We start from the raw sequence: 144179 nt of genomic DNA, 5'->3' as shown, positions 1-144179 counted from the left end.
CCTGCTCTGTGATAGTCTCAGGGTTCTGTTTGAAGCACAGAGAGCATCATGAAGACCAAGGAACACAACAGGCAGGTCCGTGATACTGTTGTGGAGAAGTTTAAATCCGGATTTGGATACAAAATGATTTCCAAAACTTTAAACATTCCAAGAAGCACTGTGCAAGCGATCATATTGAAATGGAAGGAGTATCATACCACTGCAAATCTACCAAGACCCCGCCGTCCCTCTAAACTTTCATCTCAAACAAGGAGAAGACTGATCAGAGATGCAGCCAACAGGCCCATGATCACTCTGGATGAACTGCAGAGATCTACAGCTGAGGTAGGACAGTCTGTCCATAGGACAACAATCAGTCGTACACTGCACAAATCTGGCCTTTATAGAAGAGTGGCAAGAAGAAAGCCATTTCTCAAAGATATCAATAAAAAGTGTTGTTTAAAGTTTGCAACAAGCCACCTGGAAGACCCACCAAACGTGGAAGAAGGTGCTCTGGTCAGAGGAAACCAAAATCGAACTTTTTGGCAACAATGCTAAACGATATGTTTGGCGTAAAGGCAACACAGCTCATCACCCTGAACACACCATCCCCACTGTCAAACATGGTGGTGGCAGCATCATGGTTTGGGCCTGCTGTTCTTCAGCAGGGACAGGGAAGATGGTTAAAATTGATGGGAAGATGGATGGAGCCAAATACAGGACCATTCTTGAAGAAAACCTGTTGGAGTCTGCAAAAGACCTGAGACAGGGACGGAGATTTGTCTTCCAACAAGACAATGAACCCAAACATAAAGCAAAACTTACAATGGAATGGTTCACAAATAAACGTATCCGGGTGTTAGAATGGCCAAGTCAAAGTCCAGATCTCAATCCAATCGAGAATCTGTGGAAAGCGCTGAAAACTGCTGTTCACAAACAATCTCCATCAAACCTCACTGAGCTCGAGCTGTTTGCCAAGGAAGAATGGGCAAGAATTTCAGTGTCTCGATGTACAAAACTGATAGAGACATACCCCAAGCGACTTGCATCTGTAATCACAGCAAAAGGTGGCGCAACAAAGTATTAAGTGAAAGGGGCCGAATTATATTGCACGCCCCACTTTTCAGTTTTTGATTTTCCACAAAAATGTAAAATAACCAATAAATGTCGTTCAACTTCACAATTGTGTTCCACTAGTTGTTGATTCTTCACCAAAAATGTACATTTGGTATCTTTATGTTTGAAGCATGATATGTGGGAAAAGGTTGAAAAGTTCCAGGGAGCCGAATACTTTCGCAAGGCACTGTACCACTTCAAATTCTAGTTGTATGTGCTTATTATTGTTTGCAACAGTTGTCCATAAAGAAAAAAAAGCAACATGTGAATTCTAGAGGTTTTTATGGATGAATACAATGCTCCACATTTGACTATTGAGTGAACCGAGACATAAAATAGCCTGAAATCACAAAAAAAGTGTCAAAGCAACACACCAAGAAGAAGCAAAAAAAGTTGTATGCAAACATACCCTAATTTTACACCACCCCTTTCCATCATCACAACACAAGAATCTGTGAAATAGGGCAGGAAACGCTATCCTGCACTAAACAGCCATTAGGCACTTAGGCCCCGATATATTAGTGTTTACACCAGGAAATTGTTCTAAAACACTTTGAAAAGTTGCCATTAATTATTTTTTTTAAAGAAGTAAATGGTAATAATACATGTGAATAACACTATTAAAACTATTTTGATCATTAAAGCATAAAAGCCATCCCACCGAGACAAGGTGTACCCAGTAAGGACGGTCCTAGTATTAAAACCTTACCATGTGTCATATGACGTCAATGTGAATAAGGCAGAGCAGGACAGACGCGCATCCATGGGAAGTTATACAGATGAAATAATTAGCTCAGGAAGAGTTTCCTATAACCCCACACCTCTCCGTTCCTGAGATGTGGCCCCCTCTTCCTTGTATATAAAGCTGTTCTTTTCAGTGAGGTGTATGTGGTTCTCAGATGTTCTTTATCGGACTCTTCTTCAAGAAGTTGCTGAAAAAGACAACTTTTATATTCAGGGATGAGGAGGTAATATCTCAGAAAAGGAGAGGCACAGGAACAAAGGAAAAACAATGCCAAATGTTTTGGGCAGGCGCAGATAAAATTATTTTCAGAACGAGTACTATTTGAAAAACATGGGAAAGCGCTTGAACCAAAATCTATGGGGCCGTACAAATGTCCAATTTTTTTCCTTGGACAGAGGACTGCTGTGGAAGAAATCGCTGCACGCTCGATTTTGATCCGATATTCTGATCTGGCTGTATGAGTAAATAATCCTTAACAGAGTATACTTTGTACACCCCTTTAAGCCTCCGACTGATTTTGATAGCACTCTAGAATTTAGGAAATGTATTCACCGGCTGTGTAAATTTGACAGCAAAGTACGCAAGACCATATACCGTATGTTTGTGGAATTAATGAACCAATATTATTTTATCTGCAACTTATTTCACCCAAACATCATAAAGCATTTACATATACTTTTCCTCTAATTATTCCACTCCTAGTTTTGGCTACAAATACTGATGTAAAATACTGACCTAATACTGCTAGTGTGACGGCAGCCTTAGGCTATGTTCACACGGTGCGTTTTTTGGTGCGGATCCGGAGCGGAATTTCAGCTGCGGATCCGCATCCGTTTTCCATGTAGGTTACAGTACAATGTAACCCAATGGAAAACAAAATCCGCTGTGCCGACGATCCTTTTTTCCCCAGGAAAATCCGCGCGGATTTGCCTGCGGAAAAAAGAAGTACCATGTCAATTCTTTCTCCGGATTCCGCTGCGGGTTTCCAGCAGCACCAATAGGAAACTGCATTTGGAAACCCGCAGTGGAATCCGCAGAAGAAAAAGGATCAAAATCCGCAGCTAAAATCAGCGCTGAATTTTAGCTGCGGATTTTCAAAACAGGACAGGAAAAAAAACTGATGAAAAAACTGAACGTGTGAACGTAGCCTTAGGGAAAGAAAGCAATCCAGTTTTTCCATCAATAAAGGCACAAAATCTGCAGTAATTATTTTCTACCATTAGATGGCAGTGCAATGTCAGGATAAGTCATCAAAGTGCTATTCGCAAAAGGAACATCAATGGTGGTTCAATGAGGCCCTCTAGTGGTTAGTAAATGAACTGGACTCTTGTAAATTGAAATTCCCAGTTATAAGAAATCTGAGGGTCTTGTGATGTGTAAATGTTCTGTGAATTTTTGTGTGTTGTCTGTGTAACAAATACCCAATAAAGTCTTTTTGTGGTTGTATTTTTTTGAGTTTACTGAAGATGGGTAAAGCAAAACTAGTGTATAATACACTCTACCCATGAGTAAACCAAGGAAATGTTAGAAAAGATGCCTGTGATTGATATGATAAGTGTCTGTAACATATTACTACACACTCTCTGGGAGATTTAGGCTGTGTGCCCACGTTGCATTTTGTATGCGCTTCCACCGCGTTTCTGCTGCAGCGGAAATGCTTAAAAAACGATTAAAAACCGCACTCCCATGCAATCCTATGGGATTCCGTAATTGCTGTGCCCATGCTGCAGATTTTCCCGCTGTGGAATCGCAAAGCGGTAAAATCCGCATCATGTTCATTATTTCCGCCGCCATAGGATTGCATTGAGACGCTCACTTTATGCATGTGGCTATGCCCACCATGCATAAAGTGAGCGCTTCATGTGTGGATGGTACCCAGGTCTGGAAAAGAGGAGAGTCTCCTCCAGGCCCTTGGGAACCATATTTCTGTAAAAAATAAAATAAAATAAAAAATAGGGATATACTTACCTTCTGATGGCCCCCGGAGTCCTCCCGCCTCTCAGCGGTGCACGTGGCGGCTTCCGTTCCCAGGGATGTATTGCCCAAATCACCTGGGATGACGTCGCGGTCACGCGACCGTGACGTCCCAAAGGTCCTTCACGCAAAGCATCCCTGGGAATGAAACTTACCGGGAGAACCACTGAGGAGATTGGGGGCTGTCGGAAGGTGAGAATAACCAGATTTTTTATTATTTTTAACATTCTATCTCTTACTATTGATGCTGAATTGGCAGCATCAATAGCAAAAAGCTGGTCACACTTGTCATGCACTAGGCTTGACAAGTGTGACCAACCTGTCAATCACTTTTCCAAGCGATGCTACAAATCGCTTGGAAAAGTGCAAGCATTCTGCAAGCTAAAAACGCTTGTGTTTTGCAGGAAAACGCATGCGAATTCCGCATGCGTTTTACCCGTGGCAGGGAGTTGCGGAAGGGCTGCGGACATTTCCGCATCATTTCTGCAACGCTGGCACATAGCCTTAGGATTCATTAAAATGTCTGTATTAGCCCTCATTCACACGTCTGTGTTTAAACACGTACATGAAAAAAGGTACTGGTGTCATCAGAGTTTACCATCAGTGTCATCCGTCTGTCTGTTCTTACCATCAGTGTGTCCTCCAGTGTTATCCATGTGTCTGTGATTACCAACAGGGTGTCTTCTGTGTGTCTGTGCTTGTTTCATCAATGTGTCATCCTTGTGTCTGGTGTTACCATAGTGTGTCCTCCATGTCTGCGCTTACCATCAGTGTCCTCTGTGTGTCTATGATTACCATCAGTGTGTCATCTGTGATTACCATCAGTATCATCCATGTGTCTATGATTACCATCAGTGTCATCCATGTGTCTGTGACTACAATCACTGTGTCCTCCGTGTGTCTGTGCTTACCAACAGTGTCATGTGTATCTGTGATTACCATCAGTGTCTTCCATGTGTCTCTGCTTACCATCAGTGTCATCTGTGTATCTGTGATTACCATAAGTGTGTCATCCGTGTGTCTGTGATTACCATCAGTGAGAGTCTCCTCCAGGCCCTTGGGAACCATATTTCTGTAAAAAAATAAATAAAAATAAAAATAGGGATATACTTACCTTCTGATGGCCCCCGGAGTCCTCCCGCCTCTCAGCGGTGCACGTGGCGGCTTCCGTTCCCAGGGATGTATTGCCCAAATCACCTGGGATGACGTCGCGGTCACGCGACCGTGACGTCCCAAAGGTCCTTCACGCAAAGCATCCCTGGGAATGAAACTTACCGGGAGAACCACTGAGGAGATTGGGGGCTGTCGGAAGGTGAGAATAACCAGATTTTTTATTATTTTTAACATTCTATCTCTTACTATTGATGCTGAATTGGCAGCATCAATAGCAAAAAGCTGGTCACACTTGTCATGCACTAGGCTTGACAAGTGTGACCAACCTGTCAATCACTTTTCCAAGCGATGCTACAAATCGCTTGGAAAAGTGCAAGCATTCTGCAAGCTAAAAACGCTTGTGTTTTGCAGGAAAACGCATGCGAATTCCGCATGCGTTTTACCCGTGGCAGGGAGTTGCGGAAGTGCTGCGGACATTTCCGCATCATTTCTGCAACGCTGGCACATAGCCTTAGGATTCATTAAAATATCTGTATTAGCCCTCATTCACACGTCTGTGTTTAAACACGTACATGAAAAAAGGTACTGGTGTCATCAGAGTTTACCATCAGTGTCATCCGTCTGTCTGTTCTTACCATCAGTGTGTCCTCCAGTGTTATCCATGTGTCTGTGATTACCAACAGGGTGTCTTCTGTGTGTCTGTGCTTGTTTCATCAATGTGTCATCCTTGTGTCTGGTGTTACCATAGTGTGTCCTCCATGTCTGCGCTTACCATCAGTGTCCTCTGTGTGTCTATGATTACCATCAGTGTGTCATCTGTGATTACCATCAGTATCATCCATGTGTCTATGATTACCATCAGTGTCATCCATGTGTCTGTGACTACAATCACTGTGTCCTCCGTGTGTCTGTGCTTACCAACAGTGTCATGTGTATCTGTGATTACCATCAGTGTCTTCCATGTGTCTCTGCTTACCATCAGTGTCATCTGTGTATCTGTGATTACCATAAGTGTGTCATCCGTGTGTCTGTGATTACCATCAGTGTCTTCCATGTGTCTGTGCTTACCATCAGTGTGTCCTCCGTGTGTCTGTGCTTACCATCAGTGTGTCACCCGTGTGTCTGTGCTTACCATCAGGGTAATCCTTGTGTCCTCCCTGTGTCTGTGCTTACCATCGGTGTGTCATCTGTGTGTCTGTGCTTACCATCAGTGTGTCACCTGTTATGATCCTTAGTGGCTGAGGATCACGAATAGACCAGCAGGTGAATAAACTAAGGACAAGCTCTAGGGAGATGGTAACTGGACTGATGGCAAATCTGAACCTATCCAAAACAACTAAAGGTAGCCGGTGAACGTGCCTAAAAAATTCCTAGACGTCTCGAGCCAGCCTGAGGAACTAGCTACCCCTAAAGAGAAAGAAAGACCTCGCTTGCCTCCAGAGAAATAATCCCCAAAGATATAGAAGCCCCCAACAAATATTAACGGTGAAGTAAGAAGAAGGCACATACGTAGGGATGAAATCAGATTCAGCAAAAGAGGCCCACTAGTACTAGAAAGCAGAAAATAGAGCAGGGGTCTATGCGATCAATAAAAAACCCTTACAAAATATCCATCCTGAGATTTCAAGAACCCACGCACCAACTAATGGTGTGTGGGGAGAAACTCAGTCCACTAGAGCATCCAGCAAGCGAGGGAATCACATTTTAGCAAGCTGGACAAGAAAACATGATAAACACTGCTGATCAAAAAAAGAGCAAACAAAACTTAGCTTGTCCTGGATGGACTGGGAGCAAGGTAGTCAGAAGGAATCTGAGTAGCACTGATTACATCGACAGCCGGCAACAAGTGAAAGCAAAACAGAGCTATATAGGAACCTCCCAGAGGATAACGAACCAGCTGATAGCCAGAGACCAGCAGGATAACAAACAAAGCCACCAGGGGGAGCCCAAAGCAAAAGTCACACCATACCACCAGTGACCACAAGAGGGAGCCTGAAAACAGAGTTCACAACAGTACCCCCCCCCTTAAGGAGGGGTCACCGAACCCTCATGAAAACCCCCAGGGCGATCAGGATGAGCCACATGGAAGGCACGAACCAAATTGGCCGCATGAACATCAGAGGCGACAACCCAAGAATTATCCTCCTGACCATAGCCCTTCCACTTGACCAAATACTGGAGCCTTTGTCTAGAAACACGAGAATCCAAGATCTTCTCCACCACGTATTCCAATTCTCCCTTAACCAGCACCGGGGCAGGAGGCTCAACTGGAGGAACCACAGGTACCACATACCTCCGCAACAACGAGCGATGGAACACATTATGAATAGCAAATGATGCCGGGAGGTCCAGACGGAATGACACAGGGCCAAGGACTTCCAGAATCTTATAAGGACCGATAAACCGAGGCTTGAACTTAGGAGAGGAGACCTTCATAGGAACGAAGCGAAAAGACATCCACACCAAGTCCCCAACGCAAAGTCGGGGACCCACACAGCGACGGCGGTTGGCAAAGAGCTGAGCCTTCTCTTGTGACAACTTCAAATTGTCCACCACATGATTCCAAATCTGATGCAACCTATCCACCACAACATCCACTCCAGGACAGTCAGAAGGCTCCACCTGACCCGAGGAAAAACGAGGATGAAACCCCGAATTGCAAAAAAAAGGAGAAACCAAAGTAGCAGAACTAGCCCGATTATTAAGGGCAAACTCGGCCAACGGCAAAAAAGTAACCCAGTCGTCCTGGTCAGCAGAAACAAAACATCTTAAATAACTCTCCAAGGACTGATTAGTTCGCTCGGTTTGGCCATTCGTCTGAGGATGGAAGGCCGACGAAAAAGACAATTCAATGCCCAACTTAGCACAAAAGGTCCGCCAAAATCTAGACACAAACTGGGATCCTCTGTCAGAAACAATGTTCTCAGGAATCCCGTGCAAACGAACCACATTTTGAAAAAACAGTGGAACCAACTCGGAGGAGGAAGGCAACTTAGGCAAGGGCACCAAATGGACCATCTTAGAAAAACGATCACACACCACCCAGATGACTGACATTCTCTGAGAGACAGGGAGATCTGAAATAAAATCCATGGAAATGTGCATCCAAGGCCTCTTCGGGACAGGCAAAGGTAACAGCAAACCACTGGCACGAGAACAGCAAGGCTTCGCCCGAGCACAAATTCCACAAGACTGCACAAAGGAACGCACATCCCGCGACAAGGAAGGCCACCAAAAAGACCTGGCCACCAAGTCTCTGGTACCAAATATTCCAGGATGGCCCGCCAACACCGAAGAATGAACCTCGGAGATGACTCTGTTGGTCCATCTATCCGGGACAAACAGTCTCTCCGGTGGACAGCGGTCAGGTCTATCCGCCTGAAACTCTTGCAGCACACGTCGCAAATCTGGGGAGATGGCAGACAAAATCACCCCTTCTCTAAGGATACCAGCCGGCTCTGAATCTCCAGGAGAGTCAGGCACAAAACTCCTAGAAAGAGCATCAGCCTTCACATTCTTCGAACCCGGCAGGTACGAGACCATGAAATCAAAACGAGAGAAAAACAACGACCAACGAGCCTGTCTGGGATTCAGCCGCTTGGCCGACTCGAGATAAATCAAATTCTTGTGATCAGTCAAGACCACCACACGATGTTTAGCTTCCTCGAGCCAATGTCGCCACTCCTCAAATGCCCACTTCATAGCCAACAGCTCCCGATTACCGACATCATAATTCCGCTCGGCAGGCGAAAACTTTCTTGAAAAGAAAGCACATGGCTTCATCACAGAGCCATCGGGGCTTCTCTGCGACAAAACAGCCCCCGCTCCAATCTCGGAAGCATCAACCTCCACCTGGAAGGGAAGTGAGACATCTGGCTGACACAAGACCGGAGCCGAAGAAAACCGACGCTTCAGCTCCCGAAAGGCCTCCACAGCCGCAGAAGATCAATTAGTCACATCAGAACCCTTCTTGGTCAAATCCGTCAAAGGCTTAACAACGCCAGAAAAATTAGCTATGAAGCGACGGTAAAAATTAGCAAAACCCAAGAACTTCTGAAGACTCTTAACAGATGTAGGCTGCATCCAGTCATGAATAGCCTGAACCTTGACCGGGTCCATCTCAATAGTAGAAGGAGAAAAAATGAAACCCAAAAAAGAAATCTTCTGGACTCCAAAAAGACATTTTGAGCCCTTCACAAATAAAGCATTGTCACGCAGGACCTGAAAGACCATCCTGACCTGCTTAACATGAGACTCCCAATCATCCGAAAACAAGAGAATATCATCCAGATACACAATCATAAACTTATCCAGATATTCACGGAAGATGTCCTGCATAAAGGACTGAAAGACTGAAGGAGCATTAGAAAGTGCAGAAGGCATCACCAAGTACTCAAAATGGCCTTCAGGCGTATTAAATGCAGTTTTCCATTCATCACCCTGTTTTATACGCACAAGGTTATACGCACCACGAAGATCTATCTTGGTGAACCAACTAGACCCCCTAATGCGAGCAAACAAATCAGTTAACAATGGCAAAGGATACTGAAATTTGACCGTGATTTTATTCAAAAGGCGATAATCAATACAGGGTCTCAGGGAACCATCCTTTTTAGCCACAAAAAAGAATCCTGCACCAAGAGGGGATGAGGACGGGCGAATATGTCCCTTCTCTAAAGACTCCTTTATATAACTCCGCATGGCAGCATGCTCCGGCACAGATAAATTGAAAAGTCGTCCCTTAGGAAACTTACTACCAGGAATCAAATTTATAGCACAATCACAGTCCCTATGAGGAGGTAGAGAATTGAGTTTGGGCTCCTCAAATACATCCTGGTAGTCTGACAAAAACGTAGGGACTTCAGAAGGAGTGGACGAAGCAATTGACACCACAGGAGCGTCACCATGAATTCCCTGACAACCCCAACTTGACACCGACATAGCTTTCTAATCCAGGACTGGATTATGAGTCTGCAACCATGGTAGACCCAACACGACGACATCATGCAAATTATGCAGTACAAGAAAGCGAATCACCTCCTGATGAACAGGAGTCATGCACATGGTCACTTGTGTCCAGTACTGAGGTCTATTCGTAGCCAATGGTGTAGAATCAATTCCCCTTAGTGGAATAGGGAATTTTAAAGGCTCCAAATCAAAACCACAGCGCCTGGCAAATGACCAATCCATCAGACTCAGGGCGGCACCTGAATCTGCAAAAGCATTAACCGGGTAAGATGACAGGGAACAAATCAGGGTAACAGACAAAATGAACTTAGGCTGTAAAGTACCAATGGTGACAGATTTATCAACCTTTTTTTTGCGCTTAGAGCATGCTGAGATAACATGAGCTGAGTCACCACAGTAAAAGCACAACCCATTTTGCCGTCTATAATTTTGCCATTCACTTCTGGTCAGAATTCTGTCACATTGCATAGATTCAGGTGTCTGTTCAGAAGACACCGCCAAATGGTGCACAGGTTTGCGCTCCCGCAAACGCCGATCAATCTGAATGGCCAGAGTCATTGACTCATTCAGACCTGCAGGCGTAGGGAACCCCACCATGACATTCTTAATGGCTTCAGAAAGACCTTCTCTGAAATTTGCAGCCAGGGCACACTCATTCCACTGAGTAAGCACCGACCATTTCCGAAATTTCTGGCAGTACACCTCTGCTTCATCTTGCCCCTGCGAGAGGGCCAATAACGTTTTTTCAGCCTGGTTCTCAAGATTAGGTTCCTCATAGAGCAATCCAAGGGCTAGAAAAAATGCATCTACACTAAGCAATGCAGGATCCCCTGGCGCCAATGTGAAGGCCCAATCTTGAGGGTCACCGCGCAAAAAGGAAATGATAATCTTAACTTGCTGAATGACATCACCAGAGGAACGAGGTTTCAAAGAAAGAAACAACTTACAATTGTTCCTAAAATTCAGGAACCTAGATCTATCTCCAGAAAACAACTCCGGAATAGGTATTCTAGGCTCAGACATAGGACTGTGAACAACAAAATCCTGAATACTTTGAACCCTAGCAGCAAGATGATCCAGACTGGAAGCCAAGCTCTGGACATCCATGTCAGCAGCTGAACTCAGAGTCACACCAAGATTAAGAGGAGGAGAGAAGCTAGCCACAGCAGCTAGACACACGGCAACAACAACAAAAAAAAAAAATTCTCAAGGCTTCTTTTCTCCTGCTTCTGCCATGCAATTAACACTTTATGGGCCGGCTGTACTGTTATGATCCTTAGTGGCTGAGGATCACGAATAGACCAGCAGGTGAATAAACTAAGGACAAGCTCTAGGGAGATGGTAACTGGACTGATGGCAAATCTGAACCTATCCAAAACAACTAGAGGTAGCCGGTGAACGTGCCTAAAAAATTCCTAGACGTCTCGAGCCAGCCTGAGGAACTAGCTACCCCTAAAGAGAAAGAAAGACCTCGCTTGCCTCCAGAGAAATAATCCCCAAAGATATAGAAGCCCCCAACAAATATTAACGGTGAAGTAAGAAGAAGGCACATACGTAGGGATGAAATCAGATTCAGCAAAAGAGGCCCACTAGTACTAGAAAGCAGAAAATAGAGCAGGGGTCTATGCGATCAATAAAAAACCCTTACAAAATATCCATCCTGAGATTTCAAGAACCCACGCACCAACTAATGGTGTGTGGGGAGAAACTCAGTCCACTAGAGCATCCAGCAAGCGAGGGAATCACATTTTAGCAAGCTGGACAAGAAAACATGATAAACACTGCTGATCAAAAAAAGAGCAAACAAAACTTAGCTTGTCCTGGATGGACTGGGAGCAAGGTAGTCAGAAGGAATCTGAGTAGCACTAATTACATCGACAGCCGGCAACAAGTGAAAGCAAAACAGAGCTATATAGGAACCTCCCAGAGGATAACGAACCAGCTGATAGCCAGAGACCAGCAGGATAACAAACAAAGCCACCAGGGGGAGCCCAAAGCAAAAGTCACACCATACCACCAGTGACCACAAGAGGGAGCCTGAAAACAGAGTTCACAACAGTCACCCGTGTGTCTGTGCTTACCATCAGTGTAATCCTTGTGTCCTCCGTGTCTGTGCTTACCATCAGTGTAGCTGTGTTTACCATCAAGGTCATCTGTGATTACCATCAGTATCTGTGATTACCATCAGTGTCATCTGTGTCTCTGTGCTTACCATCAGTGTCATCCGTGTCTGTGATTACCATCAGTGTGTCCTCTGTGTGTCTGTGATTACCAACAGTGCGTCCTCTATGTGTCTGTGATTGCCATAGTTGTGTCCTCTGTGTGTCTGTGCTTACCATCAGTGTGTCCTCCGTGTGTCTGTGCTTACCATCAGTGTGTCCTCCGTGTGTCTGATTACCATAGTTGTGTCCTCTGTGTCTGTGCTTACATCACTGTTGTGAATTCTGTTTGTGGGCTCCCCCGGTGGTGTTTTATGGTATTGCCACTTATTTGCCTTCTTCTATCCTTGATCACCTGTTGACACCCATTAGGGGAGTTTCCTATTTAAGGCTGCTTGGCTGCTGGTCCGATGCCGGCCAACAATGTATCAGTAGCATTCTGTTGCATTCTCCTGCCTCAAGTTCCAGTTCAGCTAAGTTGAATTTTGTTCCTAGTTAATGTTATTTTTTGTCCAGCTATCTGCAATGTGACTCTCTGCAGCTGGAAGCTCTCGTGGACTGAAATTGCCACTCCAGTGGCATGAGTTGTCACTGGAGTTTTAAAGTAATTTCAGGATGGTGTTTTTGAGTAGTGTTTTGAAGTTGACCGTGAAGTAACTCTTTCCTGTACTTCTGCTATCTAGTAAGCGGACCTCACTGTGCTAAATCTGCTGTTCATCCTACGTATGTCTTTTCCTCTTGACTCACCGTCAATATTTGTGGGGGCCTGCTATCTCCTTTTGGGGTTCATCTCTGGAGGTAAGGCAGGCCTGTATATTCCTTTGATAGGGGTAGTTAGATCTCCGGCTGGCGCGTGGTGTCTAGGGCATCGTAGGAAACACTCCCCGGCTACTTCCAGTGTTGTGTCAGGTTCAGGTCACGGTCACTTTAGTTTCCATCACCCGAGAGCTAGTCCGTTTGTTATTTTTGATTTCCCTGCCATTGGGAAAATCATAACAGTTTGGCCGGCCCGTGTGTTAAAACTATGCACTAAAGCAGGAAAGGATATGAAAAGGTTTTTTTTTTTCCTTCTGTGTTTGGAAAGTGCACCTTAGTGCTTATTTGTACTCCTTGCTTAAACTGCAGTCTTCAGCCTTTTTTTTTTTTCCTCTCCTCTTAATCTTTGAATGGCTTTGGTTACACCTGTTTGAATCATGGATCCACAGAGTTTGGTTGCAGGTCTGAATAACCTGGCTTCAAAGGTCCAGAACTTACAAGATTTTGTTATACGTGCTCCAATGTCTGAACCTGAGATCCCTATGCCTGAATTTTTTACCGGAGACAGATCCCGTTTTTTGAATTTCAGAGAGAATTGTAAATTGTTTTTGTCTCTGAAATCTCACTCTGCTGGTGATCCTGCGCAACAGGTTAAAATTGTTATTTCTCTGTTGCGGGGTGACCCACAAAGTTGGGCATTTGCATTGTCGCCAGGGGATCCTGCGTTATTAAATGTAGATGCGTTTTTTCTGGCTTTGGGGTTGCTTTATGAAGAACCTAATTTAGAGATTTTGGCTGAGAAAGCCTTGATAGCTCTTTCCCAAGGGCAAGATGAAGCTGAGATATACTGCCAGAAATTTCGTAAATGGTCGGTACTTACTAAATGGAATGAGTGCGCTCTAGCAGCTAATTTCAGAGAAGGTCTCTCTGATGCCGTGAAGGATGTCATGGTGGGGTTCCCTGTGCCTACAGGTCTGAATGATGCCATGAAATTGGCTATCCAGATTGATCGGCGTTTACGGGAGCGCAAATCTGTGCACCATATGGCGGTATCTTCTGAGCAAAAATCTGTGCACCATATGGCGGTATCTTTTGAGCAAAAACCTGTGCACCATATGGCGGTATCTTCTGAGCAAAAACCTGTGCACCATATGGCGGTATCTTCTGAGCAAAAACCTGTGCATCATTTGGCGGTGACCTCTGAAAAGGCACCAGAGCATATGCAATGCGATAGTGTATTGTCTAGAGGCGAACGACAGAATTACAGGCGCAAAAATGGGTTGTGCTTCTATTGTGGAGATCCAGCTCATGTTATATCAGCATGCTCTAAACGCATAAAGAAGGTTGATAAAAAGGTTGATAAATCTTTTTCTATGGGTACCTTGCAGTCTAAATTTCTTTTGTCCGTGACATTGATTTGTACTTTATCATCTGTTACTGTGGATGCTTATGTGGATTCTGGCGCCGCTCTGAGTCTCATGGATTGGTCCTTTGCCAAGCGTTGTGGGTTTGATTTAGAGCCTCTGGAGGTTTCTATTCCCTTAAAGGTTATTGATTCTACACCTTTGGCTAGCAATAAACCACAATATTGGACACAAGTGACTATGCATCTTTCCCCAGACCATCAGGAGATTATTCGTTTCCTTGTGTTATATAATCTACATGACGTATTAGTACTTGGATTACCATGGTTACAAATTCATAATCCAGTCTTGGACTGGAGATCAATGTCTGTGCTGAGCTGGGGATGTCGGGGGATTCATGGGGATGCACCTTTGGTTCCCATTTCTTCATCTACTCCCTCTGAGATCCCAGCATTTCTGTCAGATTTTTATGATGTCTTTCAGGAGCCTAAAACTGATTCTCTCCCCCCTCACAGAGAGTGTGACTGCGCTATTGAGTTGATTCCCGGTAGTAAATTTCCTAAGGGTCGCTTGTTTAATTTGTCTGTACCTGAACATACTGCTATGCGGGAGTATATCAGAGAATCTTTAGAAAAGGGTCATATTCGCCCCTCTTTGTCTCCATTGGGGGCAGGGTTTTTCTTTGTGGGTAAAAAGGATGGTTCATTGAGACCTTGTATCGACTATCGACTTCTGAATAAGATTACTGTTAAATACCAGTACCCGTTACCTTTACTGACTGATCTTTTTGCTCGCATAAAGGGGGCGAAGTGGTTCACTAAGATCGATCTACGTGGTGCGTATAATTTGGTGCGGATTAAGCAGGGGGATGAGTGGAAGACCGCATTTAATACGCCTGAAGGCCATTTTGAGTATTTGGTAATGCCTTTCGGTCTCGCGAATGCCCCTTCCGTTTTTCAGTCCTTTATGCACGATATTTTCCGTGAATATCTGGATAAATTTATGATTGTGTATTTGGATGATATTTTGATTTTTTCGGAGGACTGGGAATCTCATGTTCAACAGGTCAGGAGAGTTTTTCAGGTTTTACGAGCTAATTCTCTATTTGTGAAGGGCTCAAAGTGTATTTTTGGGGTTCAGAGAATTTCCTTTCTGGGATATATTTTTTCCCCTTCATCTATGGAGATGGACCCTGTTAAGGTTCAGGCTATTTGTGATTGGATACAACCTACTTCTCTAAAGAGTCTTCAGAAATTCTTGGGATTTGCTAATTTCTATCGCCGATTCATAGCGGGTTTTTCTGCCATTGCTAAACCTTTGACTGATTTGACCAAGAAGGGTGCTGATGTTGCTAATTGGTCCTCTGCGGCTGTGGAGGCCTTTCGGGAGCTTAAGCGCCGCTTTTCTTCTGCTCCTGTGTTGCGCCAGCCTGATGTTTCGCTCCCGTTCCAGGTTGAAGTAGATGCTTCCGAGATCGGAGCAGGTGCAGTTTTGTCGCAGAAAGGTCCTGACTGCTCAGTGATGAGACCATGTGCGTTTTTCTCTCGAAAGTTTTCGCCCGCTGAGCGAAATTATGATGTTGGAAATCGGGAGCTCTTGGCCATGAAGTGGGCATTTGAGGAGTGGCGTCATTGGCTTGAGGGTGCTAGACACCAGGTGGTGGTCTTGACTGACCACAAAAATCTAATTTATCTTGAGTCAGCCAGGCGTCTGAATCCTAGACAGGCGCGCTGGTCGTTGTTTTTCTCTCGATTTAACTTTGTGGTCTCATATCTGCCTGGGTCTAAGAATGTGAGGGCGGATGCCCTCTCTAGGAGTTTTGAGCCTGACTCGCCTGGTGATTCCGAACCTACTGGCATCCTGAAGGATGGGGTGATATTGTCAGCTGTCTCCCCAGACCTGCGGCGCTCTTTGCAGGAGTTTCAGGTGGATAGGCCTGATCGCTGTCCGCCTGGTAGACTGTTTGTCCCTGATGACTGGACCAGTAGAGTTATTTCGGAGGTTCACTCTTCCGCGTTGGCAGGTCATCCTGGAATTTTTGGCACCAGGGATCTGGTGTCTAGGTCCTTCTGGTGGCCTTCCTTGTCTCGAGATGTACGTATTTTTGTGCAGTCTTGTGATGTTTGTGCTCGGGCTAAGCCCTGCTGTTCCCGGGCCAGCGGGTTGTTGTTGCCCTTGCCTATTTCTAAGAGGCCTTGGACGCACATCTCTATGGACTTTATTTCTGACCTTCCTGTTTCTCGTAGGATGTCCGTCATCTGGGTGGTGTGTGACCGTTTTTCCAAGATGGTTCACTTGGTACCTTTGCCCAAATTGCCCTCCTCCTCTGAGCTGGTCCCTCTATTTTTTCAGAATGTTGTGCGTTTGCATGGTATTCCTGAGAATATAGTTTCTGACAGGGGTACTCAGTTTGTGTCTAGATTTTGGCGGGCGTTCTGTGCCAGGATGGGCATCGACTTGTCGTTTTCGTCTGCATTCCATCCTCAGACTAATGGCCAGACTGAGCGTACTAATCAGACCTTGGAGACTTACTTGAGGTGTTTTGTGTCCGCTGATCAGGACGATTGGCTTGATTTTTTGCCATTGGCAGAGTTTGCCCTTAACAATCGGGCCAGTTCTGCCACTTTGGTTTCTCCATTTTTTTGTAATTCAGGGTTTCACCCTCGCTTTTCGTCCGGTCAATTGGAATCTTCGGATTGTCCTGGAGTAGATGCTGTGGTTGATAGAATGCATCAGATTTGGGGACAGGTTGTGGACAATCTGAAGTTGTCCCAGGAGAAGACTCAACAGTTCACTAATCGTCATCGGCGTGTCGGTCCTCGTCTTTGTGTTGGGGACCTGGTTTGGTTGTCTTCTCGATTTGTTCCTATGAAGGTCTCGTCTCCTAAGTTTAAGCCTCGGTTTATCGGCCCTTATAGGATTCTGGAGGTTCTCAATCCTGTGTCCTTTCGTTTGGACCTCCCAGCATCTTTTACTATTCATAATGTTTTTCATCGGTCATTATTGCGGAGGTATGAGGTGCCGGTTGTTCCGTCTGCTGATCCTCCTGCTCCTGTGCTGGTTGAGGGTGAGTTGGAGTATGTGGTAGAAAAGATCTTGGACTCCCGTGTTTCCAGACGGAAACTTCAGTATCTGGTTAAGTGGAAAGGCTATGGTCAGGAGGATAATTCTTGGGTGACAGCATCTGATGTTCATGCTCCTGATTTGGTTCGTGCATTCCATAGTGCTCATCCAGATCGCCCTGGTGGTTCTGGTGAGGGTTCGGTGCCCCCTCCTTAAGGGGGGGGTACTGTTGTGAATTCTGTTTGTGGGCTCCCCCGGTGGTGTTTTATGGTATTGCCACTTATTTGCCTTCTTCTATCCTTGATCACCTGTTGACACCCATTAGGGGAGTTTCCTATTTAAGGCTGCTTGGCTGCTGGTCCGATGCCGGCCAACAATGTATCAGTAGCATTCTGTTGCATTCTCCTGCCTCAAGTTCCAGTTCAGCTAAGTTGAATTTTGTTCCTAGTTAATGTTATTTTTTGTCCAGCTATCTGCAATGTGACTCTCTGCAGCTGGAAGCTCTCGTGGACTGAAATTGCCACTCCAGTGGCATGAGTTGTCACTGGAGTTTTAAAGTAATTTCAGGATGGTGTTTTTGAGTAGTGTTTTGAAGTTGACCGTGAAGTAACTCTTTCCTGTACTTCTGCTATCTAGTAAGCGGACCTCACTGTGCTAAATCTGCTGTTCATCCTACGTATGTCTTTTCCTCTTGACTCACCGTCAATATTTGTGGGGGCCTGCTATCTCCTTTTGGGGTTCATCTCTGGAGGTAAGGCAGGCCTGTATATTCCTTTGATAGGGGTAGTTAGATCTCCGGCTGGCGCGTGGTGTCTAGGGCATCGTAGGAAACACTCCCCGGCTACTTCCAGTGTTGTGTCAGGTTCAGGTCACGGTCACTTTAGTTTCCATCACCCGAGAGCTAGTCCGTTTGTTATTTTTGATTTCCCTGCCATTGGGAAAATCATAACACATCACTGTGTCATCCATGTGGATCGCCCCCCAAGGGCAGTGGGATTCTTGGTACCGGGTCCTGCGGTTCACAGGGGGATGTCACGGTGGCTGACCCGGTCCGTGGCCCTGGGACGTCCGTATAAAAGGGGAAAGTTTTTAAAGGGATAGTTTATGTTCGTGACGCCACCTGTGGTATTCAGTCAGCGTGACCAACGCTGCTTTAAGGGGTCCGCTGGTCTGGTGAGAGGTGCAGAGAAGAACGGGGACACAAGGTTGCAGTCTCTTTACCTTTACTGAAGACTTCATCATCCACAGTCCAGGGCACCAGATCACAGGGCAGGCAGAATCCGGCCGGTTTGGAGGCAAGTCCAGAGTCCCCTTTTCCAGGTGGAAATCAGTAGCCTTCCCTTGCGCTGCAGTGGTGTAGTCCCTTACTGCCTATGGCTTCACATAAGGGTCTCACAGATGCGATGTTTCGCTCTCTCTGTCCCCCATATAGGATAGGACAAAACCAGTATGACTGGTGACTTGAGCCTGTTTATAGGGTCTCTTAGATAACCCGGCTCTGTAGGTGTCACCGTGCCTCCTGGGTGTAGGTGCGGACAGGTAACCTGCAATTAGCTGTCCTGCCGGTCTCTGAAATAAGGCGTAGAGGTCATTCCTCCCTCGGTGTTCCATCTACCAGGATGTTGTGCCTCAGGAGACAGCTTGAGCGGGGCTGGTCCCCTTCTGGTATCCTCTCCTTTGCTTCGACTTCCTTCACGCTTGCTGCACTACAATTCTGTCTTTCAATGTCTCTTTCTGGGAGCTGCAGCTCTGAGGGCATGCACAGCTCCTTTAACTTTCTGTCCTCCTCAGACTACTGCCTGGAACTCCCTCCAGAACTCCTGACTGGAGCTCTGTCAGGAACTGACTAACTTTCCCTACAGACTACTAGTTATATATATATGGGAAGTGACCTAATAGCAGAAGCTCCCCCTGGTGGTCTGGAGTGTGCAATGTGTTGCATGTTTGTGATACCTGGATGCAGTTATCCTTCTTTGCCTCCAAATGTAGCATCACTCTCCCCAAGAGGAAAGCAATACCACTGCGACGATCAGGACCCATCCAGTACTCCAAGATGGGAAAAGAAAACAGCAGTTACAGGTTAGCAAAAGACATACACATTTTTAAAATGCAATAAACTTATAAAACAAATTAATACTGTAGCTAAGCTTCCCTTTATGGGAGGTGAGGACACTTGAACGTTGCATTAACTATGTACATTGTGGATCCACTTCTAGGAACAATATAATGGAACACTGCAACAGTTGACTAACTATGAAATACGGTGACCCTTACGGGTATACTATCTCTTAAGTGCTAAGGTAAACATTCTATCTTTATTCAAGTGCAAAGTTTTCGTCCAACCCCCGCGGGTTTACGATATCTTCTTCAGCTCATCAAAAGTACATAATCTTTAATTCGGTCTTGCTCATTACATTAAATCACTATCTGCTATGCAAACATACAATTCTTCTAACTTCTAGAACATTATCAGACACCATGCTAACTAAATTTAAATTTCGGCTTCCTTTACGATTTATTATATTAATTCTTTAATATACTCTTTCAAAGTGCAACGATTAACCATTCCCTTTAAGGGTTTAAACAATATTCGAGTCTCTTTTACCGAGGTAGTGCAAAGCATCAATCGCTTCAATATTCAAGTCAATTAAAGCTTTAGAAACAGCAGGAACAATGCGAGGGACCCGTCCTTAACCCTCAATGTTGGCCTTGGGTGGGCTACAAGGCGTGTATCCAGACCTGGAATCCTGCCGCGCCAATCAGGTTTTTCTTTTGGTCTCTGGAAAACACTTTCAAGCAACATTCGACGCAGTATTTTTAGAAGCAGTCACTTTAAAATCTTCTTTTGTAAAACCAGTAGAAAGCACCTTTAAGAAGGTGCAAACTATTTACAGTGGAAAGTTTGTGAGCCATTCACTGTCCATGACTCCAGTGTCTTTAATTATGGCAACTTGTGCAAAACTTAGGATCCTCTTAAAAACTGAGGACCCCTTTAAGAAGAAACCCTGGTAGGGTTTGTGAACTTTTAAACGGTAGCAGTCATTTGTAGAACTTGCAACTTTTAACTATATACAGTCATATCACTTTTCTCATTTACTTTCGCTTATGCTGAGAGCGGGCCTACCAGTCACTTGTCGCCTGGCTGCGTGGCACAGTCAGGGGCCGCAGTAAGATCAGTCACTAGAGCGGGGTCAGTAGCAGTCGCTGGAGTGGGTTTGGTCACCGGGTAGGGTCATTCCTCATACCTGCTTCAGATGCGGTCCCTCCGATGCCGGTCTGCTCCACCTTTGCTGGGGTCTGGAACACCGGTTGCAGGGCCTTGTGCTGCGGCATTGTCATCTCTGTTTGCAGCATCTCCCTTTCCAGCAGGGCCTTGTTTTCTGGTTTCGGAGCGCCGGAACTTCTTTCTTGCTCCGGACCAGACGAGGCTGCCGACGGACGTCTGGTGAGGTTCCCGATGAAGGTCTTCTTCCACCCGGCCACAGCTTCCAGCTCCTGGCGCACGAGCTGACAGGTGCGTTCTTCCTCTTCCTTCCGCAGGAGGTCCGGATTCATTGTCGGTGAAGGGTGCAGTTCTTGCAGCCCTGACTGGGAGAGTCCTCATGCTTCATCCCACGCTCCGGGGTCCGCTCACCTCCCTCCACCATGTTGCTTTTCAGCACCTCCTCCTTCCTCACATCACAGTCTTGGCAGGGGTCGGGCATATTTTTCACGCCACTCTGCTGGGCCCACCCACAATGGCATGCCCTTCTTCTCCAGCACTCCTCGTGGTGCTGTAATGGCGGCGATTTTGGCGGCAATTTTAGCGGTCTTTTGCGATACAGTCTTTTAGCACAAATCACGGTTAGGCACAGTTCTGGCACAGTCTTTAGGCGCACATGACCCGATTTACGGGGTTTAGTAGATCCTGTTCGTGACGCCAAGTTGAGTCGCCCCCAAGGGCTGTGGGATACTCGGAACCGGGTCCTGTGGTTCACAGGGGAATGTCACAGTGGCTGACCCGGTCCGTGACCCGGGGACGTCCGCATAAAAGGGGAAAGTTTTTAAAGGGATAGGGGTTTATGTTCGTGACGCCACATGTGGTATTCGGTCAGGGTGACCGACGCTGCTTTAAGGGGTCCGCTGGGGTGATGTTATGGCATCTAGATGGTATATCTTCCCACAGGTGAAGTATGTCCCCAGGGCTTCCCGATGTGTAGATGGTGGTATGGTGAGAGGTGCAGAGAAGAACGAGGACACAAGGTTGCAGTCTCTTTACCTTTACTGAAGACTTCAGCATCCACAGTCCAGGGCACCAGATCACAGGGCAGGCAGAATCTGGCCAGTTTGGAGGCAAGTCCAGAGTCCCTTTATCCAGGTAGAAATCAGTAGCCTTCCCTTGCGCTGCAGTGGTGTAGTCCCTTACTGCCTATGGCTTCACATAAGGGTCTCACAGATGCGATGTTTCGCTCTCTCTGTCCCCCATATAGGATAGGACAAAACCCATATGACTGGTGACTTGAGCCTGTTTATAGGGTCTCTTAGATAACCCGGCTCTGTAGGTGTCACCGTGCCTCCTGGGTGTAGGTGCGGACAGGTAACCTGCAATTAGCTGTCCTGCTGGTCTCTGAAATAAGGCGTAGAGGTCCTTACTCCCTCGGTGTTCCGGCTACCAGGATTGTTATGATCTGGTGGCCTAGGAGCAGCATTAGACGTACTCTGGAGAAGGTGGTACCTGTACTGACCGCAGACCCTGAACTTAACACCGCAACTAGAAGTAGCCGTGGAATGTACCTATCACTCCCTAGACATCTCGACACAGCCGGAGGACTAATTACCCCTAGAGATAGAAAAGGGAAAACTATCTTGCCTCAGAGAAAATCCCCAAAGGATAGACAGCCCCCCACAAATATTGACTGTGAGAGGAGAGGGAAAAAACATACACAGACTGAAATCAGAATTTTGCAAAGGAGGCCACTTCTAGCTAAATAGAAAGGATAGGACAGAGTACTATGCGGTCAGTATTAAAACACTAGAAAATATCCACCACAGAAAATACAAAATCTCCACATCTAACTAAAGATATGGAGGGTATATCTGCATCTCCAGAGATACCAGCTTGGCTAAAAAAATCCTTATACAGACCAAGCTGGACAAGACAAAAACATGGAAAAGAACTGAACAATAAGGCCCACAGCATGTGGACTGCAAAAATCAAGGCCAGAACTTATCTTTGTTGAAATGAACAGCAAAGCAGGAGAGACCAGGCAGGGATGTGAATCCTCCAGGAACAATGGACAACTGGCACTGACTAAAGGGTCAAGCAAGACTAAATAGCCCAGTCCGAATTGCAAAAAGTGGACACACCTGATGAATGCTGCGATCCAGAGACAGCAGCGCTACCACTTATAACCACCGGAGGGAGCCCAAGAGCAGAATTCACAACAGTACCCCCCCTTGAGGAGGGGTCACCGAACCTTCACCAGAGCCCCCAGGCCGATCCGGACGAGCCAAATGAAAGGTACGAACCAAATCCTCAGCATGAACATCGGAGGCAACAACCCAAGAATTATCCTCCTGGCCATAACCCTTCCATTTGACAAGATACTGAAGCTTCCGCCTCGAAAAACGAGAATCCAAAATCTTCTCAACCACATACTCCAACTTCCCATCAATCAACACCGGGACAGGAGGATCAACAGAGGGAACAACGGGCACCACATATTTCCGCAACAAAGATCTATGAAAAACATTATGGATGGAAAAAGAGGCTGGAAGGGCCAAACGAAAAGACACTGGATTGATAATCTCAGAAATCCTATAAGGGCCAATAAACCGAGGCTTGAACTTAGGAGAAGAAATCTTCATAGGAACATGACGGGAAGGCAACCAGACCAAATCCCCAACCTGAAGCCGGGAACCAACACACCGACGACGGTTAGCAAAACGCTGAGCCCCCTCCTGAGACAACACCAAATTGTCAACAACATGAGCCCAAATTTGCTGAAACCTGTCAACCACAGAGTCCACCCCAGGACAATCAGAAGGCTCAACCTGCCCTGAAGAAAAACGAGGATGAAAACCAGAGTTACAAAAGAAGGGTGAAAGCAAGGTAGCAGAACTAGCCCGATTATTAAGGGCAAACTCGGCCAATGGCAAGAAAGCCACCCAATCATCCTGTTAAGCAGATACAAAGCATCTCAAATAAGTTTCCAAAGTCTGATTAGTTCGCTCGGTTTGACCATTTGTCTGAGGATGAAATGCGGAAGAAAAAAACAAATCAATGCCCAGCCTAGCACAAAAGGCCCGCCAAAACCTAGAAACAAACTGGGAACCTCTATCGGACACAATATTCTCCGGAATGCCATGCAAACGAACCACATGCTGAAAAAACAACGGAACCAAATCAGAAGAGTAAGGCAATTTAGGCAAAGGTACCAAATGAACCATCTTAGAAAACCGGTCACAAACCACCCAGATAACCGACATCCTCTGGGAAACCGGAAGATCCGAAATAAAATCCATAGAAATATGCGTCAGTATTAAAACACTAGAAAATATCCACCACAGAAAATACAAAATCTCCACATCTAACTAAAGATATGGAGGGTATATCTGCATCTCCAGAGATACCAGCTTGGCTAAACAAATCCTTATACAGACCAAGCTGGACAAGACAAAAACATGGAAAAGAACTGAACAATAAGGCCCACAGCATGTGGACTGCAAAAATCAAGGCCAGAACTTATCTTTGTTGAAATGAACAGCAAAGCAGGAGAGACCAGGCAGGGATGTGAATCCTCCAGGAACAATGGACAACTGGCACTGACTAAAGGGTCAAGCAAGACTAAATAGCCCAGTCCGAATTGCAAAAAGTGGACACACCTGATGAATGCTGTAATCCAGAGACAGCAGCGCTACCACTTATAACCACCGGAGGGAGCCCAAGAGCAGAATTCACAACACAGGATGTTGCGCCTCAGAAGGAGACAGCTTGAGCGGGGCTGGTCCCCTTCTGGTATACTCTCCTTTGCTTCGACTTCCTTCACGCTCACTGCACTACAATTCTGTCTTTCAATGTCTCTTTCTGGGAGCTGCAGCTCTGAGGGCATGCACAGCTCCTTTAACCTTCTGTCCTCCTCAGACTACTGTCTGGAACTCCCTCCAGAACTCCTGACTGGAGCTCTGTCAGGAACTGACTAACTTTCCCTACAGACTACCAGTTATGTATATATATATGGGGAGTGACATAATAAATAGGAGCAGAAGCTCCCCCTGGTGGTCTGGAGTATGAAATGTGTTGCATGTTTGTGATACCTGGATGCAGTTATCCTTCTTTGCCTCCAAACGTAGCATCACTCTCCCTGAGAGGAAAGCAATACCACTGCGACGACCAGGACCCTGGGGCGCCGCACATGTGTCTCCCATGTATCTGTGCTTACCATCAGTACATCATCGTGAGTCAGTGCTTATCAGTGTGGTGAAATATGTGTGTATATATATATATATATATATATATATATATATATATATATATACACAGTATATGTGTGTGCAGTGGACTATGTATAGATTTATTGTGTCACTGGCAATGATGTAACATCTGTCTTGTAAAGCTGCATGTTGCACCCAGGTGTTAATATGTATTTTCCTGGGACAAGTAGACTTCTGTCTCAAATCTCACCAAGGGGTCCTGCTGGAAGCCAAGAAGAAAGGTAACATTTGACACCTCCTAGCTCTTGGAAGAGAGATGTTAATTACAGCCTGATAGTATCTCTGTGAGAGCTTTTACACAAAGGATCTCAAGAGAAAATAATATATTCATTAGGGGGCGCGGCCGTGGTCCAATCAAAAACCAAGCTATTATGATAGTAACCTGACGGGCTGGTCTAGAAACCTGACCTCCAGACCAAAGCTATAAATTAGACCTGTATACAGAGAAACGTGTTCACATGTGAGGGCAGCCAACGCTGATGTGTTCCACCAACTCCATTTACCCCCCCACCTCAGGGAGCAGAAAGCAGACTACCAGTTAGATGATTTCTGTAAGTTTTCTCCTGTTATTTTATACTGTTTTGCATAAGTTGTATGTCTTTTTATTATCATATTTTTATAACTTTTTCTTACTGTAAGCACTGAACCTTTTTTGTATTAAAGTATAAAACTTTAACAAGTTGAACCTTGAATGTTCTAAAAGAATCCATAGCCTAAGGTGTGTGAGCCTTATGAGTGGTAGACATTATTAGTATTAATATTTCCGGGACTCATAGCTCGTGTAAGCGGTGAGTGGTGGCAGCGTGTATGAGCGGGTGTGTGGCCTGGGTCAATGTGTGATTTATGCTCCCATTAAAGCATAGGACAAGAGGTTGGATGCTGGAGAGTGGGGAGATAGATTAACCCTTGCAGGCACAACCCAAGTCACGTGCTGAAAGCGGGCACGTGACAAATTAGTTACACCACGAAGTAGGGATCCGTGACAATTGGTGGCAGTGGTGGGATAGAATTATTTCTATTAGAGCATTAGAGCATGGTTTAAGCAATTATTCCCTGTACTAATGAATTGGTATCCTTGCAAGGAGTGCACCAGTTCTACAAGGTTCAACTCTGTGCTTACTTAGACATACTTGCAAACAGTTTCCCCTCCCCGTTTTTCTTTTCTATCTTTTATTTGGCAAAGGCTGTTCATCGATATGGCAGCCCAGTACAAGAAGCAGAGCAAATAGGCTCTGACCGACCTCTGTGTGCAGAGAGGAATAGAGACGGCCGACAGATCCAGGGAGCTGCTGATACGCGCCTTGGTCGAGCAGGACATAGAGCAAAGTGCTGGAACAAGGAGAGAGCCAACCTCAGAGAGACCCAGCAATGCCAGCTCTTGCACCGGAGATACCTGATGGAAATGCCAGTGGTGAGGAGCCTATGGACTGTACTTTGCAAATGGACTTACAATGGCTGGGAACAAGTGATCCCAATCTGCGCATGCAGCTTATTCTACAGCACCAACAGGCTGCTGCTGCAGAACGCCGGGACCTGGCCGAGAGAGAGGCTGTGGAACGCCAGACTGAGAGAAAGGCTGCGGAATGCCAGGCTGAGAGAGAGGCTGCAGAATGCCGGGAGGAGAGAGCTTTCCAGCTTCAGATGGCTCAAACAGAGGGGGGTATCAGTCCTTAGCTAACCCCCTCCCGGACATAAATCCGAGAAGACAACGTTTGGAAAACTTCCCTGTGATGGAGGATACGGACTTAGATACTTTCCTTCGGGGGTTTGAAAAAACCTGCAGGCAATACCATCTACCCCATGAACAGTGGGCACAGTATCTAACCCCAGGGTCGAGAGGCAAAGCCCTGGAAGTTTTTGCTGGCCTCCCACCAGAGCTAGATGGGAACTATGAGGCCATAAAAGAGGCTCTGATCAAGAAATACAACCTAACACCAGAAGTGTATCAGAGAAAGTTCCAGAACCTCCAACGTGGATCAACTGACACTTATGAGGATGTTGTGAGCATCTTGAGGACCATGTTCCACCAATAGATCAGGAGACTTTCTGTTAACAGTTTTGAGGACTTAACGGATCTTATGGTTATGGTCAAGGATCAATATTTTCACATGTGCCCCATGAATGTACGACAATTTGTGTGTGATCGGGAGCCAAAAACTGAGGATCAGGCTGCAAGGATTGCGGACTGCTATGTGGCTAACAGGATGCCTGAGGTGCGGAAGCCATCAGGATTCAGCTCCAGGGGAAGTAAGCCAAACGGGGACTCTTCTCCCTCTGCCAGCCGATCACCAGTGCTGTCCAAGCCCACCTTCTATGGGGCCCCGGGGAATAGACATTCTTTAGGCGATACACGCCGCTGCTTCTCCTGCAACACAGTGGGACATGTTAGCGCTGTCTGCCCTGATAAAGAGAAATGCCAAACTACACCCACAAAGCCATCTGTGCCCCCACCATCTGTCCTCTTTGTGGTTGGCTCTGATGCGAGGGCTAATGAGAACTGTCAATCTGTCACTGTTGGCAATAAAGTCACCATTGGTCTCAGGGACACTGGAGCAGAGGTGACCCTGGTGCGTCCAGCCATGATAACCCCTGCCGATATCACTCCAGGAAAGACTGTGTCTATAACCGGGATTGGAAGGGTCAGCCCTGCCGTGCCCATGGCCCGTGTGTACCTGGACTGGGGAGCAGGGAAAGGATTGAGGGAAATGGGAGTATCAGAGGCTATTTGTCACGCGGGTGCTGGGTAGACTACAGCTGATTACCCGGGCCCCTGCAATATCCCTCAGACTAGGGAAAACCTTGTCTGTCCCTCTCCCAGAATTTACACTGATGGTGTGCTTGTCTGGGCCGCCAGGCCTGACCCTGACTCCTGTTTCAGTCCTATGCTGAAACCTCCACCCGCCTCCCAGTGATAAAACCACACACCAACCCCTACAGAAAGCACAGACAGGGAAAACTAAAAACGCACCACGCCGCAGACACACAGGAAAACACCATAATGTGCACAGGGCAAAACAAATACAAATATAGGAAGGAGAAATATGACAAAGGATAATACACCACCAGATACGATATTTCTTCTTTTAGACCACCACTCCAGACCGAGATCACCAGGCACAAGTCACAAGCTATAATCAGCGACGCCCAAAGTCCAGAATGACTATTTAACCCCTTCACCCCGAAGCCTGTTTTCACCTAAGTGACAGGGCCAATTTTTACAATTCTGACCACTGTCACTTTATGAGGTCATAACTCTGAAACGCTTCAACGGATCCTGGTGATTCTGCCACTGTTTTCTCGTGACATATTGTACTTTATGATAGTGGTAAAACTTCTTCGATATGACTTGCATTCATTTGTGAAAAAAACAGAAATTTGTCAAAAATTATGAAAATTTAGCAATTTTCAATTTTTTCGTTTTTATGCCCTTAAATTAGAGAGTTATATCACATAATATAGTTAATAAACAACATTTCCCACATGTCTGCTTTACATCAGCACAATTTTGGAAACATAATTTTTTTTGTTAGGGAGTTATAAGGGTTAAAAGTTCACCAGCGATTTCTCATTTTTGCAACAAAATTTGCAAAACCATTTTTTTTTACGGACCACCTCACACTTGAAGTGACTTTGAGGGGTCTATATGACAGAAAATACCCAAAATTGACACCATTCTAAAAACTGCACCCCTCAAGGTACTCAAAACCACATTCAAAAATTTTATTAACCCTTCAGGTGCTTCACAGGAATTTTTGGAATGTTTAAAAAAAATTGAACATTTAACTTTTTTTTCACAAAATCTTTACTTCAGATCCAATTTGTTTTATCTTACCAAGGGTAACAGGAGAAATTGGACCACAAAAGTCGTTGTACAATTTGTCCTGAGTACGCCGATACCCCACATGTTGGGGTACACCAATGTTTGGGCACATGGCAGAGGTCGGAAGGGAAGGAGTGCCATTTGACTTTTCAATGCAAGATTTGCTGGAATTGAGATCGGAACCCATGTCGCGATTGGAGAGCCCCTGACGTGCCTAAACAGTGGAAATCCCCACAAGTGACACCATTTTGGAAAGTAGACCCCCTAAGGAACTTATCTAGATGTGTGGTGAGCACTTTGAACCTCCAAGTGCTTCACAGAAGTTTATAAAAAAATTTCATAATAATTTTCACAAAAAATGATCTTTTCGCCCCAAATTTTTTATTTTCCCAAGGGTAACAGGATAAATTGGACCCCAAAAGTTGTTTTGCAATTTGTGCTGAGTACGCTGATACTTCATATATGGGGATAAACCCACTTTTAACCCCCAATTGTTTCACTAGAGTTTAGAATGTAGCGCCGTGAAAATAAAAAATATTTTTTTTCCACGAAAATGATATTTTAGCCCCCACATTTTTTTTCCCAAGGGTAACAGGAAAAATTGGACCACAAAAGTTGTTGTTCAATTTGTGCTGAGTACGCTGATACCCCATATATGGGGGGGGAACCAATGTTTGGGTGCACGGCAGAGCTCGGAAGGGAAGGAGCGCCATTTGAAATGCAGACTTAGATGGATTGGTCTGCAGGCATCATGTTCCATTTGCAGAGTCCCTGATGTACCTAAACAGTAGAAACCCCCCACAAGTGACCCCATATTGGAAACTAGACCCCCCAAGGAACTTATCTAGATGTGTTGTGAGAACTTTGAACCAACAAGTGTTTCACTACAGTTTATAACGCAGAGCCGTGAAAATAAAAAATATTTTTTTTTCCACGAAAATGATATTTTAGCCCCCACATTTTTTTCCCAAGGGTAACAAGAGAAATTGGACCACAAAAGTTGTTGTCCAATTTGTGCTGAGTACGCTGATACCCCGTATATGGGGGGAACCACTGTTTGGGCGCACGGCAGAGCTTGGAAGGGAAGGAGCACTGTTTTACTTGTTCAAAGCAGAATTTGCTGGAATTGAGATCGGACGCCATGTCGCGTTTGGAGAGCGCCTGATGTGCCTAAACAGTGGAAACCCCCCAATTCTAACTGAAACCCTAACCCCAGCCCTAATCCTAGCCCTAACCCTAGCCCTAAGCCCAACCCTAACCCTAGCCCTAACCCCAACCCTAACCCTAGCCCTAACCCTAACCCTAGCCCTAATGGGAAAATGGAAATAAATACATTTTTTTAAATTTTATTATTTTTCCCTAACTAAGGGGGTGATGAAGGGAGGTTTGATTTACATTTATAGCGTTTTTTTGGCGGATTTTTATGATTGGCAGCCATCACACACTAAAAGATGCTTTTTATTGGATTGGAAAAAATAGTTTTTGCATCACCACATTTTGAGAGCTATCATTTATCCATATTTTTGCCCACAGAGTCATGTGAGATCTTGTTTTTTGCGGGACGAGTTGACGTTTTTATTGGTACCATTTTCTGGCACATGACATTTTTTTATCGCTTTTTATTCCGATTTTTGGGAGGGGGAATGAACAAAAACCAGCAATTCCTAAAATTCTTTTAGGGGGGGCGTTTATAGCGTTCCACATGTGGTAAAATTGATAAAGCAGCTTTATTCTTCAGGTCAGTATGATTACAGCGATACCTCACTTATATAATTTTTTTATGTTTTGGCGCTTTTACACAATAAAAACTATTTTATATAAAAAAATAATTGTTTTTGCATCGCTTTATTCTGAGAGCTATAACTTTTTTATTTTTCTGCTGATGATGCTGTATGGCGGCTTTATTTTGCAGGACAAGATGTCATTTTCAGCGGTACCATGGTTATTTATATCCATCTTTTTGATTGCGTGTTATTCCACTTTTTGTTCGCCTGTATGATAATAAAGCGTTGTTTTTTGTCTTGTTTTTTTTTTTGCAGTGTTCACTGAAGGGGTTAACTAGCAGGATAGTTTTATAGAGCGGGTCGTTACGGACGCGGCGATACCAAATATGTGTACTTTTAATTTACATAAATAAATGGATTTACTGGGAAATGTTTTTTTTTTCCTTTATTTGGGGATTTTTTTAAATTTTTTTATACATTCTATATTTATTTTTTTTACTTTTTACTATTGTCCCAGGGTGGGACATCACTGTATTAGATCAGATCGTTGATCTGACAGTGTGCATAGCACTCTGTCAGATCAACGATCTGACAGAGAAGTTTAGGTGGCTTTCCGGCGCCTGCTCTCAGCAGCTCTCAGCAGGCGCCGGCTAGCCAGGTCATTTCATGACCCGGAAGGAGTTCCGCGGCCATCTTGGATCTGGGGACTCCTTCCGGATCACCGGAGCAACGCAATCTCATCGCGTTGCTCTGGTGGGAGAGCACAGGGAGCCCCCGTCCCTGCGCGTTCCCCCTCTATGCCGCTGTCACTACTGACAGCGGCATCAGAGGGGTTAAATACCCGCGATCGGCGCTAGCACCAATCGTGGGCTTTGCTGCGGGGTGTCAGCTGTCATATACAGCTGACACCCGCACCCGATCACCGCGGCGCTCAGCGCGAGACCACGGTGATCGGTGCGCCGTACTAGTACTGCTGCTGGCACAAATGCAGTGCCGGCAGCGCAGTACTAGTACGGCGCATGTCACGAAGGGGTTAAAGGCCACGGGCATGACCCAGCCTCCAACCCGATTACCAGCTACATTAACCCCGGAATATCTGGATAAAGTCTAGCTGGCGCCACTGAGCGTATAGTGGACAAATGTGGAATTACCGCTGTCTGTCAGACGCCCTAGTGTGAATAGCATCCGACATGACAGTACCCCGCCTTCTACGAGGGACCCCAGGGCCCTCACGACTTATAGGACCCGGCTTGTCCGGATGGCGGCGGTGAAACATACTGACCAGCCGGTCCGCATGTATGTCCGAGGCTGGTACCCAAGACCTCTCCTCCGGCCCATAACCACGCCAGTGTACCAGGTACTGTAATGCGCGGCGCACAATACGAGAGTCAACCACCTTGGAGACTTCAAACTCCAAATTGCCATCCACCAAGACTGGAGGTGACATCGGCGCCACGTCCACGGAACCCACCACCTTCTTTAAAAGAGATCTGTGAAACACGTTGTGTATTTTATATACAGTAGGAAGCTCCAATCGGTAGGCTACCGGGTTAATGATGGCGACGACCCTAAATGGACCAATAAACCTTGGACCCAATTTCAGGGATGGTACTTTGAGTTTTGTTTTTTGTGGCAACCACACCCAGTCACCCACACTCAGGTCCGGACCTGGCACACGTCTACTGTCAGCCACACGTTTCTACCTTGCACCCACGCTCAGCAAGCGCTGTTTCACTCTCCTCCAAATGGCTGAGAGTTGTGCTCCTAGGTGGTCCTCCTCCGGAACGCCAGCAGGGCCACCCTGACGCAGAGTACAAAATTGAGGATGGTACCCGTAAACACAAAAGAACGGGGACTCCCCAGACGATTCCTGGCGGTGATTATTGATGGCAAACTCAGCCAAAGGAAGGAACGTCGAACACTCCTCCTGGTTATCAGAGACAAAGCAGCGTAAGTACTGCTCCAAATTCTGGTTCATACGCTCGGTCTGACCATTTGACTGAGGATGAAATGCCGAAGAATGCGACAACTTGAACCCCAGCCGTGAGCAAAATGCTTTCCAAAACTTTGCCACAAACTGAGTACCCCTATACGACACTATGTCAGACGGGACCCCGTGAAGTCTGACCACCTCCTGCACAAAAACCTGAGCCAGAGTCTTCGTGTTAGGCAACGAAGGCAAGGACACAAAGTGCGACATCTTTGAGAACCGATCAACAACCACCAAGATGACCGTGTTCCCAGCTGAGGAGGGCAGGTCTCTAATAAAATCGATGGAGATCTCCGTCCATGGCCTACTGGGAACCCCTAGAGGATGTAATGAGCCAGCAGGACGGGAGCGGGGCGTCTTAGCCCTAGCACACGTGGTACATGCTGATACGTACGAGACCACGTCCTGTCGGATTTTGGGCCACCAAAATGACGTGACACCAACTCCAAGGTACCCTTAACCCCTGGATGGCCAGCCAGAACAGTATTATGATGCTCACCCAACACCTTTAGGCGAAGATGGAGCGGTACAAATGATTTGTTAATGGGAAGCTCTGGTGGTACTTCCTCCTGAGCCTCGGCAATCTCAGCCTCAACCTCTGTCGTGAGAGCCGAGACCACTACACCCTTTTGGAGGATGGGTACCGGATCTTCCCGAGGTTCTCCCCCCGGAAAACACCTAGATAAAGCATCTGCCTTAGTGTTCTTAGACCCCGGTCGGTACGTAACAAAAAAGTTGAAACGCGTGAAAAACAATGCCCAGCGAGCCTGCCTGGGGGACAGACGCTTGGCTGACTCTAAATAAAGCAGATTTTTATAGTCGGTGATAACTGTAACCTGGTGGACCGACCCCTCCAAGAAGTGTCGCCATTCCTCAAAAGCCAATTTGATAGCCAACAACTCCCTGTTGCCGATATCGTAGTTACGTTCGGCAGGCGACAGCTTCTTGGGAAAGTAGGCACATGGACGCAACTCGCCCAAGGATGAGCCTTGTGACAGCACCGCCCCCACTCCAACCTCAGACTCATTAACTTCCACGGTAAACAATTTTGATACGTCTGGTTGCACCAGAATGGGGGCCGAAGCAAAACTGTTCTTCAGAAATTCGAATGCGCGCACAGCAGCCTCAGGCCAGGCGGAGAAATTGGTACCCTTTTTCGTCATGTCAGTAAGCGGTTTAGCAATGGTAGAAAAAGCTTTGATAAATGTTCTATAATAATTAGAAAATCCAAGGAACCGCTGGAGTGCTTTTAGGTTATCAGGCCGTTCCCAATGCAGCACCGCTTGTACCTTAGCGGCGTCCATTTTAAACCCTGAAGCAGACACAATATAACCCAAGAAAGGCAACTCCTGAACCGGAATAACACATTTCTCCAGTTTTGCATAGAGCTTATTTTCTCTGAGTAGCTGTAATACCTGCCTCACATGCTCTAAATGAGTATCACGGTTACATGAATAAATAAGAATGTCATCTAGGTACACAATAACGAATTTCCCCAGTACATGCGAGAACACATCATTTATGAAATGTTGAAATACAGCAGGCGCGTTTGTCAACCCAAATGGCATCACCAAATTTTCAAAATGACCCTCAGGAGTATTAAAAGCCGTCTTCCACTCATCACCTTGACGGACTCTTATGAGGTTGTACGCCCCCCTGAGGTCAAGCTTGGAAAACCACTTAGCACCAGCCACCTGGTTGAACAAATCAGGTATCAGTGGCATAGGGTATGGATCACGAACCGTAATCTGGTTTAACTCCCTGAAATCCAGACACGGGCGTAGTCCGCCATCTTTCTTCTTAACGAAGAAGAACCCCACTGCCACCGATGAGGACGAAGGCCTGATGTGCCCTTTGCTCAAACTCTCAGCAATGTAATCTTTTAAAGCTTGCCTCTCAGGACCAGAGATGTTAAACATCCTAGCTTTCGGCAATTTGGCCCCTGGTTTAAACCTAATAGTACAGTCATAGGGTCGATGTGGTGGCAATTCTGAGCAACCCTTCTCAGAGAACATATCTGCGAAATCCAGCAGTGACTCAGGAATGCTAGGAGTCACAGCGGACACACATGTGGCCAGGCAATTCTCCTGGCAGAATCCGCTCCACTGAATTATGTCCTGAGTCTTCCAGTCAATCACCGGGTTGTGCACAGACAACCATGGAAAACCCAGAACCATTTATGCAGGAAGATTACTGAGCACCCTACATGTAACTTGCTCAGAATGTAGGACCCCAATGTGGAGTTTAACCTCAGCCACAAACTCAGTAATCTCCCCCTGTGGGAGTGGAGTAGCATTGATGGTGACCACCTGGATAGGATGAGGCAGTTTTTCGACCGTGAACCCGGCCGTGCGCGCAAACTCCTCATCAATGAGATTAGTGGCCGACCCACTATCCACAAAAACAGTGATTAGCAGCTCTCTGCCAGCGACCATAACTCTGGCAGGAAGCATACATTGAGAGACCACCATGGAGGATATGCATAAGCTCAGATTGGCCTCCTCCACACCCTCTGAGCTTAGTAGTTTTCCGCCGTTGCGCTTTTCTTAGAAAACAGAGGACAAGCATTAACATAATGCCCTTTTTTACCACAGCAAAAACAAGCTCCCTGCTTCCTGAATGAGGGGGCTCGATGATGTGACACCCCTGCGTAGGTGCACCTCACGTGCACCTACGCCCTCCTCTGTAAGCGGCGTCTCTTGCACCCCCTGACGCAAACGGCGATCAATGCTGACAACAAGACTCATGGCAGACTCTAGAGAAGCAGGAGTCTCATACATCAGGAGGGCTTGTTTAACCCTTCCCGAAACCCCATGTACAAACTGACTCCGCAGCGCCGGGTCATTCCATTGTGTGTCCACCGCCCAGCGGCGAAATTCAGAACAGTAATCCTCCGCCATTCGCTCCCCCTGGCGGAGAGCGTGTATTTTAGATTCTGCTAGAGCCAATCTGTCAGGATCATCATATATGAGCCCAAGAGCAGAAAAAAAAATCTCCACTGAGTTAAATGCAGCTGAATCAGATGGTAATGAAAATGCCCATGCTTGGGGGTCTCCGTTCAGTAATGACAATACCAGGCCCACACGCTGAGCCTCATTACCTGAGGAAACCGGGCGCATACGAATATATAATTTGCAAGCTTCACGAAAAACAACAAATTTACTGCGTTCCCCAGCAAACCTCTCAGGTAAAGGAATCTTTGGCTCAGCAACTCTACCTGCATTTTCAGCTTGCACATTAGATACTACCAGACCCTGTTGCTGAACTGCCCCCTTCAACTCAGTGACCTGTAAGGACAGCGCCTCCAACTGGTGGGTTATGGAAGTCATGGGATCCATGGCATCCAAAATTTATTTTGGCCGATTATAATGTCACGCGGGTGCTGGGTAGACTACAGCTGATTACCCGGGCCCCTGCAATATCCCTCAGACTAGGGAAAACCCTGTCTGTCCCTCTCCCAGAATTTACACTGATGGTGTGCTTGTCTGGGCCGCCAGGCCTGACCCTGACTCCTGTTTCAGTCCTATGCTGAAACCTCCACCCGCCTCCCAGTGATAAGACCACACACCAACCCCTACAGAAAGCACAGACAGGGAAAACTAAAAACGCACCACGCCGCAGACACACAGGAAGACACTATAATGTGCACAGGGCAAAACAAATACAAATATAGGAAGGAGAAATATGACAAAGGATAATACACCACCAGATACGATATTTCTTCTCCTAGACCACCACTCCAGACCGAGATCACCAGGCACAAGACACAAGCTATAATCGGCGACGCCGAAAGTCCAGAATAACTATTTAAAGGCCACGGGCATGACCCAGCCTCCAACCCGATTACCAGCTAGATTAACCCCGGAATATCTGAATAAAGTCTAGCCGGCGCCACTGAGCGTATAGTGGACAAATGTGGAATTACCGCTGTCTGTCGGACGACCTAGTGTGAATAGCGTCCGACATGACACTATTCCCACCAATGTGTTGCTAGGCACAGACCTGGGGAGGATGGTGTCCCACTATGTTCCTCCCTTGCAAGTAAATGATACAGAGAAGGTGGAAGAAAGTGACCCACCTGAGATCCCGTGCGAGGAGGGAAAATGTCCCAATGCACAGGACTGTAAATATGTGGCAGCTGTGACCCGGAGTCAGGCTGCGGCTCAGACTCAGGCCCAGAGATGAGTCTCAGACAGAACTGTCAGGACAGGAGGCCCATACTGTGGTCCCGGAGCCTCCTTACATGGCAGGCCCACCAAGGTCCCTTATAAAAGACACTGAAGACTCAGCTTCAGACCAACGCCAGGCAGTCACACTAGGCCAGGGCCTGCAGGCTGACAGTCAGAGCTTCCAGGAGGCCCTGGAGACAGATGTCAGTCTGCAAGAGCTCAGATGTCTTGCAGAGGAACCCCCTGCTTTTTCTAGCAAAGAGAATATACTGGGGCCAGGGCAGACTGTATAAAGAGACACTTCCCACGGATACTACAGAATCCTGGGACTATGAAAGGCGGCTGATCATTTCTTATCCATTTAGGCAACAATTATTGAGAATTGCCCATGAAATTCCTTTAGCCAGACACCTTGGAATACAAAAGACTAAAGCTCGCCTGACACATAACTTCTATTTGCACAAGATGGGGACAGATATTACCAATTACTGTCGATCATGTGTAGTTTGTCAGAGAGTTGGAAAGTCCGGAAATATACAGAAAGCTCCATTGGTACCACTGCCTGTGATCGATGAGCCTTTCCAGCGAGTGGCTGTGGATACCATAGGGCCACTTGCAAACCCTAGCAGCTCTGGCAAAAAGTACATCCTCACAGTGGTGGACTATGCTACATGGTACCCGGAAGCTGTGGCACTGTCCTCCATCCGAGCAGACAAAGTGGCGAATGCTTTACTGACTGTGTTCTCTCGTGTGGGTTTCCCCAGGGGAATGTTAACCGATCAGGGAACCCAGTTCATGTCCGATCTGATGAATAGCCTCTGTGAAAGAATACAAGCACAGCATTTTGTGGCCAGCGCCTATCATCCCCAAACCAACGGACTCTGCAAGCATTTTAACGGAGCATTAAAGCAAATGCTCAAAATGCTGGTGGAGACTGAAGGGAGAGACTGGGAGCGGTACCTCCCCCATCTGTTGTTTGCCTACAGAGAGGTATCCCAGGCGTCTACTGGATTCTCCCTCTTTGAACTGGTTTATGGGAGGAGGGTCAGGGGGCCACTTGATTTGATTAAGGACTGTTGGGAGGACGACCCCAGAACTACTGGGGTCTCAGTGGTCGAATATGTACTGCGGCTCAGAGAGAATGCAAAAACTGAGCAACCTGGCCCATGAGAACGTGACGCAGGCCCAAATCAACCAGGTCTGTTACGACCATAATGCCAGACTGAGGGCGTACGAGGAGGGACAGGTTTGGGTGTTAGTCCCTATGTTACAGAATATTTGCAGGCCGCATGGGAGGGACCATACACTGAACACAAGCGGCTAAATGATGTTAATTATGTGGTGACACTAGATGAACATGCAAAGCATCAGAAAGTGTTTAATGTAAATATGTTGAAGGCTCATCATGACAGGGAGACCTGTGTCTTACCTGTCTGTAGTCTGCCTGAAGAGGGGGAGGCTGATCCGTTACTATATGTCGGGGCTGGGACTCAGTACATGGAGTCCCTGGAGTCCGCAGAGTTTAACCCTGAGCTATCCCACAGTCAGCGGTCTGTGCTGATGGGGGGCGCTCACCGAGTTCACCCAAGTCTTCAGAGGCGAGCCTGGGAGGACACACTTAGCAGCTCACCATGTGGACACTGGTACTAACCCCCCAGTACAGCAGTCTGTATACTGTGTGTCAGCAAAGGTGAAGGCACACATGAGGGAACAGGTAGAGATGCTGAACCTCAAGGTGATACAAAAATCCCAGAGTGCCTGGGCCTTGCCTGTGGTTCTTGTCCCAAAAAAGGACCGTACTACCCGGTTCTGTGTAGACTACAGGAAATTAACTGTACTGAATATATGTGAGGTCTACCCCATGCCAAGGATAGATTAGGCTACGTTCACATTAGCGTTAAGCTAATGTGCGTCGGGTTTGCGTCGGCGACGCAGCGGCGACGCATGCGTCATGCGCCCCTATACTTAACATGGGGGACGCATGCGTTTTTTTTGTTGCGTTGTGCGACACATGCGTCTTTTTTGCCGCAAGCGTCGGACCAAGAAAACGCAACAAGTTGCATTTTTCTTGCGTCCGATTTTCGGCAAAAACCGACGCATGCGTCGCAAAACGCAGCGTTTTTGCGTGCGTTTTTGCGTGCGTTGTGCGTTGCGTCGCCGACGCAGCGGCGCACAACGCTAGTGTGAACGTAGCCTTAGCTGTTAGAGCAGCTAGCTAAAGCATAGTACCTCACCATCATGGACCTAAGTAGGGGATACTGGCAGATACCCCTGACCAGAGAAGCTCAGGAGAGGTCTGCCTTTATAACGCCATTCGGGCTGTTTGAGTTTCTGGTGATGCCATTTGGTATGAAGAATGTCCCTGCGACCTTCCAGAGGTTGTCAAATCACTTATTGGAAGGGTGTGATGGTTTTGCCATCGCTTATCTCGATGACATAGCCATTTTTAGTAATTCTGCGTACATCTTTCGCAGTTGTTGCAAAGGCTTAAAACTGCAGGTCTTACTGTTAAGCCAGGGAAATGTCAGGTAGCCATGCGGGTAGTACAATACCTAGGACACCGGGTCGGGGAGGACTGCTAAAACCTGAGCCAGGGAAGGTAGAAGCCATTACAGTCTGGGCCACCCCACGAACCAAGAGCAGGTACTGTCCTTCCTGGGTACGGCAGGCTACTATAGGAGGTTTGTACCAAACTACAGTGCTCTGGCCAAACCGTTAACTGATCTGACCAGGAATAAACTTCCCAAAATTGTCTCCTGGAGTCCTCATTTTCTGCCCTAAAGTCGGCATTGTTTAGTTCACCCGTCCTGCAGGCCCCAGATTTCATTCACCGGTTTGTAGTGCAGACAGATGCCAGTACCTATGGGCTAGGTGCGGTTCTCAGCCAGGTGAAACAACAAGGAGAGGAGCACCCAATTCTTTACCTGAGCAGGAAACTCCTGCCTAGAGAAGTGGCTTATGCCACCATTGAAAAGTAATGCTTGGCAATTGTGTGGCCTCTGCAGAAGCTGCAACCACACCTCTATGGGGGCAACTTCACTGTGATCACAGATCATAACCCATTGAGTTGGCTCAACAGAGTAGTTGAGGACAACGGGAAATTGCTTAGATGGAGTCTGATATTACAGCAATACGATTTCACAATTCAGCATAAGAAGGGAGTCGATCATGGCAATGCTGATGGCCTATCTCGCCAAGGTGGGGCGGAACCAGATACGTGCTCGGGAGCTGACCTGTAAGTCAAACCCACGCACGTTCATAAGGAGGGAGGTGTGGTGAAATATGTGTACAGTTAGGTCCATATATATTTGGACAGAGACAACATTTTTCTTATTTTGGTTATAGACATTACCACAATGAGTTTTAAACAAAACAATTCAGATGCAGTTGAAGTTCAGACTTTCAGCTTTCATTTGAGGGTATCCACATTAAAATTGGATGAAGGGTTTAGAATTTTCAGCTCCTTAACATGTGCCACCCTGTTTTTAAAGGGACCAAAAGTAATCAGACAATTGACTCCAAGGCTATTTCATGGACAGGTGTGGGTAATCCCTTCGTTATGTCATTCTCAATTAAGCAGATAAAAGGTCTGGAGTTGATTTGAAGTGTGGTGCTTGCATTTGGAAGGTTTTGCTGTGAAGTAAACATGCGGTCAAAGGAGCTCTCCATGCAGGTGAAACAAGCCATTCTTAAGCTGCGAAAACAGAAAAAACCCATCCGAGAAATTGCTACAATATTAGGAGTGGCAAAATCTACAGTTTGGTACATCCTGAGAAAGAAAGAAAGCACTGGTGAACTCATCAATGCAAAAAGAGCTGGGTCCCCACGGAAGACAACAGTGGTGGATGATCGCAGAATAATCTCCATGGTGAAGAGAAACCCCTTCACAACAGCCAACCAAGTGAACAACACTCTCCAGGAGGTAGGCGTATCAATATCCAAATCTACCATAAGGAGAAGACTGCATGAAAGTAAATACAGAGGGTTCACTGCACGGTGCAAGCCACTCATAAGCATCAAGAATAAAAAGGCTAGACTGGAATTTGCTAAAAAACATCTAAAAAAGCCAGCACAGTTCTGGAAGAACATTCTTTGGACAGATGAAACCAAGATCAACCTCTACCAGAATGATGGAAAGAGAAAAGTATGGCGAAGGCGTGGTACAGCTCATGATCCAAAGCATACCACATCATCTGTAAAACACGGCGGAGGCAGTGTGATGGCTTGGGCATGCATGGCTGCCAGTGGTACTGGGTCACTAGTGTTTATTGATGATGTGACACAGGACAAAAGCAGCCGAATGAATTCTGAGGTATTCAGAGCCATACTGTGTGCTCAGATCCAGCCAAATGCAGCCAAACTGATTGGTCGTCGTTTCATACTACAGATGGACAATGACCCAAAACATAAAGCCAAAGCAACCTAGGAGTTTATTAAAGCAAAGAAGTGGAATATTCCTGAATGGCCAAGTCAGTCACCTGATCTCAACCCAATTGAGCATGCATTTCACTTGTTAAAGACTAAACTTCAGACAGAAAGGCCCACAAACAAACAGCAACTGAAAACCACCGCAGTGAAGGCCTGGCAGAGCATCAAAAAGGAGGAAACACAGAGTCTGGTGATGTCCATGAGTTCAAGACTTCAGGCAGTCATTGCCAACAAAGGGTTTTCAAACAAGCACTAAAAATAAACATTTTATTTAAAATTATTGAATCTGTCCAATTACTTTTGGTCCCTTTAAAAACAGGGTGGCACATGTTAAGAAGCTGAAACTTCTAAACCCTTCATCCAATTTTAATGTGGATACCCTTAAATGAAAGCTGAAAGTCTGAACTTCAACTGCATCTGAATTGTTTTGTTTAAAATTCATTGTGGTAATGTCTATAACCAAAATAAGAAAAATGTTGTCTCTGTCCAAATATATATGGACCTAACTGTATACATATATATATTTTATATATATATATATATATATATATATATATATATATATATATATATATATATATATATATATATATATACAGTACAGACCAAATGTTTGGACACATCTTCTCAATTAAAGGTTTTTCTGTATTTTCATGACTATGAAAATTGTAAATTCACACTGAAGGCATCAAAACTATGAATTAACACATGTGGAATTAAATACTTAACAAAAAAGTGTGAAACAACTGAAAATATGTCTTATATTCTAGGTTCTTCAAACTAGCCACCTTTTGCTTTGATGACTCCTTTGCACACTCTTGGCATTCTCTTGATGAGCTTCAAGAGGTAGTCACCGGAAGTGGTCTTCCAACAATCTTTAATGAGTTCCCAGAGATGCTTAGCACTTGTTGGCCCTTTTGCCTTCACTCTGCAGTCCAGCTCACCCCAAACCATCTCAATTGGGTTCAGGTCTGGTGACTGTGGAGGCCAGGTCATCTGGCGTAGCACCCCATCAGAATTTTCTGCACAAAATCCGCATCTCCTGGCACAATCCACAGCCACGGTTTTTATGCGGATTTTCTGCGGTTTTTGCCACTGCGGATTTTTAACATGGAGAGGTGCAGAAACGCTGCAGATCCGCACAAAAGTGACATGCAATTCTTTGAAATCCGCAGCAATTCCGCACTGATTTTTCCGCACCATCTGCGCAGCTATTTTTTTACCCCATTGATTTACATTGTACTGTACATCACAGTGCGGAACTGCAGCGTTTCTGCGCGGAAAAATCCACTGCGGATCCACAGCAAATTTGCATCGTGTGCACATAGCCTTACAGAAATCATCTAACTGGTAGTTTGCTTTCTGCTCCCTGAGGGGGGAGGTGGAGTTGGTGGAACACATCAGCGTCGGCAGCCCTCAAATGTGAACACGTTTCTCTGTATACAGGTCTAATTTATAGCTTTGGTCTGGAGGTCAAGTTTCTAGACCAGCCCCTCAGGTTAATATCATAATTGCTTGGTTTTTGATTGGACCACGGCCATGCCCCCCAATGAATATATTATTTTCTCTTGAGATCCTTTGTGTAAAAGCTCTCACAGAGATACTATTAGGCCATAATTAACATCTCTCTTCCAAGAGCTAGGAGGTGTCAAATGTTACAATTCTACTTAAGGTACCTTCACACGAAACGACTTTGTAACGATATTGCTAGCGATCCGTGACGTTGCAGCGTCCTGGCTAGCGATATCGTTTAGTTTGACACGCAGCAGCGATCAGGATCCTGCTGTGATGTCGCTGGTCGCTGAATAAAGTTCAGAACTTTATTTGGTCGTCCGATCGCCGTGTATCGTTGTGTTTGACAGCAAAAGCAACGATACCAGTGATATTTTACACTGGTAACCAGGGTAAACATAGGGTTACTAAGCGCAGAGCCGCGCTTAGTAACCCGATGTTTACCCTGGTTACCAGTGTAAAATGTAAAAAAAACAAACAGTACATACTTACATTCGCATCCCCCGCCGTCCGCTTCCCACACTGACTGAGCGCCGCAAAGTGAAAGTGAAAGCACAGCACAGCGGTGACGTCACCGCTGTGCCCTGCTACTGCCGGCGCTCAGTCAGTCAGCCAGTGCAGGAAGCAGACGCCGGGGGACGTGAATGTAAGTATGTACTGTTTGTTTTTTTTACATTTTACGCTGGTAACCAGGGTAAACATCGGGCTACTAAGCGCGGCCCTGCGCTTAGCAACCTGATGTTTACCCTGGTTACCCGGGGACCTCGGCATCGTTGGTCGCTGGAGAGCGGTCTGTGTGACAGCTCTCCAGCGACCAAACAGTGACGCTGCAGCGATCAGCATCGTTGTCGCTATCGCTGCAGCGTCGTTTCGTGTGAAGGTACCTTTAGCTTCCAGCAGGAACCCTTGGTGAGATTGGAGACAGAAGTCTACTTGTCCCAGAAAAATACATATTAACACCTGGGTGCGACATGCAGCTTTTCAAGACAGATGTTACATTATTGCCAGTGACACAATAAATCTATACATAGTCCACTGCATATATATATACCCATATTTCACCACAATCAGTGTAATCCGTGTCTGTGACTACCATGTTTGTCCTTCATGTGTCTGTAATTACCATCAGTGTGTCCTCCATGTCTGTACTTACCATCATTGTCCTCCGTGTGTCTGTGCTTATCATCAGTGTTTATCCTAAGTCATATTGCACATCTCGTTAAAGGGTTGATTGTGACTTGTAGGATCGCTACTTCCAACAGGTGGCATTAGAGTTTAAGTCCTCTTTCTCTCTGAAGAGGCAATTTGCATATCATCACTGTGTCATCCATGTGTCTGTGACTAACATCAGTGTCTTCCGTGTGTCTGTGATTACCATCAGTGTGTCTTCTGTGTGTCTGTGCTTACCATCAGTATTTGTGATTACCATCAGTGTCCCGTGTGTCTGTGATTACCATCAGTGTGTCTGTGATTACCATCAGTGCGTCATCTGTGTATGGCAGGCATCACACTAGAGAGAAATACGGAAGAGGGAGAGGCGCAAAAACAACGCATTGCACTCGGACCAATGTTTATCTATGGGGCAGCTTCCATCAGCCGTATTTTTCTCGCCAGTATTTTACGGGCTGATAAATTCACAGCATACTGCGATTGTCAGCGTATTCCTCCAAAAATACACCAACGAAAGTCTATGGGGGCGAGAAAAATACGGATTACACACGGACCATGCGTGTGACTTGCGAGAAATACACACCGATGTTCTATAGAAAAGCCAGTAATTCAGTGCGGTGTACAGTAAAATCACACTGACAGAATGGAATAGATAAAATTAATATCTACAGATAGTATAGGTATATATATATATAGTACAGACCAAAAGTTTGGACACACCTTCTCATTTAAAGATTTTTCTGTCTTTTCATGACTATGACAATTGTACATTCACACTGAAGGCATCAAAACTATGAATTAACACATGTGGAATTATATACTTAACAAAAAAGTGTGAAACAACTGAAAATGTCTTATATTCTAGGTTCTTTAAAGTAGCCACCTTTTGCTTTGATGACTACTTTGCACACTCTTGGCATTCTCTTGATGAGCTTCAAGAGGTAGTCACCGGAAGTGGTCTTCCAACAATCTTTAATGAGTTCCCAGAGATGCTTAGCACTTGTTGGCCCTTTTGCCTTCACTCTGCGGTCCAGCTCACCCCAAACCATCTCGATTGGATTCAGGTCTGGTGACTGTGGAGGCCAGGTCATCTGGCATAGCACCCCATCACTCCACTTCTTGGTCAAATAGCCCTTACCTAGCCTGGAGGTGTGTTTGGGGTCATTGTCCTGTTGAAAAATAAATGATGGGCCAATTAAACGCAAACCGTATGGAATTGCATTAGCATGCCTCTGCAAGATGCTGTGGTAGCCATGCTTGTTCAGTATGCCTTCAGTTTTGAATAAATCCCCAACAGTGTCACCAGCAAAGCACCCCCACACCATCACCTCTTCCTCCATGCTTCACGGTGGGAACCAAGCTTGTAGAGTCCATCCGTTCACCTTTTCTGCATCGCACAAAAACACGGTGGTTGGAACCAAAGATCTCAATTTTGGACTCATCAGACCAAAGTACAGATTTTCACTGGTCCAATGTCCATTCCTTGTGTTCTTTAGCCCAAACAAGTCTCTTCTGCTCGTTGCCTGTCCTTAGCAGTGGTTTCCTAGCAGCTATTTCACCATGAAGGCCTGTTGCACAAAGTCTCCTCTTAACAGTTGTTGTAGAGATGTGCCTGCTGCTAGAACTCGGTGTGGCATTGACCTGGTCTCTAATCTGACTTGCTGTTAACCTGCGATTTCTGAGGCTGGTGACTCGGATAAACTTATCCTCAGAAGCAGAGGTGATTCTCGGTCTTCCTTTCCTGGGGCCGTCCTCATGTGAGCCAGTTTCTTTGTAGCGCTTGATGGTTTTTGCCACTGCACTTGGGGACACTTTCAAAGTTTTCCCAATTTTTCGGACTGACTGACCTTCATTTCTTAAAGTAATGGCCACTCGTTTTTCTTTACTTAGCTGCTTTTTTTCTTGCCATAATACAAATTCTAACAGTCTATTCAGTAGGACTATCAGCTGTGTATCCACCAGACTTCTGCTCAACACAACTGATGGTCCCAACCCCATTTATAAGGCAAGAAATCCCACTTATTAAACCTGACAGGGCACACCTGTGAAGTGAAAACCATTTCTGGTGACTACCTCTTGAAGCTCATCAAGAGAATGCCAAGAGTGTGCAAAGCAGTCATTAAAGCAAAAGGTGGCTACGATGAAGAACCTAGAATATAAGACATATTTTCAATTGTTTCACACTTTTTTGTTAAGTATATACACTCACCGGCCACTTTATTAGGTACACCTGTCCAACTTCTTGTTAACACTTAATTTCTAATCAGCCAATCACATGGCGGCAACTCAGTGCATTTAGGCATGTAGACATGGTCAAGACAATCTCCTGCAGTTCAAACCGAGCATCAGTATGGGGAAGAAAGGTGATTTGAGTGCCTTTGAACGTGGCATGGTTGTTGGTGCCAGAAGGGCTGGTCTGAGTATTTCAGAAACTGCTGATCTACTGGGATTTTCACGCACAACCATCTCTCTAGGGTTTACAGAGAATGGTCCGAAAAAGAAAAAAAATCCAGTGAGCGGCAGTTCTGTGGGCGGAAATGCCTTGTTGATGCCAGAGGTCAGAGGAGAATGGGCAGACTGGTTCGAGCTGATAGAAAGGCAACAGTGACTCAAATCGCCACCCGTTACAACCAAGGTAGGCCTAAGAGCATCTCTGAACGCACAGTGCGTCGAACTTTGAGGCAGATGGGCTACAGCAGCAGAAGACCACACCGGGTACCACTCCTTTCAGCTAAGAACAGGAAACTGAGGCTACAATTTGTACAAGCTCATCGAAATTGGACAGTAGAAGATTGGAAAAACGTTGCTTGGTCTGATGAGTCTCGATTTCTGCTGCGACATTCGGATGGTAGGGTCAGAATTTGGCGTAAACAACATGAAAGCATGGATCCATCCTGCCTTGTATGGAGCATCTTTGGGATGTGCAGCCGACAAATCTGCGGCAACTGTGTGATGCCATCATGTCAATATGGACCAAAATCTCTGAGGAATGCTTCCAGCACCTTGTTGAATCTATGCCACGAAGAATTGAGGCAGTTCTGAAGGCAAAAGGGGGTCCAACCCGTTACTAGCATGGTGTACCTAATAAAGTGGCCGGTGAGTGTAATTCCACATATGTTAATTCATAGTTTTGATGCCTTCAGTGTGAATTTACAATTTTCATTGTTATAAAACAATAGAACAATAGAAAAATCTTTAAATGAGGTGTGTCCAAACTTTTGGTCTGTACTGTATGTCTCTATCCAGCTTTACTGTTCTATGCTTTTTGAATATTTGCTTGTATCTAAGTTGAGAATAACATGATATGGGGCAGAGATCCGGATTCCTGCAGTGTGTCACTTATTGGGCTGCTTGCTGTAGTTTTGATAAAATCACTGTTTTATCAGCAAGTGATTATCTTTAGAGGACTAGTAAACTTGAAGCCAAGCAGTCCTCCGTATTCATGATCTTTGCATAACTCCACCACTACCACTGATTGACAGTTTTCTGCCTACGCACAGGGTACACAGAAAGCCGCCGATCAGTGGTGGGGCGCAGCAATATAGAGCTCAGCATTAGGAAAACTGGTACATCTGCAAAAGATAAAATAGCTACTGTATCAAAACTGCAGCAACCAGCACAGTAAGTGATACATCGCTGGAATCAGGACCTTTGCCCCTACATCATGATGGTCTCAGGGTAGCAAAAACCAACAACAGATTATCTTTAAAGCAGCAATCACTTGATCATGAATAGAATGCTTTGGAACTCTTAGTTTAGCCAGTTAGGGTATCACGACCACTGCCTAGCAAGTTCAAGTATGTACCTTTATGTCCCACGATATGGGACTACAAGTAGAGCATATTAGCACACTGCTCAAAAAAATAAAGGGAACACTCAAATTACACATCCTAGATCTGAATGAATGAAATATTCTCATTGAATACTTTGCTCTGTACAAAGTTGAATGTGCTGACAACAAAATCACACAAAAATCATCAATGGAAATCAAATTTATTAACCAATGGAGGCCTGGATTTGGAGTCACACACAAAACTAAAGTGGAATGTAATGTCCTTAAAACAAGTCAAAATGATGCTCAGTATTGTGTGTGGCCTCCACGTGCCTGTATGACCTCCCTACAACGCCTGGGCATGCTCCTGATGAGGCGGCGGATGGTCTCCTGAGGGATCTCCTCCCAGACCTGGACTAAAGCATCCGCCAACTCCTGGACAGTCTGTGGTGCAACGTGACGTTGGATGGTGAAAGACATGATGTCCCAGATGTGTTCAATTGGATTCAGGTCTGGGGAACGGGCGGGCCAGTCCATAGTTTCAATGCCTTCATCTTGCAGGAACTGCTGACACTCTCCATCCACATGAGGTCTGGCATTTTCCTGCATTAGGAGGAACCCAGGGCCAACCGCACCAGCATATGGTCTCACAAGGGGTCTGAGGATCTCATCTCGGTACCTAATGGCAGTCAGGCTACCTCTGGCGAGCACATGGAGGGCTGTGCGGCCCTCCAAAGAAATGCCACCCCACACCCTTACTGACCCACTGCCAAACTGGTCATGCTGAAGGATGTTGCAGGCAGCAGATCGCTCTCCACGGCATCTCCAGACTCTGTCATGTCTGTCACATGTGCTCAGTGTGAACCTGCTTTCATCTGTGAAGAGCACAGGGCGCCAGTGGTGAATTTGCCAATCCTGGTGCTCTGTGGCAAATGCCAAGCGTCCTGCACGGTGTTGGGTTGAGAGCACAATCTCCATCTGTGGATGTCGGGCACTCAGACCATCCTCATGGAGTCGGTTTCTAACCGTTTGTGCAGACACATGCACATTTGTGGCCTGCTGAAGGTCATTTTGCAGGGCTCTGGCATTGCTCCTCCTGTTAATCCTTGCACAAAGACTGAGGTAGCGGTCCTGCTGCTGGGTTGTTGCCCTCTTACGGCCCCCTCCACGTCTCCTGGTGAACTGGCCTGTCTCCTGGTAGCGCCTCCAGCCTCTGGACACTACGCTGACAGACACAGCAAACCTTCTTGCCACAGCTCGCATTGATGTGCCATCCTGGATGAGCTGCACTACCTGAGCCACTTGTGTGGGTTGAAGAGTCTGTCTCATGCTACCACGAGTGTGAAAGCACAACCAACATTCAAAAGTGACCAAAATATCAGCCAGAAAGCATTGGTACTGAGATGTGGTCTGTGGTCCCCACCTGCAGAATCACTCCTTTATCTCAGTCTTGATAATTTCCAATAATTTCCATCTGTTGTCTATTCCATTTGAACAACAGCATGTGAAATTGATTGTCAAACAGTGTTGCTTCCTAAGTGGACAGTTTGATTTCAGAGAAGTTTGATTTACTTGGAGTTATATTCTGTTGTTTAAGTGTTCCCTTTGTTTTTCTGAGCACTGTATATGCAGTCATTCAAGCTGATGCATACTCAATTCATCAATTTTCTACACAACTTTGGGTCACAGACCCTACAGCAGCAAAGCACCAACTCTGTACTGTGACGATATATACACACTAAGACATCTGACACTTAGAGCACTCTTCTTATCTTCACGTCACATTTCTTCAATCACTTTCAGCCTACAAAAAAGGTAAAACAGCACAGGTGATTATGACTTTCAAAGGACAAAACAAATCGCATAAAGAGCAGAGACGTTTGGCATTCTGATATCCCAACCTCTGGGACATGCGCCCACAACGACAACTTTAGTGCAGAAAACCATCTCGCCATTCTCTTTACATCACACTAGATGTCCCAGTCACACAAAACAATTTCCCCACATAGAGGCTGACCCTCCCCTTCCTCAGTTTTTTCTCCATGACCCCATAGTGCTCCCTACAGTTTAGCCCTCCTTTCTTAAGGTACCTTCACACTCAGCAACTTTACAACGAGAACGACAACAATCCGTGATGTTGCAGCATCCAGGATAGCGATCTCGTTGTGTTTGACACGCAGCAGCGATCTGGATCCCGCTGTGATATCGCTGGTCGGAGCTAGAAGTCCAAAACTTTATTTTGTCGATGACCCGCTGTCATCGCTGGATCGGCGTGTGTGACGCCAATCCAGCGACGTATTCACTTGTAACCAGGGTAAATATCGGATTACTAAGCGCAGGGCCACGTTTAGTAACCCGATAGTTACCCTGGTTACCATTGTAAAAGTAAAAAAAAAAAACAGTACATACTCACATTCTGATGTCTGTCACGTCCCCCGGCGTCCACAGGGTTAAAACTGCTTTCGGCAGGAGCGCTGCTAATGCCGCGTGTTGTGAATTCTGCTTTTGGGCTCCCTCCGGTGGTTGTAGGTGGTAATGCAGTTGCCCCTGAGTTGCAGCCCTGGTCAGGTGTATCTGCTGATTGCAGTTCTGACTGGGGTATTTAGGCGTGCAGGATTCATTTGTCCTTGCCAGTTGTCAATTGTTCTTGGGAGGTTATGGACCTCTGCCTGGTTCCTCCTGCCTTTCCGCCAAATCAGCAAAGATAAGTGTCTGGGTTTTTTTTCCTGTGGCACACATGCAGTGTGCTTCACAATTCAGTGCTATTCTTTGTGTTTTCTTGTCCAGCTTCGATTGTGTCAGTATTTTCTCAGTCTTGTTGGATTCTCTGGAGTGGCAGATATACATTCCATGTCTTTAGTTAGATTGTGGAACTTTTTGTATTATCTGCTGTGGATATTTTTGGAAGGGTTTTAATACTGACCGCCTAGTAATCTGTCCTATCCTTTCCTATTTAGCTAGAGTGGCCTCTTTTGCTAAATCCTGTTTCTACCTGCGTGTGTCTATTCTTCTCCTACTCACAGTCATTATTCGTGGGGGGCTGCCTATCCTTTGGGGGTCTGCTCTGAGGCAAGGTAGCATTCCTATTTCCCTCTATAGGGGTATTTAGTCCTCCGGCTGTGTCGAGGTGTCTAGGTTCGTGTTAGGCACACCCCACGGCTACTTCTAGTTGCGGTGTTAGTTCAGGATTGCGGTCAGTACAGGTTCCACCGACTCCAGAGAAAGTTTAATGCGGCTCCAAGGTCACCGGATCATAACAGTACAACTGGCCAATAATGAGTTAAATGCATCTCAGAAGAAGGGAAGAAAGGTGTTGAGCCATTTTTTTTTCTGCAGTCTGTTTTGTCTTTTTTCCCTCTTTATCTATGGGTGGCTGAGGAGTCTTGTGCCAGCATGGATGTTCAGGAACTAGCTTCTCGTGTAGATCAGCTTAGGGTACAGGGTATTTCTGATTATATTGTTCAGACTCTTGCTTTAGAGCCGAAGGTTCCTACCCCTGATTTGTTTTTTGGTGATAGGTCCAAATTTTTGGGTTTTAAAAACAATTGTAAACTGTTTTTTGCTCTGAGACCGCGATCCTCCGGTGATTCTATTCAGCAGGTTAAAATTGTCATCTCCCTGCTGCGTGGCGATCCTCATGACTGGGCATTTTCCCTGGAATCTGGGAATCCTGCCTTGCTTAATGTAGATTCCTTTTTTCAGGCTTTAGGATTATTATATGATGAACCGAATTCTGTGGATCAAGCGGAGAAAACCTTGTTGGCCCTGTCTCAGGGTCAAGAGGCGGCAGAATTGTATTGTCAGAAATTTAGAAAATGGTCTGTGTTGACTAAATGGAATGATGATGCTTTGGCTGCAATTTTCAGAAAGGGTCTTTCTGAATCCGTTAAAGATGTTATGGTGGGGTTTCCCACGCCTTCCGATCTGAGTGATTCTATGTCTCTGGCCATTCAGATTGATCGGCGCTTGCGGGAGCGTCAAACTGTGAACGCGCTGTGGCGTCGTCCTTAGAGCAAGGTCCTGAGCCAATGCAGTGTGATAGGATTTTGTCTAGAACGGAAAGACAAGGATTCAGACGTCAGAATAGGTTGTGTTATTATTGTGGCGACGCTTCTCATGTCATTTCAGTCTGCCCTAAGCGGACAAAAAGGATCGCTAGTTCATTTACTATCAGTACTGTACAACCTAAATTTCTGTTATCGGTGTCCTTGATCTGCTCATTGTCATCATTTTCTGTCATGGCGTTTGTGGATTCAGGCGCCGCCTTGAACTTAATGGATTTTGAGTTTGCCAAGCGTTGTGGTTTTCCCTTGCAGCCTTTGCAGAACCCTATCCCTTTAAGGGGGATTGATGCTACACCTTTGGCTAAAAATAAGCCCCAGTTTTGGACACAGGTGACCATGCACATGGCACCAGCCCATCAGGAAGATTGTCGATTTCTGGTGTTGCATAATTTGCATGATGTTATCGTGCTGGGTTTTCCGTGGTTGCAGGTACATAATCCTGTGTTGGATTGGAAATCTATGTCTGTGACTAGTTGGGGTTGTCAGGGGGTTCATAATGATGTTCCTTTGATGTCAATCTCCTGTTCTTCCTCTTCTGAAATTCCAGAGTTTTTGTCTGATTTTCAGGATGTATTTGAGGAGCCCAAGTCCAGTTCCCTTCCACCGCACAGGGACTGTGATTGTGCGATAGACTTGATTCCAGGCAGTAAGTTTCCTAAGGGCCGACTTTTCAACCTGTCTGTGCCTGAACATACCGCCATGCGGAGTTATGTTAAGGAGTCTTTGGAGAAAGGGCATATTCGGCCATCTTCTTCACTGTTGGGAGCGGGTTTTTTCTTTGTTGCTAAGAAGGATGGCTCCTTGAGACCTTGTATTGATTATCGCCTCTTGAATAAGATCACGGTCAAGTTTCAATACCCTTTACCTTTGCTTTCCGATTTGTTTGCTAGGATTAAGGGGGCTAGTTGGTTTACGAAGATTGACCTTCGGGGGGCATATAATCTTGTTCGTATTAAGCAGGGTGATGAATGGAAAACTGCGTTTAATACGCCCGAAGGCCATTTTGAATACCTTGTGATGCCATTCGGGCTCACTAACGCTCCATCTGTTTTTCAATCCTTCATGCATGATATCTTCCGGACTTATATTGATAAATTCTTGATTGTATATTTGGACGATATTTAGATTTTTTCCGATGATTGGAAGTCTCATGTGGAACAGGTCAGGATGGTATTTCAGATCCTTCGTGACAATGCTTTGTTTGTGAAGGGGTCTAAGTGTCTCTTTGGGGTGCAGAAGGTTTCTTTTTTGGGTTTTATTTTTTTCTCTCTCATCTATGGAGATGGATCCTGTTATGGTTCAGGCCATTCATGATTGGATTCAACCTACATCCGTGAAGAGCCTTCAGAAATTTTTGGGTTTTGCAAATTTTTATCGCCGGTTCATTGCTAACTTCTCCAGCGTGGTTAAACCCTTGACTGATTTCACGAAAAAAGGCGCTGATGTGGCGAATTGGTCCTCTGCGGCTGTCTCTGCCTTTCAGGAGCTTAAACGCCGATTTACTTCTGCTCCGGTGTTGCGCCAACCAGATGTTTCTCTTCCGTTTCAGGTTGAGGTTGACGCTTCTGAGATTGGGGCAGGGGCCGTTTTGTCTCAGAGGGATTCTGTTGGTTCTTTGATGAAACCGTGTGCCTTCTTCTCCCGCAAGTTTTCGCCTGCTGAACGCAATTATGATGTCGGCAATCGGGAGTTGTTGGCTATGAAGTGGGTGTTTGAGGAGTGGCGACATTGGCTTGAGGGAGCTAAGCACCGTATTGTGGTCCTTACCGATCATAAGAACTTGATTTACCTCGAGTCTGCCAAACGGCTGAGTCCTAGACAGGCTCGATGGTCCTTGTTTTTTTCCCGTTTTGATTTAGTGGTTTCGTATCTTCCGGGTTCTAAGAATATTAAGGCTGATGCCCTTTCTAGGAGTTTTTTGCCTGATTCTCCTGAGGTCCTTGAACCGGTCGGCATTCTGAAAGAAGGGGTGGTCCTTTCTGCCATTTCTCCTGATTTATGGCGGGTTCTTCAGGAGTTTCAGGCTGATAGACCTGACCGCTGTCCTGTGGGGAAATTGTTTGTTCCTGACAGATGGACTAGTAGAGTGATTTCTGAGGTTCACTGTTCTGTGTTGGCTGGTCATCCTGGTATTTTTGGTACCAGAGATTTGGTTGGCTAGGTCCTTTTGGTGGCCTCCGTTGTCACATGATGTGCTTTCTTTTGTGCAGTCCTGTGGGACTTGTGCGCGGGCCAAGCCTTGTTGTTCCCGTGCTAGTGGGTTACTTTTGCCATTGCCGGTCCCTGAGAGGCCCTGGACGCATATTTCTATGGATTTTATTTCTGATCTTCCGGTTTCCCAGAGGATGTCGGTTATCTGGGTTGTTTGTGACCGATTTTCTAAGATGGTTCATTTGGTGCCTTTGCCTAAATTGCCTTCCTCTTCAGAGTTGGTTCCTTGTTTTTTTTCAGCATGTGGTTCGTTTGCATGGTATTCCGGAGAATATTGTGTCCGACAGAGGTTCCCAGTTTGTTTCTAGGTTTTGGCGGGCCTTTTGTGCTAGGCTGGGCATTGATTTGTCTTTTTCTTCTGCATTTCATCCTCAGACAAATGGCCAGACCGAGCGAACTAATCAGACTTTGGAGACTTATTTGAGATGCTTTGTGTCTGCCGATCAGGATGATTGGGTGGCCTTTTTGCCATTGGCCGAGTTTGCCCTTAATAATCGGGCTAGTTCGGCTACTTTGGTTTCGCCTTTTTTTTGTAATTTTGGTTTTCATCCTCGTTTTTCTTCTGGGCAGGTTGAGCCTTCCGACTGTCCTGGTGTGGATTCTGTGGTTGACAGGTTGCAGCAGATTTGGGCTCATGTGGTGGACGATTTGGTGTTGTCTCAGGAGGAGGCGCAACGTTTTGCTAACCGTCGTCGGTGTGTTGGTTCCCGGCTTCGGGTTGGGGATTTGGTTTGGTTGTCTTCCCGTCATGTTCCTATGAAGGTCTCTTCCCCTAAGTTTAAGCCTCGGTTTATTGGTCCTTATAGGATTTCTGAGATTATTAATCCGGTGTCTTTTCGATCGGCGCTTCCGGCCTCTTTTGCTATCCATAATGTCTTCCATAGATCTTTATTGCGGAAATATGTGGTGCCCGTTGTTCCCTCTGTTGAACCTCCGGCCCCTGTTTTGGTTGATGGGGAGTTGGAGTATGTGGTTGAGAAGATTTTGGATTCTCGTTTTTCGAGGCGGAGGCTTCAGTACCTTGTCAAATGGAAGGGTTATGGCCAGGAGGATAATTCTTGGGTTTTTGCTTCTGATGTCCATGCTGCTGATTTGGTCCGTGACTTTCATCTGGCTCGTCCTGATCGTCCGGGGGGCGCTGGTGAGGGTTCGGTTACCCCTCCTCAAGGGAGGGGGTACTGTTGTGAATTCTGCTTTTGGGCTCCCTCCGGTGGTTGTAGGTGGTAATGCAGTTGCCCCTGAGTTGCAGCCCTGGTCAGGTGTATCTACTGATTGCAGTTCTGACTGGGGTATTTAGGCGTGCAGGATTCATTTGTCCTTGCCAGTTGTCAATTGTTCTTGGGAGGTTATGGACCTCTGCCTGGTTCCTCCTGCCTTTCTGCCAAATCAGCAAAGATAAGTGGTTTTTCCTGTGGCACACATGCAGTGTGCTTCACAATTCAGTGCTATTCTTTGTGTTTTCTTGTCCAGCTTCGATTGTGTATTTTCTCAGTCTTGTTGGATTCTCTGGAGTGGCAGATATACATTCCATGTCTTTAGTTAGATTGTGGAACTCTTTGTATTATCTGCTGTGGATATTTTTGGAAGGGTTTTAATACTGACCGCCTAGTAATCTGTCCTATCCTTTCCTATTTAGCTAGAGTGGCCTCTTTTGCTAAATCCTGTTTCTACCTGCGTGTCTATTCTTCTCCTACTCACAGTCATTATTCGTGGGGGGCTGCCTATCCTTTGGGGGTCTGCTCTGAGGCAAGGTAGCATTCCTATTTCCCTCTATAGGGGTATTTAGTCCTCCGGCTGTGTCGAGGTGTCTAGGTTCGTGTTAGGCACACCCCACGGCTACTTCTAGTTGCGGTGTTAGTTCAGGATTGCGGTCAGTACAGGTTCCACCGACTCCAGAGAAAGTTTCATGCGGCTCCAAGGTCACCGGATCATAACAGCCGCGCTGCCAAGAGCTTCCCTGCACTGACTGTGTCAGCGCCGGCCGTAAAGCAGAGCACAGCGGTGACGTCACCGCTGTTACTGCTGGCGCTGACAGTCAGTGCAGGGAAGCTCTCGGCAGCGGCGCGTGCATTGGTAAACAGGGTAAATATCAGGTTACTAAGCGCGGCTCTGCACTTAGTAACCCGATGTTTACCCTGGTTACCCGGGTGCTGCAGGGGGACTTCGGCATTGTTGAAGACAGTTTCAACGTTGCCGAAGTCGTTCCCCTGATCGTTGGTCGCTGGAGAGAGCTGTCTGTGTGACAGCTCCCCAGCGACCACACAACGACTTACCAACGATCACGGCCAGGTCGTATCGCTGGTCGTGATCGTTGGTTAGTCGTTTAGTGTGAAGGTACCTTTACACATTGCACCCATGCATCCCGTCATAAACTGCTCCATATAGCTCTTTCCCCATTTCTCAGATGAATCCACATGCAGCTTCTTTCTCCCAAAGACTGCTCCCCATGTCCCTCCTCTCTCCCATCCCCTTACCTTTCTCCCAGACTGCTCCCTGTCTTTGCTTTCTCCCACCCCCTTTCCTTTCTCCGACACTGCTCCCAATCTTTTCTTCCTCACAACCCATTTTTTCCTACGGACTGCTCCCATGCATTTCATCTCTCCTCTCTCTCATTTTTCTCCCAGATTGCTCTCCATGTTCCTCCTTTCTCCCACTTGCCTATTTTCTCACACAGACTGCTCCCTGTGTCTTTGCTTTCTCTCATCCCCTATTTTTCCCCCAGACTGTTCCCAATGTTCCTTCTCTCTCCCATCCCTCTTACCTTTCTCCCACAGACTGATCCCCATGTCTCTCCCATCCCCTTTCATTTCTCCCAGACTGCTTCCCATCTTTGCTTTCTCCCACCCCCCTATTTTCTCACAGACTGCTCCCCATGTCTTTCCCATCCCATTTCCTTTCTTCCAGAGTGCTCCCCATCTTTGCTTTCTCCCACCCCCATATTTTCTCCCACAGACTGCTCCCCATGCATTTCCTATCTCTTCTCCCCATTGTTCTCCCAGATTACGCTCTATATCCCTTTCTCCCACAGACTGCTACCCATGTCTCTCCCATCCCCTTTCCCTTCTCCCAGACTGCTCCCGATTTTTGCTTTCTCCCACCCCCTATTTTCTCCCAGACTGCTCCCCATGTCTTTCTCATCCCCTTTCCTTACTCTCAGGCTGCTCCCCATCATTGCTTTCTTCCACCCCCCTATTTTCTCCCACAGACTGCTCCCTATGCATTTCCTATCTCCTCTCCCCCGTTGTTCTTCCAGATTACGCTCCATATCCTCCTTCCTCCCAGACTGGTCCCCATGTCTCTCCCATCCTCTTTCCTTTCTACCAGACTGATCCCCATGTTCATACTCTCGCCTTTTCTCTCCTTTCTCCCAGACTGCTCCCCGTCTTTGCTTTCTCCCACCCCCTATTCTCTCCCAGACTGCTCCCCGTGTTCCTTCTTTCTCTCAGACTGCTCCCAATGTCCCTCCTTTCTCCCACAGACTGCGCCCCATGTCCCTCTTCTATCTCCTAGACGGCTTTTCACAGCCCTCTCCATCTCTGTCACGTCAGTACCTCCAACCAGACTGCTCCCCGTCTTTGCTTTCTCCCACCCCCCTATTCTCTCCCAGACTGCTCCCCGTCTTTGCTTTCTCCCACCCCCTATTTTCTCCAAGATTGCTCCCCGTCTTTGCTTTCTACCACCCTCCTACTTTCTCCCAGACTGCTCCCCATCTTTGCTTTCTCCCTCCCCCTTATTTTATCCCAGACTGCTTCCCGTCTTTGCTTTCTCCAACCCCATTTTGTCCCAGACTGCTTCCAGTCTTTGCTTTCTCCCACCCCCTATTCTCTCCCAGACTGCTCCCCGTGTTTGCTTTCTCCCACCCACTTATTTTCTCCCAGAGTGCTCCCGACATTGCTTTCTCCCACCCCTATTTTCTCCCAGACTGCTTCCCATCTTAGCTTTCTCCCACCCCCCTATTCTCTCCCAGACTGCTCCCTGTCTTTGCTTTCTCCCACCCCCTTATTTTCTCCCAGACTGCTCCCCGTCTTTGCTTTCTCCCCCCCCATTTTCTCCCAGACTGCTCCCCATCTTTGCTTTCTCCCACCCCCCTATTTTCTAACAGACTGCTCTCCGTCTTTGCTTTCTCCCACCCCTATTCTCTCCCAGACTGATCCCCGTCTTTGCTTTCTCCCCCCCTATTTTCTCCCAGACTGCTTCCTGTCTTTGCTTTCTCTCACCCTATTTTCTCCCAGACTGCTTCCCGTCTTTGCTTTCTCCCACCCCCCTATCCTCTCTCAGACTGCTCCCCGTCTTTGCTTTCTCCCACCCCCCTATTCTCTCCCAGACTGATCCCCGTCTTTGCTTTCCCCCACCCCCTATTCTCTCCCAGACTGATCCCCGTCTTTGCTTTCTCCCAACCCCCTATTCTCTCTCAGACTGCTCCCCGTCTTTGCTTTCTCCCACCCCCCTATTTTCTCCCACCACTGCTCCCCATCTTTGCTTTCCCCCACCCCCCATTCTCTCCCAGACTGCTCCCCGTGCATTTCCTCTCCGGTCCCTTTTGTTCTCCCAGACTGCTGCCCATGTCTCTCCCATCCTCTTTCCTTTCTCCCATACTAATCCCCATGTTCATACTCTTTTCCCTCTTTTGTCCCAGAACTGCTCCCTTCTTTGCTTTCTCCCACCCCCCTATTTTCTCCCACACTGCTCCCCGTGCATTCCCTCTCTCCTCTTGTTCCCACAGATTGCTTCCCACGTCCCTCTTCTATCTCCTACACGGATTTTCACAGCCCTCTCCATCTCTGTACCGTCAGTACCTCCAACCACAGACTGCTCTCAGCTGCAACCACTTCCTTTATTATTATTTTTCACTTCCCTCACGGTAGAGGCTAAATCCAAGTCGGCTAAAGGACCTCTGCCCATGTGACCGGAAGGGGCGGTGCCTCTTCCTCCATACAGACAGAGCACAGCACAGCACACACGAGGAAGCTGTGGATGTCATGGCGGGATTTCGTGCAGGATTTGGTTTTGGAGTGTTTTGTGCAGGATTTGCCTCTTCCTCCATAGAGCAGAGCAGACAGGAGGAGGCTGTGGATGTCATGGCTGGATTTCGAGGATTTTTGTGCAAGATTTGGGGTATTATGGGGGTCATTCTCCAAAGTCATAGATCAGGTAAGTGGGAGTCTGCCTGGGGAGAATGGGGTGGTGTTGCTTGCATGGGGCTGCTGGGGAGAATGGGATGTTGCTTGCATGGGGCTGCTGGGGAGAATGGGGTGATGTTGCTTGCATGGGGCTGCCTGGGGAGAATGGGGTGGTGATGCTTGCATGGGGCTGCCTGGGGAGAATGGGGTGATGATGCTTGCATGGGGCTGCCTGGGGAGAATGGGGTGATGATGCTTGCATGGGGCTGCCTGGGGAGAATGGGGTGATGATGCTTGCATGGGGCTGCCTGGGGAGAATGGGGTGATGTTGCTTGCATGGGGCTGCCTGGGGAGAATGGGGTGATGTTGCTTGCATGGGGCTGCCTGGGGAGAATGGGGTGGTGATGCTTGCATGGGGCTGCCTGGGGAGAATGGGGTGATGTTGCTTGCATGGGGCTGCCTGGGGAGAATGGGGTGGTGATGCTTGCATGGGGCTGCCTGGGGAGAATGGGGTGGTGTTGCTTGCATGGGGCTGCCTGGGGAGAATGGGGTGATGTTGCTTGCATGGGGCTGCCAGGGGAGAATGGGGTGATGTTGCTTGCATGGGGCTGCCAGGGGAGAATGGGGTGATGTTGCATGCATGGGGCTGCCTGGGGAGAATGGGGTGATGTTGCTTGCATGGGGCTGCCTGGGGAGAATGGGGTGATGTTGCTTGCATGGGGCTGCCTGGGGAGAATGGGGTGATGTTGCTTGCATGGGGCTGCCTGGGGAGAATGGGGTGTTGCTTGCATGGGGCAGCTGGGGAGAATGGGGTGGTGATGCTTGCATGGGGCTGCTGGGGAGAATGGGGGGTGTTGCTTGCATGGGGCTGCCTGGGGAGAATGGGGGGTGTTGCTTGCATGGGGCTGCCTGGGGAGAATGGGGGGGTGTTGCTTGCCTGGGGAGAATGGGGGGGTGTTGCTTGCATGGGGCTGCCTGGGGAGAACGGGGTGATGTTGCTTGCATGGGGCTGCTTGGGGAGAATGGGGTGATGCTTGCTTGGGGAGAATGGGGTGATGCTTGCATGGGGCTGCTTGGAGAGAATGGGGTGATGTTGCTTGCATGGGGCTGCCAGGGGAGAATGGGGTGATGTTGCTTGCATGGGGCTGCCAGGGGAGAATGGGGTGATGTTGCTTGCATGGGGCTGCCTGGGGAGAATGGGGTGATGTTGCTTGCATGGGGCTACCTGGGGAGAATGGGGTGGTGATGCTTGCATGGGGCTGCCTGGGGAGAATGGGGTGATGCTTGCATGGGGCTGCCTGTGGAGAATGGGGTGATGTTGCTTGCATGGGGCTGCCTGTGGAGAATGGGGTGATGTTGCTTGCATGGGGCTGCCTGGGGAGAATGGGGTGGTGATGCTTGCATGGGGCTGCCTGGGGAGAATGGGGTGATGTTGCTTGCATGGGACTGCCTGGGGAGAATGGGGTGGTGTTGCTTGCATGGGGCTGCCTGGAGAGAATGGGGTGGTGTTGCTTGCATGGGGCTGCCTGGAGAGAATGGGGTGATGTTGCTTGCATGGGGCTGCCTGGGGAGAATTGGGTGATGTTGCTTGCATGGGGCTGCCTGGGGAGAATGGGGGGGTGTTGCTTGCATGGGGCTGCTTGGGGAGAATGGGGTGATGTTGCTTGCATGGGGCTGCTTGGGGAGAATGGGGTGATGCTTGCATGGGGCTGCCAGGAGAGAATGGGGTGATGCTTGCATGGGGCTGCCTGGGGAGAATGGGGTGATGTTGCTTGCATGGGGCTGCCTGGGGAGAATGGGGTGATGTTGCTTGCATGGGGCTGCCTGGGGAGAATGGGGTGATGTTGCTTGCATGGGGCTGCCTGGGGAGAATGGGGTGATGTTGCTTGCATGGGGCTGCTTGGGGAGAATGGGGTGATGCTTGCATGGGGCTGCTTGGGGAGAATGGGGTGATGCTTGCTTGGGGAGAATGGGGTGATGCTTGCATGGGGCTGCTTGGAGAGAATGGGGTGATGTTGCTTGCATGGGGCTGCCAGGGGAGAATGGGGTGATGTTGCTTGCATGGGGCTGCCTGGGGAGAATGGGGGGGGGGTGCTTGCATGGGGCTGCCTGGGGAGAATGGGGCTGATGTTACTCGCATGGGTCTGTGTGGTGTGCAGGTCAGTGTGTGTGATGTCACTTGCGGTGGGGGGGTGCAGGAAAGTATAGTGCTACGTGTGTGGGGGCGAACAGGGGAGGGGATGAATGATGATGGAGATCTGAGGGATTGATATTACTTAGCATGAGAATCTCTGCCTGGTGGTGAGGGGTCGGTCCTGTTTGTTTTTTTTGTTTGTTTTTTTTTTTGTTTGTTTTTTTTTAATATACATAAAATGTGTTCTCATTAATATTATTGGGGACACATGCTGTCAGGTTGATGACTGAGCTATGACCTCTGGGAGCGAAGCAGCTTTACAACAATGTCTCCAGATCCCTGACTTTATTCTCCCCTCGCACTCTGTGCTGGTCAGTATTAGCCCGGTGGCCACTGGTGTCAGCCACTACTTGTATCCAGTTTTCTGCATGATTTTTTTTCTGTTTTATTCTAGGTATTGTGACTTTTCCCCATCCTGTGCCCCCCAGAGCAGTGACCTCCCTGCAGATGTCATTTCATCACTGGACTTCTTTTCACCAAGTGGAATGGCGGTGCCCCCACAATCCATGTGAGGACCCAAAGGGATGACACTGTGGGCGTCTGATAATGTCAGATAGATGAGTATAATTACTAAATTGTCTCTCTCCCCCCCCCCCCCCCCCCCCCGCTCTCCGTCTCCCCCGCTCTCCGTCTCCCCCGCTCTCCGTCTCCCCCGCTCTCCGTCTCCCCCGCTCTCCGTCTCCCCCGCTCTCCGTCTCCCCCGCTCTCCGTCTCCCCCGCTCTCCGTCTCCCCCGCTCTCCGTCTCCCCCGCTCTCCGTCTCCCCCGCTCTCCGTCTCCCCCGCTCTCCGTCTCCCCCGCTCTCCGTCTCCCCCGCTCTCCGTCTCCCCCGCTCTCCGTCTCCCCCGCTCTCCGTCTCCCCCGCTCTCCGTCTCCCCCGCTCTCCGTCTCCCCCGCTCTCCGTCTCCCCCGCTCTCCGTCTCCCCCGCTCTCCGTCTCCCCCGCTCTCCGTCTCCCCCGCTCTCCGTCTCCCCCGCTCTCCGTCTCCCCCGCTCTCCGTCTCCCCCGCTCTCCGTCTCCCCCTGTTAAAGGGAACCTGTCACCCCCAAAATCGATGGTAAGCTAAGCCCACCAGCGTCAGGGGCTTATCCTACAGCATTCTGTAATGCTGTAGTTAAGCCTCCAATGTATCTTAAAAGATGAGAAAAAGAGGTTATATTATACTCACGCTGGCGGTCCGATCCAAGTCGCGGTCCGATCCAAGTCGCGGTCCGGTCCTGGGCCTCCCATCTTAATAGGATGACTTCCTCTTCTTGTCTTCACGCTGTGGTGCGCAGGCGCCTGGAAAGGTCAGAGGGGCCTGCACACTGCAGTACTTTGTGCTGGAGCTGCAGCGTGAAGACACGAAGAGGACCAAAACAAAAGTCAAGGGTGCTCACTATACTTAGGCAGGGGTGCTCTGGAGAAAAAGAGTCCAATATTCAGGTCCTTCTCAAAAAATTAGCATATAGTGTTAAATTTCATTATTTACCATAATGTAATGATTACAATTAAACTTTCATATATTATAGATTCATTATCCACCAACTGAAATTTGTCAGGTCTTTTATTGTTTTAATACTGATGATTTTGGCCTACAACTCCTGATAACCCAAAAAACCTGTCTCAATAAATTAGCATATCAAGAAAAGGTTCTCTAAACGACCTATTACCCTAATCTTCTGAATCAACTAATTAACTCTAAACACATGCAAAAGATACCTGAGGCTTTTATAAACTCCCTGCCTGGTTCATTACTCAAAACCCCCATCATGGGTAAGACTAGCGACCTGACAGATGTCAAGAAGGCCATCATTGACACCCTCAAGCAAGAGGGTAAGACCCAGAAAGAAATTTCTCAACAAATAGGCTGTTCCCAGAGTGCTGTATCAAGGCACCTCAATGGTAAGTCTGTTGGAAGGAAACAATGTGGCAGAAAACGCTGTACAACGAGAAGAGGTGACCGGACCCTGAGGAAGATTGTGGAGAAGGACCGATTCCAGACCTTGGGGAACCTGAGGAAGCAGTGGACTGAGTCTGGTGTGGAAACATCCAGAGCCACCGTGCACAGGCGTGTGCAGGAAATGGGCTACAGGTGCCGCATTCCCCAGGTAAAGCCACTTTTGAACCATAAACAGCGGCAGAAGCGCCTGACCTGGGCTACAGAGAAGCAGCACTGGACTGTTGCTAAGTGGTCCCAAGTACTTTTTTCTGATGAAAGCAAATTTTGCATGTCATTCGGAAATCAAGGTGCCAGAGTCTGGAGGAAGACTGGGGAGAAGGAAATGCCAAAATGCCTGAAGTCCAGTGTCAAGTACCCACAGTCAGTGATGGTGTGGGGTGCCATGTCAGCTGCTGGTGTTGGTCCACTGTGTTTCATCAAGGGCAGGGTCAATGCAGCTAGCTATCAGGAGATTTTGGAGCACTTCATGCTTCCATCGGCTGAAATGCTTTATGGAGATGAAGATTTCATTTTTCAGCACGACCTGGCACCTGCTCACAGTGCCAAAACCACTGGTAAATGGTTTACTGACCATGGTATTACTGTGCTCAATTGGCCTGCCAACTCTCCTGACCTGAACCCCATAGAGAATCTGTGGGATACTGTGAAGAGAAAGTTGAGAGACGCAAGACCCAACACTCTGGATGAGCTTAAGGCCGCTATTGAAGCATCCTGGGCCTCCATAACATCTCAGCAGTGTCACAGGCTGATTGCCTCCATGCCACGCCGCATTGAAGCAGTCATTTCTGCCAAAGGATTCCCGACCAAGTATTGAGTGCATAACTGAACATTATTATTTGATGTTTTTTTTGTTTGTTATTAAAAAACACTTTTATTTGATTGGCCGGTTGAAATATGCTAATTTATTGAGACAGGTTTTTTGAGTTATCAGGAGTTGTAGGCCAAAATCATCAGTATTAAAACAATAAAAGACCTGACAAATTTCAGTTGGTGGATAATGAATCTATAATATATGAAAGTTTAATTGTAATCATTACATTATGGTAAATAATGAAATTTAACACTATATGCTAATTTTTTGAGAAGGACCTGTATTATAGATAACTCCGGCACACCATAAATCTTCAGCAGTAAATGTATATTTATTATCTCAATTCAGTAGACAGCGGGATGCCATACAGAAAAGAAAAACGATCACAATTGTGGGTATCCCCAACGTTTCGGCATCAAATAGCCTTTCTCAAGGGGTATCAGTTTATTTGTGATGCGACCAACAAGGTGAAAGGCTCCCGCTTAATCTTTTCAGCGTCCGGAACAAGGCTCCAAGTAAGGACAAAATGACAAGGACAAAACCTGACCGCAGCATTTTGTCCTTACTTGGAGCCTTGTTCTGGACGTTGAAAAGATTAAGCGGGAGCCTTTCACCTTGTTGGTCGCATCACAAATAAACTGATACCCCTTGAGAAAGGCTATTTGATGCCGAAACGTTGGGGATACCCACAATTGTGATCGTTTTTATTTCTGTATGGCATCCCGCTGTCTACTGAATTGAGACACGAAGAGGACGTCATCTGATGAAGATAGGAGGCTCCGGACTGCGATGCCCATCGGACAGGACTGGGACTGTCCCTGGGTGAGTATAATATAACCTCTTTCTCATTTTTTAGGATACATCGGGGGGCTTATCTACAGCATTACAGAATGCATTACAGAATGCTGTAGATAAGCCCCTGATGCTGGTGGGCTTAGCTCGCCCTCGATTTTGGGGGTGACAGGTTGCCTTTAAGCACCACAATACAATTTTTGCAGCTAAAGCACAGTGGACTTTGGTAAAAAATTTGTTTTTCTTTTGTTATTAATCTGTCTTTAATGTTTAATTCATTGTTTTGATTTCTAAAACTCTTTATTATTGATTTGTATGTATGCATACTTATATATTTCTCTTTTTTATTTCTAACTATTCATCTTGTAATAAACTTGTTTGACAGCTATGAGTTGAAATTTCATTTCCTTGCGGATTTACGTTCTATGGGATAATGGGGAAGAGACAAAAGGTCGGGGGTGCAGTAGCTCTGGTGGTGGTGAGGCGGCAGAATGGTTATTGCAGGCTGTAGGCTTTCCTGAAGAGATGAGTTTTCAGGTTCCATCTGAGGGATCCAAGGGTGGCGGATAATCGGACGTGTTGAGGCGTGGAATTCGAGAGGATGAAGGATATTGGGGAGAAATCTTGGAGGCGGTTGTGTGAGGAATAAGTGTGGAGGAGAGTAGGAGGTCTTGGGAGGATCGGAGATTACGTGAGGGAAGATAGTGGGAGATTAGTTCAGAGATATAGGGAGGGGACAGGTTGTGGATGGCTTTGTAGATCAGTGTTAGTAGTTTAAACTGGATTCGTTGTGGAATTGGGAGCCAGTGGAGGGATTTGCAGAGGGGAGAAACAGGAGTAGCGAGGAGAGAGGTGGATTAGCCGGGCAGCAGAGTTGAGGACAGACTGGAGTGGTGCAAGAGAGTTAGCGGGGAGGCCACAGAGGAGGATGTTGCAGTAGTCGAGGCGAGAGATGATGAGGGCATGCACAAGCATTTTAGTAGATTAAGGGCAGAGGAAGGGACGGATTATGGCAATATGTTTGAGTTGGAGGCGACAGGAGGTGGCAAGAGTTTGGACGTGCGGTTTGATGGACAGGGCAGAGTCGAGAGTTACCGCGAGGCAGCGTATTTCAGGTGTGGGAGAGAGCGTGATGCCGCTTACCATAATAGATAGATCAGGTAGGGGGGATACGCGAGATGGAGGAAAGATGAGTTCGGTATTGTCTACATTGAGTTTTAGGAAGCGAGAGGTGAAGAAGGAGGATATGGCTGCTAGACACTTCGGGATTCTGGACAGCAGAGAGGTGACATCTGGGCCAGAGAGGTAGATCTGAGTGTCATCAGCATACAGGTGATACTGGAAGCCATGGGACTTTATGAGTTATCCTAGGCCAAGGGTATAGATGGAAAAAAGTAGGGGCCCCAGGCCAGAGCCTTGAGGGACTCCAACAGAGAGAGGGCGGAATGAGCCAATACAGTCTGCTGTGCCTGCGCAACGACCGCAGAGTTGCCCAGATCTTCCTTACTGATTACTGGGTGGCCACCCTGCTGGATCCCTGCTGCAAAGACAAAGTACCATTATTTGTTCCGTCACTGGAGCGGGATGGCAAAATGTGTGAATACAAGCACATGCTGGTAGAGGCACTACTGACGGCATTCCCACCTGACAGAAGAAACACAACGCAGAGGAGGAGGAAGTCGCCAACGCAGCTGTGGCACCACCTCAGAAGGGAAGGTTAACATGGCTAAAATGTGAAAAAAATTCATCAGCATGACACAGCATCCAGCACCACCATCTGATACAGTCTATACAACCAGGTGCCAGTGTTATAACAACATGGTGGAAGAGTACATGTCTATGTCCACACGTCTGCATGTACTAAGTTGGGTCTGCCCATTTAACTTCTTGGTTTCCAAACTGGACACATGGCCTAGGCTTGGAAGTGCCGGCATGCCCCGTGGCAAGTGTAATGTTGGAACATTTGTTTATCAGAGCAGGGGATATCACACATAGGCGCATCCACCTGTCCAAAGCCAACGTGGCCACTCTCGCCTTCATTAAAAGAAACCAGGAGTGGAGTCCACAGGACTTGTCTTTGCCTTTGGCAAACCAGACAAAGGTACCATCTGCACCCAGACATTGTTATATTTTATTTGCCATTTGTTTTATTTTGGGGCCTTACCAAAAAGGAAGAGAAATAAAATCCACCAAAATAATGGCCTGCCTCTTCCACCTACACTGCAATGTCCACCTACATCTCCTCCTCCACTAGGACATCCGACTACTGTATCTACATTGTTCTTTTTTATTTTATACTATGTTCTTTTAAATGCTGTCCCTAAAAAAAAAAAAAATCCTCCAAAAAACTGTTGGATACCTCATCCCCTGCCTCTTCCACCTTCATCGCCACATTCGCCTCAAGCTCATCCACCTACTACACCTCCTCCTACATTTGGACCTATGCCTCTTTTTTCAAGATTATTATTACTTTTTATTCTCTGTTATTTTAAGTGATCTTACTATCCACATTTGTTTTCAGGGCTATTGTCCTGCTTACCCCCTTTTTGTTCTATTTTTCACCTTTACCGCTTACTACCCCCATTTTACCACGCGAAAGTACGAGACCACATTAACTGTGAGCTGGTCTCATTATGCTGGGAAGGGCCCAATAAAGATTTAACTTTTCAGCTTATTAATCAGTGAACAGCTGTCTGCTTTTTCTTTGCTGGTTATTAAAAAATGGGTGGACTCATCCAAAAAATTAATTGGGGCCCCCTCTATTTTTAATAACCAGCTACGGCAAAACAGACAGCTAAGGGCTGATATTAAAAAGCTGTGAAGGTCCATGGATATTGGCCCCTACCAACACTAATGAGACTAGTCCTCAGCCGCACGAGAAATGGAGCATCTATTAGGGTATATTTCCACTGTCAGGATGGCCGGCGGTATCGCCGCAGCGGCGAAGCCCCGCCCCCTTTCTGCGACGCGATCATGCCGGATGTGTTAACTCTTCACATCCGGGATGATCGCTCGCTCCCATAGGGCCCTGTGATATGCCTTGCGGGGACGCTGCGTCCCTGCAAGGTGTACGGACATGCTGCGATCCGAAAAGACGCGCAGCATGTCCGGAGTCGCAGGGCCGCCGCGTGCGGGTTTCCACGCATAGTGGAGACGGGATTTCATAAAATCCCCTCCACTATGCTGGAACATCTGGACGCTGCTTGTTTGACGCTGCAGCTCTGCGCAGTGTCAAACAAGCAGCGTTTCCTGACCGTGGAAACATACCCTAAGAAGCGCTAATTCTTGAGCATCGACTCAGCTCTTCCTGATTGCATGTGTGCAGTGGCAACTGGGGTAATATATACAGCTCTGGCCAAAATTAAGAAACCACCACATCAAAACTCTGTCATGGCCAGCCCATTCTCCAGACCTGAACCCCACTGGAAACCTCTGGAATGTAATCAAGAGGATGATGGATAGTCACAAGCCATCAAACAAAGAACTGCTTACATTTTTGCGCCAGAAGCAGTGTGAAACACTGCTGGAAAGCATGCCAAGATGCATGAAAGCTGTGATTAAAAATTATGGTTAGTACACAAAATATTAATTTCTGAATAGTGATGGGGTCGAGCAAATTGGAATACTCGGGTACTCAGCCAGAACAGCGAACCCAATACAAGTCTATGGGAGACCCAAGTACTTTTACTACGATCTCCCCCGGGGGTCCTTTTAAGGTCTAAAAATGATGGAAACACTGCTCAAAAGACACAGGAACATCATGGGGATCGCCCCTGAAAAAATTCCTGACTCCTAGTTCACAGCCTTAATAATTTTTTTCCGAGATTCATGCCATTTTTCCCGGTGCCACAAAAAACACATTAAAACGAAACCAAAATGGGTTTTGCTGGCCTGTAAGGCCAAATATTTAACCCCAGGCCGAAAATGTCCTCTCCCTCTTAGGCTGCCGTCACACAAGGAGTATTTGGTCAGTATTTTACATCAGTATTTGTAGCCAAAACCAGGAGTGGGTGATAAATGCAGAAGTGGTGACGTGTTTCTATGATACTTTTCCTCTATTTGTTCCACTCCTGGTTTTGGCTACAAATACTGATGTAAAATACTGACCAAATACTGCTAGTGTGACGGCAGCCTTAGGCTTAGTTCAGATGCAGCGTTTTTGAAGCGTTTTTCAACTTTAACATTGCTTTCAACCACTACAAATGCATTCACTGGGAAATGTCATTGTAACATTTAACTGGCCATGTGGTGTGTGACACATAAGCAGACCCATCTTGTTTCATTTATAAAGGAGGGACTCTTAAAGTCACAGAGCCTATTTTTACTGGCATCAGGCGGCATTAATCTTCTTAAAGGGCCAATATGAAACAGTGGGTCTCCTAAGCTGTTGTAGCCTATGCTGTGAGTGGATGGGCTGCCAAGAATTACGACGCACCACAGTACCCCTGTCATAAGATGTCCAGGGGGGACTCCTGAAAAAGTGTTGCATTGAATTCAAGGCCTGCCCTGCTACCAATTCATATGCACCCCAATAAGCCTTTGAACCCACATAGTGGATGGGCCCATGAAAATCCACTTCACAATATGCATTTTGTACTCCGTACTCCTTTGTTTTACACATTGGCGGCAAGGCCAGCCCTGCTGCATAGTCATATGCACCCCATTAGGCCTTGGAACACACATACTGGATGTGCCCATGAAAATCCACTCGTATTTTTTATGGTATGATGGTTCCCTCTTTGCAGAATTATTTACAGGAAATTTGGCAATTGTGTTTGCCATGTTTTTAACACTAAGGTTCAGATACGGCTTTAAAAAAGTCTAATCCTAGCAATACAAAGCAATTTCATTGCAAACTACAAAAATCAAGGAATATTAAGATTGAATAGTGTGAGTGCGTACATTTTTGTATATGTTACCAATAACATACAAAAGTTAATGATTACATATAAGGATTACATAGATATACTGATTACGTGTATATATGAAGATTAACTTCATACAGTCTACTTAGATCATCACCAAGAGGCTTTTAAATATCATCCATCTGGAATATCCGAGAAGCAACACCAAGACAGAGAACCCCTTTGAGATTACCTACACTGCATGGGCGTCCCCAATTATGCAGGTATCAGCACACTGTACATGTACAGGTACCCCAGTTTTGGTATCTGTCTTAGTCATGTTTCTCTGGTCTTATATAGTGATTTACACTATGTAGTAACTCTAGTTTCACCCAGACCTTCAAGTGACCAGCTTTCACGGGTGTATTAAACTGAGATATCATGGAGTCATCAGACGAGTGGCCATAAACCACTAGAAAATAAAAACCACAAGGATTTAGATCAAACCACCACAGGCAGAGTTTCAGTAAACCTTAATGTTTTACAACGACAAACAGCAAACATATAGAGGCTTCAAACTGTTTCTGAAGTGAGAAAACAAACATTTATCAACATGGTGCATTATGAGCATTATGAGCATTGTCTGTCACATTTGTAAATGTTTTACAAGACATGCAGCTATGTGATTGTCTGAATGCATTCGGTGTACAGTATTTCAATCTTGTTTACAAATCGCCATTTGTATATTCGCCATTTGTACATTTGAGGCAGCCAAAGTTATCGCTCTCAAGGAGAGAAACTAATATAGTGGACAAAGAAATATTTGTAATAAACTACTGAGCCAAACTAACATCATTGCATTATCAAATTTATATGAAGTGTATTGTGTCCAATTTGCGCAACCAGGCAACACAAAAAGGAGCTTTTCCAGTGAGCTCTTTAAGGTACACAAATGTGAAGTGTTTGCTATCAAGGATGTGGTTTCACCAATGGGGGGTACCTTTTTTAAAAATATACTATTGCCATCACAGCCACCCATGCCCAAACTTCACGGGCCTATAACAATACAAAGCATGTTCACCCAGGTCATGTTGTCGGAGATAAGGAAGAGACATTGCAGGAGACAGTTAAGAATTAGGGCCAATGTAGTGGTGTGGGTCTCTGAGACTTGTAATGCAGTGCATGATCTGCCAAACAATTCCCCAAAGGGGGTACTGTCAAGGTGAAAAGATATATCTTCATACACTTTTTGTACTGTTGTATTCTTATACTGTGAAACAATAAGTTTTTCCCATCTGCTAGCTAATGTAGATGTAATTGTATTTAAAATGGCTGCCAGTATTCACCTTTGCCCTACTTTTTGTCTCTGAGGAAAGAAGTATCATTTCTTCTTAAATTGAAACTTGAGGAATGTGAAGAAAGGAGGATTCGCCAGGAGACATCAGGACAAATCAGAAAGACTGAATACTAGACATATACTGCTTAAACCCCGCCCAATGCATTCCTTCTCCTAACACACAATATAGTACTGTGTATCCGGAAATAAACGCAGTTGCTGTGATCGTGGCCGATACTGGTAGACGCACGAGCATCAACTGAGATTGAACCAGCTATTTGTCTGACTCATTCTTACCCGGTACCAAATGCTCTGCTCATACTTTAATTTGGGATGACTGGTGAATGAGGGTTATTGTCGTGACGACCCCGACAGTACCTTTTTTAAAAGTACACTAGTGCCATCGCATGCCCCTAGCCCAAATATTAACGGCCTATAACAGTACTGAGCATGTTTACCCTGGTGATCTAGTGGCAGGAACATTTTAGATTGCAGGAGAGCAAGTTAAGAAGTCAGCCCAATGTAATGTCATGCCCAGTTCCCCAATGTGTTGTCCTTTTTAAAAAAAAATAAAAGAGTGCCATCAGAGCATCCTTGGCCAAAATGCACCGTACAGACCACGTTCACGCTGGTGATATATTGGTTCTGGAGGAGGAGGATTAGGATAAGGAGGAGGATAAGAACAAACAGACCAAATCTGTAAGCGTATACCCATGTTGGGTTGTGAAGAGGTGCATAAGAATACGCCTCCCCAAAAGAGAGAATGTATTTGAGGTTATGTTTTGCTGTTTTCACTTGGTGGTGTACAGAAGTCTTTCCCAATCCAGGCCTTGTTCATTTTTATAAGAGTCAGCCTGTCAGCATTTTCAGTTGACAGGCGGATGCGCTTTTCTGTTATAATTCCACCAGCGGCACTAAAAACCCTCTCTGACAGAACGCTAGCAGCAGGGCAGGCCAGGACCTCCAAGGTGTAGACAGCCAGTTCATGTCACGTGTCCAGCTTGGATACCCAATAATTCAAAGGCACATAGGAATCCCGGAGGATGTTTGCACGATCTGCAAGGTACTCCCTCACCATCTTCCCAAACATTGCACTTCTTGTGACAGCACCCCTTGCCTCTGTGCCGCCACGATGTGAGTGTCTGAGAAAACTGTCCCAGAACTTGGCCATTGTTCCCCTGCCTGAGCTGGATTGTACTTCTGTCTCTCTCTTGCTTGGAGTCCTTGGTTGTACAACAAACTCTTGAAGTCTGCTGCCAGCGTTCTCACATGGGAATTTTCTAAGTAATTCCGCTACAAGGGCCCTGTGGTACTGCAAAATTTTAGTACACCTCTCTGCCTCAGGCAGAAGAGATTGAAAGTTCTCCTTGTAGCGTGGGTCTAGAAGTGTCACCAACCAGTAATGAGTGTCACCCAAAATTTTGATAATCCGAGGGTCACGTGAAATGCAGTGCAACTTAAAGTCAGCCATGCCTGCCAGACTGCTAACAGGCAAGACTTCCGTGTCCTCATCAACAGGACGACTGACGATGCTGTCCTCCTCCTCCTCCTCCCTGTCCTCAGGTCATCCCCACTGAACAGAAGCTAATACAGATGTGTTTGTAGTACCATCTATAGCACATGAAAGTAGCTCCTGTTCTTCCTCCTCCTCCTGATTGCCTACCAATCCACGTTGAGAAGACATGAGGCTGGGCTGAGTGTAATCCCCCTGTATGTTTCCTTGCTCCATGTCCTCGTGCTCCGCCTGCAATGCATCCTCTTTGATTGTGAGCAGAGAGTTTTTCAGAATGTTGAGAAGCGGGATAGTGATGCTAATTATGGCATCATCGCCACTCACCATCTTAGTGCAGTCCTCAAAGTTTTGGAGGATGTTATATATGTCTGACATCCATGTCCACTCCTGAGGTCTTATGTGTGGAGTCTGACCTGAAATTCGACGGCCTTGTTAATGTTGGTAGTCAACAACGGCCCTCTTCTGCTCCTTTCCAAGATATGCAGCGTAGAGTTCCAGCGCGTGGGGATGGGGGACATCACACAATAGTCAGTGAGCTGGAATCTGAAAACGCTGCTGAAGCACGGCAAGGGCGGCTGAAGCTGTAGCTGACTTTCTAAAATGGTCAGACAGACAGCGTACTTTCACTAGCAGATCCGGCAGCTCCGAGTAGCTTTTCAGAAAACGTTGAACCAAGAGATTAAGCACATGGGCCAAGCAAGGTACGTGTGTGAGCTCACCTTGCCTCAGAGCCGCCACCAGGTTTCGGCCATTGTCACACATGACCATGCCTGGCTGTAGGTTCAGCGGTGTCATCCAAACATCTGACTGCTCTTTCAGCGCTGTCCACAACTCTTCTGCATTGTGCGGTTTGTCACCTATGCAGATTATCTTCAGCACAGCCTGTTGCCGCTTGGCTGAGGCAGTGCTGCAGTGCTTCCAGCTTCTGACTGATGTGTTGATTTCAGAGATGGAGGATGAATAGGAGGAGGAGGTGCAGGAGCTGTAGACTGTGGGGGCAACCCTGATTGACATAGGGCCAGCAATCCTCAGCGTGGGGAGGATATGTTCCATCTCAAGGTCCAACTGGGTCCCGGCTTCCACTATGTTAACCCAGTGTGCCGTCATTGAGATGTACCGTCCCTGCCCACAAGCACTTGTCCACGTGTCCGTGGTTAGGTGGACTTTCCCGGTAACAGCATTGTTGAGGGCACGGGTAATGTTGTGGGACACATGCTGGTGTAATGCCGGTACGGCACACCGAGAGAAATAGTGGCGACTGGGGACCGAGTACCTTGGGATGACCGCCCCATCAGGTTGCGGAATGCTTCCGTCTCAACAAGCCTAAAAGGCAGCATTTCTAGCACAAGCAGAAGAGAAATAATAGAATTGAGGACTGTGGCCTGTGGGGTGTTGGCTGGGTATTTCTGCTTGTGTTCCAAAGACTGGGTTATAGACAACTGAATGCTGTGCTGGGTCAAGGACGTGGACGGGCTTGCTGATGGTGCTGCTTGACTGTGGGCCACAAGAGGTGCAGGGCTAGAGGCATCTTCACATGCATGGTGTACTAGGGATTGGCTTCTATGCAAAACAGTGGAAGAAGCAGTGGTGTGACCAGCATGCAGTGGTCCTCGAGCCTGGGGTTCGGCCCACAAAGTCAGGTGCTTTGCTTGCATGTGCCTGATCATGCTGGTGGTCAGGCTGGTTGTTTTGCTACCCCTGCTGAAGCAGGCATGGCAGGTGCTGCAAATGGCCTGTTTAGGGTTATCGGCAGAGTCTTTAAAAAATAGCCAGACTCGGGAAGATCTCACAGGTGGAATGGCAACTTCACTCATGTTGGTGTTACAGGGAACGGATGCACGCCTTCTGTCTGTGGCCACCACAATGCTTCTTCCTGCCTGTTGGGGGATATGCCTCCTTCCCCATTTGTGCTGCTGTCCTCGCTACGCATGTCCTCCTGCCAGCTTGGGTCATTTACTATGACATCCACCACCTCGTCTTCCACATGTGCACCTTGCTCCTCCTCCTGACTTTCTAGAAATTAGGTCTCATCATGGTCCACCTCTTGTGACACTTTCCCACCATTGCCTTCGTGTGACTGGGGCTGGTCAAAGCTTTGGGCAGCTCTACATGCGATCTCATCTTTCCCCACTTCAAGTTGACCTGCAGAGATTTCTGAATCTTGAAATGGAAAACTGAACAGCTCTTCAGAGTGTCCAAGTGTGGGATCAGTTGTCTCAGGGTACTCGGCATGGTGGGAGGAAGGAGGATCAGGGTGAGTAATATCCTGGCCTCACTCACGGCTACTCAGACTTGACCGTGTGAAAGACAAGGTGGTGGTGGTGATGGCTAAGTGACTGGAAGCATTATCCGCTATCCAACCAACAACCGTTACACACTGCTCTGGCTTCAATAGTTGTGTGCTGCGGTACCCTAGAAACTGGGACAGGAATGTCGAGCGAGAAGATGTGGGTCTTTGTTGTTGCCCACTTTCACCTTGCCCACGGCCTCATCCTATGGATGCACCATCACGTCCACTTCCCCGTCCTTTGCCTCTTGCCTTAACCATTTTAAATGGACTACTGCACTATTTCAAATGCTCAACACAAATGTCTTTATTAGTAGCGAAATAATATGTGATCAGTATGCCTGCAAATCTATGATTTTTCAAACCCAAACACCAGGCAGGCCTCAGCCTGACCTAACAGACTGTATTCATGTTTTTTTTAAGTTAATTTATGCAAAATAGTGCTGTATTGAATTTGAGTATCACACAGCCAAAAAATAAGTACACCAGCCTCCAATGCCCAAACTTGGAGCACAGAGATATATGGCGGCTGTAACGGAAACACCACACTGGCAAATCTGTAGCCTTTGAATTTTTTTGATACGAAATAGTGCTGTATAGAATTTGACTATCACACAGTAAAAAAATAAGTACACCGGCCTCCAATGACCAAACATGGAGCACGCAGATATATGAGGCCTTTTTCAGTGAATTTAAAACACCAAAAAAAAGGGAGCACAAGGGTCGCACAGACAACTATGCTACGTATGCCTGACAAACTATAACTTTTCAACAAGCCTCAGTATGACAGAACAGACTGTATTTTTTTTTTTGGGGGGGGGGGATTTTTGAAAAAAATGAAGGAAAAATAAATATATAGACAGTAAATAAGCTGCAGCTGCAGGCAGTTATGGAGCTTTGGGAGGGATGCAGTGGGAGCAATGGACGCACATACAGTGCCTGCAGGCCTTGCACTGATGTGGATATGCTATGCCCTGCCTACCTAGTGCTGCAATATCGGGACCCACAAATTAGCCCTAAAAAGGACTTTTGGTTTCTGAGGAGTTGTGGATGTAAGAGTTGCAGACCTACACTCTAAAACCACGATTCTGACCCTATCTCGGCAGCAGCTCTCCCTATTCTCGCTGAAACAGGAACAGAACGCGGCGAGCAGGGCGGCACCAGGTCTCTTATACTTGGGATGATGCTGTACGGCCCAGCCAATCACTGCACGACACAACAAAGATGGCTGCCGCGTTTCATGGCCTGGCAGACAATCTCTGCACCATGATTGGGTCTCTAAAGTCCGCTAAAACTTCTGGGTGGAGACTGCAGTTACCGCCGAATAGTACCGGAAATGCTCGCTGCTCGCCGAGTACCCCGATACTCGGGCGAGTAACGAGTAGTGGCAAGCACGTTCACTCATCACTATTTCTGAACTCTTCCTGAGGTAAAACATTAGTACTGTTGTTTCTAAATGATTATGAACTTGTTTTCTTTGCATTATTTGAGGTCTGAAAGCACTGTTTTTTTTTAATTTTGACCATTTTTCTTTGTTAGAAAAAAATATTAAATTTATTTCTTGAAAATTCTGAGACATGTCAGACGTTTATAGAATAAAAGAACAATTTACATTTTACTCAAAAATATACCTAGAAAGAGAAAAATCAGACAAACTGGACATTTTGCAGTGGTCTCTTAATTTTTGCCAGGGCTGTAAGTATAATTACAACTGTGATTTGTCAAAAATCACAGCTGACATCAAGCCCAGGGTTAGTAATAGAGAGGTGTCTATGAAACACCCCGTTTACTAACACTGTAAGTAAAAATAAAGAAACACATTAAAAACATGTACGGTAATTAAAATATAAAAACAGACACCCTCTTTCACCCATTTATCATCATCAAGGTCCCAAGACGATCCCCTGCTCCAATACATACAGAAGCCACAGTGACATCATAAAACGTGACCCCTCCCCATATCCGGCGTACACACACTAAGGGGGGCATGGAAGCCGCCACCTCTGAGGTCACTGGAGATTACAGTTTGCGGTTATCGCAGCACCCTCTGAGCTGTCAACTGTCACTTGAGGTGAACTCAAGGAGCACAGTGACTGGCAATACGCATAACCTGGCGGAAACATTGTAGTAGGTTGGATTGCCGGACTGCCCCCTGCGTGACACATCAGCACTACAGTACGTAAGTCCGACAGTGAACTAGTGGAATCATTACAGTGCATCACATTGATGAATCTCTGTTGGACTGCGCTGCCCACTAGACTTTGTTATATACAGCAAGCTAAAGCTAAGTGGGCAGAAGGACCTGGTGTTTTAGCTTACTAAGTCTGGTATTAAACCACTCCAAGGGACCTGGTCCTTTATCCCACTGGGATTTAGCTTTCTCACAGTGAGCAGGCTAAATCCAAGTTGGCAGAAGGACCTGGTCCTTTATCCTGCTAGGTCTAGTATTTAAACACTCCAAGGGACCTGGTCCTTTAGCCGACTGGGATTTAGCTTTCTCACAGAGAGCAGGCTAAATCCAAGTTGGCAGAAGGACCTGGTCCTTCAGCCTGCTAGGTCTAGTATTAAAACACTCAGAGGGACCTGGTCCTTTAAGGTACCTTCACACGAAGCGACGCTGCAGCGATAGCGACAACGATGTCGATCGCTGCAGCGTCGCTGTTTGGTCGCTGGAGAGCTGTCACACAGACCGCTCTCCAGCGACCAACTATGCCGAGGTCCCCTGGTAACCAGGGTAAACATCGGGTAACTAAGCGCAGGGCCGCGCTTAGTAACCCGATGTTTACCCTGGTTACCAGCGTAAAATCTAAAAAAAACAAACAGCACATACTTACATTCACGTCCCCCTGCGTCCACTTCCTGACTGACTGAGCGCCGTACAGTGAGAGCAGAGCGGTGACGTCACCGCTGTGCTGCTTTCACTTTCACTTTGCGGCGCTGAGTCAGAGGAGGAAGCAGACTGCAGGGGACGCAATGTGAGTATGTGCTGTTTGTTTTTTTTACATTTTACGCTAGTAACCAGGGTAAACATCGGGTAACTAAGCGCGGCCCTGCGCTTAGTAACCCGATGTTTACCCTGGTTACCAGTGTAAAATATCGCTGGTATCGTTGCTTTTGCTTTCAAACACAACGATACACAGCGATCGGACGACCAAATAAAGTTCTGGACTTTATTCAGCGACCAGCGACATCACAGCAGGATCCTGATCGCTGCTGCGTGTCAAACGAAACGATATCGCTAGCGAGGACGCTGCAACGTCACGGATTGCTAGTGATATCGTTATAATGTCGTTTCGTGTGAAGGTACCTTTATCCCACTTGGATTTAGCTTTCTCACAGAGAGCAGGCTAAATCCAAGTCGGCCGAAGGACCTGGTCCATTTGGCCAATAATTATAGTATTAACCCCTTCACAACGCATGATGCAGTTACATCATATATCATAAAAATATCAGAAAAAGAAATATCGCGTTTGCTCCATTTAAAAAAAAATAAATTTGGAATTGACGTGATCAGAAAGGTCTGACCAATCAAAATGTAAAATAATCTGATCAGCAAACGGCATAACGAGAAAAAAACTAGAAATGCCATAATTACTTTTTTTTGGTCACCACAACATTGTAATAAAATGAAATAAGAGGTGATCAAAACATGGTATCCGCGCCAAAATGGTATCAATAAGAACGTCCCGCCAAAATAAAAAAAATTCACAACGGCGATGTGGATGGAAAAATAAATAAGTTATGGGAAGAAAAAAAAACGGAAAATCGCCCGAGGGTTAAAACACTCCTAGGTGCATGCATGGAAAAAATCTGTGGTTGTGTGATCTACAAAAATGATCACCAGTAAATAAAACGGGACGCGGATGAGATTGGTGCAGAATATTGTACACACTGGGATTAAGGGGAAAATTCTTGCGTATAATTGTCACATATAAATAAAAGTGTAATCAGATGTCAGATCTAGTCTGCGGCTCAATATTACTGCAAAAAATCACAAGACAAGATTCATATATATCTATATACAATGAGGGTCCTTCTATCTGCTGGGATTTAGCATTCTTATATAGAGCAGGCTAAATCCAAGTCGGCTAAAGGACCAGGTCCCTCTGCCGACTGGGAAATAGCCGACTCTGTGTGAGAAAGCTAAATCCCAGTGCACAGAAGGACCTGGGCCTTTAGCCGACTGGGATTTAGCTTTCTCACAGAGAGCAGGCTATTTCCAAGTCGGCAGAAGGACCTGGTCCATTTGGCCAATAATTATAGTATTGACCCCTTCACAACACATGATGCAGTTAGGCTACGTTCACATTTGCGTTGTGCGCCGCAGCGCACAACGCAAACAAAAACGCGGCAAAACGCACGCTAAAACGCTGCGTTTTGTGCCGCATGTGTCCTTTTTGGCCGAAAGTTGGACGCAAAAAAATGCAACTTGAAGCGTTTCTTGCATCCAACGCTTGCGGCCATGCGGCGCAAAACGCAGCACAACGCATGTCCATGCGCCCCCATGTTAAATATAGGGGTGCATGACGCATGTGGCGCCGCTGCGGCGCCCGACGCTGCGGCGCGGACCGCAAATGTGAACGTAGCCTTACATCATATATCATAAAAATATCAGAAAAAAAAATATCGCTTTTGCTCCATTTAAAAAAATAAATAAATTTGGAATTGACGTGATCAGAAAGGTCTGACCAATCAAAATGTAAAATAATCTGATCAGCAAATGGCATAACGAGAAAAAAAACGCCATAATTACGTTTTTTTTGGTCGCAGCAACATTGCAATAAAATGAAATAAGAGGTGATCAAAACATGGTATCCGCGCCAAAATGGTATCATTAAGAACTTCCAGCCAAAATAACAAAAAAATCCCAATGGCGATGTGGATGGAAAAATAAGTTATGGGAAGGAAATAAAATAAAAAAAAAAACGGAAAATTGCCCGAGGGTTAAAACACTCCTAGGTGCATGCATGGAAAAAAATCTGTGGTTGTGTGATCTACAAAAATGATCACCAGTAAATAAAACGGGACAAGGATGAGATTGGCGCAGAATATTGTACACACTGGAATTAAGGGGAAAATTCGTGTGTATAATTGTCACATATAAATAAATGTGTAATCAGATGTCATACGTAGTCTGCGGCTCAATATTACTGCAAAAAATCACATGACAGGATTCATATATATCTATATACAATGAGGGTCCTTCTATCTGCTGGGATTTAGCATTCTTATATAGAGCAGGCTAAATCCAAGTCGGCTAAAGGACCTGGTCCCTCTGCCGACTGGGAAATAGCCCACTCTGTGTGAGAAAGCTAAATCCCAGTGCACAGAAGGACCTGGTCCTTTAGCCGACTGGGATTTAGCTTTCTCACAGAGAGTGGGCTATTTCCCAGTCGGCAGAGGGACCAGGTCCTTTAGCCGACTTGGATTTAGCCACAACCCTTCCCTCACAGGGCCGCACCAGGACTGAGTCCCCTCCCCCTACTTCCCCGTCATGTGACCTCCTTTGATCCACTCTCCGCCAGCTCCCTCTTTATGGCCATGCCCATGTGGGTAGCGTCATCGTGGTATTTACTGTCTCACGCGTGTATGTTAGGTTATGTACGGTAATCTCCCCCGCCCCATCTGTTCTGCACCGGGGAGGGGGGGTCCCGGTTTTTTTCCCCGGTTCTCGGTGCTTAGTACACGGAATTGTATGACTGGGCCTCGGTGAGCGCCTTCTCTGGCGCGGATGGTGGGGCCTGCGGATCGGTCCATTATCGTGGAGGGCAGGGGGAGGCGGATGACGAGCGGCTGAAGCGGAGAGAAGAGGCGGCGGGGAGCAGGTACTGCGGGCAGGTGAGCACTGTGTGTCTGCCCCCTGGGGGCAGTGGTGTGTGCTGCCCCGGGCCGGGCTGTGGGATCTGCCGCCTGGGCTTGTCCGTGTCCTGTGGGCCCTGGTCATGGCCGGGTGAGCGCTGTGCAGGGCGGGCTCTCCAGTCAGGAGCCGCCGCCGCTCCATTCCCTGCTAGTGGCCGCTCCATTCCCTGCTAGTGGCCGCTCCATTCCCTGCTAGTGGCCGCTCCATTCCCTGCTAGTGGCCGCTCCATTCCCTGCTAGTGGCCGCTCCATTCCCTGCTAGTGGCCGCTCCATTCCCTGCTAGTGGCCGCTCCATTCCCTGCTAGTGGCCGCTCCATTCCCTGCTGGTGGCCGCTCCATTCCCTGCTGGTGGCCGCTCCATTCCCTGCTGGTGGCCGCTCCATTCCCTGCTGGTGGCCGCTCCATTCCCTGCTGGTGGCCGCTCCATTCCCTGCTGGTGGCCGCTCCATTCCCTGCTGGTGGCCGCTCCATTCCCTGCTGGTGGCCGCTCCATTCCCTGCTAGTGGCCGCTCCATTCCCTGCTAGTGGCCGCTCCATTCCCTGCTAGTGGCCGCTCCATTCCCTGCTGGTGGCCGCTCCATTCCCTGCTAGTGGCCGCTCCATTCCCTGCTAGTGGCCGCTCCATTCCCTGCTAGTGGCCGCTCCATTCCCTGCTAGTGGCCGCTCCATTCCCTGCTAGTGGCCGCTCCATTCCCTGCTAGTGGCCGCTCCATTCCCTGCTAGTGGCCGCTCCATTCCCTGCTAGTGGCCGCTCCATTCCCTGCTAGTGGCCGCTCCATTCCCTGCTAGTGGCCGCTTCTGCTGATGTCACTCGTGTCTGCCTGTGGCTCCTTTGTTGTAGAGGGCAGCATGCAGCGCCGCGTCCCCGCAGGGAGCCAGTGTGGGGGCATCATGGCTGTCACAGGCTGACCATCCCGCCGTACCTGTGGCCTTGGGTCATGGCGGAGTCTCCCTGAAGCAGAGCTATGGGACTGAATCCTAACAATGGACAGTGAGGAAGGGCATTCACCAGTGATCCCCATGTCCTCAGTGCCCCCCAGCCCCCCATAGCTCCGCAGCGGGACCCTGACACTTGGGATCATCCGCATGTGATGGGAGCTGAGAAGGGGGCAGCATGCTATCTAACCCCACTCTAAAGTTCATGACCAAGCTGGGATCTAAACACTCTTAGAAATGGTGGCAACCATGTGCAATCCGATAGAAAACCGAATCCGGCAGTTGGATCCCCACGCTCCCAATCCATTTGTCATGGGATCTCAGCTGCCGCCGATGGTGTACCCCTCTCCCCATTCAGAACACATGCATTCTTGGCGGAGCTGAGATTGGGATAGATGGCACCGGGATCATGAGCATTTGTCTAACTACTTTCTAAACCAGGGGTGTCAAACTGCATTCCTCGAGGGCCTCAAACCATGCGTGTTTTCAAGATTTCCTTCTCAATGCACAAGGTGCTGGAATCATTCTGTGCAGGTGATTAAATGATCACCTGTGCAATACAAGGAAATCCTGAAAACATGACCTGTTTGCAGCCCTTGAGGAATGCAGTTTGACACCCCTGTTCTAAACTGTATAGGCAGCTACAAGCCCAGCTTTTTATAAATGTCCAAAATGTATGGCTTGTGTGTGCGATGTACGCAGGCCCAGCTCTGGGAGCCACACCTTGGCTGCAGGGTTCTTCCACCACCTTCCAGTGGCTGCTGCAGATGTTGATTCTGCCATACCTGCTCTTCTCACTCCATTCTCTGTACTTGCCCGTCCCCCCCCATTCTCTGTACTTGCCCGTCCCCCCCATTCTCTGTACTTGCCCGCCCCCCCATTCTCTGTACTTGCCCGCCCCCCCCATTCTCTGTACTTGCCCGCCCCCCCCATTCTCTGTACTTGCCCGCCCCCCCATTCTCCGTACCTGCCCGTCTCCCTCCCCCATTCTCCGTACCTGCCCGACTCCCTTCCCCCATTCTCTGTACTTGCCCGACTCCTCCCCCCATTCTCTGTACTTGCCCGACTCCTCCCCCATTCTCTGTACTTGCCCGACTCCTCCCCCCATTCTCTGTACTTGCCCGACTCCTCCCCCCATTCGCTGTACTTGCCCGACTCCTCCCCCCATTCGCTGTACTTGCCCGACTCCTCCCCCCATTCGCTGTACTTGCCCGACTCCTCCCCCCATTCGCTGTACTTGCCCGACTCCTCCCCCCATTCGCTGTACTTGCCCGACTCCTCCCCCCATTCGCTGTACTTGCCCGACTCCTCCCCCCATTCGCTGTACTTGCCCGACTCCTCCCCCCATTCGCTGTACTTGCCCGACTCCTCCCCCCATTCGCTGTACTTGCCCGACTCCTCCCCCCATTCGCTGTACTTGCCCGACTCCTCCCCCCATTCGCTGTACTTGCCCGACTCCTCCCCCCATTCGCTGTACTTGCCCGACTCCTCCCCCCATTCGCTGTACTTGCCCGACTCCTCCCCCCATTCGCTGTACTTGCCCGACTCCTCCCCCCATTCTCCGTACTTGCCCGACTCCTCCCCCCCATTCTCCGTACTTGCCCGACTCCTCCCCCCCCATTCTCCGTACTTGCCCGACTCCTCCCCCCCATTCTCCGTACTTGCCCGACTCCTCCCCCCCATTCTCCGTACTTGCCCGACTCCTCCCCCCCCATTCTCCGTACTTGCCCGACTCCTCCCCCCCATTCTCCGTACTTGCCCGACTCCTCCCCCCCATTCTCCGTACTTGCCCGACTCCTCCCCCCCCATTCTCCGTACTTGCCCGACTCCTCCCCCCATTCTCCGTACTTGCCCGACTCCTCCCCCCATTCTGTGTACCTTCCCTACTCCCCCCCCCCCCCCCATCATCTCCATACTTGCCCTTCTCCGTACCTGCCCTTCTCACCCCCATCCTCCGTACTTGCCCGCCTCACCCCCCCCCCATTCTCCGTACCTGCCCTTTCCCCCCCATTTTTCGTACTTGCCCGTCTTCCCCCCCCCCATTCTCCGTACATAAATGTCCGAGATGGGAGTAGCCCTTTGATTCCTTGCGAACATTACACCAGGCATGTTTTAGGCTGCGTTCCCATAATGAGGTATTTGGTGAGTTTTTGATGATGCAGAGTTAGTTACTTGCGGGTTTTTTACATGTGTTCCCTACATTTTGTTTTCTCTCTTGTCGGTATGTCATGTTTTACATAAAACTACTTTGTTTTTTGTACTTGCTGGTATTTGGTTTTAACAAAACGTTATTGCTAGTCATGTTTAGATTACATGCAGTTTTTGTTTTTAGTGCGTTATTTACCTGTAGATTTCTATGGGAAAAATCTGCACATAAACTCTGCGTACTCGCAAGAGACATGGACATACAGATTACAATGCACCACGTGTCAGCTTAGGGGATGTAATTTCAGTGGACTATAACTTCCATCCACTTTGCTAGAACTGTGAGATGCTGCGTTGTTTCCGTAAAACCCCTAGTGGGAACCTAACCTAAAGTCGATATGCCTGACACGAAAATATGCATATTGGACAGCTCATACTTCTGGCCATTTTGGCCTGTTCCGGTTATTGTCTACCACTAAGGGAGATACTGGATGTGGCTAATTAATGTTCTTCAGTATTTCTTGATCTCGTGTTTTCCTCGCATGTTTTGCCCTAAACATTCTTGTAGGACCTATGTACCGTCCATATTACATGACGCATTTATTTATGGCCGGCTTAGATCTGTGACTATGCTTTTCCTGACCTCATAGGATTTGTTTTGTACATAGAACAGCCTGGTACTATGAATCTGTTAGAACCAGGTACATAGCTGCTGGAACTAACTCATCCTGAGTACATGGAGTGTGGTGAATAGCTCAGGAGGTGATGACTGTATTATTGTTTGTATTCCCCAGAAGCGAGGCTAGACCAGTAGTGGCTCTGAAAAGGGAAATGCTGTGTCCTCTGATAAATCTTTTCTTATTCTACCTACAATATAGGTCTCTGGGTTATTCACGAGTCCTACATTTCTAAGATTGTCTGCATTCATTTTTATATACATTACATGTACAGTACAGACCAAAAGTTTGGACACACCTTCTCATTTAAAGATTTTTCTGTATTTTCATGACTATGAAAATTGTACATTCACACTGAAGGCATCAAAACTATGAATTAACACATGTGGAATTATATACTTAACAAAAAAGTGTGAAACAACTGAAATTATGTCTTATATTCTAGGTTCTTCAAAGTAGCCTCCTTTTGCTTTGATGTCTGCTTTGCACACTCTTGGCATTCTTTTGATGAGCTTCGAGAGGTAGTAACTGGGAATGGTTTTCACTTCACAGGTGTGCCCTGTCAGGTTTAATAAGTGGGATTTCTTGCCTTATAAATGGGGTTGGGACCATCAGTTGTGTTGTGAAGAAGTCTGGTGGATACACAGCTGATAGTCAGACTGTTAGAATTTGTATTAGGCCGGTTTCACACGTCAGTGGCTCCGGTACGTGAGGTGACAGTTTCCTCACGTACCGGAGACACTGACACACGTAGACCCATAAAAATCAATGCATCTGTGCAGATGTCATTGATTTTTTGCGGACCGTGTCTCCGTGTGCCAAACACGGAGACATGTCAGTGTTTGTGGGAGCGCACGTTTTACACGGACCCAATAGAGTCAATGGGTCCGCGTAAAACACGGACCTCACACGGACATTCTCCGTCTGGGGTCCGTGTGCGTGCAGGAGACAGCGCTACAGTAAGCGCTGTCCCCCCCACATGGTGCTGAAGCCGCGATTCATATCTTCCCTGTAGCAGCGTTTGCTATAGAGAAAATATGAAGAATAGTGTTAAAAATAAAGATTTAGGTGTCCGCCGCCCCCCCCCACCCCCTGTGCGCCCCCCTGCTGGTCAGAAAATACTTACCCGCTCCCTCGCTCCTTCCTGGTCTGGCCGCGCCTCCTACTGTATGCGGTCACGTGGGGCCGATCATTTACAATCATGAATAGTCGGCTCCGCCCCTATGGGAGGTGGAGCCACATATTCATGACTGTAAATGATCGGCCCCACGTGACTGCATGCAGGAGAAGCCGCGGCCAGACCAGGAAGGAGCGACAGCCGACGGGGGACCCGGGTAAGTATTTTCTGACCAGCGGGGGGGCGCACAGGGGGTGGGAGGGCGGCGGACACATAGATCTTTATTTTAAATACTATTATTCATATTTTCTCTGCAGCAAACGCTACTGCAGAGAGGATATGAATCGCGGCTTCAGCATGATGCAGAGTGGGTACCACATGCTCCGTGTGGTACCCACTCGCCATACGGGCGGCACACGTGTGCCGCACGTATGGCCTCCGTGAGTTCCCAGGCACACGGACACGGATACCTCCGGTACCGATTTATTCCGGTACCGGAATTATCTGGACGTGTGGGACAGCCCTTAGCTGCTTTTTTCTTGCCATAAGTAAAGAAAAACGAGTGGACCTGCAGGGACTGCGTCAGGATTAGGTGAGTATTATTAGACAGCCCCCGCTCCCCCACCCCTGCCGACCCCTTGGTATGACTCGAGTATAAGCCGAGGGGGGCAAATTCACCCCAAAAAAAAGTGGGCTGAAAATCTCGGCTTATACTATAGATTGTTGGAAGACCACTTCCGGTGACTACCTCTTGAAGCTCATCAAGAGAATGCCAAGAGTGTGCAAAGGAGTCGTCAAAGCAAAAGGTGGCTACTTTGAAGAACCTAGAATATAAGACATATTTTCAGTTGTTTCACACTTTTTTGTTAACTATACAATTCCACATGTGTTAATTCATAGTTTTGATGCCTTCAGTGTGAATGTACAATTTTCATAGTCATGAAAATACAGAAAAATCTTTAAATGAGAAGGTGTGTCCAAACTTTTGGTCTGTACTGTACATGTACATTATCCCATAGAATGTAAGTCCGGAAGGACAGGGTCCTCTCCCCTCTGTACCAGTCTGTCATTTTAAATTTGTTTACTGTAAACGATATCTATAACTCTGTACATAACCCCTTCTCATGTACAGCACCATGGAATTAATGGTGCTATATAAATAATAATAATAATAATAATAATAATAATAATAATGTACATAAAGTCTTATGTTGTGTAAGTGTATAAGAGCAGCACTTAGGTGTGTATTCACACTGGCCATTTCACAAGCAGAACCTAAGATAGAAACAAGATGAGTAAATACCCTGTAAGTAAAAGTAAATGGTAATAGTACATGTAAATTACACAAGGTACCGTATATACTCGAGTATAAGCCGACCCCCCTAACTTTGCTACAAAAAACTGGGAAAACTTAATGACTCGAATATAAGCCTAGGGTGGAAAATGCAGCAGCTACTGTTAAATTTAAAAAATAAAAAGATACCAATAAAAGTCAAATTAATTGAGACATCAGTAGGTTAAGTGTTTTTGAATATCCATATTGAATCAGTAGCCCCATATAATGCTCCATACAGTTCATGATGGGCCCCATAAGATGCTCCATACAAAATATGCCCCATATAATGCTGCACAAAGATTATAATGGCCCCATAAGATGCTCCATAGACAAATTTGCCCCATACAATGCTGCACAAATGCTGATTATGGCCTTTTAAGATGCCCCATAGAGATATTTGCCCCATATACTGTTGCTGCGATTAAAAAAAAAAAAAAAAAAGACATACCGTATTTTTCGGAATAGAAGACGCACTTTTTCCCAAAAAAAAATTGTGAGGAAAATGGGGGGTGCATCTTATATTCGGAACGCAGGCTTACCGGCATTGTGGCGGCGACAGAGGTGCGGGCATGATGTGGCACGGTGAGCTGTATGGTGTGAGCAGGTCCCATCCATATTTGAGGTGAATCCGCGGCCCGGTATTGATGGAGAGCAGCAGCACTGGTGAGTTACGGTATTTTCCGGTGGCGGCGGCCATCTTGCTGAGGCCGCGCGTGCGCAGATTCACTACTCTGCGTCCCAGGGCTTCAGGAAAATGGCCGCGGGAGGCCGCGCGTGCGCAGATGGAGATCGCGGCGGCCATTTTCCTGAAGCCCTGGGACGCAGAGTAGTGAATCTGCGCACGCGCGGCCTCAGCAAGATGGCCGCCGCCACTGGAAAATGCCGTAACTCACCAGCGCTGCTGCTCTCCATCAATACCGGGCCGCGGATTCACCTCAAATATGGATGGGACCTGCTCACGCCATGCAGCTCACCGTGCCACATCATGCCCGCACCTCTGTCGCCGCCACAATGCCGGTAAGCCCGCCGCCACCAGGAAAACCACCCAGCTCTGCTGCTCTCCTTCACTACTGCTGTGGCGTCACCTCAAATGTGGAAGGGACCCTGGCCGCTGCCACCTGAGGAAGTGACCTCACGTCTGCCACCGCCACAGCAACCTCCCCATGGACACCAGGCCATGGCATCGCCCACCTAAGCAGGATGGGACCCTGCTCAGGTGCACGCCGTTCCGCCCACCGCACCTCAGCATCACCTCACCTCTGCCACCACCATGCCTCCTGTGACCCTGCTCTGCCACTGCCTGCCCTCAGGTAAGAGATCTTAAATTCGGACAATAAGACGGACCCCCATCTTATAAAAAATCTTTTTTGCTGCATTTTTCACCCCAAATTTGGGGTGCGTCTTATAGTACGGTGCGTCTTATAGTCCGAAAAAATATGGTACCTCTCGTCGCTCAGGCCCCCAGCACTTTCAATATTCACTTGTCCCCGTTCCACCGCCGGGTTCCGTCTTCCGCGTCCTCTGCACTGACGTTCAGGCAGAGGGCGCGCACTAACCACGTCACCGCGCCCTCTGACCTGAGCGTCACAGCAGAGGACGCGGCAGACAGAGCGGTGCCCGGCGGTGGACCGGGGACAGGTGAATATTGTGCAATGCTGCTCACCCTCCCCATTATACTCACCTGCTCCCGGCACGGTCCCTGGCAGCTTCCCTGATGGTCTTCTCCGAGCGCTGACAAATTCTTCCAGCGTTGAGCTGTCACCGGTACCTCTCATTACAGTAATGAATATGCGGCTCCACCCCTATGGGAGTGGAGTCGCGTCCATATTCATTACTGCAATGAGCGGAACCATGTGACTGCTGAACGCTAGAAGAAGTTGTCAGCGCCCGGAGAAGACCATCAGGGAAGCTGCCAGGGACCGTGCCGGGAGCAGGTGAGTATGTCACAGCCGCCGCTCTCCCAGCAACAACCCCCCCCCCCATAAGGGACAATGACTCGAGTATAAGCCGAGAGGGGCACTTTCAGCTTAAAAAAATGGGCTGAAAATCTCGGCTTATACTCGAGTATATACGGTACTTAAGTGAACATTTGTTATGATCAAAAAAACTAAAAGCCACCCCACGGCGACTAGGTGTACCCCAATAGGGGCTGCACCTACCTTATTTTTCGGATTATAAGACCTTTTTTTTTTTTTTTTTTTCCCCTGCAAATTTGGGAAGAAAATGTTGATGCGTCTTACAATATGAAGTGAGCTTAACCAGGGGGCGGCAGCGGTTGAGCGGGGTCACAAAAGGCAGGGTTGCTGTTTCACGAGGCCAGCAGCGGCAGGAGCGGGGTGATGCCTGGGAACTTGTCTCCCGAGATCTCCATCTGTGCATGTGCCACCTCTGGCGACCATTTTCCCAAAGCCCACCACCGGGATATCATTGGGAAAATGGACTTCTCACCAGAGCCGATGCCTTCAGAGATCGCAAGCACCACAGCAACACCCCACTACTGCCGCTGCTGGCTTCCTGAAGCAGCGACCCTGCCTCCTGTGACCCCGAATCTGCCCCCCCAGGTAAGCTACCGTTAAAAGGGAACATAAGCACCATCATTTTATTAAAAAAGTTTTTTTCTATTTTCCATCCCAACATTTTTGGTGCGTTTTATGGTTCGGGTGCATCTTATAATCCGCAAAATACGGGAACTCTAAGGCCGGAGACACACTGGTGCGAGAGACGGCCGAGTCTCGCTGGTTAAAAGCAAGCTGTGGCACCTGCATTCCGGAGCTGAGCGTGCAGCTCCATGTATTGCTATGGAGCCGCACGCTCCGCTCCGGAGTGCAGGTGCCACAGCTTGCTTTTAACCAGCGAGACTCGGCCGTCTCTCGCACCAGTGTGTCTCCGGCCTTATAGTTCACCTCACTTTGGTCCTACTCTGCCCTTATCTATTTTTACGTCTGCTGACACCTAGTGGGCTGAACTACAAGTTAGGTACCGTCCCGATTGGGGAACACCTTGTCACGGTGGGATGGCTTTTTAGTTTTTTTTCTTATAAAAATAATGTTCACTAAGTTCCCTGTTATTTATATGTTTACATGTAGTATTACCATGCCTTTACTTAATACATGGTGTTTGCTCATTTTGTTTCTATCTTGGGTTCTGCTTGTTAAATGGCCACAGTGTGAATACACACCTATGCATTGCACTTTTTCCATCATGGGCTTTGGCTCTATTTTTTTTGTTTTGGGTTAGTACTTTGTACAAACAGGGCAGTGGCTCCCCCTTGTTGGACTCTTCATTTAGTTTATATAGCTTTCCACAGGTAGGCGTCTGAACAGTGGGGACTCGGGTCCTACTCTGCCCTTATCAATTTTACATCTGCTGACAAGTGAGGCGAACTACAAGAGTTAGGTGCCATCCTGATTGGGGTACACCTTGTCATGGTGGGATGGCTTTTATGGTTTTTGATCAAAACATTAAATACCGTATTTTTCGGACTATAAGATGCACCGGACTATAAGACGCACCCAGGTTTCAGAGGTGGAAAATAGGGAAGAAAATATTTGAAGCAAAAAAGGTGGTGAAGTATTTAATAACATAAACATACTATTATATGTGTTGTTATTATATATAATAGTATGCTATTATGTTGGAAGCTACGGGACCAGTGTGGTGTCTGTACAGTACTATATGAAGATGCTGGAGGGTGAGTATAAGAATGGGGGGCACAGGGCTTATATTTAAAGCACCACTCCAGCACTGAAAAATAACACTGGAGTGCTGCTTTAAAATCCCATGGGAGAACTATAACTCCCAGCATGTCCTGCAGATCCTATGGCATGCTGGGAGTTATAGTTCACCACATAAGTGGCAGAGTGCTTTATTGTGTGTTGTGGTGACTAACCTTTTAATTGTGGCAGCCAGCCAGCTGTGGTGAGGTAAAATGCTGGAGCATCCCATGACTGCACACACAGAGCCCTCCCTCTTGTTGCCTCTCCACAGCACAGGCGGAAGCTTGCAGATTGTAGTGTGGTGTCTGCAGGACCTGTGATGACATCAGAAGAGGGAGGGCTCTGTGCTGCCATGTGATGCTCCAGCCCGCCCTCTTCATGACATCACACAGGTCCTTGTGCTGGATCACTCAGCATCCAGCACAGCCCCGGCAGGCAGGTATGCAGCGATCTTGTGTCTCCCCTCTGGCCCCTGCTCCTGCCTCCTCCACCAGATACACAGATCTCCCCAGCTGCTGCAGGAATCCAGCGCTGGGGAAACCATGTGTGTGTCCCTGTGAAAGACTATTCATTTGCTGCTCCTGGCTCACCGCTCAGCTGACAGGTGGGCTGGGAAGCAGCTAATGAATATTCACTGCACTTTAATGATCGGGACCATGTGGTTTTCCCAGGCTGATTCCTGAAGCCCGGCAGGGACATTTTTCTGCCTCCCAGTGCAATCCCACTTGCTGCTGCCCCCTCCCCACATTACATCCCTACCATAAGACGCACCCACACTTTCCTCCCAAATTTGGAGGAAAAAAAGTGTGTCTTATGGTCAGAAAAACATGTTAAGTCCCCGAAGTTATTTACATGTACTATTAGGCCGGGGTCACACTGGCGACTTAAACGGACTAGTGCAATGCGATTAAGAATCGCATTGCACTTGGACCAATGTTAAGCTAGAGGGCAGATCCCATCAGCCAATTTTTTTTTTTTTTTTTTTTTTCTCGGCCGTTTTCCTCGACCGAGAAAATCGCAGCATGCGACTCTCGGCTCACTCGCACCCATATAAGCTTATAGGTGCGAGTGACACAGCGCACGCCACTCGGATATCATCCAAGTGATGTGCATTAAACACTGACCCCGGCAATGGAAAAATTCATTAGCATATCGCATCCTATGCTCTCGCTTCCGATGCAATACGCTAGTGTGACGCCAGCCTTACTATTTACTTACTGCAGGGTATTTGCTCATTTGTTTTTATCTCACAGGGTGAGGCCGGCGTCACACTGGCGTGTTTTACGGACGTATGAGAGGCGCAGAAAATACGGATTGCATACGGTACAATGATTCTCTATGGGCCAGCTCCTATCTGCCGTATTTTACGGATCTGTATTATACGATCTTGTACGGCCGTAGAAAATTGCAGCATGCTGCGTTTGTCAGCGTATTGTGCAAAAAATCCGCCAATGAAAGTCTATGGGGGCGAGAAAAATATTGATTACACACGGACCATGCGTGTGACTTGCGAGAAATACGCAGCGGCGTTCTCTAGAAAAGCCGGCAATTCAGTGCGGTGTATAGTAAAATCACACTGACAGAATAGGTAGAATAAATGTGTACACATAGAATAGGTGTGTGTGTATGTATATATGTGTAATATATATATATATATATATATATATATATATATATATATATATATATATATATATATATATATATATATATTTTCATATAGCACTAGATAGCAGAAAAGCCGGTAATTCAATTGCCGGCTTTTCCTCTCTCCTTCACAAACCCGACAGGATATGAGACATGGTTTACATACAGTAAACCATCTCATATCCCTTCTTTTATTACATATTCCTCTTTACTAATGTAACAAGTGTCTCTGTGTAAAACTTGGGGTCTCTAGCTATTAAATTAAAGGGTTAAATCCCGGAAAAAATTGGCGTGGGCTCCCGCACAATTTTCATTGCCAGAGTGGGAAAGCCAGTGAGTGAGGGCAGATATTAATAGCCTAGAGAGGGACCATGGTTATAGGACCCCCCTGACTAAAAACATCTGCCCCCAGCCACCCTAGAAAAGGCACATCTGGAAGATGCGCCTATTCTGGCACTTAGCCTCTCTCTTCCCACTCCCGTGTGCCGTGGGATATGGGGTAATGAAGGATTAATGTCACCTTGCTATTGTAAGGTGACATTAAGCCTGGTTAATAATGGAGAGGCGTCAATTATGACACCTATCCATTATTAATCCAATAGTACTAAATGGTAAATAAAACACACACACATTATTAAAAAGTATTTTAATGAAATAAAGACACATGGTGTTTTAATATTTTATTATACTCTTAATCCACCTGAAGACCCTTGTCACCTGAAATAAAGTTAAACAAAACAAACAACAATATTCCATACCTTCCGTCGTTCAGTCTTGTCCCACGCTGTAAATCCATCTGAAGGGGTTAAATCATTTTACACTCAGGAGCACTGCTAATGCAGCTGTGCTCCTGTCTGTAAAACTTTGTGAATGAATGGAATGCAGGGGAATGTACTGTAGTTACCTCGAGTCGCGGTGATGCGCCCCCTGTTGGATGAACTCATATGAACTCGAGTTTGGGAAAATATTCTGAAAAGTTCCCAGGCTCGAGTTCATATGAGGACATCAAGCAGAGGGCGCCTCACCGCGACTCAAGGTTACTACAGGTCATTCCCCTGCAATCCATTCATTCCCGGGGGTGTTACAGCCACGAGCACTGCTTTAGCACAGCTCCTGGCTGTAAAATGATTTAACCCCTTCAGATGGATTTACTTCGTGGGACTTGACCTGAGCGTTGGAAGGTATGAGATATTGTTGTTTTTTTATTTTTCCTTTGTTACAGAACGAGGGTCTTCAGGTGGATTACCAGTATAATAAAATATTACAATAAATAATGTGTGTGTGTTTTATTAACCATTTCGTACTATTGGATTAATAATGGATAGGTGTCTTAATTGACGCCTCTCCATTATTAATCTGGCTTAATGTCACCTTACAATAGCAAGGTGACATTAACCCTTCATTACCCCATATCCCACCGCTACACGGGAATGGGAAGAGAGTGGCCAAGTGCCAGAATAGGCGCATCTTCCAGATGTGCCTTTTCTGGGGTGGCTGGGGGCAGATGTCTTTAGCCAGGGGGGGGGGGGGGGGGGGGGGGGGGGCAATAACCATGGACCCTCTCTAGGCTATTAATATCTGCCCTCAGTCACTGGCTTTACCAGTCTGGCGGAGACAATTGCGCGGGAGCCCACGCCAATTTTTTTCCGCGATTTAACCCTTTATTTTACAAGCTACAGCGCCCAAATTTTGCACATACACACTACTAACATTAGTAGTGTGGAATATGCAAAAAAAAAGGGATATGAGATGGTTTACTGTATGTAAACCATGTCTCATATCCTGTTGGGTTTGTGAAGGAGAAATGAAAAGCCGGCAATTGAATTACCGGCTTTTCTATAGAACACTGCTGCGTATTTCTCGCAAGTCACACTGCTGGTCCGTGTGTAATTCGTATTTTTCTCGCCCCCATAGACTTTCATTGGCGATTTTTTTTTTTTTTTTTTTTTTTTTTTTTTTTTTTTTTTTTATTGCGCATCACGGTGACAAACGCAGCATGCTGCGATTTTGTACGGCCGTAGAAGACTTTACAATACGGATCGGTAAAATACGGCTGATAGGAGCTGGGCCATAGAGAATCATTGTACCGTATGCAATCCGTATTTTACGGGTGTATTTTCTGACCTCATACGTCCATAAAACTCGCCAGTGTGACGCCGGCCTTAGAAGTAAGATGAACTGAACACTGATCTGAGCAGAGGAGGCAGCGAGATACACACGTAGGGTGACTACCTGTGAGATGCATTCTCACTTTCCAATCTAAGATTGCAGATTTTTTTTTTTATGTAATTTTTTATTAGAGATGCAACTTAAGGTACCGTCACACTCAGCGACGCTGCAGCGATATAGACAATGAGCCGATCGCTGCAGCGTCGCTGTTTAGGTCGCTGGAGAGCTGTCACACAGACAGCTCTCTCCAGCGACCAACGATCAGGGCAACGACTTCAGCATCGTTGAAACTGTCTTCAACGATGCCGAAGTCCCCCTGCAGCATCTGGGTAACCAGGGTAAATATCGGGTTACTAAGCGCAGGGCCGCACTTAGTAACCCGATGTTTACCCTGGTTACCATTGTAAAAGTAAAAAAAAAAAAAAAACAGTACATACTCACCTTCTGATGTCTGTCACGTCCCCCGGCGTCCACAGGGTTACGCGCTGCTGCTCAGAGCTTCCTGCACTGAATGTGTCAGCGCCGGCAGTAAAGTAGAGCACAGCGGTGACGTCACACATTCAGTGCAGGAAGCTCTGAGCAGCAGCGCGTAACCCTGTGGATGCCGGGGGACGTGACAGACATCAGAAGGTGAGTATGTACTGTGGTTTTTGTTTTTTTTTTTACTTTTACAATGGTAACCAGGGTAAATATCGGGTTACTAAGCGCGGCCCTGCACTTAGTAACCCGATGTTTACCCTGGTTACAAGTGAACACATCGCTGTATCGGCGTCACACACGCCGATACAGCGATGACAGCGGGTGATCAAGCGACGAAATAAAGTTCTGGACTTCTAGCTCCGACCAGCGATATCACAGCGGGATCCAGATCGCTGCTGCGTGTCAAACACAACGAGATCGCTATCCAGGACGCTGCAGCGTCACGGATCGTCGTCGTTCTCGCTGCAAAGTCGCTGAGTGTGACGGTACCTTAAGATTCTACTAACAGCAGCGTTACTAATTCTGTCATTAACAGAAATGCCAGTCACCAGCGTCATTGAGAAATCCCATTGACTATGAAGGTTTTCCGGCATGGAGCCCATTATGGTAGCTGACAAAGTAGTGCCTCATGCTGCCCTGTTTTGTCCAGTAATTTCAGCCAGATCTTCACATCCGTGTTACACGGAACCATTGAACAGAACCTGCTGCTTTTTTAGGTGACATAATATCTGTCATTACTAGGTCCATAATGAATATTGACTAGTGCTGTGCTGCCGATTATAGACGTTTATATGGACAGCACACTGGCTGAAGGACTGAACGAAGTGTTCCTAGGTTCGCTAGTCCTTTACTCTGAAATGTTTCAGAGCAAGCAGTAGGAAAATGTGGCTGAGGACTGTAGGGAGAGACCCGAGCATTCGGCTGCGGACAGACCTCTGACCTGTGACCAATAAACCAGAGTCCGGTGAATCAATCCGCCCAACTCTAATGTCCTTTAAATACAGTGATTGTAGCATGCGAACAACATCTGAAACGCCACAAAAATGATTCCATTGTAGAGAATAAAAGGTTTTTATTTTTTGCATCTTCCAAAGCACCAAATCCAGGGCATGAAACAAAGATAAGCCTCAAAATGTTGCATTACATACGGTAAATTATTTAGTTACTTGAAATTTGGGCACTTTTGACATGGTGACAAGGTCTACAAATGTCAAGAGTCCGTCATCAGGTGAAAAAGGATTGAGCTTGTTCTTGCAACCTGCTTGATCATATGTTACACCAGGTGCAAAGTTGATGTACGACACCCTTGGGTACATTCCCGTGTGGCATTCCGTAAGTACCCCTGCAGACAGCTTTGGAACAATATTGCACTGACATCCAATGATTCATGTACATTGTGGATATTTTTCCACAGCTGTGCAAGAGATAAAAGGATTGTCAAGGCATATAATATTGTTATCCTCTCCTTAGGATAGATCAGATAAATGGGGGTCCAACATGCTGCACCCCTACTGATCAGCTATCATTCGCTCTGGCAGTGGCTAGCTGCAAATGCTGAGCAGTACAGCTCCGTTCAATGTATAGCAAGATTTCACAATACAAACTGCATACGTTATTAAGTCTATTATACCTGATGATTCTACTGTATATACTTTGGAAAAAAAATGTCAAAATGGCTGCATAATCCTAATATTAAGATGTGTACACTTGGACTTGAGCGACTCCAGTGCCCAGCCTGAGTTGCCAGTTACAGCTTGTACTGAGCTGTGAGAGATCTCAGCAGTAGGAGAGACTGTGCGGAGCTGTCAATCAGGCTGGGTGGGTATTAAATACTTCATACAACCATTCTGACCTTGATTTTTCAGAGTAAGTGCAGTATCCTGATCAGCGGGGGTTGTTGGACCCTCGCTGATTATTATATTGTTCTGCTATCCTAAGGAGCAGTCATTAATATATGCCCAGACGACCCCTGTAAAATCTTGTACATGGCACCTCTACTGTAAATCCACTGTTTTCATTACGAGGGCACTTACCCTAACACGTACGCCTGCTGTTGCTTTCAACACTAACATCCTATCCATCATCCTAACAGACCTTTAGTATGTCTGATCAAACTTGCGGGGCAGCTGCTGGTACCATGTTTGGGGTGGGAGCACCTCTATTGTCACATGGTGTGGGGATGCACACGTGCCATAGCCTGTATTTCTCCACGTCCCCCTCCCATTATCATATTGGAGTTTAGTAAATGACTGAATCTGTATATAATCTTAGCCGCCTGTCTGGTAGACAGAAGTGTGAAGCAGCTGCACTGTATAGTCTGTGCACGGTAAGGCATTGCAGAAATCTCAATATGAAAGTCATTTAAAGGTCAGCCAGCAGAGAGATGTAAACAGCAAGTCCTTCCCCCGAGCCTGCAGTCTACCCGTACAGTAAGGTGTCACACCGGGCTAAATTTAGTTCCCAATCATGTAATGTATACAGTGCCGGAGGATGGATCGGGCTTTTTCTACACATTTGGCCAAGATTAGAGCGAACATTGCCACTATCTGTAATGTAATTTCATGATGTGTGGCATTAAGTAAGAACAAATTACGGGGAGAAAAGAAAATGCCTACGTACTCTCAAAACTAGCACCAGCTCTCCGCCTGGGTACCAGAACGCCCGCACTCCATCTGCAAAAAACAAAGGATTAGAAGGTGCTAACGTATAGCTGCATACGGAATATAGTGCCGTGTCAGCAGTGCTGTACATCTGTCATTAACGTATCTAATGACATGACTCTGCGCAGTCCTTCCCAGTCTATAGGGCAGAGCCAGCTAGTGAGGTACAGGAAATAACTTCTGCATTGGAAAGTGGATACATTATTTTTCCTGTTTATGTAAATAGACATCACCAAACACATCTAACAATATTTAGTTGTTCTTGTCGGAAGATGTGTTCACTTCTGCCACAAGAAATGGCTTGTAAATCCTTCCCTCTGACCAGAACAGTTACTGTACAGGGTGCATCATTACTTTCTCCGTATGTGGGGCAGACTTGTGGTCCCGGACAGCCTATGGCCCTGATTCATAAAGACCGGCCTTGTACATGCCATTCTCCAGGAAGCATGGTGGAGTCAGAGGCAGCTGTTTTATTAAAGGGGTTTTCACACAAAGTACATTTTAATTATTAGATTTCAGAAAAAATAATTTCCACACTTTGATTTGTTAAAAATGTTCCTGTGCTGAGATAATCTTATAAAATGCGCTCCAACCAGCGATATTCGAAGAAGTGCTCCGGCCAGCGGTGTTTGGCGAGGCGCCCCGACCAGCGATATTCGACAAGGCGCTCCGGCCAGCGGCGTTTGGCGAGGCACTCTGACCAGCAGCGTTTTGCGAGGCGCCCCGACCAGCGATATTCGACAAGGCACTCCGGCCAGCGGCGTTTGGCGAGGCGCCCCGACCAGCGATATTCGACAAGGCACTCCGACAAGCAATATTCGACAAGGCGCTCCGACCAGCAGCGTTTGGCAAGGCGCTCCGACCAGCGGCGTTTGGAAAGGCGCTCCGACCAGCGATGTTCGACAAGGCGCTCCGACCAGTGGCGTTTGGCAAGGCGCTCCGACCAGTGGCGTTTGGAAAGGCGCTCCGGCCAGCGACGCTTGGCGAGGCGCTCCGACCAGCGATATTCGACAAGGCGCTCCGACCAGCGATATTCGACAAGGCGCTCCGACCAGCGATATTCGACAAGGCGCTCCGACCAGCGATATTCGACAAGGCGCTCCGACCAGCGATATTCGACAAGGCGCTCCGACCAGCGATATTCGACAAGGCGCTCCGACCAGCGATATTCGACAGGGCGCTCCGACCAGTGGCGTTTGGCGAGGTGCTACGGCCAGCGGCGTTTGGCAAGGCGCTACGGCCAGCGGCGTTTGGCGAGGCGCTCCGACCAGCGGCGTTTGGCGAGGCGCCCCAACCAGCGATATTCGACAAGGCACTCCGGCCAGCAGCGTTTGGCGAGGCACTCTGACCAGCGGCGTTTGGCGAGGCGCCCCGACCAGCGATATTCGACAAGGCACTCCGGCCAGCGGCGTTTGGCGAGGCGCTCCGGCCAGCGGCGCTTGGCGAGGCGCTCCGACCAGCGATATTCGACAAGGCGCTCCAACCAGTGGCGTTTGGCGAGGCGCTCCGACCAGCGGCGTTTGGCAAGGCACTCTGACCAACGGCGCTTGGTGAGGCGCTCTGACCAGCGATATTCGACAAAGCGCTCTGACCAGCGGCGTTTAGTGAGGTGCTCCGACCAGCGATATTTGACGAGGCGCTCTGACCAGCGGCATTTGGCAAGGTGCTCTGACCAGTGGCGTTTGATGTGGCGCTCCGACCAGCGGCGTTTGGCAAGGCACTCTGACCAGCGGCGTTTGGCAAGGCACTCTGACCAACGGCGCTTGGTGAGGCGCTCCGACCAGCGATATTCGACAAAGCGCTCTGACCAGCGGCGTTTAGTGAGGTGCTCCGACCAGCGATATTTGACGAGGCGCTCCGACCAGCGATATTTGACGAGGCGCTCCGACCAGCGATATTTGACGAGGCGCTCCGACCAGCGATATTTGACGAGGCGCTCCGACCAGCGATATTTGACGAGGCGCTCCGACCAGCGATATTTGACGAGGCGCTCCGACCAGCGATATTTGACGAGGCGCTCCGACCAGCGATATTTGACGAGGCGCTCCGACCAGCGATATTTGACGAGGCGCTCCGACCAGCGATATTTGACGAGGCGCTCCGACCAGCGATATTTGACGAGGCGCTCCGACCAGCGATATTTGACGAGGCGCTCCGACCAGCGATATTTGACGAGGCGCTCCGACCAGCGATATTTGACGAGGCGCTCCGACCAGCGATATTTGACGAGGCGCTCCGACCAGCGATATTCGACGAGGCGCTCTGACCAGCGGCATTTGGCAAGGCGCTCTGACCAGTGGCGTTTGATGTGGCGCTCCGACCAGCGGCGTTTGGCAAGGCACTCTGACCAACGGCGCTTGGTGAGGCGCTCTGACCAGCGGCGTTTGGCGAGGCGCTCCAACTCTGAGTATTTTTGTTTTTTCTCCGCTGTATTTGACATGAGAAAAAAATTGCAGCATGGATTTGATTCCAAAATTGATAGTGTGAGAAAAAAATCAATGTCAGCACAGTGGCTCAGTGGTTAACACTGCAGCCTTGCAGCGCTGGAGTCCTGGGTTCTAATCCCACCAAGGACAACATCTGCAAGGAGTTTGTATGTTCTCTCCGTGTTTGCGCGGGTTTCCTCCCACATTCCAAAGACCTATTGACAGGGAATTTAGATTGTGATCCCCAATGGGGACAGCGTGTGCAAAAACTGTAAAGCGCTGTGGAAAATGTTAGCTCTATATAAAAATAAATACTATTATTTATTATTATTATTATTATTATTATTATTAAAGATGTCATACGGGGACCATTGGTATGGTATCTGATTTTTACAGATACATTACAATTCTATTGCATGGGAAACTGTAAATGGTCGTGCAAAAGATTAATAGTTGCTGAGAAAAAAACAGATTGTATACGGACTGCACACAGAGGACAAGTGAGGAAAAATCATCCAATTTTTCTGGATAAAAATTGGGATTGAATTTTTATAGCCTGGTATTCCTGCAGCCTTACATAATCAGCTGTGATCCCCTGCTGTCCTGTCTGTATAGTCTTCCTCCCCTGCCCAGTAGATGTGGTATGATCAGACCAAGTTCCTGTACGGTCAGACACGGCCATTACACAGTACACAGCAGGGGCACAGTTATAAGATTATCTCAGCACAGAAACAGTTTTTATTAAACATTCAATTTTGAAAATGTATTATTATTCCAAGATCTGTTAATTAAAATGTACTTTGTTCATGGGAAAGAGGTGTGCACCTTACCACAAATCTTACTCCAGCCTGTGATTGGAGGAAGATTCGTGGCATGATGAACCTCATTAGTGGCCGTCCCTTTGTCACACCCCAGCTTTGTGCTATTGTGAAAATGCCAAAAGTCTCAAAACTTCTGCGAGGTTGCGCTGCACAAAAGCGCTGCGACTTTCATGCCAGACTTCTGGTATCCGCACTGTGGTAAATCGGGCCGAGGTGCCTTATTACGGTTCCCCTTGAACTGTAGATTTTCGGAGTTTTATCTAAGTTGTCAGATCATAGATGCTTTTGTGTGTCTTATCTTTTATCTTGTAGGACGACCCCTTTGTAAACGAAATGTTCAGCCCTGATAACATAATAAAGCGAGTGCCCACACTTCGGGAACAGCGCAGGCACAGGAGACGAGTATAGGCTTTATTATTTTATCGGGGCTGAACATTTAGCTTTAAGAAGGGGTTATCCTAATAGTGTACAACCCCTTTAAAGGGGCATTCCCATCTCCAAGATCCTATCCCAATATGTAGTAGGTGTAATGATACCTCCAGATAGAAATGTGGTATAGTTTTCCTGGTATCAATGGTTCCGACCAATGACATAGCAACACTTAGCTAGTTGCTAGTGGTAACCATGGATGCCTAAGGTCCTGCAATGCCTACACATGAAAAAAGAGACCTGGCTAATCAGAAAAACTATCCTACATTTCTACTTGGAGGTATTTGCTAATGTTTTCATTATGACCCCCACTACACATTGGGGTAGGATCTTGGAGATGGGACTATCCCTTTACATCCATCCACTTTGTCAGATGCGCGGTTCTTGCTCATTGTTCACATACGGGCCCTGAGGGTCACAGGTTTGGGGGTTTGTTGGCTTCTTTTTTTCACAAGAATTCAACACTGTTGTAAAGAACAATGTTTTTGTTGTTTTTCTACCGGTTTTTCAGTTTTTAGGTTCCCATGATGTTATTTTGTCTTTTTTCGTGCTTTCTGTGTCTTCTTTCCTGTCGGTGCGTTTTGTAAGCCTGTGCTGTGTGACTAGTGCCATCTTCCCCCAGGCATGAATGGCAGGGGCTGTATGTGACGTGTTTGCGGAGCTTTGTTATCCCTGTGTGCGCACATGGCGCTGCTTCCTGCCGGCCGCTCTGCACACGTCTCCCACCCCGCACACTGGCAGCCTAGGACAGACATGACAGGAGAGGGCTGCCTGGTTGCTACGGGCAACAGCGCTGGGAGAAAGTGGTCAGTCAGTTGTACAAGCAGTAGCCGCTGTGTTGTGGGCGTGTCTGGTGACGTGTGAGGGCGGGGTTACGCCAGTGTTCGTCACTACTTTGGCAGGGGGCGGAGACTGACGTCTGGCCGAGCGCGGTCACGTCACGTACTCGCCCCCAGTGGTGTGACTAAAGGAGCAGGACGTTGTGTCTTAAAGGGACAGGGCCCCGGGTACGTGCTGCTGGTGCCCGTGCAGTGCCTTCCTCCAGTATCCGGGGCTGGGCGGCCGCCTCTGACCTCCCGTGAACCCGGCTTGCAGGGACAGACGCTGAGGCACCGGGTACGTTACCGACAAAGAGCAGCGCTTGGTATGTACAGACGCGCAGCAGGCAGGATGTTGTGAGCGCCCGGCTCCTCCCCCTGCCATGTAAATACTGGTCACCGGGGTCACGTGTGGAGCGCGGCTGCTCCCGGTGACCCGCCGGCGGGCACACGTGCTGAGCACTGTGCGCTTGTTATTGTTCCGCCCTTTGTGTCTCGGACGGGTGAGTGCCGGAGACGGGGCCTGAGCGGGAGCTGCTGCACGCCTCACTTTCCTTTGTTGTTTCCTGCGGAGCACATGGTGAGGCTGGAGCTGCTCTTAAAGCCACAGCGTCTCCGCAGCCCGGACCATGTGGTCACAGGGCAGACACCTATCGGGGCGCATGTGCCACCAGCAGCTTCCATTATTTCTAGCAATATGGTCCCCCTTCCCCAGCTCTTTATCAGATCTACACCAGGGTGCTGGGGTCTACATGAGCAGTGGGTTGGTGGTTGTCCGGCCCTGGGATCCATGCGGCGGTTGTGTGGTTGTCCGGTGCTGGGATCATGTGGTGGCTGTCCAGCCCTGGGATCCATGCGGCGGTTGTGTGGCTGTCCAGCCCTGGGATCCATGCGGCGGTTGTGTGGCTGTCCGGCCCTGGGATCCATGCGGCGGTTGTGTGGCTGTCCGGCCCTGGGATCCATGCGGCGGTTGTGTGGCTGTCCGGCCCTGGGATCCATGCGGCGGTTGTGTGGCTGTCCGGCCCTGGGATCCATGTGGCGGTTGTGTGGTTGTCCGGTGCTGGGATCATGTGGTGGTCTTTCGGCCCTGGGATCCATGCGGTGGTTGTCCGGTGCTGGGATCATGTGGTGGTCGTCTGGCTCTGGGATCCATGCGGCGGATGTGTGGTTGTCCGGTGCTGGGATCATGTGGTGGTCGTCCGGCCCTGGGATCCATGCGGCGGATGTGTGGTTGTCCGGTGCTGGGATCATGTGGTGGTCGTTCGGCCCTGGGATCCATGCGGCGGTTGTGTGGTCGTTCAGCCCTGGGATCCATGCGGCGGTTTTGTGGTTGTCCAGTGCTGGGATCATGTGGTGGTCGTCCGGCCCTGGGATCCATGCGGCGGTTGTGTGGTTGTCCGGTGCTGGGATCATGTGGTGGCTGTCCAGCCCTGGGATCCATGCGGCGGTTGTGTGGCTGTCCAGCCCTGGGATCCATGCGGCGGTTGTGTGGCTGTCCAGCCCTGGGATCCATGCGGCGGTTGTGTGGCTGTCCGGCCCTGGGATCCATGCGGCGGTTGTGTGGCTGTCCGGCCCTGGGATCCATGCGGCGGTTGTGTGGCTGTCCGGCCCTGGGATCCATGCGGCGGTTGTGTGGTTGTCCGGTGCTGGGATCATGTGGTGGTCGTTCGGCCCTGGGATCCATGCGGCGGTTGTGTGGTCGTTCAGCCCTGGGATCCATGTGGCGGTTGTGTGGTTGTCCGGTGCTGGGATCATGTGGTGGTCTTTCGGCCCAGGGATCCATGCGGTGGTTGTCCGGTGCTGGGATCATGTGGTGGTCTTTCGGCCCAGGGATCCATGCGGTGGTTGTCCGGTGCTGGGATTATGTGGTGGTCGTCTGGCCCTGGGATCCATGCGGCGGATGTGTGGTTGTCCGGTGCTGGGATCATGTGGTGGTCGTTCGGCCCTGGGATCCATGCGGCGGTTGTGTGGTCGTTCAGCCCTGGGATCCATGCGGCGGTTGTGTGGTTGTCCAGTGCTGGGATCATGTGGTGGTCGTCCGGCCCTGGGATCCATGCAGCGGTTGTGTGGTTGTCCGTCCCTGGGATCCATGCGGCGGTTGTGTGGTTGTCCGGTGCTGGGATCATGTGGTGGTCATTCGGCCCTGGGATCCATGCGGCGGATGTGTGGTTGTCCGGTGCTGGGATCATGTTGTGGTCGTTCGGCCCTGGGATCCGTGCGGCGGTTGTGTGGTCGTTCAGCCCTGGGATCCATGTGGCGGTTGTGTGGCTGTCCAGTGCTGGGGTCATGTGGTCGTCCGGCCCTGGTATCCATGCGGCGGTTGTGTGGCTGTCCGTCCCTGGGATCCGTGCGGTGGTTGTCCGGTGCTGGGATCATGTGGTGGTCGTCCGGCCCTGGGATCCGTGCGGCGGTTGTGTGGTCGTTCGGCCCTGGGATCCATGCGGCGGTTGTGTGGTCGTTCGGCCCTGGGATCCATGCGGCGGTTGTGTGGTCGTTCGGCCCTGGGATCCGTGCGGCGGTTGTGTGGTCGTTCGGCCCTGGGATCCATGCGGCGGTTGTGTGGTCGTTCGGCCCTGGGATCCATGCGGCGGTTGTGTGGTCGTTCGGCCCTGGGATCCATGCGGCGGTTGTGTGGTCGTTCGGCCCTGGGATCCATGCGGCGGTGGTGTGGTTTTCAGGCATTGGAATGCATACATCCGGCGCTGGGTTCCGTGCAGGGGTGTCACCCAGAGCATTGGACTTTTATGTATGACTTAAATTAAATATTAGTGTGCTGCCTGGATCCTAATAATAATGGCTGAAAATTACGGTACATCAACAAAAAGCCACCAAACAATGTAGTCACTATTGCCTTTTATAGGTTTTGTTTTTCCTAGAGCTGAAAGGGCTCGAGCCTTTCTAGACACAGGCAGTATATTTATGTATAATGTATTATTTAATGCTGTCAGGATTATGGCTCATTAGCCAAAGTGACAATATTAAGAATACCAGTAGAAAGGCACCTTGTTTGTTCTTAACCCCCCACAACAACTTAAAGTGCATGTTGCACATACCAGTCAAATATGTCCAAATGTCACAATTCTCATGTCTTGAGACTTGCCATCCACTTTTAGTGGGCAGCTCCTCTTAGTCCGCATTCTGCCAGCACGCTAGGAGATGGAACTCCTTGTCCCCCATTTCCCATCCTGTATCACACCTGCCATTGTCCAGTAGGTAGTAAAGAATGCATCACATTGTGAGTAACAGGTTTAATTGATGCAGTTAGTCTGATTTGTCACATTGATTTGCTTATCTAAATCCGATAAGTGAGTTGTTTCCCCAGCTGTAATGCTTTTCCTATAATTGACAAAGTTTCATGCATTTTTTGTTTTTGTTTTGAGGAGAAAAAAACAACCAACTTGGTGAGACCTGACAGCCGGCATTATAAGGCAGTAAGGCTCCTCTGGCACCGTTGGGGTCTGTTTATATGACTGATCCTAGTTCTAAATGCTATTCTAAAAAGAGGCAGGCTCACTGCCCAGGACACAGCTATGTGTGACTGAGATTGCTGAAAACTCCAGTGTCTGCCGTTTTCATTGGGAAAATATCGTGCCCCAAGTTTGGCACAGTCCCATATTGGTCAGGTCGCTTCATTCACAGATCAGTAGTATTCAAGAAAAGTTGTCGCCTCGGGTATAGTGTAGTAGAAGAATCTTGGGGTTATGGGGTCTATAAACCATTTGCCTAAATTCTAAAATGTTTCAGACAGACTTTGCTACTTCCCTAGCCAATATCTCCTCATGACCTGACTACACCATCCATTCATTGCTTGTTAAGGTCTACGAGCTGTGCCATGATGGCTTACACTAAGTAAAGCAGATTTCTGAGATCTGTCTGGATTAAGAGTGCATTTTCTACCTGATGATTCTCATGATCATTGACACTCCCTGTGATGCTGATGTTGGGTTATAAGGTTTTACTCATAGTTCTATTCTTTTTACAGAAGGGAAAACTGCAGTGAGGTTGCCTTTGTTGGAAAAGCCCTGCTTGCCACTTTGCCTTCCAGACATCACAAATGCGACCATGGGAGCTGGCAGTGAATAGGTGGCCTCCTTCAGCCCCCATTAACCAGCGGAGGTTCCTTGGATCCTGCAGCACCCCAGCACACCTCAGGCGAAGGTAGGAGCTGCGGGGCTCTGGAAAAGGTATCACCTTCTAACACCGCACCTATCCTAGGCTTTCTACCTTTGTCAGTTCCTTTTGGTTTCTGTAGCAAAATGTGTAAAGCTTACAACCTTCACACCTATTATTTGTAGTAAATACATGAGGTGGAGCCTCAACTCTTTTTTTTTTTTTGGGTGATCCAAGGTTGCATAGTCAGTCATACACCTGAAGTGTACTGCTTCGTTGAGTAGTAATAGTACATGGTGCTAGTAATGTCTTCAGAATTGGTCAATGTTTAAAATTGTTGGTCTGTTGCTGACATAAGCGCAATGAACTAGAATTTATGGTCATGGTGGTTGTAAGGCCGAGACATAAATGACTGTTGTCAGTGTAGCCCTGGGGCGCAGCACAGTCGTGTACACACATGCGGTCGGTGTAAGCATGAGACACAAATGACTGGTGTAGCCCTGGGGCGCAGGCACACGGTTGGTTGTACGCACACGCGGTCGGCGTAAGCAAAAGACACATGACTGGTGTAGCCCTGGGGCGCAGCACATAGTTGTGTACACACATGCGGTCGGTGTAAGCGCAAGACACAAATGACTGTTGGTGTAGCCCCGGAGCACAGGCACACGTTTGTGTAGGCACATGCTCAGTCGGTGTAAGCACAAGACACAAATGACTGTTGTTGATAGCCTCGTGGTGCAGGCACACATTTGTTGTACACACATGCGGTCGGTGTAAGCACGAGACCCAAATGACTATTGTCGGTGTAGCCCCGGGGCGCAGGAACACAGTTGTGTAGGCACATGTGGTCCGTGTAGGCACATGTGGTCCGTGTAACCACGAGACCCAAATGACTATTGTCGGTGTAGCCCCGGGGCGCAGGAACGCAGTTGTGTAGGCACATGCGGTCCGTGTAAGCACGAGACACAAATGACTATTGTCGGTGTAGCCCCGGGGCTCAGGAACACATTTGTTGTACGCACATGCGGTCGGTGTAAGCACGAGACCTAAATGACTATTGTCGGTGTAGCCCCGGGGCGCAGGAACACATTTGTTGCACGCACATGCGGTCGGTGTAAGCACGAGACCTAAATGACTATTGTCGGTGTAGCCCCGGGGCGCAGGAACACATTTGTTGTACGCACATGCGGTCGGTGTAAGCACGAGACCTAAATGACTATTGTCGGTGTAGCCCCCGGGCGCAGGAACACAGTTGTGTAGGTACATATGATCGGTGTAAGCACTAGACCCAAATGACTATTGTCGGTGTAGCCCCGGGGCGCAGGAACACATTTGTTGTACGCACATGCGGTCGGTGTAAGCACGAGACCTAAATGACTATTGTCGGTGTAGCCCCGGGGCGCAGGAACACATTTGTTGTACGCACATGCGGTCGGTGTAAGCACGAGACCTAAATGACTATTGTCGGTGTAGCCCCCGGGCGCAGGAACACAGTTGTGTAGGCACATATGATCGGTGTAAGCACTAGACCCAAATGACTATTGTCGGTGTAGCCCCGGGGCGCAGGAACACATTTGTTGTACGCACATGCGGTCGGTGTAAGCACGAGACCTAAATGACTATTGTCGGTGTAGCCCCGGGGCGCAGGAACACATTTGTTGTTCGCACATGCGGTCGGTGTAAGCACGAGACCTAAATGACTATTGTCGGTGTAGCCCCCGGGCGCAGGAACACAGTTGTGTAGGCACATATGATCGGTGTAAGCACTAGACCCAAATGACTATTGTCGGTGTAGCCCCGGGGCGCAGGAACACATTTGTTGTACGCACATGCGGTCGGTGTAAGCACGAGACCTAAATGACTATTGTCGGTGTAGCCCCGGGGCGCAGGAACACATTTGTTGTACGCACATGCGGTCGGTGTAAGCACGAGACCCAAATGACTATTGTCGGTGTAGCCCCGGGGCGCAGGAACACATTTGTTGTACGCACATGCGGTCGGTGTAAGCACGAGACCTAAATGACTATTGTCGGTGTAGCCCCCGGGCGCAGGAACACAGTTGTGTAGGCACATATGATCGGTGTAAGCACTAGACCCAAATGACTATTGTCGGTGTAGCCCCGGGGCGCAGGAACACATTTGTTGTACGCACATGCGGTCGGTGTAAGCACGAGACCTAAATGACTATTGTCGGTGTAGCCCCGGGGCGCAGGAACACATTTGTTGTACGCACATGCGGTCGGTGTAAGCACGAGACCCAAATGACTATTGTCGGTGTAGCCCCGGGGCGCAGGAACACATTTGTTGTACGCACATGCGGTCGGTGTAAGCACGAGACCTAAATGACTATTGTCGGTGTAGCCCCCGGGCGCAGGAACACAGTTGTGTAGGCACATATGATCGGTGTAAGCACTAGACCCAAATGACTATTGTCGGTGTAGCCCCGGGGCGCAGGAACACATTTGTTGTACGCACATGCGGTCGGTGTAAGCACGAGACCTAAATGACTATTGTCGGTGTAGCCCCGGGGCGCAGGAACACATTTGTTGTACGCACATGCGGTCGGTGTAAGCACGAGACCTAAATGACTATTGTCGGTGTAGCCCCCGGGCGCAGGAACACAGTTGTGTAGGCACATATGATCGGTGTAAGCACTAGACCCAAATGACTATTGTCGGTGTAGCCCCGGGGCGCAGGAACACATTTGTTGTACGCACATGTGGTCGGTGTAAGCACGAGACCTAAATGACTATTGTCGGTGTAGCCCCCGGGCGCAGGAACACAGTTGTGTAGGCACATATGATCGGTGTAAGCACTAGACCCAAATGACTATTGTCGGTGTAGCCCCCGGGCGCAGGAACACAGTTGTGTAGGCACATATGATCGGTGTAAGCACTAGACCTAAATGACTATTGTCGGTGTAGCCCCCGGGCGCAGGAACACAGTTGTGTAGGCACATATGATCGGTGTAAGCACTAGACCCAAATGACTATTGTCGGTGTAGCCCCGGGGCGCATGAATACAGTTGTGTAGGCACATGTGGTCGGTGTAAGCACGAGACACAAATGACTATTGTCGGTGTAGCCCCGGGGCGCATGAATACAGTTGTGTAGGCACATGTGGTCGGTGTAAGCACGAGACACAAATGACTATTGTCGGTGTAGCCCCGGGGCGCATGAATACAGTTGTGTAGGCACATGTGGTCGGTGTAGGCACGAGACACAAATGACTGGTGTAGGCACATGCGGTCAAAACATATTAAAGTTGGTCCCACCTAGTGGAAACAAATTGCTTTACTGACTAGTAGCTGGTGATATATACAATTTTGGTGGAGCATTGATCCTGTGTTAATTTTACCAGCTCTGATTTCACTTCTTTCAGAAAAATGACCTTTTTTTTTTCTTTTTTTTTTCTTCTTCAGTAAACCTAGAAAAGTTACCAAATTTGGCCAAATTGCTATCTTTTTATCTTATCCATTCAGATATTAATGTTTCTTGGGAGTTTTTCCATGTTACTGGCGGTATTTTAAATTTTATTATTTTTTTTTTTTTATTTCTAGCCCTCCAACGAGGCATCAGTGGGGCAGGAGGGACAGACCTCAGCAGGGTATCCTCATTCAGGATGATAACTCTTTCCGGGCTACTTTCTTTCCTGTAGATGAACACAGAGTTTTTGCCCTCACCAGCACTCCTCCACGAATGCTCCACCCCGCTGCCCACTCCACTCAGCAAACCCCATTCATGGTTGACCTTCATGAGCAGGTAATTGTGTTATATATAATCTTTATGTGGTGGCATGGTGATACAGAGGTGTATTTCCCTGCAGGTTCCATTTACTAGCTCAATATTCTCGCCAGTTCTCATTTCTTTAGAAATATATATATATATTTTTTTTTTTACCAGGTACACCAGGGACCTGTCCCTCTGTCATATACTGTTACAACCGTAACCCAAGGCTTCCCTTTGCATGCTGGGCAGCACATCCCAGGGTGCAGCACCCAGCAGTTGCCAGCATGTTCTGTCATGTTCAGCGGCCAACACTACCCCCTCTGCTGCCTTCCTCCTCCGGTAAGTGGGATTAGTAAAATCAACTTTTTTTTTTTTTTTGCCTGTCAGGCATATGAGGCTGTTGTGTTTTTGAGACTAGCGTCTGGTCCGGACATTGCAGTCCTTACATAGACCTTGAACGCCTGATGTGTGAAACCTTCCTTATGAAGAAAAATGCTTCCACCTCTTGCAGAACAAAATAACCTGTAGTCTCAAATTCTGGGGTATGGAGTATTAACCCCTTATTGACAGCCAATACGCCCTTTAACCCCTTAATGACTGCCAATACGTCTTTTAACTGACCTGAGATATAAGAGAATATCCTCCCCATACAGGTGACAATCCAGCAGCTGTCGGCTGCACACTATAGCTGACAACTTGCTGCATCAGCCACGATCAGTATTTGCACCTTCAAAATCTGTTTAACCCCTTAGATGCTGCTGTCAATAGTGACTACATAATTATAAATGGTTAACAGAGTGTGGGGGCTTCCTCTTTATCCAAACTGGTGCCCTCAGATCATGATTTTGTGGTCCTGATGCTTGCCATGGCAATTCACGACCAAATAGCGGCCTTACAGTCTGACAGCTATAATAATCTGTTGAGAAGTTAGAGGCATTTAGGAGGTAAAAATACACATTTTCATTTCTGTCATACCACTTTGCATTAATTCCTGTAAAGCACCTGAAGAGTTAATAAACCACCTGACAGCAGTTTCCAATATGTCTAGGGGTGCTGTTTTTAAAATGGTATAACTTCTGGGGGTTTCCCAATATATGGGACCCCTAAAGGCACTTCAAACATGGATAGGTCCCTAAAAAAATAAATTTTGTAAATTTCCTTGAAAAAATGAAAAATTGCTGCTACATTTTTAAACCTCCTAAAATGCTAACAAAATAAAATAACATTTTACAAATGGTGCTGATGTAAAGCCGACATGTGGGAAATGTTATTTATTAATGGTTTGGTGTGGTATGACCATCTGGATTAAAGGGATAATCATTCAAATTTAGAAAATTGCTAATTTTTTAACATTTTTCTCTGATTTTTTTAATAAATAAACACAAAACATATTGACGTAAATTTACAATTATCATAAAGTATAATGTGTCATGAAAAAAACAATCTCAAAATCACTGGGATTTGTTGAAGCATTGCAGAGTTATTACCACATAAAGTGACACTGGTCAGATTTCAAAAATGTGGCTCTGTCACTAAGGGGTTAACTGGGTTTCTTTTGTTTTTGTTGTTTTTTTTTCAAAAGTAAAACAAAAATTTGCAGATATGACTGCTAGTGTTGAGTGCAAGTGCTCACAACTTGAGTATGCACAGAGTATCACAGATTGCCGCATGTGTTTTTTTGTGTCGAACAGTCTCGAAACATGCGGGGAAGGGACTCAAGCATGTCACTCGAGCACCCGCAATACTCGGTACCCGATGGAAACTGGAGTAGCGAGCACTTAGGTTCAACACTAATTACGACATATTAATTACAGCAACTTAGTGTTATCAAATTCTGTGACGTACCGGTGAGTTCAAAATGCTCACTATACCCCTGGATAAAATCCTTGAGAGATGTGGTTTCCAAACTAGGGTCAGTTGTGGGGGGGTTCCACTGTTTAGGTATATCAGGGCCATCCAAACATGACATGTCGTCCGGTCTCAATTCCAGCCAATTTTGTGTTCAAAAGGTGCTCCTTCCCTCCTGAACCATGAAACAGTAGATTTAACCAACAAACAGGGTATCGGCATGCTTGGGAGAAATTGCACAGCAAATGTTGTCCATTTTCAAGCTAAATGTCAATTAAGTTTGTGTTTTGTTTTTTTGTTTTTTTTTTTCTTCCACATTGCTTCAGTTTTTGTGAAGCAACTGAACAATTAATAAACTCGTTGAATGTTGTTTTGAACACCCTAATGGTGCAGTTTTTAGAATTGTTAAAACATTTTTTATGTATTTTCTGTCATACAGACCCCTCAAAATCACTTCAAATGTGTTGTGGTCCCTAAAAAAAAAATAAATAAATAAAATTTGTTGGAAAAATGAGAAATCACTGTTCAACATTTAACCCTTCTAACTTCATAACAAAAATTGTTTCCAAAATTGTGCTGATGTAAAGTAAACATGTGGGAAATGTTACTTATTAACTTTTTGATGTGCTATAACTCTGATAAAAGGCACAAAAATTTAAAGATTTAAACATTTTAAACAATTTGCCAAACTTTAGGTTTTTTTTAATAAATAAATGCAAGTCATATCGAACAAATTTTACTACAGTCTCAGAATAAGTGTGATCCATTGAAGCATTCCAGAGCTGTAACCTCATAAAATGACACTGGTTAGAATTTTCCAAATTTGGCTTGGTCACTAAGGGGTTATGTAGCTTTGTCTACTACTGTATAAATGCTTGAACAAGCGAGTGAGTATGATGCCATGCACTCCAGTTTTTCATTAGTATCCGTTGTCCCTTTACATGCAGTTGTATGAAAGTGTTTTCCCCTTCCTGATTTCCTATTATTTAGCATTTTTGTGACACTTAAATGTTTCAGATCGCCATACAAATTTAAATATTAGACCACGATGGCACAAACACAAAATGCAGTTTTTAATTGAAGGTCTTTATTACTTCGGGTGAAAGAAATGCAATCCTACATGGTCCTGTGTGAAAGTTATTTCACCCCCTTTAAAACCTAAAATAACTGGTTTATCACATCTTTGGGAAGCGGGGTTCAAAGTCCCTAGCCATACCCAGGAGTGATTATTGCCACACCTGTTCTCAATCAAGAAATCACTTAAATAGGGCCTGACAGAGTGAATTAGACAAAAAAAAAATCCTCAAAAGCTAGACCTCCTGCTGTTATCCAAAGGAATTCTGAAACAGTCATTGAGATCTGTCAGTCTGGAAAAATATTATAAAGCCATTTCTAAAGCTTTGGGACTCCATCAAACCACAATGAGTCATTATCCACAAATGGCAAAAACATGGAACAGTGATGAACCTTCCCTGGAGTGGCCGGCGATACAAATTTCCCAAAGAGCACAGCAACAACTCATTCAAGAGCTCACAAAAGAATAGAGTTCCAAGACGAAAACCACTGCTGAGCAATAGAAACATAAAGGCTTTGTTTTGCCAGAAAAAAATCTTGATGATCCCCAAGACTTTTGAGAAAATACTCTGTGGACTGATGAGAGAAAAGTTGAACGGGGTGTATGTCCCATTATATCTAGCGTAGAAGTAAGGCTGTGTGCCCACATTGCGGATTCGTGTGCTGATTTTTCAGCACTGTTTTTTTTGAAAAATCCGCAGGTAAAACGCACTGCGTTTTACCTGCGGATTTCCTGCGTTTTTTGTTGGATTTCACCTGCAGTTTTACACCTGCAGATTCCTATTGAGGAGCTGATGTAAAACGCTGCGGAATCCGCACAGAGAATTGACATGCTGCGGAAGATACAAAGCAGTGTTTCCACGCGGTATTCTCCGCACCATGGGCACAGCTTATTTGGTTTTCCATAGTTTTAGATGGTACTGTAAACCTGATGGAAAGCTGCTGCGGATCCGCAACGTGTGCACATAGCCTTACACAGCATTTCGCAAAAGGAACATCATACCAACAGTAAAATGTGGTGGTAGTGTGATGGTCTGTTTAGCTGCTTCATTACCTGGAAGACTTGTGGTGGTAAATGTAACCATGAACTTTGCCGTCTACCAAAAAAATCCTGAAGGACAATGTCTGGCCATCTGTTTGACCTCAAGCTGAAGCGCACTTGGGTTATGCAGCAGGACAATGACCCAAAACCCACCAAGTCCACCTCTTAATGGCTTAACCCCTTCCCTTCACGACATGCGCCATACTAGTACGGCACATGTGGTGTCTCCCCCTTTGATGTGGGCTCCGGCGGTGAGCCCACATCAAAGTCGCGACATGTCAGCTATTTTGTACAGCTGACATGTGTGCGCAATAGCGGCAGGTGAAATCGCGATTCACCCGACGCTATTAACCTTTTAAATGCCGCTGTCAAACACTGACAGCGGCATTTAACTGCCGCGCGGCCGGAAATGAGCGCATCGCCAACCCCCATCACATGATCGGGGGTCGGTAATGCGTCAGGCTGGTAACCATAGAGGTCCTTGAGACCTCTTGGTTACTGATGCTGGCCTGCTCATAGCAAGCCTGCATTTCAGCTACATAGCAGCGATCTGATGATCGCTGCTATGTAGCTGAGCCGATAGTTGTGCCAGCTTCTAGCCTCCCATGGAGGCTATTGAAGCATAGCAAAAGTTTAAAAAAAATGTTTTTAAAAATATTAAAAAAATATAAAAGTTTAAATCACCCCCTTTTGCACCATCCAAAATAAAACAAAAAAAAAATCAAACCTACACTATTTGGTATCGCCGCGTTCAGAATCGCCCGATCTATCAATAAAAAAAAAAAGCATTAACCTGATCGCTAAACAGCGTAGCGAGAAAAAAAATTCGTAACGCCAGAATTAGGCTACTTTCACACTAGTGTCGTGCACTGCACGTCGCTATGCGACGTTGCAGCGCACCGACACATAGTGTGGTAGCGCTGCACAACTTGGGCAGCGGATGCTGTTTTTCAACGCATCCGCTGCCCCATTGTGAGAGGCGGGAGCGGAGTTCCGTCCGTGCATGCGCTGTCGGAAATGCTGCAGACAACACACCAAAAAACATTACAAGCAACGGTTTTTGGTGGCGACGGTCCGACGCAACCGCCGGTTGCGACGTGTGGCAATGCGTCGCACTGCGTCGCTAATGCAAGTCAATGGAGAAAAACGCATCCTGCAAGCACTTTTGCAGGATGCGTTTTTTCTTCAAAACGACGCTAGTGTGAAAGTAGCCTTACGTGTTTTTGGTCGCCGCGACATAACATTAAAATGCAATAATGAGCAATCAAAATAATGTATCTGCACAAAAGTGGTATCATTTAAAAATGTCAGCTCTGCACGCAAAAAATAAGCCCTCACCCGACCCCAGATCACGAAAAGTGGAGACGCTACAGGTATTGGAAAATGGCGTGGTTTTTTTTGTTTGTTTTTTTTAAGCTAAATTTTGAATTTTTTTTCCACCACTTAGATAAAATAAAAATAACTTAGACATGTTAGGGGTCTATGAACTCGTAATGACCTGGAGAATCATAATGGCAGGTCAGTTTTTAGCATTTAGTGAACCTAGCAAAAAAGCCAAACAAAAAACAAGTGTGGGATTGCACTTTTTTTTGCAATTTCACCACACTTGGAATTTTTATTCCCGTTTTCTAGTACAAGACATGGTAAAACCAATGGTGTCGTTCAAAAGTACAACTCGTCCCGCAAAAAATAAGCCCTCACATGGCCATATTGACAGAAAAATAAAAAAGTTATGTCTCTGGGAAGGAGGGGAGCGAAAAACGAAAAAGGGCTGCGGCGTGAAGGGGTTAAGAAAAACAAAATTAAGACTTTGGAGTGACCTAGTCAAAGTCCTGACCTTAATCCGACTAAGATGCTGTGGCATGATCTTAAAAAGGCAGTTCGTGCTTCTAAACCATCCAATGTGACTGATTTACGACAATTCTGCTGAGATGAGTGGGTCAAAATTCCTCCAGAGCGTTGTGAAAGACTCGGTTATCTCAAACGCTTTATGGGGCAATCACTTTTTCACGCAGGGCCCTGTAGGTTTGTATTTCTTTATCTCCTATTAATAAATATCTTCATTTAAACACTGCATTTTGTGTTTACTTGTGTAATCTTTGTCTAATATTTACATTTGTTTGCGGATCTGAAATATTTAAGTGTGACGAACATGCAAAAGAATAGGAAATCCAGGAAGTAGCAAATGTCCTTTCACACAATTGTAGCCTGCAGAAAGACTGCTTATTTGTTTTAGTATTTTTTTTTTTTTCCTCAGTATTACACCTTTTATAATTTTAAGCATAGTAGACTTTATCTTTTTTTTTTTTTTTTTTTTCAAGCTCATCCCTGGGTGCACCGTGCAGCAGCTTCCTGTCTCGTACCAGCCGTTTCCTCCTCTTCTTTCCAGCGAACATTACATCTTGCATACTCACCCACCGCTGCCACCACACCAGCCACCTCATATGGCCTCTCTTGCCCCATTTGTAACAGTGCAACCACAGAGAATGGTAAGTGCCAATATAAAATGTGGTTCATGTTTGTTTTTTTTATACTCGTCCTGCACATTGGGGTTCCTGTATTTAGTGCATCTGGTAAACGGTAGAAGCTTACATAGGAAAATGTTCCTACAGCTTTTTATTCTAATCCCTGTATGCAGTATGTTTCTTTACTTGTTCCCACATGTGATTTTTATCTGGAGTCTTTTTGTAAATTAACCCCTTTCTGACCTTGGACAGGATAGTACGTCCAAGGTCAGATCCCCTGCTTTGATGTTTGCTCCGGCGGTGAGCCCACATCAAAGCCAGGACATGTCAGCTGACATGTGCCCACAATAGCACCGGGCGGAATCGCGAGCCACCCGCCGCTATTAACTAGTTAACGCTGACAGCGGCATTTAACTAGCCCTTCTGGCCATCGGGCCGGAAACGAGCGCATCGCTAACCCCCGTCACGTGATCGGAGGTCAGCGATTCGTCGACATAACAACCAGGTGTCTCCTTGAGACCTCTATGGTTGCTGATGTCGGATTGCTGTGAGCGCCACCCTGTGGTCGGCGCTCATAGCAAGCCTGTAATTCTGCTACATAGGAGTGATCTGAGCTTCATTCCTATGTAGCCGAACCGGTCGAGTTGTGCCAGCTTCTAGCCTCCCATGGAGGCTATTGAAGCATGGCAAAAGTAAAATAAAAATTAAAAAAAAGTTAAATATGAAAAAAAATATAAAAGTTTACATCACTTCCCTTTTCGCCCCATTCAAAATAAAACAATAAAATCAAACCTGCACATATTTGGTATTGCCGTGTTCAGAATCGCACGATTTATCAATTTAACCCCTTCACCCCCGGAGCTTTTTCCGTTTTCGTTTTTCGCTCCCCTCCTTCCCAGAGCCATAACTTTTTTATTTTTCCGTCAATTTGGCCATGTGAGGGCTTATTTTTTGCGGGACGAGTTGTACTTTTGAACGACATCATTGGTTTTAGCATGTCGTGTACTAGAAAACGGGAAAAAAATTCCAAGTGCAGTGAAATTGCAAAAAAAGTGCAATCCCACACTTGTTTTTTGCTTGCCTATTTTGCTAGGTTCACTAAATGCTAAAACTGACCTGCCATTATGATTCTCCAGGTCACTACGAGTTCATAGACACCTAACATGACTAGGTTATTTTTCACCTAAGTGGTGAAAAAAAATTCCAAACTTTGCAAAAAACAAAACAAAACAAAATTGCGCCATTTTCCGATACTCGTAGCGTCTCCATTTTTCATGATCTGGGGTCAGGTGAGGGCTTATTTTTTGCGTGCCGAGCTGGCGTTTTTAGTGATAGCATTTTGGTGCAGATACGTTCTTTTGATCGCCCGTTATTGCATTTTAATGCAATGTCATGGCGACCAAAAAAACGTAAATCTGGCGTTTCGAATTTTTTTCTCATTACGCCATTTAGCGATCAGGTTAATGCTTTTTTTTTATTGATCGGGCGATTCTGAACGCGGCGATACCAAATGTGTAGGTTGGGGGGGGGGGTTTATTGATTTATTTTGATTGGGGCGAAAGGGGGGTGATTTAAACTTTTATATTTTTTTTATTTTTTTCACATTTTTAAAAACTTATTTTTTTTTTACTTTTGCCATGCTTCTATAGCCTCCATAGGAGGCTAGAAGCAGGCACAACGCGATCGGCTCTGCTATGCAGCAGTGATCATAAGATCGCTGCTACACAGCAGAAATGCCGGTGTGCTGTGAGCGCCGACCACAGGGGGGCGCTCACAGCCACCGGCAATCAGTAACCATAGAGGTCTCAAGGACCTCTATGGTTACAATGGAGGAGCATCGCCGACCCCCGATCATGTGACGGGGGTCGGCGATGCGCTCATATCCGGCCGCACGGCCGGATGCTGTAGTTAAATGCCGCTGTCTGCGTTTGACAGCGGCATTTAACTAGTTAATAGGCGCGCGCAGATCGCGATTCTGCTCGCGCCTATTGCGGGCACATGTCAGCTGTTCAAAACAGCTGACATGTCCCGGCTTTGATGTGCGCTCACCGCCGGAGCGCACATCAAAGCGGGGGTCCCGACATGTGACGTACTATACCGTCACATGTCGGGAAGGGGTTAAAACAAAACAAAAAAAGATTAACCGGATTGCTAAACGGCGTAGCGAGAAAAAAATTAATGCCAGAATTAGGGCTTTTTTGGTCGCCATGACAATGTATTAAAATGCAATAACGGGTGATCAAAAGTATCTGCACCAAAATGGTATAATTAAAAACGTCAGCTCGGCGCGCAAAAAATAAGCCCTCACCCAACCCGAGATCATGAAAAATGGAGACGCTACGGGTATCGGAAAATTGCGCTTTTTTTTTTTTTTAGTAAAGTTTGGAATTTTTTCTTTTTAACCACTTACATAACAAATAACACAGACCTGTTTGGTTTCTCTGAACTCGTAATGCCATGGAGAATCCTAATGGCAGGTCAGTTTTAGCATTTAGTGAACCTAGCAAAAAAGCCAAACAAACAACAAGTGTGGGATTGCTCTTGTTTGGCAATTTCACCACACTTGGAATTTTTTTTCCCCATTTTTTAGTATACGACATGCTGAAACCAATGATGTCGTTCAAAAGTACAACTTGTCTCGCAAAAAATAAGCCCTCACATGGCCATATTGACGGAAAAATAAAAAAGTTATGGCTCTGGGAAGAAGGGGAGCAAAAAACGAAGACGCAAAACTGGAAAAAGCTGGTGTCATAAAGGGGTTAAGTAAATCCTTGAGTTTTCTTATTTTTAAAATGATCTCAAGCTATTCAAATGGTTAGTACAGCTTTTTATTTAGCCATTCTTTGACTAATTCTGACAAAAAATTGGAGATGTACAATGTATAGATTTACTTTATTTAAGCCTAACTGTCTGATCACTAAGAAAAAAAAACTAATGAAAATCGTATAACTATAAAAGGCCGCTTCAAACGTCCGTTTCTCCAGTACGTGTGGTATCTGCTTTCCCATGTACCAGAGATGTGTATCCACATGTACCCATTATAACCTATGGAGTTGCACACATGTCCTTGTGACCCACATGTAGACTTGTCCATTTTCTCCCACAAGCACAGATAACAAGGGCCAGTACAAGTCAATGGACCCATGCAGATAAGTACAGCACATGGATGCCATCCGTATGTTGTCCCTGTTATACGTACCGGAATAGAAATTACAGATTTTTATGTGTTAAAGATGTGCAAAGATAATAGATATGGGATAGATAGATATCCATGACATGTAGAATTGTCCAAAAAACACAGCTGATATCAAGCCTTGGTGTTAGTAATGAAGATGTCCACATTAGTTGCCCAATAATGAAAAAGAACTCAAACGCACAAATACTTGATTGAAAAAAAAACATTCCCCAACACTTTCCCTTGTTCACCACTTAAAAAAAAGAAAAAAACTTATCATGAACGTCCAACGTGTAGTCCAAGCGAATCCAGCAAAGTCCATCAGATCTGCTGTACAAAGTCTATGGAGCCTTGTTCTGACACTGCATAGGCTTTGTCAACAGCCACTTCTGGGGCACACGGTGGGTGCGAGCTGGTATTTGTAGGCTGGCAAGGGCCCAATAACCGTGGACATTCCCTGCGTGATATCTGTTCTCAGCTGTCTGTTTTACCTTTTGGTTGTACATTTTAATGACACCATTCATTCTGCCACATAGTGGACTGGAAAACGGGAACAAAATTCCAATTCGCCATCAAGTGCACCAAAGGCAGGGACTCTGCCGGTAACGTACATGTACGTCAACAGTCATGAAAGGGGCCTAAACTGGTTGCATGACCCTAGTAATCTACTGCTCTCTGGTTTTTCTCAGTTTGTCAATTTATGCCTCTGTTAGTGCTCACCTGGACTATAGTAAGTTGAAGGGAGTCTGTCTGCACAGAACGGCTGTGCATGATTTTAAGTCACTTGATGCACCCTTGGTTTGGCCAAATACATAAGTGCTCTTTTCCACCTACTTGTTTTACATGTATTGCCACCCTTCTCTGGTTCTGTTTAAGGATGAGATGGGGTTGGGGAAGATCTACTTTTAATTGGCCCCCACCATGATGCACTCCAGATGTGTGGATTTTTTTGTTTTGTTTTATGCAGTACATGTCAAAAGTTTATACGCACCTGTTCAGACAATGGTTTTCCTTATACTTGGTATGTGTGCATTGTAAATTCAGACAGAAAGCTAAAGAAAACACAAGTGAGCACATATGGAAATGAGTAAAGAAACGTGTGAAACCAACAAGAGTATGGTTTTAACCTTTGATTCCTCCATGTACCCTCATTTAGCTTTGCTATGACCACTTTACACACCATTGCCATTCTCTCAAGCAGCTTTATCAGGTATTACCTCGGATGGCTTCCAATAGTTTTGAGGGAGTTTCCCATAGGTGTTTGAGCATTTATTTGCTTTCACTCTGCGGTCCAACTTATCTCAAAGGTCCCGTTGGGCTGAAGTCGGGTGGTTATATAGCCCTTACATAACAAAGAAGTGTGTGTTTGGGTCATTGACCTTTTGCAAAAGTTGATAGTCCCACTTACTCTGTCGCCTCATTGGGGGACACAGGACCATGGGTGTTATGCTGCTGTCCACTAGGAGGCGACACTATGCATAATCTGAAAAAGATTAACTGTGGCTCCTCCTGTGCAGTATACACCCCTGGACAGCATCGGCCTTCTCCAGTTTTTGCTTAGTGTCGCATAGGAGGCACACCTAAAAGATTTTTACTCCGTTTTTTCCAACGGGATTACAGATGAAGAAAAGAGGGTCTCCTGTGAGACTCCCGGCATGGCTCCTTCCTCGGCCCCCTATTATGGGGTGCCCAGTTGAAGTAGAGATGGCTATTCCCCATGTTGCTCCTTCCCCATTCCCTCGGGTGCTGGTTCGAAGTCGAGACCCCCCCCCCCCCCCCCTCCTTCCCCAATTCCTTTTGGTTTCTGGGTCGAGGCGAGGATAAAGGCCCCTGAAGGTGACATCAGCACCCTCCTTAATCCCCCTCTGGGGGTATTAGGTTGAGACACCTCAGGTAGGGCCTGTACAGGCAGCATTCTACAGCTCCCAGCAATGGGCCAGCACACTGCGCCTGCATCCAGTGACCCCAGCCCAGCTGCGGGCTCCTGTTGGGGCCGGGGGGAGTGCAGGCAGGCATGGCACAGACACACAGGGCTCCCTGCACCCCTGTCTCTGCGGCAGCACCAGCTCTATACTGCCTCAGGGAGACCCCAACCGGGCTCCCCCTTCCGCTTATATCCCCACCACCATCCTGCCTTTAAATCCAGGGGGTCCGGTTCAGATCCGACTCTCTCCCGGACTTTCGCGCCGGCCTGGAGCCCTTCTGGGCCTCAGGCATCTAATTTAGGCCCCGGCTTCGGCCTAGCTGAAGCCGCCGCCTCCTCTCCGCCCCCCGGATGACAAATATGACACTCTATAGTGTCATAAAGGGGGTGGATCGAGACAGAAAGGGCGCGTTTTTACACAGCCTTGCCGCCTTTTTCCAGCTCTCCGCCCCCTTCTCCCTTCTCAGCAGCCATTTTTCTGCTGCAGATTAACCCTGCATCTCCCGGTCTGCAGGGCCAGGCAGCCAGTCTCCGGGGGGCACAGGACTGTGGATCTTCGGCGCTGGACCTAGGGGCACACTGGTGGGGTAAGATCACAGCTGGGTTTTTTACTCAGCTGTGAATCCATATTACCTATAGGGCTCCCCTATAGGTTTCTCTACCCCTGTAAGGTCCTCTGCCGGCAGCCCTTCTGCACTATGCCGGGCTCAAGGTCCAAGAGAACCAGGCAGAACTGTTATTATGCATTCTGCACAGCCTGTGGGACCGCTCTCCCCAGTGGCAGCACGTACCCGCATTGCCAGAACTGTATACAAACTAATGTGTCAGAGCCCCAAGAGGCCCCTGCCAATGCCTCGGTGTCTAATGCCACGCCAGAATGGGCTACTCAGATATCGCAATCTATGATGCAGTCTATAGATAACCCAACCTCCACATTGCTTCAGGCTCTGCAGGGTCATGCCTCGGCTATGACCGTTACCCAGCAAAGGGAGAGCTTGACTCAGGAACAAGATGACCCTGACACATCCACGTCTAGGTCAGGACGCAAGCGGACCCATAGATCAAGTCCATCTGCGTCATCCCATAGCACACGGTCATCCCTCTCTAGGGAGAGACACCGTAGCTCCAGGTCATCTAGACCGTCCCATTCCAGGGACAGACAATGCAGATCTCCGCAATCCCCGACCAGAGAAGGCCTCCTCCCCGGCTCACTCAGCAGGGGACGCCTCAGTGATACACAGGATTCGGAAGGCATCTGCGACTCTGACTCAGACAGGGAAACGGAGGGGTCCCTGATCCCAATCCCTCCTAGCAATACAGCGCTAGTTGAGGACATAATCTCTTCCATCCATCGGGTGCTGGACATTTCTGATCCGCCACCAGAGGCCCCAGAACACAAGATTTCCTTTGAAGGACCTCTGAAGCCGCCTAAGGTTTTCTCTAACCACCCAGAGTTTAAGGCGATCCTTAAAAAGCAGCTCTCACAGCCTGAGAAAAAAATTCGCTAATCGTAAATATCTGGAGGCAAGGTACCCCTTCCCACAAAAGGACACCAAGGAATGGACAGATCCACCCGAAGTGGACCCCCCAGTCTCTAGGCTAGCAGCACAGACCCTCCTTTCACTGCCAGATAGCTCAACCCTCAGGGACGCAGCAGACCGGCAGGTAGAACGCATGGCTCGTTCAATTTTCGAGGCAGCAGGGGCATCCCTGGCTCCCGCGTTCGCCTCAGTTTGGGCTGCCAAGGCCATACTGGCTTGGGCAAAAAATTTACAAGCTCTCCAAGCATCCGCTCCTGAGCTGTCGGACCAAGCGGTTCAAATAGCAGTTGTAGCAGACTACATGCTTCATGCAGCTCTGGATTCAGCAAGGGGAGTAGCGGGGATAGCATCAAACGCCATCACAATTCGGCGTATCCTCTGGCTGCGGTAATGGAAAGCGGACGCAGCCTTAAAGAAGTCCCTCACGCACCTCCCCTACCTCAGTGGGAGACTTTTCGGTGAACAGTTGGACACTATGATATCCAACGCTACCGGGGGTAAGAGTACTTCTCTTCCCCAACTCAAACCTAAATGCACTTACAAGAAGCGTAACCAAACTCTATTCCGATCCTTTCGGAATTCCTCGGACTGGTCCGTCTCGCGTCCAGCACAAAATTGTAACCGTTCCCCACGCAGGGACAACTCACGATCGACGCAAAGGTCGGACAAGACCTGGCAGTCAAAAGCAGGCCAGCCTAAGCCCAGAGGAGGAAAATCTCAGACTTTCTCCTCATCATGACTCACGGACTCCGGAAGACACCACACCAGTAGGCGGCCGACTTTTGCTCTTTCATCAAGTCTAGCTGACTATTACAGAAGACAGGTGGGTCAGGGAACTAGTGTCTTCCGGATACAAAATAGAGTTCACCTCAAACCCACCGGACCGATTCTTTCTCTCTGTTCCCCCAAAACCGCCAGCCAAGGCTCGTGCCTACCACCAAGCGGTCTCCTCGCTTTTTCAAGCAGGAGTCATAGTACCGTTCCCCACGACCGACCACTTCCAAGGGTTCTACTCCAATCTGTTCGTAGTTCCCAAGAAAGGAGGCAGCATACGGCCCATACTAGACCTAAAACAGCTCAACAAATATGTACGGGTCCGTCCCTTCCGCATGGAGTCCCTTCGGTCCATCATTGCGTCCATGGAGAAGGCAGAATATCTCGCCTCCACAGACATACAAGACGCATACCTGCATATACCCATTGCACCTGCCCATCAGAGGTTTCTCAGGTTCGCAATAGGCCAGGACCACTACCAATTCGTGGCTCTCCCTTTCGGACTCGCCACGGCTCCCAGAGTGTTCACCAAAGTCATGGCAGCCACCATGGACGTCCTACACTCCAGAGGCATAGTAGTCATTCCATACCTGGACGATCTACTCATCAAGGCTCCCACCTTCAAGGACTGCGAGCTCAGCGTCTCAATCACAACCGATACTCTGTCGCATGGGCTGGTTAATCAACTTATAAAAGTAATCACCAACCCCGAGTCAGTCCCTGACCTTCCTGGGAATGCTATTCAACACCTCCAGGGGTCTAGTGCTCCTTCCCAAGGACAAGGCACTGGCTCTCCGCCTAGGAGTTCGCACCCTCCTCCGCAAACCCGCTCGATCTCTCCGGTTTGCCATGAGAGTCCTCGGCAAGATGGGGGCAGCAATAGAAGCGGTCCCATTTGCCAAGTTTCACCTCAGGCCTCTCCAACTAGCCATTCTCAAGTCCTGGGACAGGAATCCCTTTTCTCTCGACAGGGAGTTCCAGCTAATGTCAACCAGGAGGTCCCTGCACTGGTGGCTCAAGCCAACCTCGCTAGCAAAGGGGAAATCCTTTCTCACAGGTCAATGGAGGGTTCTGACCACCAACGCGAGCCTGACTGGGTGGGGTGCGGTGCACCTACACCACAGGGCAAGTGGTCCCCAGTGGAAGCGACCATGCCCATCAACATCCTGGAAATTCGTGCCATCCTCCTGGCATTGAGGGCCTTCCATCACTTACTGGCAGCCTCTCACATCAGAATACAGTCGGACAATGCCACGGCTGTGGCATATGTGAATCACCAAGGGGGGACCCGCAGTACCCAGGCGATGCGAGAAGTGTCACACATCCTCCGCTGGGCGGAGGACACAGGGTCAGTTCTTTCGGCAGTCCACATTCCGGGTGTGGACAACTGGGAAGCAGACTTCCTCAGCCGACAAGGAATAGATTCGGGAGAGTGGTCTCCATCCCGAAATTTTTCGCCAGATCTGTCACCGCTGGGGGACCCCGGATGTGGACCTAATGGCATCCCACTTCAATGCCAAGGTCTCCAACTTCATGGCCAGAACACACGATCCGCGGTCGCTCGGAGCAGACGCTCTGGTTCAGGACTGGACTCAGTTCCAGCTTCTGTATATTTTTCCACCTCTCCCCCTGATATCCAGAGTGGTGAGGAAGATCAAACAAGAGGGAGTACCAACCATCCTAATTGCACCGGACTGGCCCAGACGTACATGGTACGCCAACATCGTACAACTTACAGCAGACGCCCCCTGGCGTCTCCCCGTCCTCCACGATCTTCTATCACAAGGCCCGTTCTACCACCAGAACTCAGGGGCTCTCAATTTGACGGCGTGGCCCTTGAGACCTGGGTTCTAACCCAGGCAGGGCTCTCGCCGGACGTCATTGGAACCATGATCAGGGCACGGAAGCCAGCCTCTGCCAAGATTTATTACCGTACCTGGAAAGCTTTCTTTACCTGGTGCGAATCTCGTGGCCAGATCCACTCCCATATTCCCTACCCAAAGTACTTGGTTTTCTCCAATCCGGTCTGGAGGCCAGGCTGTCGTTGGGCTCGCTTAAGAGCCAGGTGTCAGCCCTCTCAGTGCTTTTTCAAAGGCGCATTGCTACCAAATCGCAAGTAAGGACTTTCCTTCAAGGGGTTTCCCGATTGGTTCCCCCCTACAGACGACCACTAGAAACGTGGGACCTCAACCTGGTCCTGACAGCATTGCAGGAGCCACCCTTCGAACCCCTTAAGGAGGTCCCGCTCCGCCTTCTCTCCCAGAAGGTGGTTTTCATGGTGGCAATCACCTTGCTACGCAGGGTGTCTGAACTGACAGCACTCTCCTGCAGACGGCCTTTCCTGGCTTTTCACCAGGACAAGGTTGTTCTTCGTACGGTACCATCCTTCCTTCCGAAGGTTGTGTCCAACTTCCACCTCAATGAGGAAATTTCACTACCATCCCTTTGTCTGGTTCATAGAGTGGAGAAGGCTCTGCATACGCTTGACCTCGTCAGGGCATTGCGTATATACGTGTCAAGGACTGCGTCCTTCCGGAGGTCTGATTCTCTCTTCCTCCTTCCGGATGGCGGCCACAAGGGCCTGCCAGCTTCCAAAGCTACCCTTGCCAGGTATATCAAATCCACCATACAAGAGGCCTACCGCCTTAAGAATTCTCCTCTTCCAGCCGGTATTACGGCACTCTACACGGGCGGTAGGGGCCTCCTGGGCCATTCGGCACCAGGCTTCGGCACAACAAGTGTGTAAGGCGGCCACTTGGACTAGCCTACACAAGTTTACTAAACACTACAGGGTTCATACCCAGTCCTCAGCGGACGCGAGCCTTGGTAGATGTGTCCTGCAGGCGACGGTGCCCTAAGTATAGGGGCCTGTCTGCACAATATTCGTCCATTGCTTCCCACCCAGGGACTGCTTTAGGACGTCCCATGGTCCTGTGTCCCCCAATGAGGCGACAGAGTAAAGGAGATTTTTGTGTACTCATCGTAAAATCTTTCTCTTAGCCTCTAATTGGGGGACACAGCTCCCACCCTGTTGCCCTTTTCGGGCTGTTACTGTTGAGTTCTCATATTGGTCTTTGAGCTCGTACATAGTGGCCTTCTTATAGGCATGTCTATGTTATTCATGTTACATTCCTCCTACTGCTTTTGCACAAAACTGGAGAAGGCTGATGCCGTCCAGGGGTGTATACTGCAGAGAAGGAGCCACAGTTAATCGTTTTCAGATTATGCATAGTGTCGCCTCCTAGTGGACAGCAGCATAACACCCATGGTCCTGTGTCCCCCAATTAGAGGCTAAGAGAGATTTTACGGTGAGTACACAAAAATCTCCTTTTTTGCAGAGCAGATGGGATGACCTGTCCTTGCAGAACAGTGTTACCAGCACCATTACACCTCCCCTCCATGCTTCACTGTAGATACCACATACGTAGAAAACATCCTCTCATTTTGTTTCTGCATCTCACAAAGATACTGCGATTAATACAAAAAAAAAACCTCTTCATGCAACACAGATTTCCACTGATGTCCAATCCCTATGTTGCTTGACCCAAACAAAACTTCTGTTTGGGATCTTTTAGTACTGTCTCCTTTGCAGTAATTAGACTAAATGCCTCCTTCTCTAGACTGCTGATTTTGAGGTGTATACTTCTTTGTGAATCATTTATATTTTAGGGCTTTTGCCTGATGTGCTGTCAATTTGCGCATTCTGATAATGCTGATGAACTTATTTTCTGCGGCAGAGGTAATTCTTGGTCTTCCTTACGTGGGCTAGTCCTCATGAGTGCCAGTGTCATCATAGCAATTGATGGGTTTTCATAACTGCACTTGATAATGCCTTCAAGATTTTAGCAATTTGCTATATTCACTGACCTTCATGCATTAAGGGCTGTTATTTCTCAGTATTTAGTGAAGTGGTTCTTGCCATATTGCAGCTTAGAACAGTTGAGGAATAGGGCCCAGAATAGTTTTATACCAACACTGCCTCTGCAAAACACACCTGATGGTGTCAAACACTTTCTGAAGGCCTGAGAGTCCACAACTGAACTATTGACAAAACCTATCTGTACAGTGGAAGTCCTTCCAGGTGACTACCTGTTCTATCTGCTTGAGGAAAAGCCAATAAGTTGTAAAGATGTCATTGGAGTAAGGCCACGTACAGTATTTGGTATTTCACATCAGTATTTGTAAGGCAAAACCAGGAGTGGGTGATAAATGCACAAGTGGTGACGTGTTTCTATTATACTTCTCTCCTGCTTGTTCCACTCCTGGTTTTAGCTTACAAATACTGATGTGAAATACTGAACATGTGAACGTGGCCTAAAAGGGGAGTATATTGAGGAATCAAAGGTTTAACACACATTCTGGATACTTTCACTGTTACTTTACTCCTTGTTTCCATATGTGTGCCTTTGTGATTTTTCTAGCTTCAATTTGAATCCACAATGTGCACATTCCAGTAAGAGCAAGGGAATTATTTGTATGAAAAGGTCTGTGCAAACCTTTGACTAGTACGGTGTGTTATAGAACAGTACTGTGCACAAGTTTTTAGGCAGTTGTAGCAAAAACATTGCTTTAAAAAAATAGAAATATTAACCCCTTCATGACGGAGGTATTTTCGGTTTTGCGTTTGTCCGGTTTTCGCTCCCCTTCTTCCCAAAGCCATAATTTTTTTTTCTTATTTTTCTGTCAATATGGCCATGTGAGGGCTTGTTTTTTGCAGGACGAGTTGTACTTTTGAACAACGACACCATTGGTATTAACTAGCGATGAGCGAGTATGCTTGTTACTCGGGTTTTCCCCAGCACACCCGGGTGGTCTCGAGTATTTTGTTCTCGGAGATTTAGTTTTTGGCAACCCAGCTGCATGATTTACGGGTGATAGACCGCTTGAATACTTGTGGGGATTCCCTAGCAACCAGGCAACCCCCACATGTACTCATGCAGCTGCTTTGACAAAAACTAAATCTCCAAGCACTCTCAAATACTCAGAGACCACCCAGGCGTGCTCGAGAAAACCCGAGCAACGAGTATACTCGCTCATCACTAGTATTAACATATCATGTCCTGGAAAACAGGGAAAAAATTCCAAGTACGGTGAAATTGGGAAAAAAAAAAAGCGCGATCCCACAGTTTTTTTTGTTTTGCTAGGTTCACTAAATGCTAAAACTGACCTGCCAATATGATTCTCCCGGTCATTACGAGTTCATAGACACCAAACATGTCTAGGTTCTTTTTTATCTAAGTGATGGGGGAAAAATAAATCCATTCTTTTTATTTAAAAAAAAAAAATAATAATTCCGATACCCGTAGTGTCTCCATTTTTCGTGATCCGGGGTTGGGTGAGGGCTTATTTTTTGTATGTAGAGCTAGAATTTTTGATACAAATTTGTTGCAGATACGATTTTTTGATCAACCGTTATTACATTTCAATGCGATGTCACGGTGACAAAAAAAGGAATTCTGGCGTTTTTGCCTTTTTTTTTTTTTTTTTTTTTTTTTTTTCTCTCGCTTTGCCGTTTAGCGATCAGGTTAATCTTTGTTTTTGTTTTTTTGTTAGGGCGACTCTGAACGCAGCGATACCAAATGTGTATATATATATTTTTTTGTTTTTTTTTGTTCATTTTTATTTTTATTTTGAATGGGGCGAAAGGGGGGTGACTTGAACTTTTCTACTTCGTGTGTGTGTGTATATGTGTGTGTGTGTGTATGTATGTATGTATATATATATATATATATATATATATACATACCGTATTTTCCGGCGTATAAGACGACTTTTTAACCCCCGAAAATCTTCTTAAAAGTCGGGGGTCGTCTTATACGCCGGGAATCGACTTGTACGCCGGTGTATATGGTGGGTGGGGAGGGGGAGTGATCCTGATGACGAGGGGGCGTCTCACAGGAAAGTGAGTAATCCCCATTACCTTATCCTAGCGGTGCAGCGTGGGGGTGTCAGTGCTGGGAGCGGCGGCGGCTGCTGTGTTCTGGTGCGGCGGCTCCTCTTCTGTGTGGGGCCTCTGTGCTGTGAGGTGGCGGCGGCAGCGGCGTATCTTTATCCAGTTGGGGCTCCTCCGGCATCTCCTTAGCCCTGGAGGCCCCGCCGCAACTCCATCGGTGCAATGTGGTGGCCTCCGGGAAAATGGCCGCTGCTCAGATTCAGATCTCGTGTCCCGAGATTTCGGGACGAGATCTGAATCTGAGCAGCGGCCATTTTCCCGGAGGCCACCGCATCGCACCTATTGAGCTGCCTCCAGGAAAATGGCCGCTGCATTGCACTCATGGAGTTGCGGCGGGGCCTCCAGGGCTAAGGAGATGCCGGAGGAGCCCCAACTGGATAAAGATATGCCGCCGCCACCGCCACCGCACAACACAGAGGCCCCACACAGAAGAGGAGCCGCCGCACCAGAGCACAGCAGCCGCCGCACCAGAGCACAGCAGCCGCCGCACCAGAGCACAGCAGCCGCCGCCGCCACTCCCAGCACTGAGACCCCCACGCTGCACCGCTACGATAAGGTAATGGGGGATACTCACTTTCCTGTGAGACGCCCCCTCGTCATCAGGATCACTCCCCCCCCCCCAAAAGGCACATATTCACCGGCCCTATAAGACGACATAGGGTGTATAAGAAGACCCCCGACTTTTAAGAAGATTTTATATTTTAACTGGTAAAGTTGGGGGGTCGTCTTATACGCCCAGTCGTCTTATACGCCGGAAAATACGGTATATATATATATATATATATGTGTGTGTGTGTATCTTTTTTTTTTTTTACATTTGTTTGCACTTTTGGCATGCTTCAATAGTCTCTAACGATGGGCAGATTTGACGTGATTGCCACAATCGCATGTTAAATGCCGCTGTTTGCGTTTGACAGTGGCATTTAACGGGTTAATAGCTGCGGGCGGATTGCGCTTCCACCCGCGTCGGTTCCGGGCACATGTCAGCTGTTCACGGTCGAAGCCCACATCAAAGGGAGGGAGTCCAACGTGGGCGTACTATTACACCCAACGTCGGAAAGGGATCACTCATTTATTTTTATAAATTAGCAAAGTGAATGTACAAAATAAAAATCTAAATCAAACCGATTAACTGTTGTGACCACCTTATCTTCAAAACCACATCAATTCTTCTAGGGGTTTGTGCAGAAGTATACCAAATCCGAACACTGCTAATGTGCGGGCTTGCCCTAGTTCTCCCAAGCTGTGTCATAGTAATGGGAGAGCTGCAGTCAGTCCGAGATTGGACTGAAATCCTTGTACATCTGCCTGAGTACTAAGTCTGTCATATAAAGATAAATTTATGTTCAGGTGTCTGCATAACCAATAATACCAAACACATGGTGATCGTATTCATATGTTGTTTGAAATATAGTCATTAATAAAAACAGCTGTGTAACGGGCTTAAAACTTGGTGAGGAACAGCCAAACTCTGTTCCAAAGGTGAGGTTGTGGAAAAGAGTTTCAAGTCATATACTGGGCACAGCAGCAATGTCTCTCCCAGGCAAAGATTTCAAACCAGACTAGTGCTCCATTACATGCTATTCAAGCTCTTTTGATGAAGCATCAAGAAATCTGAAATATCATTTAAATCTGAAATATCTGGCAGTTCCCATAACTCAAAGGCAGTAACCAGTGGGACCCACCTATACTCTTATCTACTCGTGACGTCTGACCACAAGTGGTCTCCATGGAATAATTGCAGCCAAAAAGCCATACCTTTTCTCTACAAAACATGGCCAAGTGACCTAACTATGCCCAAAAGCATAGGAATTGTCATGCAGAAAAATGGCAGCAACTGCTGTGGACTGACGAGTCAAAATTTGAAAAATTTGGTTCTAACAGAACACAGTTTGTTCTCCGAAATTTGCAACTGTTGGTGTTTTCGTGCCAGTTTTGCCCAGCTCTCCCAAAATGGGAGGAGCTGGCGTGGAGTGGGTATGTGATTCCAAAGCTTGTCTAATTCATGATTGGCTATATTGTACCTTATGCCAAATATGTTACTTTAGTCCCTGAGTGGAGTAAGAGTATGTGCACAGTATTTGCTGCAGACAGTTCTGATTCCAAATCATGACTTTTGTCGAAAAGGCACGGCATTATAAAATGTTTTTTTTTTTGTTTGCTTTTTTTTTTATGCTTTTTTTTTTCTTCATTAGAATGGGTGAAAAATGCTGAAATAACGGACATGCTGCTTAAAATCTGAAAGGGAAAAAAAATAAGCAACGTGCATGATATTTCAGGCATCTCAGTCACTGGCAAAAAAATGCGATGTGTTAACTTAACCTAAGATTTCTGGTGACGTGCATACCAGGAGTGAGCTTCTTAATAAGCTGGGGTCACACTTGCGAGTACCTCACATCAAGTCCTGGCACTGCCACTGGCACTCAGGACTGGAGCATGCTGCTGCATAGAAATACATGCAGCCGCATACTCAGTCCCGAGTGCCGGGACTTGATGCGAGAGACTCGCGTGATTCTCGCATTGAACTCACAAGTGTGACCCCGGCCTAAGGCTACTTCCACACTAGCGTTTTTTTGCATACGTAGCAATGCGTCGTTTTGGCGAAAAAACGCATCCTGCAAAGTCGTCTGCAGGATGCGTTTTTTCCCCATAGACATTTGCGACGTATTGACACACGTCACAACCGCGTCGTGTTGTGGCGGACCGCCAGCCGCAAAAAAACGTTACATGTAACGTTTTTTTGTGCCGACGGTCCGCCATTTCCGACCGCGCATGCTTGGCCGAAACTCCGCCCCCTCCTCCCCGCACCTCACAATGGGGCAGCGGATGCGTTGAAAAACAGCATCCGCTGCCCCCGTTGTGCGGCGCTTGCACAGTGTGCGTCAGTACGTCGGGCCGACGCAGCGCGATGGCCCCGTACCGACGCAAGTGTGAAAGTAGCCTTAAGCTGAAACTTCTGACTCCAACAGCCCCACCCCTCCTTAAGACCAGTATGAACAACGCTAATTTTGATGAATCTGCCTACACGTACTGGAGACACTTGCACTCACAGACCCAATTAAATCTATTGGTCAGTGTTTCCACGCTTGTGTCTTTAGCCTTTGTTGGTTAGTAAAAATAGGGGGGACCCACGTTGTGGGGTTTTTGTTGAAGGGTCCCCCTTTTTACTAACCAGAAAAGGCAAAGCTGTGAGCTGTTAATAGGCTGGGAACTTTTTATGGCTAGTGGCCCCTTCCCAGAATAATAGCAGCTTTACATCAGCTGGTTAGTAACATTGTACTGGATTCTCCAGCCACGGTACATTGCCCACTGATGGTACTGTTTTTTTCCAGTACCGGAAATATCAGGTTGTGTGAAAGAGACCTAAGAGAGGTCCAGACCTTCAGGTGAGGTACCACTTAATTTATTTGGGGCCTGACTGAAACAGCCGAGCGCTGTACACTGCTGTATCCACCAGTCCTATAGAGTGGTAACTCTCATGTTTGTTTGACCACATGTTCACTACCTGGGCACAGCGATCGGACATTGAGCTCCTGTTCTGTGGAGTATGCCCCCACTTTTTCGGGTTCATTTTATTTTTATTTTTTTACACCTGTATAAACTTGTGTACACTTTTCTCTCAGTGGGAGTTATAAGTTCATAAACTACAATTGGAGAAATGATTGAAGACAGTCTACAAAGGGGCATTTTCAGTATTAATCCCACTCCTTCAATGTAATACCAGCCGCTAAATAAGTTGGGATCTCTCCATTGACTTTCATTTTTATATTATAGCCACTGCAAAGGATAGACAATGAGCTGGATCTTCGAGGGGAACAACATCACATGGGCAACTTCCCATTCCACCACTCTCACCCTGTGCCTGCATTGCCCCATTCAGTGCCCATGCATTACCTCTCCCATGATGCACTGCACCAGGAGCTTTCCTTTCCAGTGGTAAGTTTGCCACACATATACCTGGCGGCTGACTGAACGTTTGGGTTGTTCTACCTACCTTATAAAGTAGGTTGATAATTCCACTCCTCCTGTACGGTGTATGTGGTATGTCCATATTGCAGGTCTTTGTTGGAGGGCTTTATGCGACTCGTTTATACTGTTTGAGATTAGATTTAGACCAACTTGTATAGTGATGTAAAACTAATGGCTACTGTTTGTACGGGGCCATCCTATCCTTAGGCTAGACTTGTTAATGCTAATTTACATTTTCTACCTTATGATTGTGTTCTCTGTCCTGTATTCCTTCTAGCCATACGCTCATCTGATGCCACGGCGACTAAATGCCCAACGGTATCGCCTGCATCAACCACTGCCACCTCCTGCACTGCCTCCTTCATATTATCCTAGTTTTCTGCCCTACTTCCTGTGAGTATTCTTACTGCATATCTGAGCTTGCGTTTGCCATGTCTTGTAGCAGCAGGATGGCGCTTATTGCCAGCAGTTTTCTGAGTTCAAAAGTCTTCTTGCAGCTCCATGCTCCCTGTATCGCCCACTTCTGTGGGCCCATCTATCAGCCTGGATTTGGATGTGGATGACGTGGAAATGGAGAACTATGAGGTCAGCTTTGTCTAACATTAGATTTTATAATGTAGCTCTTACTTTCCTCTGCCAGTAATTTTTGACGATCACTGTTTTTCGTTTTTCTTTTTTTTTTGTTTCCTAGGCACTGCTTAATTTAGCTGAACGCCTAGGAGAAGCAAAGCCACGTGGACTCACCAAAGCCAACATAGAGCAGCTTCCATCTTATCGCTTCAACCTTGAAAGCCACCAATCGGAGCAAACCCTGTGAGTAGCTGTGCGTCATTTGTGTCACTAAAGACTCTGTTTTTAGTAATATTGTACAATAATGACTATCAAGTGCATTGCACCCGTATAGATAATAGCCAAATAAAAGGGAAATTTGCAATTTGGAGCCCATAACAGCAGTAGATCTGATCTAGCGGAAGGTAAATTTTGGGCTACAGTGCCCAGATCTGTTCACTAATGCTTCAGGTTACATGTTTCTACTTTTTTTTTTTTTTTTTTAACTTAGAATTTGTCTGGTGTAGAAAACAGGTTTTTTTTGTTTGTTTTTTTTAATAGAGTTGGTTAACTTATTAATCCTTTTTACTGGAGTGAGCAGCAGCTACTAAGTGTTCTCCGCTGTGGAGGAATATGCACATCCGTGCATTACATGGACAGCGAGCTTATTGATTTTAATAGGCGCTGCAGTCATGCTTTATTTTCCCGCAAATTACAGCATATCGTAGATCCTGTTTTAGGACCCATGCAACATTATAGTATAGTCCACCTCCTTCCCGCACAGATCTGCTTGATTTCTTTACATTTTTCCTGGTGACCTCCAGCTGTATAGACCTCACTTTAGAGGGGTTATGCACTACTAGGGCAACCACCTTCTTAAAGTAAATGTTCGGCCTCAATAAAATAATAAAGCCTATACTCTACTCCCGTGGCGCCTCCGTTCCAGCGGTCCCGGGGCGGTGATGCGGTGGAATGACACATGATGCCCAGTGACCAATCAGTGCTGGCGCCACTGTCTCCGCCTTCAGACAAACTGAACATTAAAGGGAGCCTGTCAGCAGGATTGCGCACAGTAACCTACAGACAGGGCCATTATACTGACTAAAATGATACCTTGGTTTGTGAAATCCATCTGGTGGTTGTTCTTTAATCTTTATTTTCAGTTTTTAGTTAATGATCTGCTCGTGCTCAGGGGCGGCCTGGGGGGGGGGTCAGTATGTGGAGCGCTGATTAGATATTCATAATGCTGCCTGCTGACAGGTCACTGATCCCACCCTGACCTGCCCCCTAGTTTGCATAATGAATACCTAACATACTGAAGAAAAATTGGAGCACCACATGAAGAGCCCCCCACCACGGTCACCCCGGGGCACGAGCATATCATTAACACAAAAGTGAAAATAAAGATTACACAACAACCACAAGACAGATTTCATCAACCAAGGTATTATTGTAATCAGTATACCGGCGCCGACCTGACGCTGTCTGTAGGTTACTGTGCACAATCCTGCTGACAGGTTCCCTTTAAGATGAAGTCCAGGCTACAGCTGCAGCCCAGACATCCTCTTCATGTTCAGTTTGTATGAAGGCGGAGACGGTGACCCAGCTCTGATTCGGCGTCACGTGTTACAACAACCGCACAGGATCCCCGGGGAGAGCGAATGCTGACACCACGGGAACAGAGCCAGCACGAGAGGGGAGTATAGGCTTTATTATTTTATCGGGGCCGAACATTTATTTTAAGAAGGGGTTATCTTAAGAGTGGACAGCCCCCTTTAAGTTGCTTACAATAATAATGTATGATATGTGAAGCTATTTTTTTTTTATACTTTCAGGTGTGTGGTGTGTTTTAGTGACTTTGAAAGTCGGCAGCTCCTCAGAGTGTTACCTTGTAACCACGAGTTCCACGCAAAATGTGTTGACAAGTGGCTCAAGGTATGTTCCCTAGTGTGTAAGATGAAAAAGGGGTCCATCTTGTTGCAGTAAAGATGATATTAAAGCGCATTAAAAAAAATGTGGACAAGACCAGCACTCCTGTAGCATTAACTTAATGTGAAGGTGTACATATGCCATGGGAAATATGTGGGACGTATATACGTACAATATGCATCAGTACACTGCAGTCAATACATGGATTTCACTGCTGCTACATGTAAAAAATGTGCAAGGTACTTCATACAAATAGATGTATCTGAGCCATCCACCAGTGACAATGTGAACTCGTAGTACCCTAAACTCTGTTGGGTAACCTCAATATATGTAAAACCAGACCCCAAATGTACGGGGGGAAGAGGGGCTTTGGCTCCGCTATAATTAAAACTTGTCTGGGAAAGCTTGGTAGAAAATGGTGGTTTCGCCAAACAATTTAAAAAAATAAAAATATGAGCACTCATAAATTATTAATCTAATGTGAAGTCGCACAAAAGCTTTGCCCTAAATTCAGACATGTATACCTATACTATGCATCAGCACACTGCAATCAATGAATAGATAAATTCTACTATTGCTAAACATGTAAAAAAAACATTATGTATTTAGGTAACCTTTTTGTATTAAAAGAAATGCGCCCTGATCCATCCATATTTTTTTTTTTTTTTTTTTGTCCCAGCCAAGCTTTATTTAGCACGAAGTCAGATCCTATTTCTTTACCCAGATCATTTGAGTCTTTGTCGTTAGCGTCTAGGGTCCATCCCAATAGGTCATCTTGTTTCTGATAATGGTTTATTCATTTTTTTTTTTTTTTTTTTTTTTTAATCCAAAAATCGTTATTAATTAGTTCATGTTCTTGTGTGTTGCAATAAGAACCATAATTTGGCAATTTATGAGTATAAAATACTAATATGTACAATTCTCTGTAATTAATACTCAATATCACGGACCCTAAATTCTGGTAGTGTACCATAACATAAATCATAGAGACAAACGTGTGAGGTAACCATACACAATAAAAGTATTCCTTTAAAGTAAACAGCTTTTATTTAAAAAAAAAAAAAAAAACTTATACATACATCAAGTTAGCCCAACACTGGCACCACATACCAATAAGGAAGCATAAAAAAAGATTATATAGATATATTCTACAAAACTCAGCAAAAGAGTAATTGCATAGTATATAGAATATATACTCGAGTATAAGCCGACCCCCCCCTAATTTTGCCACAAAAAAACTGTGAAAACTTAATGACTCGAGTATAAGCCTAGGGTAGGAAATACAGCAGCTACTGGTAAATTTCAAAAATAAAAATAGATACTAATAAAAGTAAAATTAATTGAGACATCAGTAGGTTAAGTGTTTTTGAATATCCATATTGAATCAGGAGCCCCTTATAATGCTCCATACAGTTCATGATGAGCCCCATAAGATGCCCCATATAATGCTGCACAAAGGTTAATAATGGCCACATAAGATGCTCCATAGAAACCTGTGCCCCATATAATGCTGCACAAAGGTTGATTATGGCCTCATAAGATGCTCCATAGATTATGCCCCATATGCTGTTGCTGCGATTAAAAAAAAAAAAAAAAAAAATCACATACTCGTCTCTCAGGCCCTAGGCACTTGCGATATTCACCCTTCCCCGTTCCACCTCCGGGCACTAACCACATCATCGTGCCTTCTGACCACCTGAACAGTCACAGCCAGAGGACATGGAAGATGGAGCGGTGCCCGGCGGTGGAACGGGCACAGGTGAATATCGCGCAATGCTAACCCTCCTCTGTTATACTCACCTGCTCCCAGCGCAGTCCCTGCTTCTCAGTGATAGGTGGTCTCCGGGCATCGTCAGCTTGTTCAGGTGTTCAGTGGTCACTGGTACCGCTCATTAAAGTAATGAATATGCGTCCATATTCATTACTTTAATGAGCGGTACCACATGACCGCTGAACACAGGAAGAGCTGCGGGCACCGGAGAAACAGGAACTTGCAGAGATGCGCCGGGAGCAGGTAAGTATGATTTGACAGCTGCCGCTCCCCCGTCGACCCCCTGGGACAACAACTCAAGTATAAGCAGAGAGGGGCACTTTCAGCCTAAAAAAATGGGCTGAAAATCTCGGCTTATACTCAAGTATATACGGTAAATCAAATATCACTATAGTATACTAATCAGTGTAACATCATACTAGTCTCCCAATCCAAGCTAGACATCAAGGATAATGAACCAAACATGCATGATAAAATATTTTAAAAGGTACCGTTACCAAGGCTACAGTGTGGTGCCAGGGACCCCTACGCGCGTTTCGGCGCTCAAGCCTTCTTGCGGGGGCAGTTGTGTGTAGCAATAGTAAAATTCATGTAATCTTTGATTACAACTCGCTTGTTTTACTTTCAATCTTTTTATTTTAATCCTGTCCTGATCATGACTAATCACCCCCGTAAACAGATGAAAATTGGCCCACAAAAGACCATCCATTAATAGCCCCAAGCATATATCACATGCTGCATTGACCATTATTGGAATTACCATTGGAATGGTCTTAAGAGTTGTGTGAACTGTTCACATTGTGTTATGTCTTCGCTACATGAGCGTCATGGCGGAGTGACTGATCTGTTGTGCGCTTGTTGTCATCACCTCACTGACCCCAGTAATGCATATTGGGGGTTCCTTGTTTTGATAATGAAAATATCACTGCCAGCATGGATTAATTGAAATGCACTGAAAGCTCTGTGCACAATTCCACCAGCTCCAAGCATTATACAATTTACATAGATGCCTAACATGTGACTAATGAGATTTCTTCAGAAAAAAATGTACTGAACCTATATTGCGTTCACTGCAGTAATGACTGTGTTTTGTCTCTTTCAGTCCAACCGCACATGTCCCATCTGCCGGGCTGATGCCTCTGAAGTTCACAGAGATGGGGATTGAGGACCGCAATTTTCCCTCTTGCCTCCTGCCGGTGCACAAACCCAGAGGGATCAATACAAAATAAACCAGCCTCCTTGCCTGACTCGGATGCTTCAGCTTCCCCCTCCACCTGCACTAGTCCTTACGGCTAGGACACAGCAGCTTTGGATCTGGAGGTGGTGACGAGTCACACATTCCACTGTCTCCATCCTAGTACCTCTCCACCCCAATACTTTCCAACAGTGCCCCTTCCTTATGTATTTCAGTTGTGGGCATTGGGAGGGATTTGAGGTGTGTATGAGATGAATTGGGTTGTAAATGAGAGACCGTTTCTCTCATTTCCTTTCCTCTGACAGTAGCCGAGGCTAACAGGAAAAGACTGGGTCATTGTGGCCAGTGCTAGCCCCCAAAAAGGGGACCTTGAGGCATTACCAGGGGCTCCCTGTTTGCAAAAATTAACTTCTGTCAGTCCCTAAGTTGAGGGAAGTGTCACAGCTGCTTATTTAAATATGTTTGCACTGATGCCCTAGCGGGCAGTTTTATTTTCTTTTATTGCATTGGACCAGATTTTATGCTCCACCTCTATCATTTGCTGCCATCAGACGCATCTGCGGTCGGAGGTTATTGTGTATTTGGCATTAATCTCCGGATTTCTATTTCGTTCTCTTTAACGTTCCTCCGCCTTCTCAGTCCGCCAGAAAGTAGCGTGCTGTGCAATGTGCTGGAGGGCAGAGTCCCAATAAGACCTTTAGCGTCAGATTTGATTTTCTTCTCTCCACCCAGTGATAACTCGTAGCTTTTGCTCCCTGGAGGTATACAGGAGACCATTTATATGTTTATCACCAGCTTTTTCCTTTCATACCAGCCTGATGGCCATGTGCCACTTGACGTGTATTTGAAGCTTCAGTTGCTGGAATTCCTTTTTTCCTTTCTTGACCTGTTGAGCATATGTGTTGTGTGGACCAGTCCGGAGGTGCAGGGCTCTTTTTTCGCCCATGTTCTCCTCCGTTCCGTCTGGTGGTAGAAGCCCTGGTAATGCCTCCTCAGTGTATTTTGTTAAGCAGCAGGTCACACAATTGCAGGCTGGTGTGTGATTACAGGGTACACTCTGTTGCACGCCAAGCTGTGTTTTAGTGAGCGTGTTGCACTTGGCACCCGCATTTTCCCCCACCCCAGTCTCTGTGTTGACAGTAGCGCAGGGGCACATGGGCGAGCGGCTGCCTTATTTACTGATTTATATCTGTTTTTGTTCAAGTTTGCATGATAGAACAGCAATGAATTCAACACAAGAGCCAGCCAACCATTTCTGATCTGTGTGCGCGTCTAAACGGTCAGGCAGAAAGAATCTGTCTTAATGTTTCACAATATGCATGTCTGAGCAGCTTGGAATATGGTATCTGCTAACCCTTGGCCGTCTGTGAAGTGACGTGAAGGGGGGTGGGGGGCTGGGACAAGCATTATATAGGATTATGTATCATGCTGAGCTGATTCCTGCTGTGCACTTGTTCGCAAGCAGAAGGCACCTGAACTGTTTTTTGGGGATTTGAATGTCTCGTTGCCTGCAAAGGTCACACTCGGGCAGGGATTGTGCGATGGGGTGTTCCGAGGCCAAAACTTAATTAGTTTATAATACTGGCCCTCTAGTATATTACAGCGTAATAACGTGTGGAAATATATTACTATGTTAATGGCTAATTCTACATACAACTGGTTTCATAATGTTAGTGTAATCCACATCACAGCTAGAAAGCGAGAAACTCGTGCAAATCACCACTGCTGTAACCTGTAGTAAATTGGGGTTGTAATTCTAGACGTATAGTTTCACAGGCTGTCGAATCAATACCTGATAAAGCAATGTTCTATTACCTGTCTGTGGAGTGGTGGCTTTGCAGCCCTCTTTATTTTGGGGCTAGTAACCAGTGTTTTTGGATTTTTGTTTAGACAGTACTACAATTTTTATTTTTTTTTCTTCTTTACTTTCTTCTGCCCTTCTTTCTGTGCATAGTAACTTCTCCCCCTTCGGCCACTGTTTGGCTGTAGATGTCTTCCTCTCCACTGACCACTTCACTGTTCTCACTGTTGACAATTCTGGAAATAGACTGCAGCTGGATACATATAACTAAATCTATATTTATTATAGTATTTACATGGCTAGTGTGTTTCCAATCCATTGTGCTTGTCCTTTCATAAGTCACTACTAAATGTGGTTCATATGTTTCCTGGTCCACTACATGGGATCACGGGAAGACTGGGTGGTGGACACTTCTTGCCTTACAGAACGGCAGCACATCAGGTTTCAAGCCATATGCTGGCAGTGAGAACAGTGGAAAATTCAACTGTTCATATGCTGGAGCATGATTGTATCTGCTATTTTCTTTCCACCCTCACAATAGAGTAACAAAAAATAAACGTTTTGTAAACTGCCACATTGGGGCTAGTGGAAGAAGGTAGTAGTGATTATAGCAGAGAAACTGGACTGAGAACTTGTTTTACAGCACACGTTACCAAAGGTCTTACTGTATATAATAACACTTCAGACTTCTCAGCAGACTCACCCCACTATAGCAGTATCTGCTGCCTATCTCAGAACGCCCCTTGCCTGGTGGAGATGTCTTCGGTCAACCCAGATGAGGCCCTCTCCAGCAGAAAAGGACTTGTCTCTCTATCCACTCTCTGCTGCACTGTATTACATATGTACGGTTCTTCCACTAATCTCAGTAGGAACCCCACAACTATAGTACAAGTGCTGTGAAGCTCTAGGAAAGCACTTGGCACTTCATTATCAGTCTGCTTAAGTAATACCCATTGATTTAGGATGTCCGTGATTGCTGCATAGATGCCACTTTTTTAATCTCTATATATGTTCTTTTAAACACCCCTATGGTGGGATATAGTGGATTGTTTACTGTATCATCCTAACCTCCTGGACCCCATACTCACACTGGGCTTGATTGATCTCAATTTTTTTCCCTCCCACTAACATTCCTGCCCCCCCAGAGATGTGGCTTCCCTTACTCAGGGTCCCGGAGGTGTCTTCTGTGTTAGATTTGTATATCTATATGTGTGCGTATACATATAGATATATATCTATATATAAACTTTTTATTTTTGGCTTTTGGTACTTGCACATTTACTGGTTACCTCATTTCCCATGTATGTATTTGAAAAAAAAAATGCTAATATATAGAAATGGTTCTTGAAGCTATCAAAGTGTGTTTCTTTTCCTCCGTTCCATTGGAATAATATTGGTTTGTAGCATTTAACATTACCTAGTAATATTGTATTATATATATATGTGTATACTGATTGAAATTTTTAACAGATTTGTACTTTTTTTAAAATGAAAGTTGCTAGTTTTGCTTGACCTGGTAGTGCAATCATTTATTTTTTTTAATGTTGTGGCTGAATTGAGAGGGTTCACTAATAAATGTACAAGGACAATACTGGAGTCTCTTGGTTTCTTCTTTAGGTTCATGTTTTTCTATACATATTAATACCCCAAACAAAAAGCATCTATATTCCATTATGTGAAAAAGAAAACCGAGCCCAAGTGGAGTCACTGGATGGACATCTATCTCTAGTTCTTCCTATGAACCCATGCCGATCTAAGTCATTCGTTGCTGAAAATTGGCCAAGACTACATATGAGTATTTTCACTAATTAGCTGAAACATTAAATACACATGCTCAATACTGTGCAGGTGCCCAAATGCTGACAAACTCCTACCCATACAGGCATGGACTCTTATTATATCTGAAGTTTTCCTAAGGTGTCCAGAACAAACAGGATTCCCCTGTTCCTTATTACTGAACAGCTGCCAAGATTAAAGAATCACACTGGCGTTTTTATTGTTTTATTTCACCACCAGAGTGAGATCAATAGTGTAAGGTCCTTGGCGGCTGATAAGTATATTACCAAGGACGTCTTCTGTTATCAGCATTGCTCTGGTCATCTCCTGTTGGTTGTGACTAGCTGGATCACTCCAGTGTTTGCTGGGTGGTCTGGAAGTCATTACTCCATGTAAATCTATAAGAACCAGGACAAAGTTCTCGTAGATTATTATTGAGAAATTGTGACCATTTTAGATCTGAATTGTGGTCAGTCAGAAGCTGCTGTCACAAGATGGTGTATTAGCACCTGAGCAGCTTTTGGGAAGAGTAAAAGATGACCAAAATAAACAGAGACCACTCCTCTCTGCTTCACACCTGAATGCACTTAGTTGTACATATATTGCATAGCACAAGTCTGCAATGACTTTAGTCTGCAGTGTGATTCCTAGAAGTGTGAAGATTAATGTAGAATTTAAAACCAGAATTGAACCAGAAGGGAACTGAAGGTAACTGGCCAGTCACTGTAAACAATGTTTCTGTTTGTTTTCACTTTCACCCCTATAATCCTTCACGTTATGCCAACTCCCCTAATCCCTACACCTAGTAAGGAAATGTTCATCTCTTCCTCAATCCTCCCCATCCATCTCACCTCCTCAGAACTGCTCCTCAACATACAATCCTCTGTCTCCAGACACAGACAGCCCCCTGATGCCTTATTCTGCTCCAACCTGCTAACACTTTCTCTGCTCCTCACTGCTGGTGATATCTCTCCAAATCCTGGTCCATCCCCACAGTCAGTTCTTCCTCCCATCCACGCTCTATCACAAATTTCCATAACCTCTCTAACCTTATACCCATTTGCCCGGCGCCCACTTCCCCAGTCCCACTGACAGGAGCTCTATGGAACGCTCGTTCTGTCTGCAACAAACTTTCCTACATCCATGATCTTTTTATTACTAACAAACTTTCCTTCTTCGCCATCACCGAAACCTGGCTCACCCCTTCTGACACAGCCTCTCCTGTTGCACTTTCGTATGGTGGCTTCCACCTTTCTCACACCCCGCCCCAGCAGCAAGCATGGCGGAGGAGTTTTCTCCTGTCAGATAACTGCTCCTTCACCCCAATCCCACTTCCACCTTCTGTTACCCTCCCTTTCTTTGAGGTGCACTCTGTGCGCATCTACTCCCCCTCCAACTGGCTGTCATTTACCGCCCCCCAGGGCCAGCCACCACCTACTTTGACCACTTCAACACCTGGCTACTTCATTTCCTTTCTGCGGACATCCCCACTATCATCATGGGCGACTTCAACATCCCCATTGACACTTCCCTCTCAGCTGCCACTAACCCTATCTCTCACTTCCTCCTTCGGCCTCACTCAATGGTCTTCTGCAGCCACTTACAAAGATGGTCATACACTGGACCTCATCTTCACCCGCCTCTGCTCCCTATCTAACCTCTCTAACTCACCTCTTCCTCTTTCTGACCACAATCTACTCGCCTTCTCTTCCCTCTCCACTCCTTGTCTACAATCCTCACCCCACAAACTTGCACACCCTCGCAGAAATCTTAAAACACCTCAATCTACACTCTCTCTAAATCCCTCCTCCCTCTCACAGATATAAGTTCCCTACACAATGCGGATGACGCTGCCGCTCTATATAACACCACAATAGCTGTAGCTTTGGAAACTCTTGCCCCTCTCACAT

At 46.9% G+C, this 144179-nt stretch overlaps 1 protein-coding gene, 1 long non-coding RNA gene and 1 pseudogene across 11 annotated transcripts; all 3 read left to right on the top strand.

The window, feature by feature from the left end:
• The first annotated feature begins 25906 nt into the window (after positions 1 to 25906).
• LOC143775072 (uncharacterized) lies at positions 25907 to 27457 on the top strand (annotated as a pseudogene).
• A 31046-nt stretch (positions 27458 to 58503) lies between these two features.
• Positions 58504 to 70883, top strand: LOC143776373 (uncharacterized). Of its 2 annotated transcripts, XR_013215812.1 has the most exons (4): positions 58504 to 58721; positions 61103 to 61195; positions 61279 to 61392; positions 70649 to 70883. It is a non-coding gene; the product is annotated as an uncharacterized LOC143776373 (long non-coding RNA). The 2 variants fall into 2 exon arrangements; XR_013215811.1 differs by having other exon boundaries at positions 61103 to 61392.
• A 5678-nt stretch (positions 70884 to 76561) lies between these two features.
• RNF44 (ring finger protein 44) lies at positions 76562 to 142084 on the top strand. 9 transcript variants are annotated; one of them, XM_077265700.1, is made up of 11 exons: positions 76562 to 76583; positions 105628 to 105803; positions 109315 to 109516; positions 109658 to 109822; positions 115769 to 115936; positions 133054 to 133215; positions 133526 to 133641; positions 133746 to 133833; positions 133940 to 134061; positions 135633 to 135732; positions 138600 to 142084. In XM_077265700.1, the coding sequence occupies exons 2-11, from the start codon at positions 105700 to 105702 to the stop codon at positions 138660 to 138662; spliced, it is 1290 nt and encodes a 429-aa protein (XP_077121815.1). In that variant the 5' UTR covers positions 76562 to 76583; positions 105628 to 105699; the 3' UTR covers positions 138663 to 142084. The 9 variants fall into 9 exon arrangements, with proteins under 9 accessions (XP_077121815.1, XP_077121809.1, XP_077121813.1 ...); XM_077265694.1 differs by lacking the exon at positions 76562 to 76583 and adding an exon at positions 79866 to 80246; XM_077265698.1 differs by lacking the exon at positions 76562 to 76583 and adding an exon at positions 79970 to 80233.
• Positions 142085 to 144179: the final 2095 nt, after the last annotated feature.

The sequence above is a fragment of the Ranitomeya variabilis genome, chromosome 5 (genome assembly GCF_051348905.1).
Source record: "Ranitomeya variabilis isolate aRanVar5 chromosome 5, aRanVar5.hap1, whole genome shotgun sequence".
Classification (NCBI taxonomy): Eukaryota; Metazoa; Chordata; class Amphibia; order Anura; family Dendrobatidae; genus Ranitomeya; species Ranitomeya variabilis.
Note: the sequence above shows the minus strand (reverse complement) of the source record. Positions and strands in the feature narration are given on the sequence as shown.

Bases quoted from the DNA above. Each gene is read 5' to 3' on its own strand.
- RNF44 (XM_077265700.1), top strand. From the start codon at position 105,700: ATGCGACCATGGGAGCTGGCAGTGAATAGGTGGCCTCCTTCAGCCCCC. The intron at 115,937-133,053 runs GTAAGTGCCAAT...TTTATATTATAG, and splicing joins CAGTGCAACCACAGAGAATG to CCACTGCAAAGGATAGACAA. The intron at 133,216-133,525 runs GTAAGTTTGCCA...TATTCCTTCTAG, and splicing joins AGGAGCTTTCCTTTCCAGTG to CCATACGCTCATCTGATGCC.